General features: G+C 43.1%; 4 protein-coding genes and 2 long non-coding RNA genes across 8 annotated transcripts; 3 read left to right on the forward strand and 3 right to left on the reverse strand.

The window, feature by feature from the left end:
* Window positions 1-3022: 3022 nt before the first annotated feature.
* On the forward strand, window positions 3023-11114 carry LOC309435612. The gene is made up of 3 exons (XR_014183199.1): window positions 3023-3204; window positions 6509-6648; window positions 11002-11114. It is a non-coding gene; the product is annotated as an uncharacterized lncRNA (long non-coding RNA).
* A 16755-nt stretch (window positions 11115-27869) lies between these two features.
* Window positions 27870-46157, forward strand: LOC309435613. The gene is made up of 2 exons (XR_014183200.1): window positions 27870-27982; window positions 44941-46157. It is a non-coding gene; the product is annotated as an uncharacterized lncRNA (long non-coding RNA).
* LOC309436769 (uncharacterized protein) lies at window positions 32238-40719 on the reverse strand (the record flags this gene model as incomplete). Its single annotated transcript, XM_082046252.1, has 6 exons — window positions 32238-33543; window positions 34141-34239; window positions 34440-34550; window positions 34678-34781; window positions 34890-35484; window positions 40649-40719. 6 exons carry the CDS (start codon window positions 40717-40719, stop codon window positions 33513-33515), a joined length of 1011 nt encoding a protein of 336 aa, XP_081902378.1. The 3' UTR covers window positions 32238-33512.
* A 9106-nt stretch (window positions 46158-55263) lies between the features above and the next one.
* Window positions 55264-67247, reverse strand: TPMT (thiopurine S-methyltransferase). 2 transcript variants are annotated; one of them, XM_082046363.1, is made up of 9 exons: window positions 67160-67247; window positions 66546-66673; window positions 65403-65495; window positions 64210-64342; window positions 63661-63713; window positions 58674-58748; window positions 57838-57923; window positions 56204-56248; window positions 55264-55409 (listed from the first exon to the last, which is right to left on the reverse strand). In XM_082046363.1, the coding sequence occupies exons 2-9, from the start codon at window positions 66566-66568 to the stop codon at window positions 55294-55296; spliced, it is 624 nt and encodes a 207-aa protein (XP_081902489.1). In that variant the 5' UTR covers window positions 66569-66673; window positions 67160-67247; the 3' UTR covers window positions 55264-55293. The 2 variants fall into 2 exon arrangements, with proteins under 2 accessions (XP_081902489.1, XP_081902488.1); XM_082046362.1 differs by having other exon boundaries at window positions 66512-66673.
* Window positions 67222-96068, forward strand: KDM1B (lysine demethylase 1B). The gene is made up of 22 exons (XM_082046361.1): window positions 67222-67319; window positions 67499-67565; window positions 70513-70615; window positions 71444-71568; window positions 73440-73529; window positions 74324-74435; window positions 75160-75276; window positions 76251-76289; window positions 77387-77591; window positions 78708-78892; window positions 79521-79697; window positions 80406-80480; window positions 82047-82184; window positions 83790-83961; window positions 84732-84859; window positions 86085-86216; window positions 86796-86870; window positions 87771-87887; window positions 88754-88879; window positions 90367-90489; window positions 92469-92621; window positions 93302-96068. Exons 3-22 carry the CDS (start codon window positions 70526-70528, stop codon window positions 93383-93385), a joined length of 2463 nt encoding a protein of 820 aa, XP_081902487.1. The 5' UTR covers window positions 67222-67319; window positions 67499-67565; window positions 70513-70525; the 3' UTR covers window positions 93386-96068.
* A 5243-nt stretch (window positions 96069-101311) lies between these two features.
* DEK (DEK proto-oncogene) lies at window positions 101312-121501 on the reverse strand. Of its 2 annotated transcripts, XM_082046890.1 has the most exons (12): window positions 121266-121501; window positions 120177-120228; window positions 119287-119433; window positions 117586-117687; window positions 116988-117097; window positions 114151-114245; window positions 111343-111463; window positions 110011-110193; window positions 106827-106959; window positions 104323-104471; window positions 102991-103059; window positions 101312-101983 (listed from the first exon to the last, which is right to left on the reverse strand). In XM_082046890.1, the coding sequence occupies exons 3-12, from the start codon at window positions 119420-119422 to the stop codon at window positions 101972-101974; spliced, it is 1110 nt and encodes a 369-aa protein (XP_081903016.1). In that variant the 5' UTR covers window positions 119423-119433; window positions 120177-120228; window positions 121266-121501; the 3' UTR covers window positions 101312-101971. The 2 variants fall into 2 exon arrangements, with proteins under 2 accessions (XP_081903016.1, XP_081903015.1); XM_082046889.1 differs by lacking the exon at window positions 120177-120228 and having other exon boundaries at window positions 121266-121500.
* Window positions 121502-121896: the final 395 nt, after the last annotated feature.

Genomic DNA, 121896 nt, shown 5'->3' on the forward strand with positions numbered 1-121896 from the left:
AGCCAAGGGTGTCCTGTGGTTTCTAGCGGTGTCCTTCGGTCTCGGACGGTCTCCTGCAGTCTCCGGTGGTCTCCTGTGGGCTTCTGTGTGCACACATTTATCGATTTAATTTTCTATATTTACATGTCTATGGGACGAGGAGCAGGAACAGAGGTAACATAGGACCCATCTCAAGTTTGTTTCCACAACTCTCTCCAAGTACAGGATGTTTCGGAAAGATGGACCCAATTGGAAATCACTCTGCGTGTGAAATGGGGACCATGTTTTTGAAACACCCTGTAGTATTGCTTGAGACACATCCCCTGGTCCCTCTGCTTCCAAATTTGCATGAAGCCTTGTATCAAGTCCCAAGCTCCATTCAATAGAGTCTGGTTAGGCACGGGCAAAAACAGTGTTAGTCCTATACCATGTATGAATCAAAATGTGTCCCACACCATTTTCCCCTTGTCAAAGAAAGGAAAACTAATATCCCAAAAATCCCCAAACGTATTAAAATGACCAACCAACCATCAGTAAAAAGAAATCAATAATTCAATAAAGAACACTGATAGTCTACAGAAAACAAAGGGACAATCCACCGGGTGCTGATCCAGTGCTCTTTCCCGTGCTGTACTCTTTGCGTTTCATTAGTGGCTTCGTGGTTGTTCCTGTCGCCCGCCTGCGCTGACTGGCACAGTCACTGTCACTGCCCCCGCTGGCACTTCACCCCACTCTGCTGCAGGATGACACAGCAGCCCTGCAGCTCCGCAGCGAGTCAAGCCCAGCGCTGCATCTCCCTGCCCTGGTCACGGCGAAGGGCTCCCGTGCCCAGCCCAGCAGGGCAGCGGCATCAGGTGGTTGCAAAGGTTGCATTTCACTCCAGGAGCCGAAAGCCGAGTTGTTGGGAGTGCCCTGGGAACTCGGCTCATTTGAGAGCCCAGCCTGCAGCCCCGGGACAGCAGCACTGTCCCTGCTCTGAGAGGTGGGGGCGTTTCTGGACGGAGCGTCACCCTCCGAGGCAGAGGACAGAGCTTAGGAAGGCTCGGTTCTTCCGGACTCTGACCCGCCACAGAATGTGCAATGGCTGTAGAAGTGGAAATACGGATTTTCTTGAGTGCTGTAGTGTTAAGAATGCAAAACGTGTTGGAAGAGACAGTGCTTTTTTGGCTCCAAGCCAATTCTATGGATGTTCAAGCGTTTCCAGAAATCCTTCTTGCAACAACCTTCTTGTGAGTTAATGAGAAAATAGGGTGGGAAAAAAATCAGCACCTAAAATAGCTGTGACACACAGCACTGAAAAGTCTCCGCCGGACACTCCACGCACAAGGAAAAGCCCGGTGGAAGGGTGGGGTGGCACATCGCGGCCAGCGGGCTGTCGGCAGCGGTTGCAGCGGCGGCAGCTCCAGGAGGCTGCCCGGCCGGAGGAGAAGGGACAGGGGGCGGGAAGAGTTTTCCCTCCAACTCTCTCTCGGGAGACAGCCAAAGCGCGCGACTCCCGCTCGTTCCCGCGTTTACCGGAACACGGGGCGGGGCCGAGGAGCGACGGCTCTGCCATCCGCTCGTCGGGGCTGCTGGGTCGGTCTTTGCGGGAGGCGGTAGCGATTGGTCGGGTCTGTGTCCAGCATGGCGGCCAAGGCGAGCAGCAGCCCCTCTCAGCTGCTGCGGCCGCTCGGGAACCGGCGCCGCGACGCTTCCGCGCTGTCCCGGTGCCCGGGCGGGGCTGCGCTGGGCTCCGTCTTGTGCCCGGCGGGCGGGCGGGGAGGGCGAGGCCGCTTGTGGGCACGCGTGGGTGGCGCGGCCGGCGCCGCCGCTTGGCGGGCAGCTGGAGCGGGGGCAGCGGGTGTGCCCGCCGGGTCCGGCCGTGTCGGCCGGTACGGGAAAATCCCGTAGAAGATGGTTCAGACTTGTGAGTATTATTTCTGCTTGTTGTTGCTGTTTGATCTTTTGTTTGCTGAGGGAAAACTTGCTGTAAGATCTGTGAGCAAAACGTGTTTTTGGAATATTTGCCGGCTGAGTGCTGTCTCCCTTGGCCTTCATCTCCAGGGGGTGATGGGTTCAGGGCAGCCGTGCCATAGAGTAGCAGTTGCACGATTGATACTTGTCATCGGGTTCCTAATTGGTAGCCTTTATTTTGCGTGGGTTGTGTGTCGAACTGCTCAGTAGTCAGTTTGGTTTGACATTTCCTGAAGGTCTAGGCAAAGATTAAAAAAAGGAGTGGACTTAAAGAGAAGTATGTATTATTTTGTCATGCCATGTTGCTATTTGAAACCTGTGTTGATTATTGGTGATATTGAAGAAATTGCCGAGACTTAGAGGGCAAATCTTGATGTGCTGAGCAGAAGAGTGCAATGGATCTGTTTGGTTGCCAGGTAGCTTTCTTGACCCATGTGGCCAGTTTATCAAGATTGCACTGCACGCCTGAGAGAGTGAGAACGATCCCCTCTCTCCTTAAATAATTACCATGGCGCTAATGGGATGAAACACTCTTATCGATCAGCCTGGATGTCAGTCAAGCTCTGTCCCATCTCTGCCCCTCTTCCTCGATCCGTAACATCTGTGGGCAGAGCAGTCAGAATGTCCTTGGCTCTCAGACGGGAGCAATTAAAAACATGAGCTCTGTGCTGGGGTGTTATCTCGTGTTTTCAAAGTAATTCCAAATAGTGACTGTGCGAGCTGTGAAAAAGAAAGGTTTCTAACTCCATGAAGAAAATGAGTTCGCTTTCAGTGAAACCTGCACAATTTCAGGTATGGAGCCCTCAGGGCTCTGTCAGGGCTTTCTTTTCTCTTCTGCCATCCTCTTCCCTTCCCCCCTGCCCTTCACCTTTCCCTCTCCCTTCCTTCACTCTTCCCTCAAAACCACTCTCCAGGACACAAAACACAATGGGTACAAGTGTTTCTATTTTATTTGTTTTGTTTTATTTTATTTCTTTAAATTTTTTAAAATTTACTTCATTTTATGTTTTTTCATGTTCTGTTGTTCCATGTCATTTCCGTTTCTCACTCTTTTTCAGAGCCAATGCTGACAATCCTTAACACAAACCCACATGTAGCCAGGAGCAGGCTGATGCATTCTTTAGCTTGAAAAAACAGCCCTTGCAGGCTGGCAAAGGCAAGTCCCAGAGCTGCAGAGAGCAGCAGCAGGAATAGAGGCCAAGCTTTGCCTGGTTCCTGAAGAGGGAGAACCTTGAGAATGAGGCGCGGGACTGACCATGCACCAAAGAAGAGGTATGTGGTACTGTGGGATCTTTTCCAAAGCATCACATGTAGCGATGACAAGCAGATGTTTTGCCTTGCGCACCTTGTTTGGCTGCTGTGCTTCTTGGGCAGGGTGCACGAGAAGCGCTCTGGTCCCTGCCAGGCGCTGGCGTTGCCCGCAGGGAGAGGTGCCGAGTGGCAGCTGCGAATCCTTCCTGTTCCTGACAGGACACCAGTGGCTGCTGCAAAGCACTGGGTCCCCATGCAACATCTCTGCATGCAGTTTCCTACATTTGCCTTCCTTTTCTGTAACTTGTTTGGGTTTTACTTGTTTCTTTCTACCTTCTTTGGTGTTCTGTTTTGGTTGTTGATGTTGTTTGTATTGTTGTTGTTGTTGTTGTTTTGGTTTTGTTGTTTTTTTTTAGGTTGGTTTCATTTGGTAGGTTTAGGTTAGTTTATATGAGTTGGTTTTGGTAGGCTTTTTGAGACTGGTTGTTTGACACTGTATTACGTTGTTGTTGGGTTGTGTGTTCATAGGTCACTGAAGGCTGGTTGTTTTAGGTTAAGGTTTGTTAAACTTGGTTTAGGTTGGCGGTCTTTGATTGCTTGTTTCAGGTCTATGGTTTAGCTTGTTTTCGGTCGGTTAGTTTAGGTGGGTTGGTTTAGGTTGTGTGATGTGATTTTCTTACCGCTGATCTATGTTGTTTAGCTTTGGAGGATTATTATTCTTGGTTTTGCTGGGTTCTTTGGTTGGTGCTGTTTTCTGACGATTCTTTAGCAGTGGTTGTGTTAGTTTGGTTTAGGTTTCTGTTTTTAGTAGCTTGGTTCAGTTTGTTGCGGTCGTTTGAGGTTGGTTTGAGGCAGGTTCTTTGAGGGTGGTTGTGAGAGGCTGGTTGTTAAAGGCTGGTGGGTTCAGGTTGCTTGATGCAGGTGATTTTTGGTTGAAGGTGTCTTGTGTTGGTTGTTGTAGGTGGCGCATCTGAAGCTGTTTTCGTTGGGCCATTTTCAGTAGTTTGGTTTAGGTTATTTAGATGATTTTAAGTTGGTTGGTTGGTTATTTTAGGTTGTTTCTTTTTAGTAGGCAGTTTAGGTGGGTTGGTGGGTGTCTGTGTTTTCAGGTAGGTTGGTTTAGGCAGGTTTGGTTTACAGAGTTTAGGTTGCTTGAAGGGTTTGTGTTGAGGTGGGTTCAGGTTGTTTGGTTTAGGTTGGTTTAGTTACTTTTTGGTAGGTTGTTTTAGGCAGTGTTATTTCCGTTGCATGTTTTGAAGATGGGTTCCTTCAGGTTGGGGTGGTTTAGATTGGTTGTTGAGGGTGCTTTAGGTGCTTTGGTTAGATTGACATTGTGTTTTGTTGGTTTTAGGTGGTGTCTGGATGATTTGGATGTGACTGCAATCTCGCTGGGACATGTGTCCCCCCACTAATCACCAGGCTGGATTGGGCTGTTTCTGCTGTCTCAGCAGATGTCCCCTTCCTCCTTCCCTGCTCCATGTGTTTCCCTGCCTTGCTCAAAGAGGACGAGCTTCCCCGCTAGAGGCGAACCATTGCTAGGTCACGGGGATACGGTAGCTGCGCTGTACTTGAGAACCTCCAAACAAGCTCAGGGTCCATTTGTAGGAGAACCTGGGGTAGTCAAGCTTCCAAGACTGCAGACACATCCAAGTGAGACACTGCATGGGGTAGGGTGGCTGGTGGTTGGAGTTTGGTTGTTGAGGTTTTTTCGGGTGTTTTACCTTCGTTGTTGAAGTTTAGTTGATTTAGATTGGTTTTTAGCTTGGTGATTGTAGGCTGGTTTCAGTGGTTCTATTTAGCTTTGGGTTGTTTGCTTGAGGTCATTTTGGTCAGGTTATGTCATTTGGTTCCATATTTTTGAGGTTGGTTTAGATGGGTTGTTTTAGGTAGTTTTATCCTTGATCAGATTGTTTTGAAGTTGTTTGAGATTGTTTAATGGTTGTTTTAGGTTAAGTTTGGTTGGTTTTGGTTTGTTTAGCTTGTTTGGTTGCAGGTTGTTTAAGGTTGGCTGAGAAATGCCGGTGTCTGTAGTTTTAGATTGTTTTAGGTAGGATTTTATAGATCATTTGGTTTGGGTAGGTTTGTTTTAGGGTGTTTAGGTTGGTTTCTTTGGTTTAGGTAATTTGTTGTAGATTGTTTAAGGTTCTGCTTAGGTTGTTGGTGGCTGATTGAAGGTTTTTTAAGGCAGACTGGTTTAGGTTGTGTAAGGTTGGTTTAGGTGAGTTGTTCTATGCTGGTTTAGGCAGGCTGTTCTAGCTAAGTTTAGGGCCAACTCATGGAGCAGCAGGCGCCCAGGCCAAATGGCCCAAAGAAGCCGTGGCAAGGGGCCGTGCTCAGCGCTGCAGAGGAAGGCAAAAAAACCCCAGAGACGCTTGCTGTCCCACCTGGGGGAAAAAAAAGCCTTCCTCCCCCCAGCTGCAGGGCATGAGAGGCCATCTTCCTGGTCCCTGAGCAGCAGGCAGGAACCGAGCCAAAAAGGCCCAGAGGAGCTCTGCAAAGCGGTCATGCTCAATGCTGCAGAGGAAGGCAAAAAACCCCCGGGGACCAGCGCCAATCTGCCCCGGGGGAAAAAATTCCTTCCTGACCCCAGTGCTGGCGATCGGCTGTTCCCTGAGCATGTGAGCCAGACCTGGCTCCTTGTCCCACAGGCTGCTCACGCCCCCCAGGACCTGCCCAAGCCCTCGCCTATCCTACCCTATCCTACCTTGAGCCGGAGCCACCTCCCGGCCTTGGGAGACTGCCGAAATGCCTCTGAGCTGATGGACCTTGGGGGCAAGAGTCCTTCCTGTGCCTGGTGGGACACCAGTGGGTGTTCCAAGCACAGAAGAAATTCCCTTGGTCTCTCCACTGCTGTCCAGTTGAAAAGGATTTCCATCCATGAGCTGAGCTTGGAAGGTGGCCCTGCCAGCAGATCACCTTGCAGTGGAGAACCTCCATCAGCCTCATGCAAGCTCTTCCTCCCTCAGCCCCTGCCCTGTGATTCCACCAGCTCCTCAAGTGCTTCCTCTGGGATGTGTTGGGGCTGCCCCCGGGCAGTGGACACGGGACGCGGCTGCTCCTTTTGATCCTGCTCGGGGCATTGTGAGCGCTGCATTGCCGGGTGCTGGCATTGTGACACGGGGGTGACAGAGCCAGGCATGTGCAGCCCCGCCCACCCCAAGTCTGCCCAGCACCCTTGGGAGGAAGCCTTTGTGGTGCTGGCCCCAAATCAGTCCCTGTCGTCTACAGGACAGGGGAGTAATCAACTAACCGTGTCCCTTTTTTGCCAAAACACAGTGTGGATTTGTTGCCAGTCCAGCCTCACTTCCAGTACTTCTTCCTACAGCCCTGTTACGAATTCCTGACCAAACCTGGGAAGAAGAAACAAAATGCCAGAGATGAGAATTACTGAATGCAACAAGAAGACACAACAGAGATGACAGAGGAAAACAGCAAGAGGGGGAGGAGAGGAGGAGCAGAGGACATGTAAGCAAACAAGATCCTTGAATCAGAAGAGTGATAGAAGGGTTCCCAAAGACCAGGCTCTGAATAAAAAGCATACCTCGTAAGCTTCTGTCTCCAAGTCTCTAATTTGCTGCTCAGCCTCAGGTCTGCTCTGACAGTAGGCCACATTTCTCTGCCTCATTTCAGCATCTGAATGCTTCAGAAGAAATGTGTGAGCTGCTGCAATAGCCTTTGCAAGGTTATGAGCCTAAACAGGGATGGGAAAAGAGGAAGGGGGGGAAGAGGGTTAATGGGGGAAAAAAAAATCAAAGTTTACCAGTTTTTGTTGACAAATTTTCCTGCAGCTTCTAGATTCCCAGCTTCCTTGTACTGAAGCCACGGTCTCGGCAGATACAATTGTACACTAGATCTGATACAGTTCTTCTCAGTTTTACTAACAGATGCATAATGAGGAATTTATTTTTTAATGTTAAAATCTATGATTGCTGCAGATAGCATGGGTGATGACTTTAGGTTAACAGAAGAGCATTTTTCCCCTCCACTTGCCCTGTTCATGAAGCTGACAAGGCAGAAGCATCTACTGTTGCTCCTGTGTGGGATTAATCTCACAGCAGTTACTGAGGCCAACCTGTGACTGCTGACCAGGAGCCATCACTGCCCGTGTTTACGTGACGTTCGTGTCACTTCTTGGCCCAGCAGCACGCAAGACAATATTCCAATAACGTATCTGCCTGATGGTGTTCCAGAGTTCGAGCCAACGGCAGGGACTTGTGTGTGATCTGCCGCAATAGCTTTTGGAAGGTCGTGAGCCTAAAGGGGTGCGAAGAAGAGGAAAGGGGAAAGAATGAGTTAACTGGGAAAAAAAATCCACGTTTCCCACTTTCTGTCAACAAACTTTCCTGCAGCCTCTATATTCCCCAGCTGACATCTAGGGAAGCCACAGTCTCAGCAGATACAATGTTACACTAGAACTGATACAAATCTTTCCTGTTTTTTTACTAGATGCATCACTAGGAGCATGTTTCGGTCAGTTCATGAGACGGGAGCACAAGTGATATTTGCCTCAGTTCCTGTGCTATCTGGGATGGATGAGGAGCTAAATAAAGAGAGGAGTAGAAAAGCCCATCTCATCAACAGGTGGCTTAAGGATTGGTGTCACCGTCAAAATTTGGGGTTTTTTGACCATGGGGCAAACTCCATGGTACCTAGTCTCCTCAAATCAGACGGGCTTCATCCTTCTAGGGAGGGCAAGAGGACTATAGCCCATAAGTGTGCAGGTCTGATCAGGAGGGCTTTAAACTAGGTTTGAAGGGGGAAGGGATTGAAACTGGGCTCTCCAAAGATCAGCCTAAGGATGGAAAGCCCGAATTAAGGTGAAATCAGCAGCCCACTTGAAGTGCATGTACACTAATGCACGCAGTATGGGCAACAAACAAGAGGAGCTGGAAGCCATCGTGCAGCAGGAAAGCTATGACATAGTTGCCATCACAGAAACATGGTGGGATGACTCATATGACTGGAGTGCTGCTGTGTGTGGCTACAAGCTCTTCAGAAAAGATAGGCAGGGTAGGAGAGGTGGAGGGGTGGCTTTATATGTTAGAGAGTCACGCGACTCTGTTAAACTTGAGGTCAGCAGTGACAAGGCTGACATCCTCGTGGGTGTCTGTTATAGACCGCCCAACCAGGACGATGAAGGAGATGAATTATTCTACAAGCAGCTGGCAGATGTCTCAAAATCGATGGCCCTTGTTCTTGTGGGTGACTTTAACCTGCCGGATATCTGCTGGGAGCTCAATACTGCACAGAAGAGGCAGTCTAGGAAGTTCCTAGAGTGTATAGAGGACAATTTCCTTCATCAGCTGGTAAATGAACCTACCAGGGGTAAGGCCCCGCTAGACCTACTGCTTACAAACAGAGAAGGGCAGGTGGGAGATGTAGTGGTTGGAGGCCGCCTGGGGCATAGCGACCATGAAATAATAGAATTTTCAATACTCAGAGATGCAGGGAGAACCATTAACAAAACCTCTACGCTGGACTTCCGGAGGGCAGATTTTTGCCTATTCAGAAGTCTATTTCAGAGCATACCCTGGGAAACAATGCTTAAAAACAAGGGGGCCCAGGAGGGTTGGACATGCTTCAAGCAGGAGGTTTTGAGTGCACAGGAAGAGGCTATACCAGTGTGCCGAAAGGCTAGCCGGCGGGGAAGACAACCGGCTTGGCTAAACAGGGACATTCTGAATGAAATCAGAAATAAAAAGAGACTTTACCGACTGTGGAAAAAAAGGGCTGGCTACTTATGAAGAATTTATGGAAATAGCTAGATCATGCAGAAGAAAAATCAGGGAAACAAAAGTGCAATTTGAAGTTAATTTGGCCAATTCTGTCAGGGATAATAAAAAGTCCTTCTTCAAATATGTAAATAACAAAAGGAGGGGCAAGGAAAACCTCCATTCTCTGTTGGACTTTGGGGGAAATATAGTTAATAAAGATGAGGAGAAAGCTGAGGTACTTAATACCTACTTTGCCTCAGTTTTTACCAGTAAGACAGGTGGCCCTCAGGACAACTCATCTCTGGAGGTGGTCGACAGAGATAGGAAGCCAAATAGGCCCCTTGTATTCTAGGGGGAAATAGTTGGTGATTTACTGAGCCATCTGGATCCTCACAAGTCTATGGGACCAGATGGGATCCATCCTAGGGTGGCAGAAGAACTTTCCAAGCCGCTCTCCATCATCTTCCAACAGTCCTGGCTCACTGGGGAGGTCCCATATGATTGGAAATTGGCCAATGTTACCCCAGTCCACAAAAAGGGCTGCAAAGCTGACCCTGGCAACTCCAGGCCTGTCAGCCTGACCTCGGTGCCTGGCAGGGTTATGGAGCAGATCATCCTGAATGGAATCACACAGCACCTTCAGGATGGACAAGGGATCAGACCCAGCCAGCATGGGTTTAGGAGGGGCAGGTCCTGTCTGACCAACCTGATCTCCTTTTATGATCAGGTAACTCACCTGGTGGATGAGGGGAAAGCCGTGGATGTGGTCTATCTGGACTTCAGCAAAGCCTTTGACACTGTCTCCCATAATATACTCCTGCAAAAGCTGGTAGCCCATGGCTTGGACAAGCGTACTCTACGCTGGGTTAAGAACTGGCTGGAGGGCCGGGCCCAGAGAGTGCTGGTGAATGGGGCTGCATCTAACTGGCGGCCAGTCACTAGTGGTGTTCCCCAGGGGTCAGTGTTGGGTCCAGTCCTGTTTAACATCTTTATTGACGATTTAGATGAGGGGATTGAGACCATCATCAGCAAATTTGCTGATGACACCAAGTTGGGAGGGAATGTCGACCTGCTGGAGGACAGGAGGGCTCTGCAGAGGGATCTGGATAGACTGGAAAAATGGGCTGATTCCAATGGGATGAAGTTCAATAAAGCCAAGTGCTGGGTGCTGCACTTTGGTCACAACAACCCCCTGCAGTGCTCCAGGCTGGGCGCAGAGTGGCTGGAGAGCAGTCAGACAGAAAGGGACCTGGGGGTACTAATTGACAGGAAGCTCAACATGAGCCATCAGTGTGCCCAGGTGGCCAAGAAGGCCAACGGTATCCTGTCCTGTATCAAAAATAGCATGGTCAGCAGGACAAGGGAAGTGATCCTTCCCCTGTACTCTGCATTGGTGAGGCCACACCTGGAGTATTGTGTTCAGTTCTGGGCCCCTCAGTTCAGGAAAGACACTGAAGTGCTGGAGCGGGTCCAGAGAAGAGCAACAAGACTGGTGAAGGGACTTGAACATAAGACCTATGGGGAGAGGCTGAGGGAGCTGGGGTTGTTTAGTCTAGAGAAGAGGAGGCTTAGAGGTGACCTCATCACTCTCTATAACTACCTGAAGGGAAGTTATAGCCAGGTGGGGATTGGTCTCTTCTCCCAGGCAGTTAGCAATAGGACAAGGGGGCATGGGCTTAAACTCTGCCAGGGGAAATTTAGGCTGGATATTAGAAAGAAATTCTTTACAGAGAGAGTGGTCAGGTGTTGGAATGGCCTGCCCAGGGAGGTGGTGGACTCGCCGTCCCTGGAGGTTTTAAACTGAGATTGGACATGGCACTAAGTGCCATGATCTAGTAAACGGACTAGAGTTGGACCAAGGGTTGGACTTGATGATCTCTGAGGTCTTTTCCAACCCAGTTGATTCTGTGATTCTGCGATTCTGTGGTGTTTCTTTTAATGTCAAAATCTATTATTGTAGCAGATCGCATCATAATGATTGTAAGTTCAAAAGATGACTTTTTCTCCCTTCCTTCCGTACTGCGTTTCTATTATTTCCAGAGGGAGAGAGAAAGAAAAAGTCTGAAGTATTTGTAAAATGTTAAGAAACTTTTCCTTTTTTCAGGCAAGGTGCAGGTCCCACGGTGTCCTTTGGTCTCCGACGTTCTCCAGTGGCGTCCTGTGGTTTCCAGCGGTGTTCTTCAGTCTCCCACGGTCTCCTGCAATCTCCGGCGGGCTTCTCTGTGCGTGCATTTATAGTTGTTATAGTCGATATGTACATATTTTTCTAAACTATATTGTCCATAGACACACATATAGGGAGAATGAGAGAGAAAACAAAAGTCTTAATTATTTGCTGAAATGTGAAAACCTTTTTCCTTTTTTAACCAAGACACAGAGCCAATGATGTCCTGTGGTTTCTAGCGGTGTCCTTCTGTCTCCAACGGTCTCCTGCAATCTCCTGCAGTCTCCGGTGGTCTCCTGTGGGCTTCTGTGTGCACACATTTATCGATTTAATTTTCTATATTTACATGTCTATGGGATTAGGAGCAGGAACAGAGGTAACATAGGACCCATGTCAAGTTTGTTTCCACAACTCTCTCCAAGTACAGGATGTTTCGGAAAGATGGACCCAATTGGAAATCACTCTGTGTGTGAAATTGGGACCATGTTTTTGAAACACCCTGTAGTATTGCTTGAGACACATCCCCTGGTCCCTCTGCTTCCAAATTTGCATGAAGCCTTGTATCAAGTCCCAAGCTCCATTCAATAGAGTCTGGTTAGGCACGGGCAAAAACAGTGTTAGTCCTATACCATGTATGAATAACAATTTGTCCCACACCATTTTCCCCTCGTCAAAGAAAGGAAAACTAATATCCCAAAAATCCCCAACCGTATTAAAATGACCAACCAACCATCAGTAAAAAGAAATCAATAATTCAATAAAGAACACTGATAGTCAACAGAAAACGAAGGGACAGTCCACCGGGTGCTGATCCAGTGCTCTTTCCCGTGCCGTACTCTTTGCATTTCATTAGTGGCTTCGTGGTTGTTCCTGTCGCCTGCCTGCGCTGACTGGCACAGTCACTGTCACTGCCCCAGCTGGCACTTCACCCCACTCTGCTGCAGGATGACACAGCAGCCCTGCAGCTCCGCAGCGAGTCAAGCCCAGCGCTGCATCTCCCTGCCCTGGTCACGGCGAAGGGCTCCCATGCCCAGCCCAGCAGGGCAGCGGCATCAGGTGGTTGTGAAGGTTGCATTTCAGTCCAGGAGCCGAAAGCCGAGTTGTTGGGAGTGCCCTGGGAACTCGGCTCGTTTGAGAGCCCAGCCTGCAGCCCCGGGACAGCAGCACTGGCCCTGCTCTGAGAGGTGGGGGCATTTCTGGAGGGAGCGTCACCCTCCGAGGCAGAGGACAGAGCTTATGAAGGCTCGGTTCTTCCGGACTCTGACCCGCCACAGAATGTGCAATGGCTGTAGAAGTGGAAATACCGATTTTCTTGAGTGCTGTAGTGTTAAGAATGCCAAACGTGTTGGAAGAGACAGTGCTTATTTGGCTCCAAGCCAATTCCATGGATGTTCTAGCGTTCCCAGAAATCCTTCTTGCAACAACCCTCTTGTGAGTTACAGACTTGTGAGTATTATTTCTGCTTGTTGTTGCTGTTTAATCTTTTGTTTGCTGAGGGAAAACTTGCTGTAAGATCTGTGAGCAAAACGTGTTTTTGGAATATTTGCCAGCTGAGTAGTTTCTCCCTTGGCCTTCATCTCTAGGGGGTGATGCGTTCAGGGCAGCCGTGCCATAGAGTAGCAGTTGCACGATTGATACTTGTCATCGGGTTCCTAATTGGTAGCCTTTATTTTGCGTGGGTTGTGTGTTGAACTGCTCAGTAGTCAGTTTGGTTTGACATGTCCTGAAGGTCTAGGCAAAGATTAAAAAAAGGAGTGGACTTAAAGAGAAGTATGTATTATTTTGTCATGCCATGTTGCTATTAGAAACCTGTGTTGATTATTGGTGATATTGAAGAAATTGCCGAGACTTAGAGGGCAAATCTTGATGTGCTGAGCAGAAGAGTGCAATGGATCTGTTTGGTTGCCAGGTAGCTTTCTTGACCCATGTGGCCAGTTTATCAAGATTGCACTGCACGCCTGAGAGAGTGAGAAAGATCCCCTCTCTCCTTAAATAATTACCATGACGCTAATGGGATGAAATACTCTTATCCATCAGCCTGGATGTCAGTCAAGCTCTGTCCCATCTCTGCCCCTCTTCCTCGACACGTCACATCTGTGGGCAGAGCAGTCAGAATGTCCTTGGCTCTCAGACGGGAGCAATTAAAAACATGAGCTCTGTGCTGGGGTGTTATCTTGTGTTCTCAAACGAATAATGACTGTGCGAGCTGTGAAAAAGAAAGGTTTCTAACTCCATGAAGAAAATGAGTTCGCTTTCAGTGAAACCCACACGATTTCAGGTATGGAGCCCTCAGGGCTCTGTCAGGGCTTTCTTTTCTCTTCTGCCTTCTCTTCCCTTCCCCCCTGCCCTTCCCCTTTCCCTCTCCCTTCCTTCACTCTTCCCTCAAAACCACTTTCCAGGACACAAAACGTAATGGGTACAAGTGTTTCTATTTTATTTTAATTTGTTTTGTTTTATTTTATTTTATTTTTTTTATTTTTTTTTAAATTTACTTCATTTTATGTTTTTTCATGTTCTGTTATTCCATGTCATTTCCGTTTCTCACTCTTTTTCAGAGCCAATGCTCACGATCTTTAACACAAGCCCACGTGTAGCCAGGAGCAGGCTGATGCATTCTTCAGTTTAGCTTGAAAAAACAGCCCTTGCAGGCTGGCAAAGGCAAGTCCCAGAGCTGCAGAGAGCAGCAGCAGGAATAGAGGCCAAGCTTTGCCTGGTTCCTGAAGAGGGAGAACCTTGAGAATGAGGCGCGGGACTGACCATGCACCAAAGAAGAGGTATGTGGTACTGTGGGATCTTTTCCAAAGCATCACATGTAGCGATGACAAGCAGATGTTTTGCCTTGCGCACCTTGTTTGGCTGCTGTGCTTCTTGGGCAGGGTGCACGAGAAGCGCTCTGGTCCCTGCCAGGCGCTGGCGTTGCCCGCAGGGAGAGGTGCCGAGTGGCAGCTGCGAATCCTTCCTGTTCCTGACAGGACACCAGTGGCTGCTCCAAAGCACTGGGTCCCCGTGCAACATCTCTGCATGCTGTTTCCTACATCTACCTTCTTGGTCTGTAACTTGTTTGGGTTTTACTTGTTTCTTTGTACCTTCTTTGGTGTTCTGTTTTTGTTGTTGATGTTGTTTCTATTGTTGTTTTGGTTTTGTTGGGTTTTTTTAAGTTGGTTTCATTTGGTTGGTTTAGGTCAGTTTCTTATATGAGCTGGTTTTGGTAGGCTTTTTGAGACTGGTTGTTCCAAGTTGGTTGTTTGACACCGTATTACGTTGTTGGTAGGTTGTGTGTTCATAGGTCACTGAAGGCTGGTTGGTTTAGGTTAAGGTTTGTTAAGCTTGGTTTAGGTTGGCGGTCTTAGATTGCTTGTTTCAGGTTTGATGGTTTAGCTTGGTTTTGGTTGGTTAGTTTAGGTGGGTTGGTTTAGGTTGTGTGATGTGATTTTCTTACCGCTGATCTATGTTGTTTAGTTTTGGAGGTTTATTTTTCTTGGTTTTGCTGGGTTCTTTGGTTGGTGCTGTTTTCTGACGATTCTTTAGCACTGGTTGTGTTAGTTTGGCTTAAGTTTCTGTTTTTAGTAGCTTGGTTCAGTTTGTTGCGGTCGTTTGAGGTTGGTTTGAGGCAGGTTCTTTGAGGGTGGTTGTGAGAAGCTGTTTGCTGAAGGCTGGTGGGTTCAGGTTGCTTGATGCAGGTGGTTTTTGGTTGAAGGTGTCTTGCATTGGTTGTTGTAGGTGGCGTATCTGAAGCTGTTTTCGTTGAGGCCGTTTTCAGTAGTTTGGTTTAGGTTTGTTTAGATGATGTTAAGTTGGTTGGTTGGTTGGTTATTTTAGGTTGTTTCTTTTTAGTAGGCAGTTTAGGTGGGTTGGTGGGTGTCTGTGTTTTCAGGTAGGTTGGTTTAGGCAGGTTTGGTTTACAGAGTTTAGGTTGCTTGAAGGGTTTCTGTTGAGGTTGGTTCAGGTTGTTTGGTTTAGGTTGGTTTAGTTACTTTTTGGTAGGTTGTTTTAGGCGGTAATATTTCCGTTGCATGTTTTGAAGATGGGTTCCTTCAGGTTGGGGTGGTTTAGATTGGTTGTTGAGGGTGCTTTAGGTGCTTTGGTTAGATTGACATTGTGTTTTGTTGGTTTTAGGTGGTGTCTGGATGATTTGGATGTGACTGCAATCTCGCTGGGACATGTGTCCCCCCACTAATCACCAGGCTGGATTGGGCTGTTTCTGCTGTCTCAGCAGATGTCCCCTTCCTCCTTCCCTGCTCCACGTGTTTCCCTGCCTTGCTCAAAGAGGACGAGCTTCCCCGCTAGAGGCGAACCATTGCTAGGTCAAGGGGATACGGTAGCTGCGCTGTACTTGAGAACCTCCAAACCAGCTCAGGGTCCATTTGTAGGAGAACCTGGGGTAGTCAAGCTTCCAAGACTGCAGACACATCCAAGTGAGACACTGCATGGGGTAGGGTGGCTGGTGGTTGGAGTTTGGTGGTTGAGGTTTTTTCGGGTGTTTTACCTTCGTTGTTGAAGGGTAGTTGATTTAGATTGGTTTTTAGCTTGGTGATTGTGGGCTGGTTTCAGTGGTTCTATTTAGCTTTGGGTTGTTTGCTTGAGGTCATTTTGGTCAGGTTATGTCATTTGGTTTCATATTTTTGAGGTTGGTTTAGATGGGTTGTTTTAGGTAGTTTTATCCTTGATCAGATTGTTTTGAAGTTGTTTGAGATTGTTTAATGGTTGTTTTAGGTTAAGATTGGTTGGTTTTGGTTTGTTTAGCTTGTTTGGTTGCAGGTTGTTTAAGGTTGGCTGAGAAATGCCGGTTTCTGTAGTTTTAGATTGTTTTAGGTAGGATTTTATAGATCATTTGGTGTGGGTAGGTTTGTTTTAGGGTGTTTAGGTTGGTTTCTTTTGTTTGGTTTAGGTTGGTTTAGGTAATTTGTTGTAGATTGTTTAAGGTTCTGCTTAGGTTGTTGGTGGCTGATTGAAGTTTTTTAAGGCAGACTGGTCTAGGTTGTTTAAGGTTGGTTTAGGTGAGTTGTTCCATGCTGGTTTAGGTAGGCTAGTCTAGCTAAGTTTAGGGCCAACTCATGGAGCAGCAGGCACCCTCCCAAGTGGCCCAAAGAAGCCGTGGCAAGGGGCCGTGCTCAGCGCTGCAGAGGAAGGCAAAAAACCCCCAGAGACGCTTGCTGTCCCACCTGGGGGGAAAAAAAAGCCTTCCTCCCCCCAGCTGCAGGGCACGAGAGGCCATCTTCCTGGTGCTTGAGCAGCAGGCAGGAACCGAGCCAAAAGGGCCCAGGGGAGCTCTGCAAAGCGGTCATGCTCAATGCTGCAGAGGAAGGCAAAAAAACCCCGGGGACCAGGGCCAATCTGCCCCGGGGGAAAAAATTCCTTCCTGACCCCAGTGCTGGCGATCGGCTGTTCCCTGAGCATGTGAGCCAGACCTGGCTCCTTGTCCCACAGGCTGCTCACGCCCCCCAGGACCTGCCCAAGCCCTCGCCTATCCTACCCTATCCTACCTTGAGCCGGAGCCATCTCCCGGCCTTGGGAGACTGCCGAAATGCCTCTGAGCTGATGGACCTTGGGGGCAAGAGTCCTTCCTGTGCCTGGTGGGACACCAGTGGGTGTTCCAAGCACAGAAGAAATTCCCTTGGTCTCTCCACTGCTGTCCAGTTGAAAAGGATTTCCATCCATGAGCTGAGCTTGGAAGGTGGCCCTGCCAGCAGATCACCTTGCAGTGGAGAACCTCCATCAGCCTCATGCAAGCTCTTCCTCCCTCAGCCCCTGCCCTGTGATTCCACCAGCTCCTCAAGTGCTTCCTCTGGGATGTGTTGGGGCTGCCCCCGGGCCAGCTCTGGCAGTGGACACGGGACGCGGCTGCTCCTTTGGATCCTGCTCGGGGCATTGTGAGCGCTGCATTGCCGGGTGCTGGCATTGTGACACAGGGGTGACAGAGCCAGGCATGTGCAGCCCCGCCCACCCCAAGTCTGCCCAGCACCCTTGGGAGGAAGCCTTTGTGGTGCCAGCCCCAAATCAGTCCCTGTCGTCTACAGGACAGGGGAGTAATCAACTCACCGTGTCCCTTTTTTGCCAAAACACAATGTGGATTTGTTGCCAGTCCAGCCTCACTTCCAGTACTTCTTCCTACAGCCCTGTTACGAATTCCTGACCAAACCTGGGAAGAGGAAACAAAATGCCAGAGATGAGAATTACTGAATGCAACAAGAAGACACAACAGAGATGACAGAGGAAAACAGCAAGAGGGGGAGGAGGGGAGGAGCAGAGGACATGTAAGCAAACAAGATCCTTGAATCAGAAGAGTGATAGAAGGGTTCCCAAAGACCAGGCTCTGAATAAAAAGCATACCTCGTAAGCTTCTGTCTCCAGGTCTCTAATTTGCTGCTCAGCCTCAGGTCTGCTCTGACAGTAGGCCACATTTCTCTGCCTCATTTCAGCATCTGAATGCTTCAGAAGAAATGTGTGAGCTGCTGCAATAGCCTTTGCAAGGTTATGAGCCTAAACAGGGATGGGAAAAGAGGAAGGGGGGGAAGAGGGTTAATGGGGGAAAAAAAAATCAATGTTTACCAGTTTTTGTTGACAAATTTTCCTGCAGCTTCTAGATTCCCAGCTTCCTTGTACTGAAGCCACGGTCTCGGCAGATACAATTGTACACTAGATCTGATACAGTTCTTCTCAGTTTTACTAACAGATGCATAATGAGGAATTTATTTTTTAATGTTAAAATCTATGATTGCTGCAGATAGCATGGGTGATGACTTTAGGTTAACAGAAGAGCATTTTTCCCCTCCACTTGCCCTGTTCATGAAGCTGACAAGGCAGAAGCATCTACTGTTGCTCCTGTGTGGGATTAATCTCACAGCAATTACTGAGGCCAACCTGTGACTGCTGACCAGGAGCCATCACTGCCCGTGTTTACGTGGCGTTCGTGTCACTTCTTGGCCCAGCAGCACGCAAGACAATATTCCAATAACGTATCTGCCTGATGGTGTGACAGAGTTCGAGCCAACGGCAGGGACTTGTGTGTGATCTGCCGCAATAGCTTTTGGAAGGTCGTGAGCCTAAACAGGTGCGAAGAAGAGGAAAGGGGAAAGAATGAGTTAACTGGGAAAAAAAATCCACGTTTCCCACTTTCTGTCAACAAACTTTCCTGCAGCCTCTACATACCCCAGCTGACATCTAGGGAAGCCACAGTCTCAGCAGATACAATGTTACACTAGAACTGATACAAATCTTTCCTGTTTTTTTACTAGATGCATCACTAGGAGCATGTTTCGGTCACTTCATGAGACGGGAGCACAAGTGATATTTGCCTCAGTTCCTGTGCTATCTGGGATGGATGAGGAGCTAAATAAAGAGAGGAGTAGAAAAGCCCATCTCATCAACAGGTGGCTTAAGGATTGGTGTCACCGTCAAAATTTGGGGTTTTTTGACCATGGGGCAAACTCCATGGTACCTAGTCTCCTCAAATCAGACGGGCTTCATCCTTCTAGGGAGGGCAAGAGGACTATAGCCCATAAGTTGGCAGGTCTGATCAGGAGGGCTTTAAACTAGGTTTGAAGGGGGAAGGGATTGAAACTGGGCTCTCCAAAGATCAGCCTAAGGATGGAAAGCCCGAATCAAGAGTGAAATCAGCAGCCCACTTGAAGTGCATGTACACTAATGCACGCAGTATGGGCAACAAACAAGAGGAGCTGGAAGCCATCGTGCAGCAGGAAAGCTATGACATAGTTGCCATCACAGAAACATGGTGGGATGACTCATATGACTGGAGTGCTGCTGTGTGTGGCTACAAGCTCTTCAGAAAAGATAGGCAGGGTAGGAGAGGTGGAGGGGTGGCTTTATATGTTAGAGAGTCACTCGACTCTGTTAAACTTGAGGTCAGCAGTGACAAGGTTGAGTGCTTGTGGACCAGAATCAGAGGGAAGTTCAACAAGGCTGACATCCTCGTGGGTGTCTGTTATAGACCGCCCAACCAGGACGATGAAGGAGATGAATTATTCTACAAGCAGCTGGCAGATGTCTCAAAATCGACGGCCCTTGTTCTTGTGGGTGACTTTAACCTGCCGGATATCTGCTGGGAGCTCAATACTGCACAGAAGAGGCAGTCTAGGAAGTTCCTAGAGTGTATAGAGGACAATTTCCTTCATCAGCTGGTAAATGAGCCTACCAGGGGTAAGGCCCCGCTAGACCTACTGTTTACAAACAGAGAAGGGCAGGTGGGAGATGTAGTGGCTGGAGGCCGCCTGGGGCATAGCGACCATGAAATAATAGAATTTTCAATACTCAGAGATGCAGCGAGAACCATTAACAAAACCTCTACGCTGGACTTCCGGAGGGCAGATTTTTGCCTATTCAGAAGTCTAGTTCAGAGCATACCCTGGGAAACAACGCTTAAAAACAGGGTTGGACATGCTTCAAGCAGGAGGTTTTGAGTGCACAGGAAGAGGCTATACCAGTGTGCCGAAAGGCTAGCCGGCGGGGAAGACAACCGGCTTGGCTAAACAGGGACATTCTGAATGAAATCAGAAATAAAAAGAGACTTTACTGACTGTGGAAAAAAAGGGCTGGCTACTTATGAAGAATTTATGGAAATAGCTAGATCATGCAGAAGAAAAATCAGGGAAACAAAAGTGCAATTTGAAGTTAATTTGGCCAATTCTGTCAGGGATAATAAAAAGTCCTTCTTCAAATATGTAAATAACAAAAGGAGGGGCAAGGAAAACCTCCATTCTCTGTTGGACCTTGAGGGAAATATAGTTAACAAAGATGAGGAGAAAGCTGAGGTACTTAATACCTACTTTGCCTCAGTTTTTACCAGTAAGACAGGTGGCCCTCAGGACAACTCATCTCTGGAGGTGGTCGACAGAGATAGGAAGCCAAATAGGCCTCTTGTATTCTAGGGGGAAATAGTTGGTGATTTACTGAGCCATCTGGATCCTCACAAGTCTATGGGACCAGATGGGATCCATCCTAGGGTGGCAGAAGAACTTTCCAAGCCGCTCTCCATCATCTTCCAACAGTCCTGGCTCACTGGGGAGGTCCCATATGATTGGAAATTGGCCAATGTTACCCCAGTCCACAAAAAGGGCTGCAAAGCTGACCCTGGCAACTCCAGGCCTGTCAGCCTGACCTCGGTGCCTGGCAGGGTTATGGAGCAGATCATCCTGAATGGAATCACACAGCACCTTCAGGATGGACAAGGGATCAGACCCAGCCAGCATGGGTTTAGGAGGGGCAGGTCCTGTCTGACCAACCTGATCTCCTTTTATGATCAGGTGACTCACCTGGTGGATGAGGGGAAAGCTGTGGATGTGGTCAATCTGGACTTCAGCAAAGCCTTTGACACTCTCTCCCATAATATACTCCTGCAAAAGCTGGTAGCCCAAGGCTTGGACAAGCGTACTCTACGCTGGGTTAAGAACTGGCTGGAGGGCCGGGCCCAGAGAGTGCTGGTGAATGGGGCTGCATCTAACTGGCAGCCAGTCACTAGTGGTGTTCCCCAGGGGTCAGTGTTGGGTCCAGTCCTGTTTAACATCTTTATTGACGATTTAGATGAGGGGATTGAGACCATCATCAGCAAATTTGCTGATGACACCAAGTTGGGAGGGAGTGTCGACCTGCTGGAGGACAGGAGGGCTCTGCAGAGGGATCTGGACAGACTGGAAAAATGGGCTGATTCCAATGGGATGAAGTTCAATAAGGCCAAGTGCCGGGTGCTGCACTTTGGTCACAATAACCCCCTGCAGTGCTCCAGGCTGGGCGCAGAGTGGCTGGAGAGCAGTCAGACAGAAAGGGACCTGGGGGTACTAATTGACAGGAAGCTCAACATGAGCCATCAGTGTGCCCAGGTGGCCAAGAAGGCCAATGGTATCCTGTCCTGTATCAAAAATAGCGTGGTCAGCAGGACAAGGGAGGTGATCCTTCCCCTGTACTCTGCATTGGTGAGGCCACACCTGGAGTATTGTGTTCAGTTCTGGGCCCCTCAGTTCAGGAAAGACACTGAAGTGCTGGAGCGGGTCCAGAGAAGAGCAACAAGACTGGTGAAGGGACTTGAACATAAGACCTATGGGGAGAGGCTGAGGGAGCTGGGGTTGTTTAGTCTAGAGAAGAGGAGGCTTAGAGGTGACCTCATCACTCTCTATAACTACCTGAAGGGAAGTTATAGCCAGGTGGGGATTGGTCTCTTCTCCCAGGCAGTTAGCAATAGGACAAGGGGGCATGGGCTTAAACTCTGCCAGGGGAAATTTAGGCTGGATATTAGAAAGAAATTCTTTACAGAGAGAGTGGTCAGGTATTGGAATGGCCTGCCCAGGGAGGTGGTGGACTCGCCGTCCCTGGAGGTTTTAAACTGAGATTGGACATGGCACTAAGTGCCATGATCTAGTAAACGGACTAGAGTTGGACCAAGGGTTGGACTTGATGATCTCTGAGGTCTTTTCCAACCCAGTTGATTCTGTGATTCTGCGATTCTGTGGTGTTTCTTTTAATGTCAAAATCTATTATTGTAGCAGATCGCATCATAATGATTGTAAGTTCAAAGGATGGCTTTTTCTCCCTTCCTTCCGTACTGCATTTCTATTATTTCCAGAGGGAGAGAGAAAGAAAAAGTCTGAAGTATTTGTAAAATGTTAAGACACTTTTCCTTTTTTCAGGCAAGGTGCAGGTCCCACGGTGTCCTTTGGTCTCCGACGTTCTCCAGTGGCGTCCTGTGGTTTCCAGCGGTGTTCTTCAGTCTCCCACGGTCTCCTGCAATCTCCGGCGGGCTTCTCTGTGCGTGCATTTATAGTTGTTATAGTCTATATGTACATATTTTTCTAAACTATATTGTCCATAGACACACATATAGGGAGAAGGAGAGAGAAAACAAAAGTCTTAATTATTTGCTGAAATGTGAAAACCTTTTTCCTTTTTTAACCAAGACACAGAACCAATGATGTCCTGTGGTTTCTAGCGGTGTCCTTCTGTCTCCAACGGTCTCCTGCAATCTCCTGCAGTCTCCGGTGGTCTCCTGTGGGCTTCTGTGTGCACACATTTATCGATTTAATTTTCTATATTTACATGTATATGGGACGAGGAGCAGGAACAGAGGTAACATAGGACCCATCTCAAGTTTGTTTCCACAACTCTCCCCAAGTACAGGATGTTTTGGAAAGATGGTCCCAATTGGAAATCACTCTGCATGTGAAATGGGGACCATGTTTTTGAAACACCCTGTAGTATTGCTTGAGACACATCCCCTGGTCCCTCTGCTTCCAAATTTGCATGAAGCCTTGTATCAAGTCCCAAGCTCCATTCAATAGAGTCTGGTTAGGCACTGGCAAAAACAGTGTTAGTCCTATACCATGTATGAATAACAATTTGTCCCACACCATTTTCCCCTTGTCAAAGAAAGGAAAACTAATATCCCAAAAATCCCCAACCGTATTAAAATGACCAACCAACCATCAGTAAAAAGAAATCAATAATTCAATAAAGAACACTGATAGTCAACAGAAAACGAAGGGACAATCCACCGGCTGCTGATCCAGTGCTCTTTCCCGTGCCGTACTCTTTGCATTTCATTAGTGGCTTCGTGGTTGTTCCTGTCGCCTGCCTGCGCTGACTGGCACAGTCACTGTCACTGCCCCCGCTGGCACTTCACCCCACTCTGCTGCAGGATGACACAGCAGCCCTGCAGCTCCGCAGCGAGTCAAGCCCAGCGCTGCATCTCCCTGCCCTGGTCACGGCGAAGGGCTCCTGTGCCCAGCCCAGCAGGGCAGCGGCATCAGGTGGTTGCGAAGGTTGCATTTCAGTCCAGGAGCCGAAAGCCGAGTTGTTGGGAGTGCCCTGGGAACTCGGCTCGTTTGAGAGCCCAGCCTGCAGCCCCGGGACAGCAGCACTGGCCCTGCTCTGAGAAGTGGGGGCATTTCTGGAGGGAGCGTCACCCTCCGAGGCAGAGGACAGAGCTTATGAAGGCTCGGTTCTTCCGGACTCTGACCCGCCACAGAATGTGCAATGGCTGTAGAAGTGGAAATACCGATTTTCTTCAGTGCTGTAGTGTTAAGAATGCCAAACGTGTTGGAAGAGACAGTGCTTTTTTGGCTCCAAGCCAATTCCATGGATGTTCAAGCGTTCCCAGAAATCCTTCTTGCAACAACCCTCTTGTGAGTTACAGACTTGTGAGTATTATTTCTGCTCGTGGTTGCTGTTTAATCTTTTGTTTGCTGAGGGAAAACTTGCTGTAAGATCTGTGAGCAAAACGTGTTTTTGGAATATTTGCCGGCTGAGTGCTGTCTCCCTTGGCCTTCATCTCCAGGGGGTGATGGGTTCAGGGCAGCCGTGCCATAGAGTAGCAGTTGCACGATTGATACTTGTCATCGGGTTCCTAATTGGTAGCCTTTATTTTGCGTGGGTTGTGTGTCGAACTGCTCAGTAGTCAGTTTGGTTTGACATTTCCTGAAGGTCTAGGCAAAGATTAAAAAAAGGAGTGGACTTAAAGAGAAGTATGTATTATTTTGTCATGCCATGTTGCTATTTGAAACCTGTGTTGATTATTGGTGATATTGAAGAAATTGCCGAGACTTAGAGGGCAAATCTTGATGTGCTGAGCAGAAGAGTGCAATGGATCTGTTTGGTTGCCAGGTAGCTTTCTTGACCCATGTGGCCAGTTTATCAAGATTGCACTGCACGCCTGAGAGAGTGAGAACGATCCCCTCTCTCCTTAAATAATTACCATGGCGCTAATGGGATGAAACACTCTTATCGATCAGCCTGGATGTCAGTCAAGCTCTGTCCCATCTCTGCCCCTCTTCCTCGATCCGTAACATCTGTGGGCAGAGCAGGCAGAATGTCCTTGGCTCTCAGACGGGAGCAATTAAAAACATGAGCTCTGTGCTGGGGTGTTATCTCGTGTTTTCAAAGTAATTCCAAATAGTGACTGTGCGAGCTGTGAAAAAGAAAGGTTTCTAACTCCATGAAGAAAATGAGTTCACTTTCAGTGAAACCTGCACAATTTCAGGTATGGAGCCCTCAGGGCTCTGTCAGGGCTTTCTTTTCTCTTCTGCCTTCTCTTCCCTTCCCCCCTGCCCTTCACCTTTCCCTCTCCCTTCCTTCACTCTTCCCTCAAAACCACTCTCCAGGACACAAAACACAATGGGTACAAGTGTTTCTATTTTATTTGTTTTGTTTTATTTTATTTCTTTAAATTTTTTAAAATTTACTTCATTTTATGTTTTTTCATGTTCTGTTATTCCATGTCATTTCCGTTTCTCACTCTTTTTCAGAGCCAATGCTGACAATCCTTAACACAAACCCACGTGTAGCCAGGAGCAGGCTGATGCATTCTTTAGCTTGAAAAAACAGCCCTTGCAGGCTGGCAAAGGCAAGTCCCAGAGCTGCAGAGAGCAGCAGCAGGAATAGAGGCCAAGCTTTGCCTGGTTCCTGAAGAGGGAGAACCTTGAGAATGAGGCGCGGGACTGACCATGCACCAAAGAAGAGGTATGTGGTACTGTGGGATCTTTTCCAAAGCATCACATGTAGCGATGACAAGCAGATGTTTTGCCTTGCGCACCTTGTTTGGCTGCTGTGCTTCTTGGGCAGGGTGCACGAGAAGCGCTCTGGTCCCTGCCAGGCGCTGGCGTTGCCCGCAGGGAGAGGTGCCGAGTGGCAGCTGCGAATCCTTCCTGTTCCTGACAGGACACCAGTGGCTGCTGCAAAGCACTGGGTCCCCATGCAACATCTCTGCATGCAGTTTCCTACATTTGCCTTCCTTTTCTGTAACTTGTTTGGGTTTTACTTGTTTCTTTCTACCTTCTTTGGTGTTCTGTTTTGGTTGTTGATGTTGTTTGTATTGTTGTTGTTGTTGTTGTTTTGGTTTTGTTGTTTTTTTTTAGGTTGGTTTCATTTGGTAGGTTTAGGTTAGTTTATATGAGTTGGTTTTGGTAGGCTTTTTGAGACTGGTTGTTTGACACTGTATTACGTTGTTGTTGGGTTGTGTGTTCATAGGTCACTGAAGGCTGGTTGTTTTAGGTTAAGGTTTGTTAAACTTGGTTTAGGTTGGCGGTCTTTGATTGCTTGTTTCAGGTCTATGGTTTAGCTTGTTTTCGGTCGGTTAGTTTAGGTGGGTTGGTTTAGGTTGTGCGATGTGATTTTCTTACCGCTGATCTATGTTGTTTAGCTTCGGAGGTTTATTTTTCTTGGTTTTGCTGGGTTCTTTGGTTGGTGCTGTTTTCTGACGATTCTTTAACAGTGGTTGTATTAGTTTGGTTTAGGTTTCTGTTTTTAGTAGCTTGGTTCAGTTTGTTGCGGTCGTTTGAGGTTGGTTTGAGGCAGGTTCTTTGAGGGTGGTTGTGAGAGGCTGGTTGTTAAAGGCTGGTGGGTTCAGGTTGCTTGATGTAGGTGATTTTTGGTTGAAGGTGTCTTGCGTTGGTCGTTGTAGGTGGCGCATCTGAAGCTGTTTTCGTTGGGCCATTTTCAGTAGTTTGGTTTAGGTTATTTAGAAGATTTTAAGTTGGTTGGTTGGTTATTTTAGGTTGTTTCTTTTCAGTAGGCAGTTTAGGTGGGTTGGTGGGTGTCTGTGTTTTCAGGTAGGTTGGTTTAGGCAGGTTTGGTTTACAGAGTTTAGGTTGCTTGAAGGGTTTGTGTTGAGGTGGGTTCAGGTTGTTTGGTTTAGGTTGGTTTAGTTACTTTTTGGTAGGTTGTTTTAGGCAGTGTTATTTCCGTTGCATGTTTTGAAGGTGGGTTCCTTCAGGTTGGGGTGGTTTAGATTGGTTGTTGAGGGTGCTTTAGGTGCTTTGGTTAGATTGACATTGTGTTTTGTTGGTTTTAGGTGGTGTCTGGATGATTTGGATGTGACTGCAATCTCGCTGGGACATGTGTCCCCCCACTAATCACTAGGCTGGATTGGGCTGTTTCTGCTGTCTCAGCAGATGTCCCCTTCCTCCTTCCCTGCTCCATGTGTTTCCCTGCCTTGCTCAAAGAGGACGAGCTTCCCCGCTAGAGGCGAACCATTGCTAGGTCACAGGGATAGGGTAGCTGCGCTGTGCTTGAGAACCTCCAAACCAGCTCAGGGTCCATTTGTAGGAGAACCTGGGGTAGTCAAGCTTCCAAGACTGCAGACACATCCAAGTGAGACACTGCATGGGGTAGGGTGGCTGGTGGTTGGAGTTTGGTGGTTGAGGTTTTTTCAGGTGTTTTACCTTCGTTGTTGAAGGGTAGTTGATTTAGATTGGTTTTTAGCTTGGTGATTGTGGGCTGGTTTCAGTGGTTCTATTTAGCTTTGGGTTGTTTGCTTGAGGTCATTTTGGTCAGGTTATGTCATTTGGTTTCATATTTTTGAGGTTGGTTTAGATGGGTTGTTTTAGGTAGTTTTATCCTTGATCAGATTGTTTTGAAGTTGTTTGAGATTGTTTAATGGTTGTTTTAGGTTAAGATTGGTTGGTTTTGGTTTGTTTAGGTTGTTTGGTTACAGGTTGCTTAAGGTTGGCTGAGAAATGCCGGTGTCTGTAGTTTTAGATTGTTTTAGGTAGGATTTTATAGATCATTTGGTGTGGGTAGGTTTGTTTTAGGGTGTTTAGGTTGGTTTCTTTTGTTTGGTTTAGGTAATTTGTTGTAGATTGTTTAAGGTTCTGCTTAGGTTGTTGGTGGGTGATTGGAGATTTTTAAGGCAGACTGGTTTAGGTTGTGTAAGGTTGGTTTAGGTTAGTTGTTCTATGCTGGTTTAGGTAGGCTGTTCTAGCTAAGTTTAGGGCCAACTCATGGAGCAGCAGGCGCCCAGGCCAAATGGCCCAAAGAAGCCGTGGCAAGGGGCCGTGCTCAGCGCTGCAGAGGAAGGCAAAAAACCCCCGGAGACACTTGCTGTCCCACCTGGGGGGAAAAAAAAGCCTTCCTCCCCCCAGCTGCAGGGCACGAGAGGCCATCTTCCTGGTGCTTGAGCAGCAGGCAGGAACCAAGCCAAAAGGGCCCAGAGGAGCTCTGCAAAGTGGTCATGCTCAATGCTGCAGAGGAAGGCAAAAAACCCCCGGGGACCAGGGCCAATCTGCCCCGGGGGAAAAAATTCCTTCCTGACCACAGAGCTGGCGATCAGCTGTTCCCTGAGCATGTGAGCCAGACCTGGCTCCTTGTCCCACAGGCTGCTCACGCCCCCCAGGACCTGCGCAAGCCCTCGCCTATCCTACCCTATCCTACCTTGAGCCGGAGCCACCTCCCGGCCTTGGGAGACTGCCGAAATGCCTCTGAGCTGATGGACCTTGGGGGCAAGAGTCCTTCCTGTGCCTGGTGGGACACCAGTGGGTGTTCCAAGCACAGAAGAAATTCCCTTGGTCTCTCCACTGCTGTCCAGTTGAAAAGGATTTCCATCCATGAGCTGAGCTTGGAAGGTGGCCCTGCCAGCAGATCACCTTGCAGTGCAGAACCTCCAGCAGCCTCATGCAAGCTCTTCCTCCCTCAGCCCCTGCCCTGGGATTCCACCAGCTCCTCAAGTGCTTCCTCTGGGATGTGTTGGGGCTGCCCCCGGGCCAGCTCTGGCAGTGGACACGGGACGCGGCTGCTCCTTTTGATCCTGCCCAGGGCATTGTGAGTGCTGCATTGCCGGGTGCTGGCATTGTGACACGGGGGTGACAGAGCCAGGCATGTGCAGCCCCGCCCACCCCAACCCTGCCCAGCAACCTTGGGAGGAAGCCTTTGTGGTGCCGGCCCCAAATCAGTCCCTGTCGTCTACAGGACAGGGGAGTAATCAACCTAAACGTGTCCCTTTTTTGCCAAAACACAGTGTGGATTTGTTGCTAGTCCAGCCTCACTTCCAGTACTTCTTCCTACAGCCCTGTTACGAATTCCTGACCAAACCTGGGAAGAAGAAACAAAATGCCAGAGATGAGAATTACTGAATGCAACAAGAAGACACAACAGAGATGATGGAGGAAATCAGCAAGAGGGGAAGGAGAGGAGGAGCAGAGGACATGTAAGCAAACAAGATCCTTGAATCCCAGCCCATCAGAGGAGTGATAGAAGGGTTCCCGAAGACCAGGCTCTGAATAAAAAGCATACCTCGTAAGCTTCTGTCTCCAGGTCTCTAATTTGCTGCTCAGCCTCAGGTCTGCTCTGACAGTAGGCCACATTTCTCTGCCTCATTTCAGCATCTGGATGCTTCAGAAGAAATGTGTGAGCTGCTGCAATAGCCTTTGCAAGGTTATGAGCCTAAACAGGGATGGGAAAAGAGGAAGGGGGGAAAAAGGGTTAATGGGGGAAAAAAAATCAAAGTTTACCAGTTTTTGTCAACAAATTTTCCTGCAGCTTCTAGATTCCCAGCTTCCTTGTACTGAAGCCACGGTCTCGGCAGATACAATTGATCTGATACACTAGATCTGATACAATTCTTCTCAGTTTTACTAACACATGCATAATGAGGAATTTTTTTCAATGTTAAAATGTATTATTGCTGCAGATAGCATAGGTGATGACTTTAGGTTAACAGAAGAGCATTTTTTTCCTCCACTTGCCCTGTTCATGAAGCTGACAAGGCAGAAGCCAAGGCCTCACCAAGAGAATACCAGCACCCTGAGGACCCTCACTCTGAAACAGACATCAGAGGATGCTGCGCTTCTGACCCCAGCATCCTTGCTGTGGAACACCGAGGCTACACATCATCGTACAAGTCCTGTCATCCACACTGCGGGGCCGTAGAAGACTGGATCCCTCATTCTTTTCTTTCTTCCTTTCTCTCTGCTCTTTCCTTCTCTCCTTTTTTCTATACCCTCATTTCTTTGTCTCTCCTTCCATATATATATATATGTATCACTCTCTCTTTCTCTCTCCCTTATACCTTAGTTTTCCTTTCTTCTCTACCACTCTCTTTCCCTTTTGAACATATAAGGATAACACCATCTTTAAGCTCTGCTGTTAATTTCTGGTTAAATTTCATATTATAGCTACTGATGGTTGCCAATATACCGCTTGTAGTAGGATTTTCGCTGTTAATGTGTTGATAAGTTCTGTTATACATTTGCCAAGTCACCATTTGCTGTAACCAATATCCCAACAAGTTCTTTTAGTAAAACTCACAATTGGATTGGACCCCGGAGGTGATTGTCTGTCATTCACTTCACGTAACCACGCAGAATTAACCCAGAGTTAACTTGCACCTGGTCTCGTCTGTTGAGTCAGGGCGCGTGTCGTGTCTAGAGTTAACTCATCCCTCATCCCATCTGTTGGGACGGGACAGGAGGGTTTGCGTTTGGATGAAAAGTCAGCAGCTTTGCAGGCTTTGAACCCTCACACCCTACATGCCCTGTGCCACTTTGCCTGCTCATAGCTGCAGTCTTGAGGGAGGGAACAGCACACTCGAGAGCAGCTGCAGGGACATTTTCTCCCCATGCTCCCCTTTACTGTCATCTGGTTCACTTCCTTCCTCTCTTTCCTCCTCCACGATAGCTGCCCCTTGCTGGCTGCTGCCAAGAGTTCTTGCCCACTCAATGCCAGCTCGTCTCTTGACTTGTAGAATCACAGAATCATTTTGGTTGGAGGAGACCCTCAAGATCATTGAGTCCAACCATAGCCTAATTTGTTTCGATTGCGTGATGACAATCTATACCACTGACTCCCTGAAGGGGTTTTCATTTCTGTCCCGATTGCCTTCTCCAGCATTTTTCAATACATAAATAAAAAAAAAAAAAAATCTAAAAAAAAAAATAATTAGATTTGATTGGAACATCGTGTTGATTTTGGCCCCAAAGACTTTATTTCCCAGAAATAAGTTGGGTCATCATCAGAACACTTCAAAGATTTCTAGCCAGTGTAGAACTATTGCATTGCGTTGTTTTTAACACAATTCTATGCATGTTGCAGTGTGTGCATTTAATTTCTACTTTCCTTAGAATTTTAAAAACAGTCTTAAACTGAAGAGAGCTTTCAGGCTTGGTAGAGAAAAAGAGCAGATCTTGACTCCACGGTCTGTGGACATCGTTCTAAAGACAGTTTCTGTGCATCCAAATGCTGTTAATCCTTGATAATATGATGATGCTTGTGTGATGACCACGGAAACACACAGGGGGGCAGCAATGAGGAAAGAACCTTGAAAGATAGTCTAGCGTTGTTCGCATCCCAAAGGAGGATGATCCGTTTTCCGTATCATTCCTTACAAATGCTTGTCTAATTTGTTCTTTAAAAATTCCTTTAATATTCCTGCTGTTGCAAAGGTTGCTACATACCCTACGTTTTTCAGGTTTTTAACTTAAGCCTCATTATTCTGTGTCCTGTATGCAGTGAACGTACGCAAATGCTTTTCTTCATAGCTACCTTTTAGATGTTTAAACACACTTGTTTCTCTTCACTATTGCCCTATTGACTTTCTGTAGAATCCCAGAAGTTGTACTACACCCTTCTTGAAAGGCAGGACATCATCTGGAGGGTGCAACAGCTAATATGTGCAAATACAATGCTGCAAAAATAATGCGCGAATGTACTATCTGAAGTGTCATGTGTGATGAGGAATCACTGGGTGTTGTAATTAGCGAGAAATGGTACATAAAAACTAGGTGACAGAAAGAGGACATGAGGCTGGCCTACTGCTCTTCAAGCTTGTGGTGCAGCTCTGTGGGCTTTGGATGACTAAAGGAAAGCAGGAGGCACAGGGGAGAACTGCTGCTGGATCTTAATGAAAGATGGCAAATGATTTGGAGAGAGGTTTTCAAAGTCAGAAATGCAAGTCAGGGGCCCAGTTCCAAATTGCCTGTGAAATTCCTGTGTACTTCCCTCGCTTGTGTAACTTTGTGTATTGTCCAGAAGTTTTCATTTCAAAGTTAAGAAAGTCACACTTGTATGATAGCTGATGTCATGATCTCATAATAACAGGTATAATAAAAGTAATGGAAAATGTCAGTATTCAAAACAGGTCCATGATAAATTAGAAACGAACTTCTACAACTGTCGCTTACCGTGCCTTCCACGTTACAGCTGTCATTAGTCATTGATGCTGTTTCCTCAGACTTTGAGCTGTAGTATCTGATTTTTGTTTCAGGGTGTGTTCTGAAGTTGCTGATGGCACTGCCTTGGTCCTTTGGCTAAAAAGTGTAGCAAATATTTTGTGGATTATCAGTATGAGCAGCAGTCAAACAGCATTCTTTTCAAATCAATAAGGAAAAAAGTTGCACCAGTTCATCTCAGTTCCCTAATACCAAAGGTCTTTTTCACATTTATTGATCCTTTTGTATTTTGCTCCTTCTTTAAGGTCAGTTGATGTCTGGAGGGAACCGTCACATCTTTGAAAACTCCTTGTAGCTATGGAAAAGAGATTTGTTGACTTCCTTGGGTGATAAGTAGACACTGCAGAAATTATATGCCGCTCATCTCTAAGTCTGAGATAGGAATTAGGAAGGAATGTGTTACTGGAAAACAAAATAGAACTGGGCCCCTTGAGACAGAAATATGTTGATGAAATCGTCTAGTGTTATTAGCCAAGACATAGCGACTCTTTGGCCAGGGAACAAACAGATCCTGTGCTAAAATAGTGTTTGTTCCAGGTAATTCTCAACAGTCTCTCCAAGCAATGGATCTACTTTGCAAATGAGATAAAGTGGACCTAAACAGTGAAACAATAAGGGCTGTTTTTCTTCCCCTGGTTCAAAATCGACACAGCAGAGCCCATATAGTTTTCAAATCAGCAGCAGCTCCTTCACCTGCTTGCTATCATACAGAGCAGAATCTGTACTTTCTCCTTCTGTACGGCTCCTGAAAGAAACTTGGTTGCACTTGTTCACTTGTTGTAAAGAATGGGATGTTGATCAAGTGCAACTGTAGCAAATACTTTCTTTGTTTAAACAATTTAGAATTTTCCTGTGTTGATTCTCATAAAAAAAAAAATAAATAATGCAGTATTTTTCAGGTACAGAGCCCTCAGGGCTCTCTCAGGGCTTGTCATGCAGACCTCCAGGCATAACAAAGCAGAATTCTTTTCTCTCTTCTCTCTCCTCTTCTCTTTCCCTTTACCTTCCCTTTCCCTTCCCTTCTTCTCCTCTCCTCCTCCCTTCCCTTCTCCCTTCCCTTCCCCTTTCCCTTTTCTCTCTCTCTCCTCTCACTCTTCCCTTGAAAACCACTTTCAAGGACAGAAAATACAATGGATACAAGTGTTTCTTTTAATTTAATTTAATTTATTTTTTATGTTAATTTATTAATTTATTTAATGTTATATCATGTTATGTTATTTCATGTCATATTATTTCCATTTCTGATTCTGTTTCAGAGCCAATGCTCACAATCCTTAACACAAGCCCACGTGTAGCCAGGAGCAGGCTGATGCATTCTTCAGTTTAGCTTGAAAAAACAGCCCTTGCAGGCTGGCAAAGGCAAGTCCCAGAGCTGCAGAGAGCAGCAGCAGGAATAGAGGCCAAGCTTTGCCTGGTTCCTGAAGAGGGAGAACCTTGAGAATGAGGTGTGGGACTGACCACGCACGAAAGAAGAAGGAGAAGAAGTTGATGATGGGTGTGGTACCGTGGGATGTTTTCCAGAGCTACGTGACACGTAGCGATGATGAGCAGACTTTTTGCCTTGCGCACCTTGTTTTGCTGCTGTGCTTCTTGGGCAGGGTGCACGAGAAGCACTCTGGTCCCTGCCAGGCGCTGGTGTTGCCCACAGGGTGAGGTGCCAAGTGGCAGCTGCGGATGCTGCAGCCAGGCTGGAGCCCTTCCAAGCAGGGGCTGTTTTGGTGGAGGGAGGTTTTTGGTTTTGGTAGCTTGGCTGAGGTTGTTGAGGTGGTTGGAGGTGATTTGTTTGCGGCAGGTTGTTCTTTGAGGGTGGTTGTGAGAGGCTGGTTGTTGAAGGCTGGTGGGTTTAGGTAGCTTCATGTAGGTGATTTTTGGTTGAAGTTGTTTTCTGTTGGTTGTTTTAGGTGGGGTATGTGAAGTTGTTTTTGTGGAGGTTATTTTCAGTAGTTTGTTTGAGGTTGGTGTCGGTGGTTTGGTTGAGGTTGTTTAGATGATTGGAGGTTGGGTGGTTTAGGTTGGTTCTTTGAGGTTGGTTTGATTTTCTTCTGTTCTTTTCAGTAGGCAGTTTAGGTAGGTTCATGGATGTCTGTGTTTTCAGGTAGGTTGGTCTAGGTAGGTTTGGTTTCCATCACTGAGGTTGCTTGAAGGGTTTGTGTTGCGGTTGGTTCAGGTTGTTTGTTTGAGGTTGGTTTAGTTGTATTTAGGTAGTTTGGATGAGGTGATTTGATTTGGGTAGGCTGTTTGAGCTTGTTGAGGCGTTTTCTGGTGGCTCAGGTTGACTAGGTGGTTTAGTTTGGGTTTTTTGGTAGGTTTGGTTTTGGTTGTTTGGTGGTTGAGGTTTTTTTGGTCATTTGGCTTACCTTGGTTGAGGTTGTTTGCAGTTTGTTGTTTTCAGTTGTTTTGTGCTGTCTGAGGCTGGTTGTGTGTTTGTAGGTTGTCTGTTTCTCAGAGGCATCATGTTGTTGAAGCTGGGTTCCTGAAGGTCATTGAAGGTTGTTTGTATTTTGGTTTCGGTTAGTTGCTTGAGGTTGGTTCAGGTAGTATGCTGTAGATTGTTGAAGGTTGTTTTTAGGTTGTTGCTGGCTGGTTGTTTGAAGACTGTGAAGCTAGATTGGTTGACGTTCTTGAAGGTTGGTTGGTTGCAGTTATTTAAGGTTAGTTTAGGTGAGTTGTTCTATGCTGGTTTAGGTAGGCTGTTCTAGCTAAGTTTAGGGCCACCTCGTGGAGCAGCAGGCACCCAGCCCAAATGGCCCAAAGAAGCCGTGGCAAGGGGCCGTGCTCAGCACTGCAGAGGAAGGCAAAAAAGCCCCAGAGATGCTTGCTGTCCCACCTGGAGGGAAAAAAAAGCCTTCCCCCCCCCAGCTGTAGGGCACGAGAGGCCATCTTCCTGGTGCTTGAGCAGCAGGCAGGAACTGAGCCAAAAGGGCCCAGAGGAGCTCTGCAAAGCCGTCATGCTCAATGCTGCAGAGGAAGGCAAAAAACCCCCGGGGACCAGGGCCAATCTGCCCCGGGGGTAAAAAATTCCTTCCTGACCCCAGTGCTGGCGATCGGCTGTTCCCTGAGCATGTGAGCCAGGCCTGGCTCCTTGTCCCACAGGCTGCTTACGCCTCACAGGACCTGCCCAAGCCCTCGCCTATCCTACCTTGAGCTCGAGCCATCTCCCGGCCTTGGGAGACTGCCCAAATGCCTCTGACCTTCGAAAAATCCATCCAGCGGTCCTGTCAAGAGTTCCTGACCAAACCTGGGAAAAAAACCAAAATGCCAGAGATGAGAATTACTGAATGCAACAAGAAGACACAACAGAGGTGATGGAGGGAAACAGCAAGAGGGGAGGGAGAGGAGGAGCAGAGAACACATAAGTAAAGGAGACCCTTGCATCTCACCCAATCAGAGGAGTGATAGGAGGGTTCCCCAAGACCAGGCTCTGAATAAAAAGCATACCTCGTAAGGTTTTGTCTCCAAGGCTCCAAACTTTTCCCTTTTTTAAGGCAAGGTGCGGATCCCACGGTGTCCTTCGGTCCCCGACGGTCTCTGGCGGTCTCCAGTCGGCTTCTGTGCACACACACATACATCTAGCTTTTATTTTCTATATCTACATATTTCTATTGACTCTATAGTCTGCATACAGGGAGAAGGAGAGAGAAAGAAAAAGTCTGAATTATTTGTGCAATGTGAAAACCTTTTCCCTTGAAGGGAAGCTCCAGCTCCAGCGCTGTCCTCGGGTCTGTGGCGCTGTCCCCCGCTGTGTGGCGGCTCCTGAGGACTCCTCCCGGCGCTCTGGGGCTGCCGAGCAGAAGATGGCAGCGACTCTCCTCGCCTCTTGCCCAGCCCCAGGGCAGAGGAGATGCCCCGGCATGAGGGCCGGGGGTGCGGGCTGGAAGCCGGGCTCACCTGTGGCTCCAGAGCGGCTGCTGGTCCGGCCCATCCCCGGAGGGGGCTAGTGGCGGCTGCGGGGGCGGCGCCGCTTGTGGCCAGGCGCCTGTCTGGGGGCTCTGGGAGAGCCCCCGGCCGTCCTGCGGCGCTTGGGGCACCACGGCGCCGCGGGCAGTCCGGCCGTGCTGCTGGAGTGCCCCTGCAGCCCCGCCTGAGGCGGATCCACCTCCATCGCCGCCTCCTCCTGCCGAGGCGGATCCACCTCCATGGGCTCCGCCTCCTCCCGGGGTGGGTCAATCTCCATGGGCTCCTCCTGCCTGTGGGCGGTGCTGCTGCTCCTGACAGGCCGCCGCCGTTTGGGCGGCGGAGCCATCGCAGGGGGTCCCTGAGCCTCCTCTCGCTTCTTCGCGTCGATCCGGCGCTGTCGTCTGCGGCCTCTTCTCTCGCAGCGATGGCGCAGCTGGCACAGCTGGGCTCCAACTGCCATCGCAGCGGCTCGTGGCGTCCCCAACGGCCGCTGCGGTGGCCGGCATGGCGGCCCCCGGGGCCACGAGGCCCCGTTGCGGGGCCATTTTGCTCCGCAGTCCGGTCAGTGCTCAGGTTTGGTTTGCCTCTGGTGGAACGGACTCATGGGCCTTTTGTCTTAAGGAGAGAGCAACATCTGCAGATCTTTGGACAATATGTTTTACCAGCACGACAAACCTGGTCGTTGTATTGCAGAATTCTACTCTGCTAAGGGATTCTGATATTTCTTCAGTGCTGTAGTGTTAAGAATGCCAAACGTGTTGGAAGAGACAGTGCTTTTTTGGCTCCAAGCCACTTCTATGGATGTTCAAGCGTTTCCAGAAATCCTTCTTGCAACAACCCTCTTGTGAGTTACAGACTTGTGAGTATTATTTCTGCTTGTTGTTGCTGTTTAATCTTTTGTTTGCTGAGGGAAAACTTGCTGTAAGATCTGTGAGCAAAACGTGTTTTTGGAATATTTGCCAGCTGAGTAGTTTCTCCCTTGGCCTTCATCTCTAGGGGGTGATGGGTTCAGGGCAGCCGTGCCATAGAGTAGCAGTTGCACGATTGATACTTGTCATCGGGTTCCTAATTGGTAGCCTTTATTTTGCGTGGGTTGTGTGTCGAACTGCTCAGTAGTTAGTTTGGTTTGACATGTCCTGAAGGTCTAGGCAAAGATTAAAAAAAGGAGTGGACTTAAAGAGAAAGTATGTATTATTTTGTCATGCCATGTTGCTATTTGAAACCTGTGTTGATTATTGGTGATATTGAAGAAATTGCCGAGACTTAGAGGGCAAATCTTGATGTGCTGAGCAGAAGAGTGCAATGGATCTGTTTGGTTGCCAGGTAGCTTTCTTGACCCATGTGGCCAGTTTATCAAGATTGCACTGCACGCCTGAGAGAGTGAGAAAGATCCCCTCTCTCCTTAAATAATTACCATGACGCTAATGGGATGAAATACTCTTATCCATCAGCCTGGATGTCAGTCAAGCTCTGTCCCATCTCTGCCCCTCTTCCTCGATCCGTAACATCTGTGGGCAGAGCAGTCAGAATGTCCTTGGCTCTCAGACGGGAGCAATTAAAAACATGAGCTCTGTGCTGGGGTGTTATCTTGTGTTCTCAAACGCATTTCAAATAATGACTGTGTGAGCTGTGAAAAAGAAAGGTTTCTAACTCCATGAAGAAAATGAGTTCGCTTTCAGTGAAACCTGCACAATTTCAGGTATGGAGCCCTCAGGGCTCCGTCAGGGCTTTCTTTTCTCTTCTGCCTTCTCTTCCCTTCCCCCCTGCCCTTCCCCTTTCCCTCTCCCTTCCTTCACTCTTCCCTCAAAACCACTTTCCAGGACACAAAACGCAATGGGTACAAGTGTTTCTATTTTATTTTAATTTGTTTTGTTTTATTTTATTTTATTTTCTTATTTTTTTTTAATTTACTTCATTTTATGTTTTTTCATGTTCTGTTATTCCATGTCATTTGTGTTTCTCACTCTTTTTCAGAGCCAATGCTCACGATCCTTAACACAAGCCCACGTGTAGCCAGGAGCAGGCTGATGCATTCTTCAGTTTAGCTTGAAAAAACAGCCCTTGCAGTCTGGCAAAGGCAAGTCCCAGAGCTGCAGAGAGCAGCAGCAGGAATAGAGGCCAAGCTTTGCCTGGTTCCTGAAGAGGGAGAACCTTGAGAATGAGGCGCGGGACTGACCATGCACCAAAGAAGAGGTATGTGGTACTGTGGGATCTTTTCCAAAGCATCACATGTAGCGATGACAAGCAGATGTTTTGCCTTGCGCACCTTGTTTGGCTGCTGTGCTTCTTGGGCAGGGTGCACGAGAAGCGCTCTGGTCCCTGCCAGGCGCTGGCGTTGCCCGCAGGGAGAGGTGCCGAGTGGCAGCTGCGAATCCTTCCTGTTCCTGACAGGACACCAGTGGCTGCTCCAAAGCACTGGGTCCCCGTGCAACATCTCTGCATGCTGTTTCCTACATCTACCTTCTTTGTCTGTAACTTGTTTGGGTTTTACTTGTTTCTTTGTACCTTCTTTGGTGTTCTGTTTTTGTTGTTGATGTTGTTTCTATTGTTGTTTTGGTTTTGTTGGGTTTTTTTAAGTTGGTTTCATTTGGTTGGTTTAGGTCAGTTTCTTATATGAGTTGGTTTTGGTAGGCTTTTTGAGACTGGTTGTTCCAAGTTGGTTGTTTGACACCGTATTACGTTGTTGGTAGGTTGTGTGTTCATAGGTCACTGAAGGCTGGTTGGTTTAGGTTAAGGTTTGTTAAGCTTGGTTTAGGTTGGCGGTCTTTGATTGCTTGTTTCAGGTTTGATGGTTTAGCTTGGTTTTGGTTGGTTAGTTTAGGTGGGTTGGTTTAGGTTGTGTGATGTGATTTTCTTACCGCTGATCTATGTTGTTTAGTTTTGGAGGTTTATTTTTCTTGGTTTTGCTGGGTTCTTTGGTTGGTGCTGTTTTCTGACGATTCTTTAGCAGTGGTTGTGTTAGTTTGGCTTAGGTTTCTGTTTTTAGTAGCTTGGTTCAGTTTGTTGCGGTCGTTTGAGGTTGGTTTGAGGCAGGTTCTTTGAGGGTGGTTGTGAGAAGCTGTTTGCTGAAGGCTGGTGGGTTCAGGTTGCTTGATGCAGGTGGTTTTTGGTTGAAGGTGTCTTGCATTGGTTGTTGTAGGTGGCGTATCTGAAGCTGTTTTCGTTGAGGCCGTTTTCAGTAGTTTGGTTTAGGTTTGTTTAGATGATGTTAAGTTGGTTGGTTGGTTGGTTATTTTAGGTTGTTTCTTTTCAGTAGGCAGTTTAGGTGGGTTGGTGGGTGTCTGTGTTTTCAGGTAGGTTGGTTTAGGCAGGTTTGGTTTACAGAGTTTAGGTTGCTTGAAGGGTTTGTGTTGAGGTGGGTTCAGGTTGTTTGGTTTAGGTTGGTTTAGTTACTTTTTGATAGGTTGTTTTAGGCAGTGTTATTTCCGTTGCATGTTTTGAAGATGGGTTCCTTCAGGTTGGGGTGGTTTAGATTGGTTGTTGAGGGTGCTTTAGGTGCTTTGGTTAGATTGACATTGTGTTTTGTTGGTTTTAGGTGGTGTCTGGATGATTTGGATGTGACTGCAATCTCGCTGGGACATGTGTCCCCCCACTAATCACCAGGCTGGATTGGGCTGTTTCTGCTGTCTCAGCAGATGTCCCCTTCCTCCTTCCCTGCTCCATGTGTTTCCCTCCCTTGCTCAAAGAGGACGAGCTTCCCCGCTAGAGGCGAACCATTGCTAGGTCAAGGGGATACGGTAGCTGCGCTGTGCTTGAGAACCTCCAAACAAGCTCAGGGTCCATTTGTAGGAGAACCTGGGGTAGTCAAGCTTCCAAGATTGCAGACACATCCAAGTGAGACACTGCATGGGGTAGGGTGGCTGTCGGTTGGAGTTTGGTTGTTGAGGTTTTTTCGGGTGTTTTACCTTCGTTGTTGAAGGGTAGTTGATTTAGATTGGTTTTTAGCTTGGTGATTGTAGGCTGGTTTCAGTGGTTCTATTTAGCTTTGGGTTGTTTGCTTGAGGTCATTTTGGTCAGGTTATGTCATTTGGTTTCATATTTTTGAGGTTGGTTTAGATGGGTTGTTTTAGGTAGTTTTATCCTTGATCAGATTGTTTTGAAGTTGTTTGAGATTGTTGAATGGTTGTTTTAGGTTAAGATTGGTTGGTTTTGGTTTGTTTAGGTTGTTTGGTTACATGTTGCTTAAGGTTGGCTGAGAAATGCCGGTTTCTGTAGTTTTCAATTGTTTTAGGCAGGATTTTTTAGATCATTTGGTGTGGGTAGGTTTGTTTTAGGGTGTTTAGGTTGGTTTCTTTTGTTTGGTTTAGGTTGGTTTAGGTAATTTGTTGTAGATTTTTTAAGGTTCTGCTTAGGCTGTTGGTGGCTGATTGAAGTTTTTTAAGGCAGACTGGTTTAGGTTGTTTAAGGTTGGTTTAGGTGAGTTGTTCTATGCTGGTTTAGGTAGGCTATTCTAGCTAAGTTTAGGGCACCTCGTGGAGCAGCAGGCGCCCAGGCCAAATGGCCCAAAGAAGCCGTGGCAAGGGGCCGTGCTCAGCGCTGCAGAGGAAGGCAAAAAAACCCCAGAGACGCTTGCTGTCCCACCTGGGGGAAAAAAAAGCCTTCCTCCCCCCAGCTGCAGGGCACGAGAGGCCATCTTCCTGGTCCCTGAGCAGCAGGCAGGAACCGAGCCAAAAGGGCCCAGAGGAGCTCTGCAAAGCGGTCATGCTCAATGCTGCAGAGGAAGGCAAAAAACCCCCGGGGACCAGGGCCAATCTGCCCCGGGGGAAAAAATTCCTTCCTGACCCCAGTGCTGGCGATCGGCTGTTCCCTGAGCATGTGAGCCAGGCCTGGCTCCTTGTCCCACAGGCTGCTCACGCCCCCCAGGACCTGCCCAAGCCCTCGCCTATCCTACCCTATCCTACCTTGAGCCGGAGCCACCTCCCGGCCTTGGGAGACTGCTGAAATGCCTCTGAGCTGATGGACCTTGGGGGCAAGAGCCCTTCCTGTGCCTGGTGGGACACCAGTGGGTGTTCCAAGCACAGAAGAAATTCCCTTGGTCTCTCCACTGCTATCCAGCTCAAAAGGATTTCCATCCATGAGCTGAGCTTGGAAGGTGGCCCTGCCAGCAGATCACCTTGCAGTGGAGAACCTCCAGCAGCCTCATGCAAGCTCTTCCTCCCTCAGCCTCTGCCCTGTGATTCCACCAGCTCCTCAAGTGCTTCCTCTGGGATGTGTTGGGGCTGCCCCCGGGCCAGCTCTGGCAGTGGACACGGGACGCGGCTGCTCCTTTTGATCCTGCTCGGGGCATTGTGAGCGCTGCATTGCCGGGTGCTGGCATTGTGACACGGGGGTGACAGAGCCACGTGTGTGCAGCCCCGCCCACCCCAACTCCGCCCAGCACCCTTGGGAGGAAGCCTTTGTGGTGCCGGCCCCAAATCAGTCCCTGTCGTCTACAGGACAGGGGAGTAATCAACCTAAACGTGTCCCTTTTTTTGCCAAAACACAGTGTGGATTTGTTGCCAGTCCAGCCTCACTTCCAGTACTTCTTCCTACAGCCCTGTTACGAATTCCTGACCAAACCTGGGAAGAAGAAACAAAATGCCAGAGATGAGAATTACTGAATGCAACAAGAAGACACAACAGAGATGACAGAGGAAAACAGCAAGAGGGGGAGGGGGGGAGGAGCAGAGGGCATGTAAGTAAACAAGATCCTTGAATCAGAGGAGTGATAGAAGGGTTCCCAAAGACCAGGCTCTGAATAAAAAGCATACCTCGTAAGCTTCTGTCTCCAGGTCTCTAATTTGCTGCTCAGCCTCAGGTCTGATCTGACAGTAGGCCACATTTCTCTGCCTCATTTCAGCATCTGGATGCTTCAGAAGAAATGTGTGAGCTGCTGCAATAGCCTTTGCAAGGTTATGAGCCTAAACAGGGATGGGAAAGGAGGAAGGGGGGGAAGAGGGTAAATGGGGGAAAAAAAAATCAAAGTTTACCAGTTTTTGTTGACAAATTTTCCTGCAGCTTCTAGATTCCCAGCTTCCTTGTACTGAAGCCACGGTCTCGGCAGATACAATTGTACACTAGATCTGATACAATTCTTCTCAGTTTTACTAACAGATGCATAATGAGGAATTTCTTTTTTAATGTTAAAATCTATGATTGATGCAGATAGCCTAGGTGATGACTTTAGGTTAACAGAAAAGCATCTTTCCTCTCCACTTGCCCTGTTCATGAAGCTGACAAGGCAGAAGCATCTACTGTTGCTCCTGTGTGGGATTAATCTCACAGCAGTTACTGAGGCCAACCTGTGACTGCTGACCAGGAGCCATCACTGCCCGTGTTTACGCGGCGTTCGTGTCACTTCTTGGCCCAGCAGCACGAAGACAATATTCCAATAACGATCTGCCTGATGGTGTGACAGAGTTCGAGCCAACGGCAGGGACTTGTGTGTGATCTGCCGCAATAGCTTTTGGAAGGTCGTGAGCCTAAAGGGGTGCGAAGAAGAGGAAAGGGGAAAGAATGAGTTAACTGGGAAAAAAAATCCACGTTTCCCACTTTCTGTCAACAAACTTTCCTGCAGCCTCTATATTCCCCAGCTGACATCTAGGGAAGCCACAGTCTCAGCAGATACAATGTTACACTAGAACTGATACAAATCTTTCCTGGTTTTTTACTAGATGCATCACTAGCAGCATGTTTCGGTCAGTTCATGAGACGGGAGCACAAGTGATGTTTGCCTCAGTTCCTGTGCTATCTGGGATGGATGAGGAGCTAAATAAAGAGAGGAGTAGAAAAGCCCGTCTCATCAACAGGTGGCTTAAGGATTGGTGTCACCGTCAAAATGTGGGGTTTTTTGACCATGGGGCAAACTCCATGGTACCTAGTCTCCTCAAATCAGACGGGCTTCATCCTTCTAGGGAAGGCAAGAGGACTATAGCCCATAAGTGTGCAGGTCTGATCAGGAGGGCTTTAAACTAGGTTTGAAGGGGGAAGGGATTGAAACTGGGCTCTCCAAAGATCAGCCTAAGGATGGAAAGCCCGAATTAAGAGTGAAATCAGCAGCCCACTTGAAGTGCATGTACCCTAATGCATGCAGTATGGGCAACAAACAAGAGGAGCTGGAAGCCATCGTGCAGCAGGAAAGCTATGACATAGTTGCCATCACAGAAACATGGTGGGATGACTCATATGACTGGAGTGCTGCTGTGTGTGGCTACAAGCTCTTCAGAAAAGATAGGCAGGGTAGGAGAGGTGGAGGGGTGGCTTTGTATGTTAGAGAGTCACTCGACTCTGTTAAACTTGAGGTCAGCAGTGACAAGGTTGAGTGCCTGTGGACCAGAATCAGAGGGAAGTTCAACAAGGCTGACATCCTCGTGGGTGTCTGTTATAGACCGCCCAACCAGGACGATGAAGGAGATGAATTATTCTACAAGCAGCTGGCAGATGTCTCAAAATCGACGGCCCTTGTTCTTGTGGGTGACTTTAACCTGCCGGATATCTGCTGGGAGCTCAATACTGCACAGAAGAGGCAGTCTAGGAAGTTCCTAGAGTGTATAGAGGACAATTTCCTTCATCAGCTGGTAAATGAGCCTACCAGGGGTAAGGCCCCGCTAGACCTACTGCTTACAAACAGAGAAGGGCAGGTGGGAGATGTAGTGGTTGGAGGCCGCCTGGGGCATAGCGACCATGAAATAATAGAATTTTCAATACTCAGAGATGCAGGGAGAACCATTAACAAAACCTCTACGCTGGACTTCCGGAGGGCAGATTTTTGCCTATTCAGAAGTCTAGTTCAGAGCATACCCTGGGAAACAATGCTTAAAAACAGGGTTGGACATGCTTCAAGCAGGAGGTTTTGAGTGCACAGGAAGAGGCTATACCAGTGTGCCGAAAGGCTAGCCGGCGGGGAAGACAACCGGCTTGGCTAAACAGGGACATTCTGAATGAAATCAGAAATAAAAAGAGACTTTACCGACTGTGGAAAAAAAGGGCTGGCTACTTATGAAGAATTTATGGAAATAGCTAGATCATGCAGAAGAAAAATCAGGGAAACAAAAGTGCAATTTGAAGTTAATTTGGCCAATTCTGTCAGGGATAATAAAAAGTCCTTCTTCAAATATGTTAATAACAAAAGGAGGGGCAAGGAAAACCTCCATTCTCTGTTGGACCTTGGGGGAAATATAGTTAATAAAGATGAGGAGAAAGCTGAGGTACTTAATACCTACTTTGCCTCAGTTTTTACCAGTAAGACAGGTGGCCCTCAGGACAACTCATCTCTGGAGGTGGTCGACAGAGATAGGAAGCCAAATAGGCCCCTTGTATTCTAGGGGGAAATAGTTGGTGATTTACTGAGCCATCTGGATCCTCACAAGTCTATGGGACCAGATGGGATCCATCCTAGGGTGGCAGAAGAACTTTCCAAGCCGCTCTCCATCATCTTCCAACAGTCCTGGCTCACTGGGGAGGTCCCATATGATTGGAAATTGGCCAATGTTACCCCAGTCCACAAAAAGGGCTGCAAAGCTGACCCTGGCAACTCCAGGCCTGTCAGCCTGACCTCGGTGCCTGGCAGGGTTATGGAGCAGATCATCCTGAATGGAATCACACAGCACCTTCAGGATGGACAAGGGATCAGACCCAGCCAGCATGGGTTTAGGAGTGGCAGGTCCTGCCTGACCAACCTGATCTCCTTTTATGATCAGGTGACTCACCTGGTGGATGAGGGGAAAGCCGTGGATGTGGTCTATCTGGACTTCAGCAAAGCCTTTGACACTGTCTCCCATAATATACTCCTGCAAAAGCTGGTAGCCCATGGCTTGGACAAGCGTACTCTACGCTGGGTTAAGAACTGGCTGGAGGGCTGGGCCCAGAGAGTGCTGGTGAATGGGGCTGCATCTAACTGGCAGCCAGTCACTAGTGGTGTTCCCCAGGGGTCAGTGTTGGGTCCAGTCCTGTTTAACATCTTTATTGACGATTTAGATGATGGGATTGAGACCATCATCAGCAAATTTGCTGATGACACCAAGTTGGGAGGGAGTGTCGACCTGCTGGAGGACAGGAGGGCTCTGCAGAGGGATCTGGACAGACTGGAAAAATGGGCTGATTCCAATGGGATGAAGTTCAATAAGGCCAAGTGCCGGGTGCTGCACTTTGGTCACAATAACCCCCTGCAGTGCTCCAGGCTGGGCGCAGAGTGGCTGGAGAGCAGTCAGACAGAAAGGGACCTGGGGGTACTAATTGACAGGAAGCTCAACATGAGCCATCAGTGTGCCCAGGTGGCCAAGAAGGCCAATGGTATCCTGTCCTGTATCAAAAATAGCATGGTCAGCAGGACAAGGGAGGTGATCCTTCCCCTGCACTCTGCATTGTTGAGGCCACACCTGGAGTATTGTGTTCAGTTCTGGGCCCCTCAGTTCAGGAAAGACATTGAAGTGCTGGAGCGGGTCCAGAGAAAAGCAACGCGACTGGTGAAGGGACCTATGGGGAGAGGCTGAGGGAGCTGGGGTTGTTTAGTCTAGAGAAGAGGAGGCTTAGAGGTGACCTCATCACTCTCTATAACTACCTGAAGGGAAGTTATAGCCAGGTGGGGATTGGTCTCTTCTCCCAGGCAGTTAGCAATAGGACAAGGGGGCATGGGCTTAAACTCTGCCAGGGGAAATTTAGGCTGGATATTAGAAAGAAATTCTTTACAGAGAGAGTGGTCAGGTATTGGAATGGCCTGCCCAGGGAGGTGGTGGACTCGCCGTCCCTGGAGGTTTTAAACTGAGATTGGACATGGCACTTAGTGCCATGATCTAGTAAACGGACTAGAGTTGGACCAAGGGTTGGACTTGATGACCTCTGAGGTCTTTTCCAACCCAGTTGATTCTGTGATTCTGCGATTCTGTGGTGTTTCTTTTAATGTCAAAATCTATTATTGTAGCAGATCGCATCATAATGATTGTAAGTTCAAAGGATGACTTTTTCTCCCTTCCTCCCGTACTGCATTTCTATTATTTCCAGAGGGAGAGAGAAAGAAAAAGTCTGAAGTATTTGTAAAATGTTAAGACACTTTTCCTTTTTTCAGGCAAGGTGCAGGTCCCACGGTGTCCTTTGGTCTCCGACGTTCTCCAGTGGCGTCCTGTGGTTTCCAGCGGTGTTCTTCAGTCTCCCACGGTCTCCTGCAATCTCCAGCGGGCTTCTCTGTGCATGCATTTATAGTTGTTATTGTCTATATTTACATATTTTTCTAAACTATATTGTCCCTAGACACATAGATAGGGAGAAGGAGAGAGAAAACAAAAGTCTTAATTATTTGCTGAAATGTGAAAACCTTTTTCCTTTTTTAACCAAGACACAGAGCCAAGGGTGTCCTGTGGTTTCTAGCGGTGTCCTTCGGTCTCCGACGGTCTCCTGCAGTCTCCGGTGGTCTCCTGTGGGCTTCTGTGTGCACACATTTATCGATTTAATTTTCTATATTTACATGTCTATGGGACGAGGAGCAGGAACAGAGGTAACATAGGACCCATGTCAAGTTTGTTTCCACAACTCTCCCCAAGTACAGGATGTTTCGGAAAGATGGTCCCAATTGGAAATCACTCTGCGTGTGAAATGGGGACCATGTTTTTGAAACACCCTGTAGTATTGCTTGAGACACATCCCCTGGTCCCTCTGCTTCCAAATTTGCATGAAGCCTTGTATCAAGTCCCAAGCTCCATTCAATAGAGTCTGGTTAGGCACGGGCAAAAACAGTGTTAGTCCTATGCCATGTGTGAATCAAAATTTGTCCCACACCATTTTCCCCTTGTCAAAGAAAGGAAAACTAATATCCCAAAAATCCCCAAACGTATTAAAATGACCAACCAACCATCAGTAAAAAGAAATCAATAATTCAATAAAGAACACTGATAGTCAACAGAAAACGAAGGGACAATCCACCGGGTGCTGATCCAGTGCTCTTTCCCGTGCTGTACTCTTTGCGTTTCATTAGTGGCTTCGTGGTTGTTCCTGTCGCCTGCCTGCGCTGACTGGCACAGTCACTGTCACTGCCCCCGCTGGCACTTCACCCCACTCTGCTGCAGGATGACACAGCAGCCCTGCAGCTCCGCAGCGAGTCAAGCCCAGCGTTGCATCTCTGTGGGTAGTTAGGGTCTGGCGGCCGGAAAATCTCGCGCTGTACGGAAAAATAGTAGCCCCTCCCTAGGTAGGTAGGAGTATGTGAGGCAAGCAGACGGAAGTGACGCTGTAAACCTAAGGTATATAACGCTGCATTATCTGTTAATAAACGCCATGTGCCGTCCACCACATTGGTGTCTGTGTGCTGATGGACTGAGCGACCTGGGGTGTGGTCACCGTGCTGTTCCTGAACCAGGTTGTCACTGCCTCCTGAGAGGCAACAAGTGGTGCCGAAACCCGGGAACATCGCCTGGATTCGGGTGAACAGCGGCCGGAGCGATAGGACCAGTACAGTGGGGAGGACGCTGCCGGACCCGCGAGGAGGATGGAAGCCCTCGTGAAGGTCGTATCTCAGTTACATAAACAATGGGGTATTGATTGCAAGTCTAAAGATTTTACTCTCGCAGTTGCGAGGCTCTTGCAAATCGGGGTTATCAAACAGCCGGTGGATATTCTCCACCCGGAGGTGTGGGACAAGTGCACTAAAGCGCTTGCCGACGAAATGATGTCCTCGGGTAGTGGGAAAAACCTTAAGTCGTGGGGGAAAGTTGTAAAAGCTCTGCAGAAGGCCATACAAGCGCAGGAAACCTGGAAGGCAGCACAGGCTTGTTTGTTGGCCACCCCACAACTGGGGGTCGGGGCGGCTACACAGACCCCGCACTCCCCAGATAGTGACGATCCTGCTGAACTTAAAGGTCTGCGAGAGGGCGACCCCCCCGGGGCGACCATGCAGACTCCTCACTCTCCAGATAACGACGATCCGGCTGAGCCCAAAGATCAGCGAGAAGGCGAAAATGAGACACAGGAGCGAGCTAAATCTTTTTGGGGTGGGTTAGTCGAAGAAGCCAGGCGTGCTGCTGAGAAAACAGAGTCTGAGGGAGTTGGGACGAGACCCCCGCCGTATGCGCCCCAAGATGGCGCCCAGCGCGCGGGGGAGGAGAGGGATGAAGAAGTTCTTGGGGGGAATGGCATTGTTGGGTGGAATGGTGTCCTTGGAGGGCACGGGGAGATAGTGCTGGCAGAGAATGTGGAGAATGACCTTGCAGGTGCGAGCGAGCGCGTGGAAGTGAACAACAGAGCATTGAGCTTTGGGGGTGGAGGCGTGAACAAGGGGCGGAGAGCCGATCGGGGTGTCTACTTGGAGAGGCGCCATCGGGGGGCGGACACCTCCCCGAGCAGGAGGCGGGGCGAGCCAAGAGGGAGGGAACGGCCCGCCCGGACTGGGCGGGGCCGGAGCAGAGAGCGGCCCGCCCATAAGGGTAGTGGGCGGGGCCGGAACTCGGAAGTAACCGGTCAGTCTAGTTCCGGTTTCGGGTCAGATACGGAAGTGACTGATCAGTCGAGTTCCGACTCCGATTCAGATACCGATTCGTATTCGGAGGAGGAAATGGGAATGAACAGAATTAAAAGCAAAAATATCTCCTTCCGATACGAAGCGGAACCGCGAAAGGAAAAAATTCCTCTCACGGATTGGAGAAAGATTAAGATGGCGTGTGCCGATTGGGCCCCATCGGCCGCGCTGGCGTTCCCGGTCCGGGGGGCGGACGGGGGACAAGGGGTTCACACACCGATAAACCCTAAGGATATACAAGCGATTGTTAAAGCCATCGCCGATAAAGGGCTTAATTCTGCCCTGGTCTCCACCCTCATAGATGGCGTTTTTGCGGGAGACGACATGCTCCCGTATGACATTGAACAAGTCTGTAGGCTGATTTTTGACGGGGCAGGGATGATCGTTTTTAAACAAGAATGGGAGGACAACTGTGCGAGGCAACTGGCCCAAGTAACTGGGGCGGATCACCCGCTACATGGTTCTAACCTGCAGCGGCTAATGGGCTCGGATCCAGCAATGATGACCCCCCAGGCACAGGCCCAGGGTTTACGGGCTCAAGAAGTTACAGCAACTACACGTGCAGCCAGAGAGGCCATTCGCACAGCCTGTAGAGTTATTGCCAAGCCATCGCCATGCTCAACAATAAAACAAAGTGAAAGCAAGAGCTTCACGCAATTTGTAGATCGCCTCCAGACAGCGATCGACTCCTTGACACTGCCTTCAGAGGCAAAAGGCCCAGTCGCAGCAGAATGCCTACGCCAGCAGTGCAATTTGGTAACCAAAGGCATTTTGCAATCACTGCTGGCAGGGTCCAGTATCGCAGACGTGATCAAACTTGTCACGAGGGAAGAACACCTAGCTCCAATTCAGGCAGCTGTTTGCACCGCAATAACCAACATGATGGTATGTTTTAAATGTGGCCAGTCGGGCCACATCACAGCACATTGCCCTCGGTTAGGGGACTCGTCAGCAGCGCCCCCCCAACACCAAAACCGATCTAGAGGGCCATGCTGGGCCTGTGGTAAGAAAGGGCATTTTGCCAGGGAATGCAGATCCAAGACCCAGGGAAACGGGAGGGGGAGAGGGCAGTCGGGCCGTGCACAGCCGTCTCCCACTTGGGATATGAGGCGGCCCAATTATGCCAACCCCACGTGGAGCGCGGCGCTCCCGAACCTGGTGTCCGCTTAAGTCCATTAAACTGGATCTTCAGGCTAAAACTAATGAAAACTGTGAGTTTCTTTTTTCAGGACTGGATCATCGGACGCCCTCGTGACCCGTGTACCCTGGTGACCAGAGAAGTCAACAGGCCGGCGAGCATCCCATCCGGGCCCGAGAGTTCCACACTGATAGAATCCAGACAGCAGCGAAGCGGCTTCCGAGAAGGGAAGCTGCGACACTTCTGTGTGATCTTGATTCTGGGGTTTGTTGCTACAGGTAAAGCAGAAGCAGGTTACAGTCACCATGGCTAACCATCCTAATATCTACTTTAGCAGGGCCGGTCATTGTAGGTCTAGTAGCACTAATCTTCGGACCCTGCATACTAAATAAGCTTGTAGCGTTTGTTAGAAGCCGACTTGAGCGAGTTAACATCATGCTGACTGAATACCAACAACTCCTTTAAAAGGAGGCATTTACCTAGGGTTATCCCCAGTTATCCCTAGTTATCCCTAGTTACAATCCATTACCAATCGTCACTCTCTAGTTTTCACCAGTCTATGGTGTCTTGCTGCTAACATTATTTAATCTACCTCTAAAGATTACTTACACAGTATTGTACACTATTACCTCCTAGTTCTAACCAATTTAAAGTGCCTTACCGTTCACTGTGATCACTTTACTCACAAAAATATTGCACTAAGGTAGAAGCACAAAATTTTTTAAGACTGTTACATTTTTTAGCTAATTTAGTTTTGCATAGGGAGGGGGGAAATGTGGGTAGTTAGGGTCTGGTGGCCGGAAGATCTCGCGCTGTACGGAAAGATGGTAGCCCCTCCCTAGTTAGGTAGGAGTATGTGAGGCAAGCAGATGGAAGTGACGCTGTAAACCTAAGGTATATAACGCTGTGTTATCTGTTAAAAAACGCCATTTGGCGTCCACCACATTAGTGTCTGTGTGCTGATGGACCGAGCGACCTGGGGTGTGGTCGCCGTACTGTTCCTGAACCAGGTCGTCACTGCCTCCTGAGAGGCAACACATCTCCCTGCCCTGGTCACGGCGAAGGGCTCCTGTGCCCAGCCCCGCAGGGCAGCAGCATCAGGTGGTTGCAAAGGTTGCATTTCACTCCAGGAGCCGAAAGCCGAGTTGTTTGGAGCGCCCTGGGAACTCGGCTTGTTTGAGAGCCCAGCCTGCAGCCCCGGGACAGCAGCACTGGCCCTGCTCTGAGAGGTGGGGGCGTTTCTGGAGGGAGCGTCACCCTCCGAGGCAGAGGACAGAGCTTAGGAAGGCTCGGTTCTTCCGGACTCTGACCCGCCACAGAATGTGCAATGGCTGTAGAAGTGGAAATACCGATTTTCTTGAGTGCTGTAGTGTTAAGAATGCAAAACGTGTTGGAAGAGACAGTGCTTTTTTGGCTCCAAGCCAATTCTATGGATGTTCAAGCGTTTCCAGAAATCCTTCTTGCAACAACCTTCTTGTGAGTTAATGAGAAAATAGGGTGGGAAAAAAATCAGCACCTAAAATAGCTGTGACACACAGCACTGAAAAGTCTCCACCGGACACTCCACGCACAAGAAAAAGCCCGGTGGAAGGGTGGGCTGGCACATCGCGGCCAGCGGGCTGTCGGCAGCGGTTGCAGCGGCGGCAGCTCCAGGAGGCTGCCCGGCCGGAGGAGAAGGGACAGGGGGCGGGAAGAGTTTTCCCTCCAACTCTCTCTCGGGAGACAGCCAAAGCGCGCGACTGCCGCTCGTTCCCGCGTTTACCGGAACACGGGGCGGGGCCGAGGAGCGACGGCTCTGCCATCCGCTCGTCGGGGCTGCTGGGTCGGTCTTTGCGGGAGGCGGTAGCGATTGGTCGGGTCTGTGTCCAGCATGGCGGCCAAGGCGAGCAGCAGCCCCTCTCAGCTGCTGCTGCTGCTGCGGCCGCTCGGGAACCGGCGCCGCGACGCTTCCGCGCTGTCCCGGTGCCCGGGCGGGGCTGCGCTGGGCTCCGTCTTGTGCCCGGCGGGCGGGGAGGGCGAGGCCGCTTGTGGGCACGCGTGGGTGGCGCGGCCGGCGCCGCCGCTTGGCGGGCAGCTGGAGCGGGGGCAGCGGGTGTGCCCGCCGGGTCCGGCCGTGTCGGCCGGTACGGGAAAATCCCGTAGAAGATGGTTCAGACTTGTGAGTATTATTTCTGCTTGTTGTTGCTGTTTAATCTTTTGTTTGCTGAGGGAAAACTTGCTGTAAGATCTGTGAGCAAAACGTGTTTTTGGAATATTTGCCAGCTGAGTAGTTGCTCCCTTGGCCTTCATCTCTAGGGGGCGATGGGTTCAGGGCAGCCGTGCCATAGAGTAGCAGTTGCACGATTGATACTTGTCATCGGGTTCCTAATTGGTAGCCTTTATTTTGCGTGGGTTGTGTGTCGAACTGCTCAGTAGTCAGTTTGGTTTGACATTTCCTGAAGGTCTAGGCAAAGATTAAAAAAAGGAGTGGACTTAAAGAGAAGTATGTATTATTTTGTCATGCCATGTTGCTATTTGAAACCTGTGTTGATTATTGGTGATATTGAAGAAATTGCCGAGACTTAGAGGGCAAATCTTGATATGCTGAGCAGAAGCGTGCAATGGATCTTTTTGGTTGCCAGGTCAAGAAAATTATCAACATTACACTGCAGTGTGGCTAATGTATTTGTTAGTTCCAGCAAATATCTTGATACAGAGATGTATGTCAGTTCTGTAATCGAGGCTGCAGTTATTGTCCCTGGTTGGTTGTTCTTACTTCCTTTTTCTAATGCTACTTCAGTGAGATTCCACCTGAGGGCAGAAGAATCACAAATCTAGACCAGATTTTGCTCAATGGAAAGAACATAACAATGGTAAGTCATCATTGCTCAAATGCTGCATGCATTTATTTTCTCTGCCTGTAAAGCAATCGGTAATTTAGTTTAACTACTTCAAGCTGAGCTTTGCAGACAGGTGTGTTCCATAAGCTACTTTCAGGTAGCTTCTGGGGCATATCAATGTGTGAGTAGTGCTGGAAAAGTGATCTTATTGCCTTACTTGGTACACGTTACAGTTAAAACACGCAAAAAACCCATGAAGAGAGCGTAGCCCTAACTTTGTTTTGGTGGATGCTTTTCTGGTCTTCAGGTGTGCAAGGGAAGCACTGGCTTTGTTGCCCAGTCTGTAGGCTGGTTCCTACAGTTCATGAGTCTTTGCCTGCATAACGGTGTAGGATGGGATACATCTGCATTTCATCCATTATCGTATGTATAGAGTTGTATTTGCAGCAGTTTGGATGTTTATGAGCTCATCAAGTCATTTGGCAATTATGACAGCATGTGATGCCCAGAGAGTTGTACCTTGACGTACTCCGAAAAGAAGATCTGGATGTCTGTTGGATTATACCGATTCAGAAGTGTTCCAATATATAGTTTATCATGTGCTGATGTATGTAGATCAGTTCTGAACCAGTAGTTAAATCTTGTGATTATCCATCCCTAAGCTGAATTCTGCAACTTCCTAAGGACCAGAAGAACAGACCCACAGTAGTTTTTTGCTTGTCTGCATAGATGGCTGCAAACTCTGAGATTCCTGCATGAGGGCATTCCTAATGTTGTGGGACGAGTAAGACTGACTTCAGCCTAAGGCAGCTGTGTGCGAACGAGGAAGGAATAATCTCCATTTTGCTGTCTTGTCCACCTTGCACCTCGTCACTGTGTGTCTGAGCAAGTGCTATCTTGACTGAATGTTGAAGCCTCTTTGTGCTCTGCTTATTGTTCTTCATCCTTAAGGGATGGTGCATGTTGTGGCTTCTTGTATGGGGAAAAGTGACTCCCATCCAGTGGAGCTGGTGGTGTGCTGTCCTTGAAGCAGAAGCTGGTGATTCGTGAGAGTGCAGATTTTTAGCAAGACAACATGTTTCTGTATTAGATCTTGTGTCTTTTGAGGACAAGTTTTCCACATGGGAACCCGTGCTTTAGTCTTTTTCTTAGGTCAGTCCCAAGGGCAGCTCAGCTCTTTGTCTCTAGAAGTGTTCAGCTCTTTCTTGAGAAGATGTCAGTGAAAGGAGTGGCTCTCCTTTTTGTCCCTTATCTGTGTTTTTCCTTTTGTATTTCTTTTTCTGTTGGTCAGTTCTTTACTTTCTTCACAGGAAAGTGCAGTGCTGCCTGGCTCCCTGCTGCCTGTAGAAGGGTTCAGGCTCTATTACTTGTTGGACTGTGCATAGCGCTAGAAGTTGACAAGAGGAAACCACCTTCCCAGTCTTGCGCCAGTCTGGGGAAGAATGAGTGACTGGAGAAATGCTTCATGAAAGGAAGCATGTTCTTTGTCCTTTTAGAAATGAACTGTAGCGTTTCTAGACAGAATTGTTTCCTGGAATTGAATAACAAAGACAAAAGCCAAAACGTGTGTTCTCTGGGAGCTCATTTCTGTTTTGTTAAGCCTTCTCTGTCTGCTTGTCTGGCAGTAACTGACTTCATCTGTTGGGAGAGTAAGATCATCTTGAATATAAAAACCGCTTATTTGGTCAACCCTGAAGTCTCCATCTGCTAAAATGTTGTAAAATGAGAACTGTCGCCTATGGGTCTGTAGAACTCAAATGTGTGGCACTAACAGAAAATTGTTTTTATCTTTCATAGCTGGTTCCTGGAGGAGAAGGACCTGAAGTCTGAGTTCAAGAGTTATCATCTATGAAGACATGTTATATAGATGTATAATGTAAATAGAGCTTTTGGGGTGTGGGTTGGTTTTGGTGTGGGTTGCTTTGTTTTGTTTTGTTTACACACTCTTGCAGCTGACGTTTGATCAAAGGTGAGGAGTTCCTCTTCAGGGAAGGTGCGTTGCTAATGAGAATAGCGACTTTGTGTGTTGAACTCATGACTTCTTGTAAAGACGCGCTGATCTCTTCCGAATCAAAGACTTTCTTTTTGTTAGTTATTGTGTTCTGTTCTGTAAGTGCACAAGCCATAGGTAGTTTCCTAACTGGTTGATGGAATTGAGAAGTAATAGTTGTATTTCAGCTGCTCTAAGCCTTTGGTTTTTCTGTGTCTGGTGTGTTTGTTTATGGCCCAGGTCTGTAGAAAACACCAGTTGTGAGCTGATGTTGCTCTTCTTTGGGGTACAGGCAGATACTAAGCTGGATCATGTGTTTAAACGTATCTTCAGGCTGTGTCACCAGAAACCATGTGATAAAATGCTGTAGAATTCTGGAAGCTCCTCCAAGTGGATGCATCTGTGTGGTGCTCAGCAGCCGTTGGTTCTGCTGGCTTTGAGGTTCAGCTCTCTTGGACTTGTTTTGCTCGGTAGCTCCACTTTCTTGTAGTGAAGGCACCGGAATGGTATTTGGCAAGTGAGGATGGACAGACCAGACCCAGTTCATGTTCAAGGGGTTAAAAAACCAAACTGAACCAAAGCTGAAAGAGGGCTGGTGTTAAATCTTCTTCTTCATGTCAATGGTGATTCTGCTTTCACCACCAAGTGGTGCTGTGTGTATTTAATGGCACTGGGAGCTGCCTGTGCCTGCCTGTGTAGTTCAGAGCAGTCATTAGAGGAAATGTTCTGGCTGCATCTGTTCTCCTCTGATATGAAAAACTTGAGAGATGTTGGGAGCAGCTACTACTTTAGGAGAATTTCTATGATGTAAGGAATTGCTGGTTTTATTTTGTCAGCATGGACAAGAAAAGAACTGATTCTAAGTCATGTCCACTGCAGCTTATGCTTCCATGATCCACTGCTCCACTAATCACTGTGCATAAATGTCTTTGGAGAGGAATGGCAGGTGCTGGCTCTTGCCATGGACAAGCAGGGTACAGTGTGGGCTCCCAGGGACAGGACACGCTTTGCCTTCCTGTCTCCAGAAGAAAGAAGAGTTGAAGAAGGGGGCTCAGGAGCGAGAGACTGCAAAGAAGTTGCTGCACTAGATCCTTTTATCTGTCAGAAAAGCTGGCAGTAAACCATGTCACTGGGAACCTGTTCCAATGCCTGACAACCCTTTCCATGAAATGTTTCCTAATATCCAATTTGAACTTTCCCTGGCACATCTTCAGGCCATTTCCTCTTGTCCTATCACTTGCCACTTGGGAGAAGAGACCAACGCCTTCCATGCTACAACCTCCTTTCAGGTAGTTGTAGACAGCGATCAGGTCTCCCCTCAGCCTCCTTTTCTCCAGGCTGAACAGCCCCAGTTCCCTCAGCTGCTCCTCATCGGACTTGTGCTCCAGACCCCTCACCAGCTTCATTCCCCTTCTCTGAACTCTCTCAGTACCTCAATGTCTTTCTTGTAGTGAGGGGCCCAAAACTGACTCTAATCATGATTAACAGGGTTGGAGAGAAGCAACTTGCACCAACGTCCTGCCTCTTGCACTCAGCTCCTTTGTCTGGTGCAAGGCCAGTGTCGCAGGAATCAGTATTTGAATGGCAGCCATCATTGCTCCCAGGGCTGCCAGTTGCCAAGGTTGACCTGCAGTGCACTGGGCAGTCAGCATCAACTGGCAACATCGAAAAAGGAAGAGGAACATTTTTTTCTAGCTCTGATGATTTTAATTTATATGGAAGAAAAAGATACATTTTAAACATTCTTGTTTGTGCATGGAGTTGAAGAGAAGCCGTGTGTGTCTCAAGAGAGTGAAGGCAGTTATGTAGGAGAGCTGGCTTGGTAGGCAAAATGGACAAAAATTTTGCACAGGCATTTTTATGTATGCTGAAGCGTGCTTTAAGAGTGCCCCAAAACATGCCTCATTTTAGAAGGTGAGACAAAAACAAAAGCAACATGGGAGGTAAGTTATTAAAATAAATTTAAATCAAGCTACAAACTTCAGTATATATAGCACCTCCAGAAAATAATCTAGTCCCCATTGTCTGTGTTTCTCTGAGAAGTCGTCAACTTTTTGAAGACACTTAATTTCACAGCAGTCACCTGAAAATGAGGAAAGAGTAACATATTACTGAATGATTAGTCACTGGAAAATGCAAACTGTCAGGGAAAAAAAAAAAAGTATCTTATCCACAGATTCCCTCACAATTCCAAACACAGGGACACAAATGCACTGGGAAAAAACTTATCCATTTCTCTTGCACTGGGATGCAACTGTCCATGCCAATGACTCACCAGGCACATACACTGTAGGGGTCTGAGACAGATGTATATTTTGAAGAAGTAAGTGCAGTATCAAAGCATTTCAGTAGAAACTTTTAAAATTAAATTCCCACCATAATTCCAACTTTCATTATTTTGATGGATTTGGGTTGTACATTTGGTATTTCCTTTGTATGGCACATCGCTTTTCGTCTTTGGCTACAAAAGTACAGCAGAAACTGTAGAAGTAGTGTGCAAAGGCCTTGCATTAAAACCAGGGTAGTTGGTGGTGAGGTGCAGAGAAAGACAAAATGGTTAAACGGGACTAAGATGGCAGCTACAGGATCACTGAATGCAGTATGAATCCTGGGAGAATGAAAAGATAGCGAGGGGAGAAAAGAGACAGTATCTTTCTCTTGGCTTTTCTTCATATTTTTTGAAAGACTGAGAATTTTCCTTGACAGCAACATCCCTGTGGCTAAGTGGTATTTATTTTTACAGTTATTTTTTCACGACTGCACCTCCTAGCTAAAAAGCAAATAACTATCAGTGGTCACAGGGAGAGGCAGAAGCATACAAACACATTTATGTGTTTTGGGAAAAAAGTCGTAAGGGTTAGCTGAAATATTACTTACGAAACAAGCTTTTAATTTCAGATTCAGGAACATAAAACGGTGGGCCTGAAAGAAAATGAGTGAGGCTAATCAGAGAGAAGACATGGGAAGGAGACAGAATTGACTGGGTTGGAAAAGACCTCAGAGATCATCAAGTCCAACCCTTGGTCCAACTCCAGTCCATTTACTAGATCATGGCACTAAGTGCCATGTCCAGTCTCAGTTTAAAAACCTCCAGGGACGGTGAGTCCCTCCCTGGGCAGGCCATTCCAATGCCTGACCACTCTCTCTGTAAAGAATTTCTTTCTAATATCCAGCCTAAATTTCCCCTGGCAGAGTTTAAGCCCATGTCCCCTTGTCCTATTGCTAACTGCCTGGGAGAAGAGACCAATCCCCACCTGGCTATAACTTCCCTTCAGGTAGTTATAGAGAGTGATGAGGTCACCTCTAAGCCTCCTCTTCTCTAGACCAAACAACCCCAGCTCCCTCAGCCTCTCCCCATAGGTCTTATGCTCAAGTCCCTTCACCAGTCTTGTTGCTCTTCTCTGGACCCGCTCCAGCACTTCAATGTTTTTCCTGAACTGAGGGGCCCAGAACTGAACAGAATACTCCAGGTGTGGCCTCACCAAAGCAGAGTACAGGGGAAGGATCACTTCCCTTGTCCTGCTGACCACGCTATTTTTGATACAGAGACAAACATTCACACTGCAGCAGGAGAGCCAGCGCCATCACTCACAGCACCTGGCCTGCAATCGGGCTCCAGTGTGTAGCATCATCTGCAGGAACCAGAAGACACCACGTCCAAGAGCTTGTGGCACCTTGGTGGGCCACCAGACAGCTTCAGGTGCTGCTGCTGCATCACCTCCAGACTGCAGCCAGGGTAGCCACATCGTGAGAAGTCATGAACATGCTGTGGATACAAGCACTCCCTGTGCGCTGAATGAATCCATCCCACAACTGCTTTATGCTATTAATACAATGGCATAATTAAAGGTAAAAGCTGCATAATGTGAGAGGGAGAGCAATGAACTAAGCTGTTGTTGCTTATGATAACAAGACCTATTTTTTCAGGGATAATTATGGTGAAGAGCCTAAAAGCAGCAAGAAATATTTTCCTTCTGAGAGTTCATAATTAAAAAGAAATATTTCAAAATACCTCAGACTTAGGTATGTAATAAAAGTTATAAAAGGAAAAAATTATTTATGATTTTATAGAATTTCACCTCTTCCAAGCATATTCAGACCATGGTAGAGGCTGGGAGAGAAGCATAAAATGGGCAGCACATTGGGTTGCAAGTATCAGGTAATAAGAGTGAAGCCAAGGTTCTTGGGAGTGCTTCAAGCTCCCTGGGCCAGGCAGGATGTTATGCCGAACATCCACTCCTCCAGTTTCATTGTCATAGCCACGCTTCCAGTTTAATTTCTTCAATAATATACCATGCCTGTCCTCCATTTATCCTTAACATGTCTGAATGCTAGAGAGAAAGCAAATTTAGTCTCAACATCTAAAATTTTTAACACACAGTTGTATTGGTGTGTTCAGCTGACAAAGCTATGCTCACAAAAAACTTGGGGAAGATACATATCTATCACGTCTATATACCATTTATACTAAAGCATGCAAAATCAAAACATGAACAGTGTAAAGTTCTCACCTTTGTGTTTGTTTGGATCATATGAAACTGTAACAAGGAGATAAGAAGAATTTTTTTCCATTAGGGTGATCATCAAACTGACATAGCTAAAAGAAGAAAGTTACACTGTATTATTTTGGAACTGTGAAAACCTTCAAGCATAGCGTTCAAAATATTCAGTGAAAGAGGTAATGTATTTCTATGCAGAGACAACTTGAACTGAACTGCAGAGAAACTAAGCAAAGTTTAGTTTGAATTTCATGAGCATTAATTTCATGCTACACATGAAACACCTCAAATAAAGGTTACTATTTGCACCTCATAAACAAGCCTTTATCTTTTTTTTTGCATATTCATCTCAAAAGTAACAGGCAAAACGTAGTATTCCTTTGTCGCACTCTAAAATACAGTACCAAATACAGTACCGATCTTTTAAAACTAGTGTGAATTCAAGATTATGTATCTGATTAAAAAATCCTGGGATTAGGGTCAAAATGTATTTGGGTTGGCTATGGGCAAGAATGAAAAATTGCAATAAAGAAGCAAGGGGCAAAAGAAAAAAGAGAGGAGAAGCAGATGGGGTAAAAAGGAAATAATAAAATTCAGATGAGACTTGCAGCTCTGCTTCTGCTGGGTTGCAACAAACCACATATTTTCCCACCAAGAGGCAGGGCGGCTTCCTTGAAGGAAGTTCACAAATCATGAGTACAGCACTTAGCAACTGCAGCTGGTGCTTGCAGTAGAGAAGAACTTGTATAGGTTACTTCTTTAAATGAAAGAGGACTCATCGACAAGTGGCAGGAGGAAAAACGTGTCACTGCATACATTCAAGACAGTAACAAGGCAAACTTACTAACCGTTGTCTGTCGCATGGATTCACAGCTACTAGAGCTCCTCTGTCCCAAACCCCATCAAACTTGCCAACTATTGAGCTACAGAGAGATGAGGAAAAGGCATAAACATACTGAAAAAGCACCTTCATTTTTATTCAGATACTTCTGTGAAATCACAAGTATTCTCCATCTAGCTGTGCAGATCCCCCACTACTGTTTTGTTAGAGTCCAGCATTTTCATGATCCAAAACAATATGAACTGTAAACTAAGAAACCCCCCTGGTACATGGCCCTGCTGCAATAGCAAAGAGGTGCTGGAATTGCTCAGCATTTCCCCATGATTAGTGGGTGCTGAGACAAGGCAGGGATGGAGGAAAGTAGCTAAAACACATTTGGGCTACAGGCTGGGATTTTTGGCAATTGTACCCTGCCGTGACCCTTGAGGCAGCACTAACCTGCATTCATGCATTCAGTTCTTGGCCACCTTCTAAACCCACACGTGATTTAAAATGCAGGTTAAGGAAGATGCCTCATTGCGTCATCATCCAACTCAGCACACTTAGTAATTTTACAGACTTCAGTTCCCAGCTAGATGCCCAGGACAGTTAGTTTCAGCTTGCCATTTGTTTAATGTTAGAAAAGCTAAGTTACACTGCTGCTCACCTCAGGCTACCACTGCCACAGACATTATTTTTATTCCTGGCAAATGGCTTCAGTGACCACCAAAAACCTGCAAGTGGCCAAGACTATTGGGAAGTGCCTTTATTGACAGGTGGTAAGAGCAGTCACAGTGATGCTAGAGATGAGGTTCTTTGAGTGGGGGAAGAAAGAGCCTTGTTTCTGGTAATTATTAAAACAGGAGTTTAGAGAGTAAGGTAGTCGTAATGTGAAATGCATAGTTTTGAATAAAGTCTGAAAGAAGTTTACTTAGTGAGAATACTATTGTATGGAATTGTGCAATACCTTTCTGCCTATTGGGGAGTGTCAGAGTCTAACTGACCACTTCTTTCTTCACTTTTGAACTGGTTTTGGCTGGGGTAGAGTACATTTCTTCATAGTAGTGAGTGTGGGGCTATGTTTTGGATTTGTGCTGAAAACAGTGTTGATAATACAGGATGTTTTAGCTACCACTGAGCAGGCCTTACACAGAGTCAAGGCCTTTTCTGCTCCTCACACCACCAGGGAGTAGGTTAGAGGTCCACAAAAAATTAGGAGAGGACACAGCTGGGACAGCTGACCCCAAGTGACCAAAGGGATATTCCAGACCATAAGATGTCATGCTCAGCATATAAAGCTGGGAGGGAAGTTGGTGAGGGGCCGCTGATTGGGGACTATCTGGGCATCGGTCAGTTGGGGATGTGCAACTGTTTTCATTTGCATCACTTGCTTTTCTTGGGTTTTATTCTCCTTTTTTTTTTTCCTCTCACAATTTTTAAAAATTTGTTTTTAATTCTTAAACTGTTTCAATCCACAAATTTCTTTCTCACTTTTACCCTTCTGATTGTCCCCACCATCCCACTGTGGGTATAGTGTGGGCAAGCAGCTATGTGGTGCTTAGTTGTCAGCTGCGGTTAAACCATGACAATTTCTTCTCCCTGCCCGATGCTAATTTCATTGCAATGGCCTTGCTAAGTCTCTGGCATCTAATCCAGAAGCTGATCCTGTATTTCCCACCCTACTGTGATGAGACTTGGTAACACTTTTAAGCCCTGACTTCTTTTAAAATTTGCCAAGGCTAAGCATCTGTTTTAAACAACCAGCCTCTTAAATGAATGGAGATCTTTAAAGAGACAGTTAAACATGCAACGGGCACAAGGGGTCAAAGCAAAGTCTAGTGGGGCAGGTGACAAGCTTGATGTTCTGAGGCTTGGCAGCTGTTCTCGTCTCTGCATAGCTGAGTCTGCTGTATGACCTTAAGCAAGCTCCTGAAGTTTTCCGTACTTGGTTTTCTTCTTAACTTTAATCAGTTCTAACTGGAATGGTGGTGGTGGCAGCTCCATGTAGGCATTTCATGTCTTTTACTCCCCACCAGTTTCATCAGGGCCTACAGACATCGCGTGCTGCAGGCAGCCTCATGCTGTGGCCTTGCCCTAGTCCTGGTCTCCTGCTTGCTCAGACCTCAGGACCTGCTGAGCATCTGGGTGTTCCCTGTCCATCTGTACATCCAACTTCCTTCTGAGGAGAAGCAAGCCACGAGGAAAAGGTCGAAAAGGGTACACAGCTGTCTTTCATCTTGATGTAAAGTCAGGATGAGGCTAAAGTGTTAGAAAGTGCTCCTCTCGGGGATACGTTTCACTGTATCACCACCCAATACTTTAGCCCCACATTATCTCCTGCTATGTGTTTATATGGCATGAGGCATGAGAGATTACAGTCTGGATACTAATACAACTAATAAAAATTAACTTGTAAAGCAGAAATTCACACATCTGAAGAAATCCCACTGGACTGACACAGTAAAGCTGTGAATTTCTCTATCTGCACATGTTTAGTAGTTTCAGTTAATGCAATTTTAATTTTTTTCCTTAAAGTTTTGCAGCCGTAATTGTATGAGGAGGTACAATGGTTGCGTAATGTAACTGTTTTACATATGTCCCAGAGTTCCCACAAAGAGCAGTTATTCCTGTTACTCGTTAACTAGAAAGAGACCTTGAAATGTCTCATTCTGACAAAGGTCAGGAGCACATTTAAGTTCTCCTCCAATGAATGCTAGGCTAATGGAGATCAAAAGGATTTGTTTGCAGGCCAGCCTCAGCAAGAGAGAAATTAATTTAATTTCCATAATTACTGGGTAATTAATCAAATTGTCTGTATATAGAAACTAGAAGAGTGTGTGCATTTCACTACTCACAGGTATCTGCTGACTGCTGTAGGAAATGCAGTTCATACTTTCACCATAACTGCACCCAGCATAGAACCATACACCCAGAACGCATATCTGCCAATTTATTTTGTGGATGACAAACTATGTACTGGACCCAGTAATATGCATGGAAAATGTAATTAATTACCTATTTTTAGTTTATTTCATAGTATTATTAGAATCATGCTATGATAGAAACTAAAGATTTTACCATGCTACCTGTTACAAAACGTAGGATCTAAATTTTTCAAAAATTGCTGACAAGAAGCTTAAGCAATTCCTGGGCAATTTGTCAACACACAGCAAAGATTTATAGGGATCTACACAGCAAGTAGCTACACTGCAGGAGCAAGAAAGGGAAGGAAACCAGGCAGTATCTACAAAACCACGTTCATATACAGCCCATCTGTTCCAAGCCACTCGCTTTGCAGGGCTAGTTACATATACACATTTTTCAAACCAACTGGAGTCAGCCACACCAGCAGAAGTCTTAGCAATGGTCTATTGTCTAAAAGAATTTGGACTCTAGTAATGAACACTTTTTTTCCTATTTATGCAGGTTAAAAAAAACCCATATAGCAAGCACCATATTGTGATGACCTAAACTACCTATTAGACCTGTATACGTACTAGCTCTGAAAAGCCCATCCAGGTAAAGTTTAAGACTTGACCATCTTCTTATTGAACAGCCATGAAACAAACGAGAGTTGTTTGTAAGAAAAGCAAACAAACACACAAAACTTCACCAAAACCTTATGATTTAGTGAAAATCATGTCTGAGTAAGAACTACAAGAGGAGGGAACTATAGTGCAGGACTCTGGGCACCTTCAGCTTCCTACAAGACCGACACATTACAAAACCAGAAACAACACCACTTTCTTGCGTGCTCTCCAATCTACAACTACTCCAGCACGCGTCTAGGTCTGAGGACATTTTAGGACAGATTTAAACACACCTGTTGCCAACACCACTAAGACACTTCTGAGGACAAATAAATAAGCCAGATGCATTACCGTCCAAGGCAAGGCCTTCTGTGCTAGAGGCTGTAGAGAGTCCTAAGTCCTCCTGCAGTCTCTGTACAACTCAACAATTTTTAAAATTCCCCCACCAGCTGACACTTGAGCAGAAGGTCAGGTGCAAAGCTACCAAAAAATCGGAGAAGTGATGCTTGGAGCCACAGACCACAACGGGTTGAAACATTTTTCATGAATCAGTAGTGTGGACTGTGTTGAAGTATTTTGCATTTTCTATTGTGTCTTTTAACTAAGAAATATAGACATTTTAGCACTAAAAATCCTTCAGAAGACATCGGTAAGTCTAGACATGATTGTTAAGATACTTGCAGAGTCAGTGTTTGACAATATATTAAGTAGCCACATATACTGGAGAGATGTAATGTGGCTTAAGCCCATCAAGAAAAGTATGTTAAGCAGGGGACACATACAATCAATGGGTACAGCTTACTTATGCATATGTTAATCAATACTTTGGCAAAAATACATTTAGTACTTAGATAAAGGAAAAGCTGTCTAAGAATACACCTCTGGGTATATTCTCTTTATTTTTACTAAGCTACTCTGAGTAAGGAATTGTGCTAGTGTTTGGCTTCATAGAATTCATCAATAATATTAAAGATAATTTGTTTTTACTGTAAAAGCAAACATGGTTTTGTGTAACTTTTCATAGAATCATAGAATCATTTCGGTTGGAAGAGACCCTCAGGATCATCGAGTCCAACCACAACCTAACTCTAGCACTAAACTGTGTCCCTAAGAACCTGATCTAAATGCCTTTTAAACCCCTCCAGGGATGGTGACTCCACCACTTCCCTGGGCAGCCTGTTCCAATGCCTGACAACTCTTTCCGTGAATAATTTTTTCCTAATATCCAATCTAATTTTACAGGACAGCTTAGAACAAGAAGCCCATTTAAGAATATTTGCTTTGAATTTTTATCTAATGGTCAAGAACAGATTTTTTTTGTTGGAGATTGGCTATTCGCATTTCTCATACAAGTTAATAAGAATTTTCTTGAGAGTACCTGTTCCAAATCTTTATGGCTGATTCAAACAAAATAATATGATGGTGTTACGGCGGTATTAATATGTTTGATTATACAGAATGCTAAATCACAAGGTGCAATCTTACCTGGACAAATCATAAATACTGCAGCAGTACAGAGAAATGTTCCCAGAGGTACTCTACAATAAAAAGAAAAGGAAACAATAGCTATCAGCAAACTATCATTAAATATATACATAGAGGTGTATATCCTACTTTATATCCTATATCCTACTTTATATCCTAAAAAATTCACATACACTATTTTAAAATATACACTTAGGTGTAATAGGGAAAAACTCTGAGAAACATTTTTAGATTTTCTTTACTGAGGTACTTTTCCTGACCCCCTCCAGAGAGGTTCTGATCTCTCAAGGCAGGCAACTGTCCAACCTTAAAATACATTTACTTTACATTCAGGTGCTTCAGTGTCATAAGAAGGCCAAAGTCACAAGCTCAAAAGAAGAACTTCTCAGTCCAAAATTACAACTCAGAGCTTCCTTTCATACCTCTTCAGGAGAGAGGAATGACTACCAGTAAGACAAGAGACATAAAAGCAGAATGACTTGTTTGCTCAGCTATGCCTGCATTGCATGGTTAACCACACCAGACCATTTGACAACGCACAAAATGTACCTGCAGCTTTTTTGCTCCTGAAATCTCTGGCACTGGCTCCTCGCAATAAGGCAGGCTGTGTTCTGAAAAAAATTCCTTCAGTGCTTGCTCGCTGACTTCCACACCAACAACAGTGTGTCCCATGTCTGCCAGCCTGCACACAGCACAGAGAGGTCCCAAGTTTACGTGACGCTCACAGGTTGGGCCATTACCAAAGGTGTATCTCCCATGCAGCATCTATTTGTTAGGCAAACCCTGGTTTTAGGATGCACTGGTATATCTAACTCTGACTCTCTGGAGCGTTTGCGTTATATTGAGCACCTCACCCCTGCGACTGGAGCTTAAATTAGCGCCCCTCAGCATACAGCTGATGAGGATTTACAGGCTTTATTTAGATTAATAATTTATTTCTGTGAACTCGATGAAAACAAAAGGCGATTACACAGAGAAACTGTCCATTTCAGCTTACAGAAACGTGTTCTGCTCCGAAGCGCAGCGGCTGAGGCCGGCTGCCCGCCCAGCTGCCTCTGCGGCTTTGGCAGGGGGGAGCAGTAACCTCTTCACTGCTGCAGCTCCGCGACACAGCAACGCGCGTCAGAGCTCGCCGTCAGCCGGGCAAGCGGTCGTCGTGATAAAACCGCAGAGCTGGCGCTAATTTGATTCCTTGAGGACTGTAGTTCAATGAGGGTTTTTCGGTCTGTGTAACCTCCCTCCAAGAAAACAATCAACAGCTTACACAGCTTCTAATTATAAATATAATCCAGGTGAAAAAAAGGTAAAAGTGAAAAAATCAGTTTAAAAAAAGAGGAAGTTATATTTAGCCCAAACCACTTAAGTTCCCAGTGTGACATGCCACATGGTCCCATGAAAACATGCTCTGGCACAAGTGGCCCCATTGCAGGCAATTTGAGCTGGCATCGCCATCAAAAGAAGCAGTGGCAAAGGCATAGCTTCAGTCACAAATTCAGCATTCCCCAGGCTGAACCTGGGACAATCAGGAGGACTTTCAGGTTAGTCCTTATCCATCCCATTTATGCTACTATACAAAACACCAGCAAATGAAACCAAACTTCCTCCTCCCTCCAGCCTCCAGCAATGCTGCCTTCCTACCAGCCGAGAGGCGGCACATTTCCATTGGCCAACATAAGGCTGGGAATTCCCCTTCCCCCTCCCCACATCAAGTAAGATTTTTGCTCTTATAATCCGGGCTTTACCATTTCATCTCTACTGCTTTACCACAAAGTGGGAAAAATATCCTCAGTCCACTCCTGCCACTTAAAAGAACATCCAGGTACTTCCGTAAGAGCCTGCAGAAGAACAGCCATGTTTTACTTAACGCTGTATTTGTGCTGACATGTTGAAAGCCCAATGCTACACACTACACCGGCTAACAGCAAACTCCACAATGGAGTACAGGTTCTTAGTTCAACTTGCTCATATAATTAGAAGTAAAAACATAAAATAAAAACATTTACTTTCCATCTACTTAGGAAGTAAATTTAATTTCTGTTAAAAAAGAACACATTTTTCTTTGTTCTGTTCTCGGTATATTTGTCTTTTCAAGTAAACCAACAAACCAACCCACCTCTAAGAAGGTCACAACAGACAACTTAAACATAATGATTATTAAACTTCTGTGTCTATCAAATCACTTACACAGGTCTTAAATGTAACTGTCATTGGTTGCAAGACTATGTAACAGGTTTGCTCTCTTAGGTACCTGTCTTTCAGTGCACAATAATTGCTCCAATGCTCTCTGCATATTGTTTTAGGCCCCAGTTTCATAACTTACAAATGGCAATGCAGAGCTTCTGCATCAGAAAATTTAAGATTCTTAGTCAAACTGTTGACATAGGCTACACATGAGGAAGAAATGTTTTACACTGAGGGTGGTGAAACACTGGCACAAGGTGCCCAGAGAGGTGATAGATGCCCCATCCCTGGAGACATTCCAGGCCAGGCTGGACGGGGCTCTGAGCAACCTGATCTAGTTGAAGATGCCCCTGCTCACGGCAGGGGGGTTGGATTAGATGAGCTTTGAAGGTTCCTTCCAACTTAAATTATTCTATGATTCTATTCAAGCTTTATAGTTTAAAATCTGATTCAAAAGTTCTAAATTCAATGCAATCCTTTCTCTTTTCTGCCCCTTTTTTTTGACAAAAGCAGGCCACAATAATATTTATTTTACTTTCAAGCGTATAAAATAATTTTACTTTTTTTTGTAAATGCCCCATTTTCAGTTGAGAGTTTTTTTGAATGAGTCAAGTCCCTCCTCTCACAACATTTCTTTAAACAGCTTAGGCAGAAGCATCAAGTCACGTACGGATGCCCTTGCTCCTTATGAAACCCAATGTTACCCATTTCCCATTTCTGCAGCCATTCCTCCTCAGTCACCACTCTGTCTTTTTGTGACCCAATATCAGTGCTTTCCAGGATCCTGCACGCATCTGGCGAGCGGGCCATCGTCCCCAGGGCGTGCTAGTAGCTGTGGAAAAAAAGAAAGAAAAATTAACCCCACTTGATGAATAGTTTGGAACTGGCTCTCGCTTCCTAGGATCAAATATAAAATGAGTGCAGTTTGAAAGATTATTATTTGGCGTCTATTTAAATGTAGCTGATTGAACGTGGCTTCGACTGGATTGTTGGGTTTTGGTGTTTTGTTTGTTTGTTTGTTATTTCCGGAGTGAAACCTGCCCAAACGCGCCCTGTTCAGCATTACGGAAACGCCGGTGACCTCCCGTTTTTCACCCATCTGGAAGCCACCCAGATGCTGCCCGGTTGCCCCGGGGGTACCCGCAGGCCCAGGCCCGGCGCCGCCGCTCGGTAGATGCCGACACTTCCCTCCCATGCAAACCCCGCGGGCAAGAGCAGCGGCTCGGGGCGAAGAAGGGGACCTGGAAGGACCCAGCCGGGCTCAGCACCTCCCCCACGACCCCTCCCCGGCCGCCCCCCGCCCGGCTGCCGGCGGTACCTGCGCGGCGGCGGCGGGTCCCACGGGGATGGGGCGGTGCCTCCCCGCCCTCCCCCTCGCTACGCACCGCGGAGAGCGGAAGCGGCGGCAGGAGGAGGCGGGCTGAGGGTGCACGGCACCGGGGAGGAGGAGGATGGCAGTGCGGATGGCGGCGGCGGCGGTGAGTGACCCCCTTCCCCCGGCTGCAGCGCCCTCCGGGGGGGCGCCCGCCCCTCCTCCCCGGGCGGTGGGGCAGGTGCGAGCGCTGCCCCTTCCTCACCTCCCCGCTTCCTCCTTCCTTCCCCCTTCTCTCTCTCTCCTTTCCTTCCCCCTTCTCCTCCCTTTTCTCCCCCGCTGCAGCTCTAGCAGGAGGCGGCGCGGACACGCGTGAATGTGGTCTCCGGCCCCCGAGTGACCCGGCCCCGAGGTGAGTTGCCAGGCGGCTCGGTTGCCCCGGCCGCAAGTGCCTCCCCCGCCGCCCGCCGGCACCCCCGGGGCGCCTCCGGTGACATCCCCTGGGGGACACCCCTCCCCCGGGGACTCCCCCTCGGGACCCCGCTCCCGGCACTCCCGGCCGCCAGCTGTCACGGCCGCGGCCCCCGCGGCGCCGGGCGCTGCTGAGCCTTGGCCCGGGGACGGCGGCTGCGGCCGGGGCGGCCCGGGGAGGGGGCGGGCGGCTGTCAGACCCGCCGGCGGCGGACCCGGCCTGAGCTCTCAAGGTGTCCGCACGTCGTGGTCCCACCTTCCCTCGTTTATCCGGCTGCTCCGGTTTCCTCTCTGTGTCAAGTGTCGGTGTGGTTTCTTTTTAAATTTTTTTTTTCTTTTTCCTTTTTTTTTAATTTTTTTTCCTTTTTCGTTTTTCCTTTTTTATTTTTTTTTCTGTTTTCTTTCTTCTTTTCTCTTTTCTTCTTTTATTTTCTCTTTTTTCTTTTTCTCTTTTTCTTTTTTTCCTTTTTCTTTTTCCTTTTTTCTTTTTCCATTTTCCCCTTTTTCTTTTTCCCTTTTTTCCCTTTTTCTTTTTACTTTTTTTCCTTTTTTTCCTTTTTTTTCTTTTTCTTTTTCCATTTTTTTCCTTTTTTTTTTTCTTTTCTCTTTTTCTCTTTTTTTTTTTCTGTTTTTCCTTTTTTCCTCTCCCCCTCCCAAGACAAACTTGCTGTGAACTGTATAGGTAAACCCCACAAAGCTCTCCCATATAGGCCACGCGTTACAGACAGATGAAATGTTAACAGAATGTGACAGTGTGTCATGCAGCTCTCTCTCTTTCTCTCTCCTTTTAAAGGGCTTATTTCCTCAGCTTATACGATAACGTTCATAGGATGCAGAGTCATATAAAGCTTAGTAGAGTTAGCGATGTTTGCTTGTTCTTCAAAAAGCTGTGGGGTTTTTTGGGGTGTTGTTTGTTTTGAGAGGGGAACTGGGAACAAAGTGGCATACAGCTGGAAGCAATGGCCTTGCTTACAGTTATATGCATAAGCTGCTCTCCTTTTTTCCCCACCTCCCTCTTCCCCCTCCCACAGTGGCTATGGAAAAAATATGTGAGTCCATACAGCTGGGCTCTGCCCTTCAAAACCGGAGGCCTCTCTGAATCTTAAATATTTTTTCTAAACTTCTTAGTGAACTATAACTGCCACCTTTTCTTTTTCTAACCCTGTATATGCACTAGAACAGCTCCGTGTCCTTTTACCTTCATGGCTGAGGGGCCTCATAGCAGCAGCAGACTCTGATCACCTGGCAGTCGCCAAAATGAGTTGCCTGGTGGCTTTGCCCAGCACTAAGGTAGTTCGTAGCCTCTGACGATAAAGGCAACGCAGCCTGTAAGAACAATTACCTAGCATCAGAAACTAAGGTGACAGAAAGACATGTTGTTGTGCCACTGATCCAGAAGGAAAGCTCCTGGGAAAAAATGCTGCCATTTCCTGGGGCGTTGTGCAGTAGTTTAGGGAAATCTCATGTAAATGAAACTGGTTAGTTTTTCTTTCTCTACTCTCCAACCTCATCCACCCACATACAGTGGTTAGTTATGGTGAAGTCATGCCTTTTTTTTTTTTTTTATTAAATGATAAAGATTGACTTGATTATTTTTCCCTCCCTCTAATTAGTTATAATTGGGGGGGGTGCATACAAAAAAGAAAGTTATTTCTGGTATTGGGTTGTCTGAACTAATTTTTCACTTATGTGGATATCGTCATGTGATTTACTTTCCTCATCCAAATCAATTTCTTCTATGTTGAGAGGAGAATGAAGCACTAATTTACTTGGTTTGCATCAGCTTCATTTGAAACTTGGTAAAAATGCCCATTCTCTCTTCCTTTACTTTTAGCAGAATTCACAAACAAAGCTACTGCTACCATGTCCATCACTGTCAGTTTGAACAAGGAAAATGCAGCCTGGAACAGAGAGAACTGAGAAGTCTCAAATATGTTAAAAAAAAACCCAAGCAAACAAACTGATCCCTACTACAATAAGATAACATTGATGATGCAGTTCTGTAGTATAAGGGGTTTATTTCCACTTCCTTTCTCTATGCGGTAGAGCGCGTTCAGATCTAATTCTTCCTCTAGGCTCTCTTTATTTGTGTTTTACTCCCTGTGAAAATAATTCCTTTGATAATGCCGCTTTAAATATGCTTTAATATTTCTGCAGCATGCTTTCTTACTTTCCATGGTTTCCAGCTTACATGATAAACTGTGATCTTTTCCATGTTCCCACTGATATAGTCGAAGAATGCTATAGAGCTCTCTTGTGGGGTAAACCTTTTATTTTCTCCTATAGTATCCTTAACAACAAAGTTTGTAGTATTCCAGTCACCTACAATTGCAACGCAACTGCAGTTTAGTCTTTAAATTCTGATGTACTTCCTTAGGAGGGTGTGCAAGTCTTGGAACTGGTTTTTCACCTGGTACTAAACATCTTTTCAGTATGCTGTTTGGAAAAGTGCTTTACAGTGCAAATGTTTTGCTACCAATGAATGAGTAGTTAGCAGGACTAGCTTTAACTTGGAGTGGTATTTCAATGCTTGCATTATGAGCTGATGTCTAGTCGCTTTGCCAACCCAAATTCCAGTCCTGGTCTTCACGTAATGCAAATCAGATTACTGAAATCCAGGGTATGCTGATCTGGAACAGTCTGTCAAGATGTACTCAAGGATCTAATCTTAACTCTGAATTTAGTTTAAAATAGTAGTATTGTTCCTTCACCGTAATGCTTCATTCTCATTTCCCTCCTCAGTTAATAGTGAAGCTAAACAGATTCTTACCTAGCTAACTGTGATAAAAGTAGCATTATGAGTGGCTGTACTGCCCAGGCAATTAGACAGCTCTGCAAAGTCAAGCAATTTTATTTTTTTTCGTAAATACTGCCTACCTTCTTTGCAGATCTAATAATACAATGTCAACTGGAAGGGTACGAACAAAAAAAAAGGCATGTTCTTCAGACCAGTCCCCAGACAACCTTCCTCTGAGGAGTTCTGGAAGACAGGTATTTATAATAATTTATAACCATGTGGGTTTGTACTCTGCTATTTTTTATTTTCTTTTGACATTTATAAAGAAAACAGGCTTCATTGTGTATAAGTTAGGACTCAGAGTACTCTTCCAGAAAGAGGGGGAATTAATTAATTGTGTGAATAAGTAGACAAAGTGTTTTGTTTGTGAACAATATTCAGAAAAGACAAATGCTCAATATAACCTGTAAATACTTGATGTGTTAAAAATGCAATCACAGATTTCTGTGCAGCCAGACAAAGCTGTCTGCCCACCCAGACGGAGGCCTAAACCAACACGCCACACAGTACCTTTGAGGCCCAGATGAGACATTTGGTATACAGCTTTGTCTCTGGAGTCCAAAAAAAGCCCCAAGTCTACCCTGATATTTTATTTGAGGCACAGATAAGATTGCCACTATTAATATCAAGAAGTATGTGAAGAAGGTATTTTCTTTTTCTGAAGGAGAAATAGAATGAACACATGAGGATTGACTCATTAGCATGTGATGGAGCTTAAAATATGATTTAAACTGGAAGCTTTGCTTCTAATTTCTTCAATGGCATCACTTAGACTAAGGCAAGACATTTTTAGCGTTAAATGATATTTCCAGCCTTACCGTTTGGAGTTTTGTGGGGAGAAAAACTGACCTACTTTGACAGCTGTTTCATGCTGCAACTATTTCACAATGGATGCAAAAATTTTAATTAGTGCCATTCTTAACCATTTGATGCTACCCACGAGCTGCAAAACAGTCTGAATGCCATTTTGTAGAAGAAGCATTTGTGTAATTTCTGGTCAGATTTCAGCTGTTCTTTATTAGGTGAAGAAGAAAGCGGCTGAAGCAGCAGATGATGATGATGAAGCATCAGAGAAGAAATATAGAAAGTGTGAAAAAGCTGGATGCACTGCAACATGTCCTGTTTGCTTTGCCAGTGCAGCTGAAAGGTTTGTTTCTTTTTATTTGCGTTTTCCATGGATTTTTCTAAACTTGCAGATGAAATTTAGGATCCTAACTATATTCTGAAAAAATCCCTTAGTTTCTAAATGTAGAGGAAGATTCAAAAGTTCTAAAATGGATCTCTAGAAGCCAGGAAAGTGTCACAAGTTACTCCTGTTGCGGATAACTGTTCTGTGCAAGTTGGTAATTCAGATACAAAATATCTTTAGAATACGCTTGTTTATGTTATTAATGGTATCTTCTGGAACACGCCTTGCTTCTGGGGAACTGAGAGCACATTAGTGTAATCTGAGGAAGCTAAACTCAAGATGGAAAATGAAACCATAATTTACTGCATGAAGTTTTTATCCTTCTTGTGTTGGAATGCTTTGCAGTCTGAGGTGGAATTTTGACCTGGAAATTTTAGGTGTTGGGAGACAGTTGTACTTATTTGAACTCTTTGTTCTCGAGTTGTTCATGGCTTTCCATGCAGTTGCACGAGTCTGTTTCTATTCTGACCCTGGCAGTACGGAATTCAGGAGACCGGAAAGGTGTATCTGTGATAAGCAATATGTTCAACCTTGTTATGCTGTGGGCAGACTGCAATTATATAGCATTCCTCCCTCCCTGGTTAATTGAGACAAACTTTCCTTGTTTTATTTATTTTCCAATGATATAAAATAATTCAGTGCTTCACTTAGTTAGCTATGTGGCTTGTTCCTTAGTGGCAGGAGGTTCTGGATGTTGTCATAGGAAAGTCAAGTGTTTTGGCAGTTGCATAAGAGATTTGTAGGGGAAATAAGCACCTGAGAGATCAGAATCAGTGATATTACATTTTGGTTTGTGGTTTTTTTTGTTTTTTTTGTTTTTTTGTTTTTTTTTTTTTTTAATTTAGGAAACAATAGATACTGCTTAGTCATCTTTTTGAATTGTTATTTTAATATTTTGATTTCCTCCCCTCCCACCCCCCGAAAGTACATACTTTCAACATTATTTATTTGAGATGAGATCATTTCATGGCTAGCTGTTTCAGTTAGTAGCTTAGGTCACTGCTTTTTACCTTGTGCTTTTATCTTGAACCATTTCATTGTGTTTAATGGGAGTTTTCTAAGTGAAGAGCAATTGCTTTTTCTGATGAATATAATATTTGCTAATGGATACTTTGTTCTGAGAGTAATAAAAGAATGAATGACCAGAATGTGTAACTGCTTCCTCAGGGTTTTCTTTCATTGGCTTAAAATTGCAGCCAGCTTGATCACGTGAAAAAAATAGGCAACATCTGTTTTGTGTTCGGATTTGCCTTTACAGTTTTGTCAGTTGTTTGGTGGGGGGGGATGTTGTAATGATTTATAAATCAACTGATCACACACACAAGAAAAATACTGATTTAAATGATCCCTCCTACCCCTGCACTGATATCAGAACCAAAATGGAACAAAGTAGAGGAACTGTAAGTTCCTGTGGAGAGGGGCTTTGCCTTATACATTTGCAAAACACTTAGTGTGTCATAGCACATATTGTAAGAGCAAAGGTATTTCATGTTCAGGAAACGTCTGCTTAAGTGGTACTAAAAGACAGGCTCAGTTGACCATTGTTAACGGGAGGTTGCTGGAAGCCAGAGCAACTATAAAACTGCACATTGTGTACATTTTGCCTCCTTTGCATCTGGTGTTGCTTAGTGTGGAAACTGGAAACGTTTGAGACAATTGCAATAATCTTATTGTTATTTGTATGACTGTAGTGCGTTGTGCAAGTCAGCCTTCATGATTGCAACATAAAGCCCTGGCTTGTCCTGAATATTTTGTTCACTGTCAACAGAAAGCTTTTTTTTTTACCCTGAATGTATCATAAAACTATTTCTATGTCTCCTGCATTACAGATGTGCTAAAAATGGGTATACGTCTAGATGGTATCACCTTTCCTGTGGGGAACACTTCTGCAATGAATGTTTTGACCACTATTACCGAAGGTAGATTTACCAATTAAAGTTGTGCCTTTTCGGTGCTTATTAAAATTTGGCAGACGTTAAAAATGTTGAGACATCATGTACATAAACATAATACAAAGACTTGTCCTCTGTGCTTGCTTTATTCAAAGTGAGGCTTCAATATTGGTGCTAAACCTGTAGGTGTTGTATGGACTAATCGTCGACTTAAACATAGCGGCGTGGACAAAACTGGTTTCTTTAGGCAGGCTGGTTTGTGTGTACAGTTATCCTGAAGCTTTTGTCTTTTTTTAAAACAACATCACAGAATTTTAAATGAAGAGAACAGTTTTAAGTAAATCTATTTCATTTCATAAAGCAAATTCACGTTACAGTGTGAGTTCAGGGGACCTTGCCTCTCTGTAACATCAAATCAGTGAGAAGATTTAACCCTTACAGTTCAGTGACCATGAGGACTCTGGTCAGGCTCACAGAGAGCTTTCAGCTCCAGGCTCCTTCCCATTGGAGTGCGAGCTGAGTCCAGCTCTACTAACACTTCTGGGTGCTTTTGTGCTGAGCGCTACCTGCAACTCAGTCCAGGCCTTAGATTACCAGGAAGTGTGCTCATGATCAAGGCGACACAGCAGTCAGGATGCAATTTGTTGCTATCATTAAGAACCATCACTTTCTCACTTTTTAACAGGAAAAATATAGGACTCTCTACTGCCTTATTTCTCTGTCCTTTTATGAAATGTTTACTTTTAGAATAACTGCTGTTGCTTGAAATGAACTAGGTATTCAGTTTTCTGACTGCTTGCTGTCTTCTCTTTTCTTCTTAGCCATAAAGATGGTTATGAGAAATATACTGCCTGGAAAAGGATTTGGACAAGTAATGGTAAAAGTGAGCCCAGTCCAAAAGCCTTCATGGCTGATCAACAGCTTCCATACTGGGTAAGATGGAGGGTGATTTATTTAATAGGGTGTATTTCAGTGTGATGTTCTGCTGTGAGTTGCTGACATTTTATGTTCAAGCAGCAGGTTAGCTGAGCTTTTGTGGGGGTTTTCTAGTATTAGAGGACTGTGGAGAAGCTCAATATAATTCTCATCAGCTCCTCCATTATTGGAGACCTTCTCCAGACCCCACAAAGAACAACCTTCTGTTGCTGTTCAGTGAAGTAGCAGCTAAGATGGGTGATGCTCAGGTAGAATAAGACTTGGCAGAGAAGAGAGTGTGCCAGCTGGAGGAAAGTATGAGTGTGAAAGACTTCCAAAACCGATTTTGTGTTTTCCTAGTAAAGAGAGCAGAAGAAGAGAGACTGGAATGGAAGTAACTTTGGTGGTGGTGGTGGTGGGTTTTTTGTTGTTGTTTCTGAAGTAATGAACAATGTGTTTTTGCGGTAATGCTTGCTGAACCCAGCGAAGACCATAGTAACTGGGTGTTGAACTAATTTTGGAGTGAGGTTCTGTGGAGAAATTCAGTCTTACAGGAGGTGGGCACGAGGTTTCTGTATCCCTAATGTCTTGTGACCTGAGGATTACATGAGAATGAATTCAACAATTATATTTGAAAACTTACTCACATCTCACTTCTTTCTGATTGGTTAGTTATGCTTCATAAATCTTATCTGTAATCAGACAGCAACAAGTAAAAACACGTTTGTTTTTTGACTAATAGGTGCAGTGCACAAAGCCAGACTGTGGTAAATGGCGTCAGCTGACAAAGGAAATCCAGCTGACACCACAGATAGCAAAAACCTACAGATGTGGTATGAAACTGAACAGTTCCACTAAGGTAACATAGAAGACTTCTGCTCACATCGAAAGTAACACCAAGTTGATATTTCTTGTTTGCAGACATTAATTTCTTCTTCTTTGCTGCTTCTTGTTTCTAATGTCAAAATTATTGTCTGGTGGCCTGGAGAGCTGCCCACGTGCTGTTGGACTTTTTGTTTCCTGAGTGGAAATGTCAAGAAAAAAGCATCTGGAATACTCTTTCTCTGCAGTCAGTTGTAAAATCTGTTATTCTGAAGCTACAGAAAGATTATCAGCATGTGTAAAATAGACATACACCAAAATGTTTATTTTGGTTTTGTTTGGCCATGCTTCCTAATAGAGGAAAGCATTTGAAAAGCTCAGTGGGCTTTTATTGATTTTTAGTAAGTTTGTCATGGGACTTTACATGAAAACTTTCAGCTTTGGCACGAAGGTAACTCCTGAAATTTGAGAGAGTCCTTAGACTGCCGTAGTATCTTTATAGTTGTGACATGAAAATACTGACAATATGAAAGCCAGAACATCTTGAAATGTTGTGATAAAGATCCTCTTAAAATAAATGAGAAACTTTTTTCATAGTCTAGACTGCAAGTCTTTCTCAAAAATGTGAAATCTTCCCAGAATTTTTTAATAAAATGCCTCCCTCCCCCCCGCCTTTTTTTTGCTTAACTTGTTTGCTTCAGCGTTCCACTAAATTTCATGGAATAAAATGTATGTTTTGATATCTGACCAGTAGAAACTATTTAATTTAACAAATGAGAAACGTTTCCTGGGGTGTTTTGGCTTTATGGTTGGTGTTGTGTTTTTATGTTTTTAGCTATGCATTTCTCTATTATTTATTTTTACTAACATAATAATCTCTGTTACAGAAGTCTAACACAAATACATTTTTGGTTTGCTTTATAAGTTTACGGAACTATGCCATGGCCAAATTACCTTGTTTTATATTTACTTTTTGTTGTACAGCTCTGATACCATTCACTTTTCTTTCAGACTGAGGGCTCAGACCAGTGCTCCATGCCTGAGGACTTGGTGAGTAGTAGCTGTTCCTCCTCATTTGTCCTAGAATATGAAAGCAGTCTTAAAGCACGGCATGTTTCTTTCCTTTTCTTGGTCCTTTGGCCAATTATGGCTGTGTTTATGCATTTTGCTCAGGAAACTGTCAGACACTATTTGCAACAGAGCCTAGGGCCTTCTACTTTCTCATCTTTTTCCTCTTTTCCCTTACCATACCAGTTAGCTTTCAGGTGGTTCATGGTGTCTTTGAGCTGTGGCCTGTCATTCAAGGTATACTCCTAATTCTCTTTTTCGATCAGGCAAAACAGTATTCAGTTGCCACCTTTCAAATAAAATTTCCCATCATAAAATTTCCCCGTCTTTCAGGTGGTTTCTGTCTTTAGGCAAGGTAGTCTCCTCTTTTTGAAGACTGCAGGAGAACATCAAAACATGTTTTCTCTCTCCTTTCCCTCAGACTACTAAACTAGATGATGTATGTTGGTGGGTTTATGGTCACCTAACCCTGCATTTCAGATTCAGTATGATCTGATGTTCAATAAGCCAATGTTGGCAAGTGTACCTGAGGTACCTTTAGCCCGGGAGACATGCTCAGCTTACTGTTGACTCTTGTAGAAGCTTTGTATTTTTGTTTCCTTAATGCATGTTCGATTTGTAAACTAAGGCTGAATCATTAGTGTTTGTTAGGGTTTTAGAAGGTCTTTGATGGGGATAGGAGAATCTGAAATAAATTGATCAGTTAGTGTAGACTTTTCTAAGTTCAGATTTCTAGATGCATAAACAACTGCAAATGTTTTATACAGGGCCTGATAAGGCATAGATGTGTGGCCAAGGCATGTCTCATCTGTTTGCTTTCTGCTTGGGTGTGGAGTTTGTGAAGTTTCAGCTCCATTTCTGAGGAAGAGATTAATGCTATAGGTTTTCTGTGTCAGGCTGAGGAAGGGGAAAGAGGGAGAGAAAATGTCTTTATGACTTGCAATTCTGAGGTTGGTACTTCTAGTGCTTTTTGGTCTCAGTTTTGGAGGGAGGGGGGGGAACTGGTTCATTTTCCAACGTTTTCAAAGTACTGACGTGTTCTCTTCTCCCCTCTTTCCTTCACTTCTCCGCTTGGCCAGAGAGTGGCTGAAGTTTCAGACCATTGGTGGTACTCCATGCTCATACTCCCTCCTTTGCTGAAAGACAGTGTGGCAGCTCCCTTTCTAGCTGCATATTATCCAGACTGCGTGGGCATGAGTCCATCCTGTACCAGCACTAATCGGTTACCTGGTGAATCCAACCTTGTGAAGTTAGAGCACTTAAAGAGCGTGCCTAATTTGACTGGTAAGGGCCATCCGCAGGGCTCTGTTGCTTAAATAGGTGCAATAAATTTTGTCTTCTAACTGAGTTTATAAGGCACATAATGCTCCTGATTCAGAAACACTGGTTCTGTTCTCAGCACTAATACACACTCTCTGTGTGACTGCCTCTGTACTTTAATGCAACTTACTCCTTTGTAAGATAAAGGTAACACATTTTGTATGGCACTTCTTCAGGGAGTAAGCACAGACTGCATAGGCTTTTTGTTTACCACCTGTCATTTGTTGAAAGAAATAGGAAATTAACATGCAGGTACTTAAAGATTGTTTGCATTCTTAAAGAAATAAAGATTTATCGAAACAAAACATGTTTCTGCTAGTTTTGATATTGTGGATCTTTGGGGCTTTAGAGAAAAGGATTCGATTTCTTAAGGCATTAGGATTCTCTTTAGGTTAATTTTTTGCTAATGACAGCTCTCAGACTGACAGCCTGGGAGTGCGGATCTGCAGAATAGGTCAGATATAGAGAAAGATAGTTCAGGATTCCCATATTGATCTCGGAGAGTGTGCTTTGAGGAAACTTCAGCTTCTGTGTCATCTTAGCAGGCTTTGCTGTCCTTAGGTGCTGAAAATAAATCTGTCCATCTATTCAACAGATATTTATCTGCTTAGCAAACAGAAAACTTCATTACACAGAGCTACCAATACTGTATGTGGAAGATGATTACCTTTAGTTCCTACCCACTCAGGGCGGTATTGGGAGCTGATGATGAAAGGGGTTCGGAGTCCTGCATGGGCCTGTCCGGTGATGCTAGACCTTAGACTTGAGTTTAGATCCTGTTCTTTGTTGGACTCATCATGGCATCTGAGGGCATATACTGTTTCTCTGGCAAAACTTAAGCTCTCGTAGGTCCAAGATGTACCCAGCAGGTAGCAGGACAGTAATTAATAGTGCACAGCCTAGAGGGCAGGAGAGGGGAGAGCAATATAAGTGAAACCGTTCTGAAGGTGGTTAGAGGCTGGAAAGCTTCATTACTTGTTTATCTGTGTAAGGTCAATGGATCATCTTAGAGGGAAGAGGATGCAATGTGCAATGAAGGAACGATGGAATATGACTAGTTCTTGGTGTGTCTTTATTCAGTTGCAGGCATGAACAAGTATTTCCAGCCTTTTTATCAACCCAATGAATGTGGGAAAGCACTTTGTGTGAGGCCAGATGTCATGGAACTGGATGAGCTCTATGAGTTCCCAGAATATTCACGAGACCCCACCATGTACTTGGCTTTGAGAAACCTCATTTTGGCTCTGTGGTACACAAACTGCAAGGTAAGAGATGCTAATAGTTAATTTGTTTGTTCACAAATAAGAGCTATTTATTTGGGATGTGGACTCTCTTCTTAGGGATTGGACTCTTCTTAGATGTCTCCTTATGCACCAGAAAAATTGCTCCTGTCCTTTCGAAAATCCATTCTAAGAATGGGGTTTTTTGTTGTTGGTTGTGGTGTGTGGTTTTTTGGTTGGTTGTTTTTTTTTCGTTTTTTTTTTTTTGTTTGTTTGTTTGTTTAAGTTTTAAAGCCTAGGAGTTTCTTTTGGAATGGATTTTACTGGAATGGGATTGTGAGCATTGCCACCAGGTAGATTAATTTGGCATTCAGGGATGCATTTCAATACCATTCCTGTACTAATGGAGCACATCATGGAGTTTGCAAGAGTATTTTCCAGACTCATGTGCTTTTATTTCATGCCAGTCTAGCTTAATACTTGTTGCCTTACTGTGTCAAACTGGCTACTAAGTAACTACCACAAAACCTGCTTTTAAAATGCTCTCAGAAACCTGATTCATTATTAATTTTTACCATGTGATTTACAATTTACATATCATGTAAGCACAAAAAAAAAAAAAAAAAGAATATTAGATAATCAACACTTTCTGTTCTCTGTTTCTCCTTTGCAGGAGGCTCTCACCCCTCAAAAATGTATCCATCATATCATTGTTCGGGGGCTTGTGCGTATTCGCTGTGTACAAGAAATGGAAAGAATACTTTATTTTATGACAAGGAAAGGGCTGATTAATACAGGGATCTTATCAGTCAGTCCGGACCAGTATCTTCTTCCTAAAGAATACCACAATGTAAGTTGCTGTTCTAATCCCTACGTTATTAGTGCTATAAAACTACGTCATATTTTTTTTGTTCTGGATTTTTTGCTCGTTACCTTTGATTCCAACCATTTATGTAAAAATTACTTCTAAACGCAAACATATTGCATGTTTTTCACATTATTATTTTCTGCCTTCAATGGTTATGGAAGCTCCAGATGTGCAACTCTTCCCAGCAAGGTTTTTGTTCACACTGGAAACCATGGAATTCAATCCTACAGATTTGTGCTTCCTATGAGCTTTTCAGAGGGGTGGGAACTGTATGGAAAATATACAATACACTTAGGTTCTTCTCATGGCTCAGCCTTATAATTTACCTCTGCTTCCATAGGTCAGGAAACTTCTATACCATGTTCGTTTGTAAGAACTATGATTAAAGGACACATAGTTATGACCACTAATTTAAACTGAACTTCATCTGTTTCTGTTACAAGACATTGGAACATCTGCTTTTAAAGTGCTTAAAAATCGTAACTATTTTCAAAGCTACAACTCATCTTTTCGCTGTAGTAAATGCACTATCATCTTTAAAAGTTACATGGATTACTTTAGAGAACAAGAGAGCCGTAGTCTTCTGAAACCTATTGATATTTTTAACTTTAGCAAAAAGAAAAATAAGTGTGCAATGATAATTTCTATTTTAGTTCTAACTATTTATTTAAATATTTTATTATTTTTTAGAAATCTGTCATTATTGTTGGGGCTGGTGCAGCAGGATTAGCAGCAGCTCGACAACTGCACAACTTTGGAATTAAGGTAAAAAACATCACTTAAAGTCAGACTTCCCCTGCTTTGAAAGTGTTCTTAATGAAAATGAAAAAAAATACATAATTGTTACAAACATTTATGTATAGGGCATCCTAATTAATTTGTAAAATCTGGGGTTTTATTGAGTAAATCTGCTGTTTAAAACGAGCATTTATTTGTATCTAAAATTCAACAAAGCATCCAGTGAATATTTTATGTAGACTTGGGTAGGAAGGATGGGGGGGGCAATGGATGTTCATGTCTAAATAATGGGACTGTAGATGATGACGTTTTTTTAAATGAGGTAAAAATTTCTTTCCTTTCTGCACTTTACTGGACTTGTTGCTTATTAAAAACAAGCAAACCACATGTATTTCCCCTTTCCCCTGATATTTATCACTGATTGAAAGTGTAATCTCACAATATTTACATGTTGACATAATTTTACACATCAGAATATTCTTATGAAAATCTATAGGACTTTTTATGCATGAAGTGTTTGCAGGGCTGGTGTTTAAGGAAATGAATGAGCATCTGACACTAAAAATTTGCATGTTTATATGTTCATATGTGTATTATTTATAAGAAAACCTGAATCCTATAGTCCCATTGTCTCATTCTTTGGTTGCTAAATAGCAAATTGCAGTGTAGCCTCTTTGTATATCAAGTCCTGTGGAAAGCTGTCCTGCATTAAAATACATAAATATCAACTGGCAGGACCTTTTTTTAAATATATAAAATACACTCTGTTGCTTTCTACTGTTATGGAGAGATGGAGTTTCTCTAAAAAGACTTCCTCTAAAAATAAAAGGATAATATAAGTAAGGGTAAACATAGACATCCATCTGGTCCAGTATTCTGGGTCTGTCTGTGACAAGTAGTAGATGCTGAAAGAGGTATGTATGAATGGTGGAAATACATAAGAATGGGGTTTTCTTTGAATACCTCAGGAATACATTTCTCCAAAAGGTGTATGGAGTTCCTCAGATAGACACTGAACACAGATCATTGTGTTTAATAGCCTGCAACGTGCCTTAAACTCTAATTTTGAGATTTCCTGAATGGAATCATAGAATGTCCTGAGTTGGAAGGACCCACAAGGATCATCGAGTCCAACTCCTGTCCCTGCACAGGACAACCCCACAGTTCACACCATGTGTCTGAGGGCGTTGTCCAGTCTCTTCTTGAACACCGTCAGGCTTGGGGCCGTGACACCTCCCTGAGGAGCCTGTTCCAGTGCTCCACCCCCTCTGGGTAAAGAACCTTTTCCTCATGTCCAACCTGAACCTCCCCGGCACATCTTCCGTAGCTTTTTTAAAAAGAAGGCTTATTTTTGTTGAAGTTGTTTCTTAAAGTAACAATTATTTTATATGTGTATATTCCAAAGGGTTACTCTAAAAAAACAATTTAAATGCGTAGATTAACTATATCCACAAACAAAAATAAAGTGTTAAGATCATTAGCACTGCTGGACTGTTTGTTTTTTTATGTTTTGTTTTCCCTTTGCTCTTGAACTTAACAGATACATTTAATATAATCAAATCTTAAAATTTACTAAGCTGCATTGTGTCATAGGTCATTATCTTAGAAGCTAAAGACAGAATCGGTGGCCGCGTGTGGGACGATAAGACATTCAAAGGAGTCACTGTTGGGAGAGGTGCACAAATCGTCAATGGATGTGTCAACAACCCAATGGCACTAATGTGTGAGCAAGTGGGTTCTCTGCAGTGGTCATGCATTGTCACTAGTGAAAAATTGTCATTTAAGCCAGGTTTGGGTGACTGGGTGTGGGTGGGAGTCCTCTTCATGGCACGATTAAAACACTGTTCTATGTTGAAGTAAACTCTGTGTTGCTATTATATCTTGGATAACAGCTGAGCACAGAGGAGGGCCGTAGAATGGTTTTGGGCATGTTATGTAAAGAAAAGCAAGGTGGCTTCAGCTTTGGTACCAGAGGAAACCACTTTTTTCCCCCTTTCTGCATATAGTAATGTAAAAGGTTCTCAGCAGATTTCCTTAGAGCTGAGAAAGGCTTTAATCTGGAAGGCTATTGCCGCGTTTTTGTAATACACAGTTCTATGACAGACTTTCCTTTGCTCAGCCTCCACATTTCTAGTTCAGTTGTGGAGAAGTTAAGATGAATATGTATAACAACTACAGATGCAAACACACTGCAGTTCAGTTTTGGTTGTTTGGTTGTTTGGGTTTTTTTTGTGCTTGTTGATTGAGTTTGGCTTGGGTTATTTTGGGTAGGAAGCTGAATTTCTCTAAGTGGAACTTGAGTATGGATTTTTCAGAGAGGCATGCAAATCCAGTGCATGTTCTTTTAACTGCTTAGTGTAATTTTAGGACGGTACAAATGTAGGAGTAGTTACATTCAGCCCTTTGAAGGCAACTGCCAGGCTGATATGGCCCCCAGTGAAAATGAGTTTGACACCCCTGACCTATAGTGTCATGATTTTTTTGTTTTTCAAATAGTGTTTTAGTTGTGAGGTGAAGAGCAATGACTTCTGAACACACACTGGGTGCCTATCCATTTCTAGTCATTTAATGTCAACCTTGGTTCGAAGTACAACTGTATCTTGGGATCTGCAGTGGTGACCAACAGCCTAGAGGGACGTCATGATGTGTGAAAATCCCTGGAGTGCACCCTAAGTGACAAGGCCCTAGGAAGAATTTAGCACTTTATTTGTGCTATGGTCTCTATGCTGACTCTGTAGAACATAAAAACGTTTTTATTCTGACTTAGCTCTGTTGTGTGTTTGATAAAAGTTGGAGAGGCAGAGCAAGACCCCAGGTTTCATTCCAAGTAATTTCTTTCTTTGCTTGTTGGTTAATGATCCGGGTGGTAACTTGCAAGCGACATCCTGTCAGTTCCTGAATGCAGGGAACTGTTTGGGCATCATGTACCAGAAAATTGTACAAAATAACTGATTCTAAAGGTGATTTAGAGAACAAGGTGAGGTAGAAATGAAGGAGACTGGTTCATCGTGTTTGATTACCAGACGCAACATCTCTGTACTGGTCCCTGACCTGACAGGAAAGTTGGAGATGAGGTTTCTGGGAATCTGCAATAGAAAAAAGGAAGGAAGAGTGGGGAACAACAGTTTGTGGACAATTAACAGATAGAAGGGTTGTTGGTATTCCAGTTTTAGGAGGATGAAAGTTTGAGTTAATCTGACCAATTATTTAAAGTCCTGGATGTTTAAGTGGCATCACTTAAATCTGAGGGATTCACATTACTTTAAATAACTTTGAGCAGACTAGGCACCGTAATTTTTCTATACTTAAAAAGCAATAAAATGTCTTTTTCTTAAGCTTGGCATTAAAATGCACAAACTAGGGGAGAGATGTGACTTGATCCAGGAAGGTGGAAGGATAACAGATCCCACTATTGATAAACGTATGGACTTTCATTTCAATGCCATCCTAGATGTCGTCTCTGAGTGGAGAAAAGATAAAACCCAACATCAAGATGTTCCTCTTGGTGGTAAGTGGGAGAGGTATTCACGAAGTAAAGATGTTGGTTGTGTTCATAGAGTTTTATATTTAATTGGCTTTTACATCAGACATTTTTGGAAGTCTCTGGCTGTACATCTGACCTTACATCCAACAGTGATAAGCTGGCTCTGTGGAAGACAAAGGAAGATTGACTGCTGTATACACACAGACCAAAATATCACTTGTAACTTTTAAGGATGCCTAATTTCAAGGCTTTTATAATACTGTACGACTTCTGATGTAGTATCTTGTTTTCATGAGGTAGCTTATTCAGTATAACTAGTGCCACTAGCAGTTCAAAAGACTTGCTTCTTGCTGAAGCAGGCCATAGCTGGCCATAACTCTTACACTTTTTTACTCATCTGTCTAAAAGAAGAGCCTGATCAAAGCCTTCTGTTGGTAAGAACAGTTCCATCTCCATTGGTAATACCTCCCTCCACACTTAGAGCATGCAAACACATTCAACAACAAAAAATAAACTAGCTCAGAAATGTCTGCCTCCCAGATCTTTTCAGCATGGATTCTCTAAGACAGAATTAGCAACTTTTTAGTCTTCAGTGAACTCTGGATCAAATTTCTGAGGTTTTTTGTGTTTGTTTCTTTTTGTTTTGTGGGGTTTTTTTTGGTAAAAGAAAAACATCTTCGTGCAATTTAGCAATAAGCTTGAAAATTTTGTGATGCAGAGAATCACATATTGAAATACAGTAGGACTTCTGACAAATTGTGATATATTCTTATTTTAAACATGTTCTTTCACAGAAAAAATACAAGAGATCTATAAAGCCTTTATTCAGGAGTCTGGTATCCAGTTCAGTGAGCTGGAAGAAAAAGTACTACAGTTCCATCTCAGTAATTTGGAGTATGCTTGTGGCAGCAATCTCTCTCAGGTGAGTTTTGACAGCTGTGTCCTGAAGTGGTTGAGCAGGGTTGGAAGTAACATTGAGAAGTCATCTGATCCATCCCATGGCCCCAAAGGAAGACTCAGCCATCCCTAAACTGTTCCTACATCCCTAACCTGTGCTTTAGACAGACTATAGCACTTCCTTAGGTAACCTGATGGGAGTTCATGACATGCTTCTAGCGACATCCTCTTTAACGCAGAAGTTGAGAGTAGGTGGTAGAGTGGAGCAGGGCATTTTTTGCTAAGATGCTGGGTGGTAGGATTCACAGGAGAGTTCCTCTTCCCCAGATGTTGTGTGTGACTTCTGCTTCTCAGTTCTGTGTTTAAAAACTGAGGTATTTCTCTACCTTGCTAGGTATCTTGAGAATAAATGCATTTAACTTCTGAAGTGTTCCAACACCCTGACGGTGGCCCCAGTTCACCACTCCTAGGTATTCTGTTGACTATGTGATACTTGGCTTTCCTCGCGACTTCAGTTTTAACCAAGCAGGTTCAGGAAATATCAAAGTATGATGTTGTTTGCAGTGCGTTATTTACTTAGTCCTGTTGCTTGGGTTAAAGGTGTTTGAGGTCAATTGTACTATGGCAGTGGGACAGCTGAGTGACATGTGCAGATGCACATCTGAACTGAGAAGCACATAAGAACATAACAGCTTGAGAATGGCCTCAGATTTTTCACTGCTAAGTGGTGACTGCTTAATGCAAATATCACTATTGTTCCAACTATGGGTTTGCAGGGGTGGCGGGAGAAGGTCAGTGAAAAGTATAATGGAAGAACCTCCAAAGTGACAGCAAAGTTCCACTGAGATATTTTTGTATCTTATTTTCCCCTTCATGTTGGGAAATAAAACATTTCCATTTTTAGTTGAAATCTTAAGGCTGTAAAATCTGATTCCCTTGCTAGAGACAGAAAACTGAAATGAACACACTGCAATCCACCTGAATTTCTGTACTACTTTCCTTGTTTTCTCTACCAAGCAGAACTATAAATTACCTGCTAGGGACCAACCCATATTATGACATTTCTTAATCCAGCAGTTTCTCTGTTGTATAGTGGCCTTAGGTAAATAAGCCGTTTGCATTTGTCCATGTTACCATACATTCCGGTGACACAATTTTTTTTCATTTGTGAAGGGAATTAGGGTGGCTTCTTCTAAAGTGCGGGACTTTCACCTCACCAGTAGAGACAGCTAGTTGTGTTCTGTTGACAGGTATCTGCACGCTCATGGGACCACAATGAATTTTTTGCCCAGTTTGCTGGAGATCACACTCTTCTAACTGTGGGATATTCTACTGTGATTGATAAATTGGCAGAAGGGCTGGACATCCGACTGAATTTCCCAGTGAGTCTGGAAAATGTTGGTGCGGTGCCTGTCTTGGATTGCTTTGAAGCACCCAATCATATCTTTGTATTCTTTGGGACCAGGCAAATCTGTACCTGTGATTATTTTGACTTGTCTTTAAGAAAAGAGAGGACAATTTCAGGATTTCTGGAAATCCTCTTTGAGGACTATCAGTACATCAATATGGGTGACAGAGCACTGGCACAGGCTGCCCAGGGAGGTTGTGGAGTCTCCTTCTCTGGAGACATTCAAAACCCGCCTGGACATGTTCCTGTGCGACCTCACCTAGGCGTTCCTGCTCCAGCAGGGGGATTGGACTAGATGATCTTTTGAGGTCCCTTCCAATCCCAAACATACTGTGATACTGTGATAAATATTGTGAAATGATGATCTTGTATGTTAGAATTTTTCTTTTTAGCTTCCCTGGAGGCTATTTTTTTTTTTCCAATATTTCTCTGGAAAATGAGTGTTCTTCAATTTCCAGTTTGCAGACTGGTGCTATGTTATCTATTCTTGTCTGAATTTGCATTGCATATGTAGATTTTGTAGTATAATCTTCTTCAATTTGCCTTTCAATAGGTACAGAGTATTGACTATTCTGGTGAGGAAGTACAGATCACCACTGCAGATGGAACAGTGTGGACAACACAAAAGGTATCTAATATGCTTCAAGATTAAGGATTTTGGGAACACAAGAAAATATTGACCACAGTATATGTCTTTTTGGTTTTGTTGGTGGTGTTTTTTTGTTTGGTGTGGGTTTTTTTTTTTCCCTCAGAAGACTATTTAGTCTAATTTATCCCCACCCAAAGATGAAAACTCATATATTCTAATGACCCATATTTGGTTGTTTTTCATTGAGCATGCTTGAGTTTTGAGTACTAGCTGATTTGAAGAATCAAGCACTATAAAGGCACTATTAAAACTGTGAAGCAAATAGATTTTTATGTGGTCTTTGAAGTGACAGTTATGTTTTCTTGTTCCATTCCCTGCTCAACTTTACCCCATTTTGCATGTGAATCTGCCCTGTTAAAATTTGGTGTGCAGCACTTGACTACCCTTATTTCTCAGTCTCCCTTATTTCATGTATCCCTACCAGCTTCATGCTGTGTTATTTAGCTTTTAGTAATTTTTAAAATTATACCTAAACTCAATCAAGATTGGATTGACATAAGTGTTACTGAGCATATTTTAAAAAGAAGGGATTTGTGAAGGAACAAGAAACAAACCAAAACAACGAGCATCTTCTCTCCTTTCAAAAAGGACAGTTTTGTTAACCTGAGTGCCATTAACTATAATTCACAGGAGGTAAATTGGTAGCATGGTTACCCACGCTGATACAAGCAATTCAACAGACTGCAAATTAAAACCAGTGAACTGTAAGGCATGTGTTTCCCTTTAACGGGGAGTAAAACCAGACACTAATCTAGAGATGTCTGGTGAGTATTATGCTGCATACTACAAGAATAATCCAAGATAATTAAGAGGATGCTGTAAGCCTTAAGTGCGGTATTCAGCTTTTGCTACTGTAGTGACTGTAATTATTTCTTTCAGGTATTAGTGACTATACCACTGGCCCTTCTTCAGAAAAATGCCATTCAGTTTAATCCTCCACTGTCAGAAAAAAAAATTAAAGCCATTAATAGTTTGGGAGCAGGAGTCATTGAGAAGGTAAGTAATTTCTGGTTATACTTAATTTTCTTTCCATAGAAACACTGGATGCTTGGTCCATGTGGCTTTTGCTGTGTATTTATCAGGATTTATTATGCATTTGGTTTTACTTGTATACAGTAGGCCAGAAGAGCAAAATGCTGTCACGGATCACATATATTTACCTGTGTCTTACATTTCTTGTCCTAAAGTGTTTTTTAAAGGTATTGTTTGCAGAATCACTTCACAGCTTAAATGTTTTGTGTCTAACTTTAAGCAAGCCTTCATGATGGTCTTAGATCTTCCAAAATTCAAATAATGTTCTTATTCTGGGTCCTTTCAGCCTAATAAATATATAAACTATTTCAGAAGAATATTGACAGTTGTGTATTTGACCAGTGTAAAATCTCCCACCCTTTCCCCGTGCAAAAAGATAGCCTCTCCTGAAAAGAACCCTAGTAAGATGTGTGCTTAGAACAAAACATTAACAGAAGAAATTACAGAAACAGGATTACAACAATGTTTAAATTTAAAGGCAAAATTCAGAAATGCCCCACACAGGATGGGGATCACTAAATTTTACATTAGGTTTGTAAAAAATTCTTCTGAATTTCTTGAGCATTTTCCACAGTGAATTCCATTGTGAATTTGAAATTGTCTGTGCATATGCAATTTGTGAGACTAGTGGTTTTTTTTTCTCCTTCCCTGTCTCCCTTGGAGAACAGGCCCATATATTCTTCATTGAGACTCTCTCTTATTAATAGAACTGTGTGTCTTTAATGGACTGGAAAAGGGAAAAAGAATTAGAACAACATCATATACCATATCCAACTATGAGTTTTGTAGTATGAAGTGTTTTAATTCTATCTCTCTCACTCTCTCTCTAGATTGCTTTACAGTTTCCTTATAGATTTTGGGACAGTAAAATTCAAGGAGCTGATTTTTTTGGTCATGTTCCACCCAATTCCAGCCAACGTGGACTCTTTAGTGTTTTCTATGACATGGATCCAGAGGTATCATATGCTAGCTGTATTTTCTGTTGGCCTTTCAGAAATTCACTTTGGAATCTAGGTGCAATAATTACTATACTATGAAAGTTTTGTTCTGTTACCCCCGCAACTGTTAAAACAAATGGGAGCAGTGTTATTTTTCAAGAAAAAGCTGATTGATACTTCATTGCAATAAATGGGAATGTTTTCCTGTGTTTGGATAAAAAAAAAATAATACAAGCAAGTTAATGTTTTTATTCTCAAATGATCTTGAAAACAAGTTAATACCTGACTCTATATATACTAATATGGGAAAACATTTACTAGTCCCTTCCAGTTTAGGACTTCTGTTCTTTTATTTGAATCAGTTAAAAATGCTGTATAAAAGATCTTGCTGGCTTATTAACACTTAGTTACTCAGGCTAGTGCAAGCCATTGTGTGGAGTGGCAGAAGGAAAGACAAACAGTAGATTTTGTATGAAACTGAGGTCTATAAGGGTCAGTCTCAAACTCACAGATTTCAAAACAAATTCAAACCAGTGCTTTGACATCATATTTCTCTTCCCTGCCAGTTCCAAGCAGACACATTACACATTTATATCTTACCTTTTCATGCTTTTACAACAACTCCTGCTTACTACTTGGCAGCAATTAAAAGGCTATTTTGTAACTGTATGGCTTACTCCAAAAGGAAACCATCCCATGAAGATCATGCTCTGTTATGACCTGTATATGACTTCCTGTAAAGAAGTTTTCTCTTCGGTACTCTTAAGCTCATTCTACATGAGGTTCAGTGTGCTGGCGCTGTCCAGAGACACTAGATAGAATTCTTAATTTGCTTGATAGCTACTCTTAACTAGCTATCAAGTTTAATAAGAGAAGAATTGCCTTATATAAACGAGAGGGAGAGTTCTTTAAAGGAGTTGAGAACCCGTGTGCTATTCTGTAGTCACCACTTCATCTTTGAAACTTCTGCATGGTTGCAGATTTCTTGAAGTGGAAGGAAACATCAGTAGAACTGAGCATTCGTTTCTTGGGCCAAAATCTGCTGCTAAGAATTTAGTATTGGCCTAATGCAAAACATATCTAACTAGTATTTAAATATTAATAGCTTCTCTTTGTTACCACCTTTTGAAATTGGTGGAATTTTGCTACGAAACAGGAGCTTAAGAATTCTGTCACAAACAATAATACTATAATTGTCAGTTGTTTTGGTGTAGCCTTTATAAATAGGTATAGATAGGAAGTTTGCACTTAATTCAGCACCTTGTAAAAGAGGCTGACCATAACACTGCCCTGTGAACAAGATATCAGAGTATGTTAGTAACTTGAGCATAAACGCTGTAGAATATACACCCTTTATTCTAAGGAATCAAACCCACTTTCCTCTAGAACAAACAGGGCTTTGCAGCTGAAAATCTGTCAATACCAGTTAAAAGGGACTCTTCAAAAATATTTAATAACCTAATAATTTCAAAGTAATCGCCTATGTTAATGTCTTGTTTTTTTAGAGCAAAGAAAGCATTTTAATGTCAGTGGTCACTGGAGATGCTGTGACAACCATTAAGAATTTAGATGATAAGCAAGTAGTGCAACAGTGTATGACTGTACTTCGAGAGCTGTTTAAGGAGCAGGTAAGAGAAGACTCTTAAGAGATTAATTAACTTGCCAACAGAGGAAAAGCTTTTGATTGTATTACGTCATGATGTATAGGAAAACCTTTGACATTTTAAACTCTTTTTGTGTCAGTTTGAGGGAGTATGTTTCCTTTGAGATACAGTAAAAAACATTTGGTCTCTTGTGTGAAGAATGTGAATTGAAGTATCTTAGATTTGTCTGAAGGAAAGCGGTAATGAATTGAAAAAGAGAAATGAACTATTATCTTTTTAAGTGCTTTTAGAAAGGAAAATTAATTAAAGTCAGTACTTTAGATAGGTAACACAAATATGCTTCTTATTTAGCTGTCACTTTTTCCAATTTATTTTTTTTGGGGGGGCTGTGATGGGGTCATCACTGCTTCCAATACATCATAAAAGGTTTAAGCTAGATAGATTTGATTGTGATTCCCCCTCCCTCCATGTAAAAAGCAACTGAAATTACACCACCACCACCACTAAACCAAACCAAACAAATCCCTTACTTTTCTAGTAAGAAACAACCCTTCCTGAGCTGTCTTAGGATGAGATATAAGCAAAATGATCTATCAAGGGCCCTACATCCTGACTTTAAAAAAAATTCTACCTTTTTTTCTTCTCCCAGCTCATCATTTGGATAAAATTAGGAAAACCAGAGAAATCTGGAGCAAGCAGCAATCACTTAGCAATGTTATTTGCATCCCACTCTACAGACAGTAATGCCCTAGTTAAATTAATTAGAGTGGCTAGATCCCAAGGAATGCTTGTGTTAATGTTCCTGGGTGATTTCTCAAGTTTTACTGATGGTTCAGATGTTAGGATTAATGATTTTGGAAAAACTTTGGCATCTGAAAGTACAACTTTTCCTAGAAAACATACTTTTGGTAATGGCTTTACAGTTACCAGAATCACATGCAATGTAAGTCCACATACCTGCTATCTTGATGTCATGAGAACATTGCAATAGCAAATGGGTTTTTGGTTTTGGTGCCACTCTAGTCTAGGAGGGTGATTTTTCATGTCTGTCTTCAAGGTTTATAGCAATCGTGAATTTCAGTCACCTGTCCACAATGCAGCTGGATTTTCAAAGACCAAATCACTCCTAGGGGTGTATGAAAACTTCTTCTGGGATGTCCATGAAACTTGCCATACGTGGCTGGCCGTTGTCTTCATTGCTTGAGCTTTAGTCTCTTATGTGCTACCTGAAGGGAACAGCCTATGTGTTGATACCAGATTTGTGCAAGAGGCAATCAGGGGTGCTTCTGTTTCCTTGTCACAAGCCCCTCAAGAGTAAGAGACAGCTGTAATTGACACCTTCATACAACTGTTATCCAGACTCTTTTTGGTAGAATTGTGTGGGATTTGCAAGCTGCAATGTGACAGAGAATACACAGTATTACTGCCATGGCTTAGCTACAGACAACTCTGACATTCTGGTTTTTGTTTTGTCCCTGAACCTAGTTTTCAAGCCAGCTCATTTTCTGGTGTTAAACAAGTCATGTTATTTCTCCATGTTATTGCAATAAAATTATCTCCAAAATGAAGATTACATTTTGAGATTTAACAAGTCAGAAGTAGCAAAGCACCATGCCTTACCAAGACAGAAAGTGCTTACATCATACATACAAACATGCTGTATGATGTTGATAATGGTATTTTACCTGTTTGCAAGAGTAAATATGTATTTTGAAGAATTTTTTTTTCTCATGTGTAGTTTTAGGTATATTACAATAGTCAGATTTGTTGCATTCAAAACAGTGCAACTGTGATGTTTCAGACATCAGGCAAGTCTAGCAACAAAATCATCTTTGCCATTAGTAGTACAATAAAGAAAACTGGAATTTAATTCTGGAATGTGATCTAATGTGCATCATAACAATACTACATACTCTAAAGATTACACAAAACTCTTTATGAGAAAAAGCTATGCAAATATGAGCTTTTCTTTGCAGCACGTAACTTTTGTTTTGATTATGCAGGAGGTTCCTGACCCAGTGAAGTTTTTTGTTACTCGATGGAGCAAAGACCCTTGGCTCCAGATGGCGTACAGTTTTGTAAAAACAGGGGGCAGTGGTGAAGCTTATGACATTATAGCTGAAGACATACAAGGAAAAATTTTTTTTGCTGGTGAGGTAAGTATCTTTGTTACTGTTGACTAACATTATTGGGGAACTATTTATTTTAAAAGATTGTCCTTTGCTAAGCAACACCGTGGTTTAGTGCCAGGGTTAGGTTATGGTCGGTCTCAATGATCCTGAAGGTCTCTTCCAACTGAAATGATGCTATGATTCTAATCTACAGGTAGCATGTAAATATTATTTTCCACAAATATACTAATGTTTCTTGATTCTGACACAGAACCGTCTTTATCCATATTAGTATTGGGCATGGAAAGTCTGCCAGATATTTCAGGTCAGGAGTGAACTGCGTAACCATTAAGTGCAGAACATGACAAGACTATACAATCCACTTGTGGTTTTAGTCAGATTATCTTTCTGTGACTCCACTGGTGGGTAACATAACAAATGCATGCTGCTGATGGTATAGCTGCATTCTATACTGGAACTTACCTGCTCCACTAAAGCACAGATGGCAAAACACACTACTAATTTTGCTAGCTGACTTGCTTACAAATTTTGAAGTTGCTAAAAATCATAAGTATTTCCCCCTAATATCTTTCCAAGTTTTCCATGGCTTTGAAAAATGTTGGTATATGCTTAAGGAAATCAAAACTGATCTTATAAACTGAGCTTCTATCTGTTCTAATAGTTTAAGAAACAATTCACCTTTTTTTTTTTTTTTCCCAATACAGGCCACAAATAGGCACTTTCCTCAGACCGTTACAGGAGCTTACTTGAGCGGAGTTCGAGAAGCAAGCAAAATAGCAGCATTTTAAGTACTGAAATTTTGTGTTTATAGATATATTTTTAATTGTTTTCTGTGGGTAAAACTATCTTCATGTTTCCTATTTGCTGCCTTTTTCCTAAGTGGTACTTAAATAGTAGTATATGGTACCTGAAGATAAAATCTTCATCTTCCTTTCCCTCTTTCTGCCCTACCCCTGACGACACGTATTGTTGGGGTTTTTTTTCCAGCTAAGGTGTTACTAGCAAGAGTGACATTGGAGACCCTGGCTACAGCTTAACTAGTGGAATTTAGTGTTGAGAGTCCTCTTCTTTATGGCTCAAGTCATACTCTTGTAAACCTTCATTTCAGGAGGTCAAATTAAAACAAAACTAAGTTAATATACAGCATTAAAAATGCTGGCAGTTAATAATGATGATGGGAATTTTCCACTGTGATTCTCAGGTTGATTATGCTCATAGGCGTTCAAACTTGCTCCCAAAAGCCTGAATAGCCTAGACAAATTCTAGAGTTATTGTAGGAAGGAACTCAACGATCACTCTTTCCACTTGCAATCAATAACCTTTTCTAGAATATTTTTCATATTCTTAGCCTCCACTAAGAGGGCTTTGGAATATCAAGTTTGTTCCTTTAAATCAGACTGCTGGAACAGTTTACAGTGCAATCATAGAAAGGTTATTGTAGCTAAGAAAAACTTGAAAAATTAACTTTTACATTACTTTAAAAAACTTTGAAATATTCTCTCTGCTACTTATTCAGATAAATTCTTGTTACAATAATAGGCTAAGTTTAGATTTGCTTAGTGCTTCTGATACTATATTTCTATGATTATTTTGAAAACAAACTTCCAAATTCATGTGGGCTGAGTAGAGGAACTATCTAGTGATATGAGCGCACAGCGGGGGTGAAGGACTGTAAGTTCCTAACAGCTCATTCAGCTTTTATATTTCAAAAATAAGTGAAGATGAATGAGGAAAAATATTAACTTTTATGAAGGGCTGAAACAAGGTAGCTTGCACTTTCACTTGGAGGCTTTTTTTTTCCTTTTATTATTAAAATATTATTAAAAAGAACTCGAGGGAGTAATTCAGTAAGGGCTAAGCATCTCTCTAACAGCTTTTCCATGGGACAGGGAAGAAAATATTTTTCAGTAGAAATAAGACAGACACAACCAAGATATCTGTTGTAGTACTATTCCACTAGAAGTCTTAATGAAAAAAAAATTAAAACCAACTTTTAGATCTCTTCCCCTACACCTTCCCTATAACTTTACTGCATACACCTCATGATATCTGGAAGGAAAGCAAGCACTTATTCTTTTCCTCCCTCATTCTCATGCATAGCCTCTTCTTTTTTTTTTAATATCTTCATTTAAGAATGACCCAGTAAACTTTTTTTTTTTTTTAGTTACAGTTCTTATTTCCATAAAGCTATATCCTTGGAAAAACAAAAAACAAGCAAACTTATGAAAAATCCTACTGAGTAAACACAGTTCTTTTCAAATACCTAATATTTTGGTTTTAGAGTAGCTATGATATTGTTAAATACCTTTATTTAATCTCTAATTTACAAGGTGAAGATGTTTATATGACTAGATGTTTTTCAGATATATATTCTGTTCTGCTTCTTAAAGCTGAATTATATGACTTAATAGGAAAAGTGTAACTGTTCATAATTTTCTTCTATATAAAGGCTAGTATGTACAGTTTTAAAGTATTTCCAAGTCTTAAATTGTAATTTATAAGAAGCAAGACAAAATCCTCTGATGATAAAAGATAATCAGACATCAGATTTTGCTTTTGGTAATCATTTGCACTTCGTTAATTTCATATATTGCAGGCCAACTTATAGCAAAGCTAGGAAAGATTGAGAGCTGCATACGTTTCTTTCCCAATTTATCATATATGACAAAATTATTAGGAGAAGAGCTTCTGAAGGTGGGGGAGAAAAGCTTATTATTACAAGCCCAAAACATTATATTCAATGGCTGCTTCAGCTGACCTTGGTCAAAACTCCAGTCAGCTTAATGACAACGTATGTAAACACATCCCATTCTAGGTAGGAACTGTCTAGGAAGTTGCGCTCGGCATCCATTTCTGCAGTCCAAAGGCTGTGTGAACATGCTTGATTTTAGACATATGCCTCCATCCTGTTAATTTGTCCTTGGGGTTTTAAGTCTATCTACAACTTTGCAGGCAGATAAATGCCATATTCTAGAGAACAGAGATGGACCTGAACAAATACTGTCACTTTGGGCTTTAGCTGCTGCACGCTTCTTATAGCATTAAAAAAGGATAACAAATGATAAATTTAGCAATGGCCTAGTCTCTTAATTATTTGTATATTATTTTGGTGCCAAGGCACTTAAACTGTGTTGTGCTACACTTAAGTTCGAGGAGTGAATAAAAAAAGTATGTTCCATTTTAACTTACGTTCATTTGAAATGTATAACATCAGGCTGGTTCTGAGACTTCATTCTTTAATGTTCCCCAATTTTTTTTTAATACCAATGCTAAAATTTATTTCAAGCATGTATGTGTTTTTTCTTTTGTGTTTAATTTATTCCCTGCAAATAAAGAACTGGGAAATGTTTGGAGTAGATTTGTTTAAATGTTATCAAAAATATTTGAATGCAGAGCATGATCCGTTACACTTCAGCTCTTCTGTGTGACTATTTTATGGCAGCAGAATAAAACTGGAAAGTATCAACAGGATGACTGTGGGTTGTTTTTGTTGGGTTTTTTTGTTGTTGTTTTTCTCTTTTTCCCCCTTTAAATTTGACTAGTGGCTACGCCTACTTCTTTTTGTTACCTTCAATATTAAGATTTCATTTTAGTATATTCCTACAGCTAGACAATTCCTCAGTAGTGCAGCTCTACATACTCACTTTGCTGTTTTTTGAACAATACCATAATAGTCAGTGTCTTTTGCCTCAAAGGTTTACAAAGCAATTCTTAAGCGCTTTATCAGCTTATTTTCCTTAGCCAGAGGAAATTTAAGATAAAATGATAATTGTTTAGAAGCACTGCCCATAATTTTAAAATAGCCAGAAAAATCACCAGAGACCCACTTAATGCTTTTTACTGAATAATTGTAGTATGAACACTTGTTAGGATCATGGTCCTGAAAGGTTTCTGCTAGCCCATCACTGTAATAATGGGCAAACCTGGTGATATACATAAAACATTTCAAATATAAACAATGACAAATTCCAAGAATACTTACCAACCTTGTTCTTGAATGGTGAGTTGGATGTTAATTTACTGTAAGTCTATGTCCTGGTTTCAGCTGGGATAGAGTTAATTTTCCCAGGAAGCTGGGAGGGGACACAACCAGGACAGAGCTGAACCAAGACCAGGCAAAGGGATATTCACTACCACCTGATGTCACACTCAGTATATAACTGGGGGAGCTGGCCAGGCTGGGGGGGTTGCTGTTTAGGAGCAGGCTGGGCATCAGCAGGTGGGGAACAGTTGCATTGTGCCTTCCTCACTTCGTGTATTATTTTTTAATTGTTGCTTATCTCTTCCCTTATCCTGTTAAACTGTTTTCATCCTAACCCAGGAGGTTTATGGTGTTTTGGAGATTTGTTTGTTTGTTTTTCCAATTCTCCTCCCCCTGCTGCTGAGGGGTTAGGAGCAAGTGCTTAGTTGCTGGCAGAGGTGAAAGCACAACAGTTTGAGTGCAGGCAAATTAAAAAAATAATAATAATAATAAAAAAAATCCTACTCCCTTTGAAAGTTTATTATTTCAACCAGTAACACACATAGGTCTGACACAGTGAAAAGATTATTGTGTGGCAGATTCATTACGTTGCCCAAACGCTGTCATACTCAAATAGAAGTTCAAAATTTGTATCCTCAGGACATGATTTCTTGTCCTAATGCTAACTCTTTGCTGGAAATTATTTTTTGTTACATGTCACACCAGTCTTGAAAAACATTAACTTCATTCTAAGAATAACAAGCTTTAAAAGGGAAACAAAAATACTAAAGCTGCTTTTAAAATAAAGTACAAATCAGTAGATCTTGTCATGCTCCCCCAAGGAATGACAATCCTTCAAAAAGATAGGTGGTGTGGGGGATAATTTTTTTTCCTTATGGCCCAGCTGTCTAAAACTTAGATCAGAAATAAAAGTGAAGTGGCAAGTCTGTGACCAAGTGCAGTCCAGTAAACAAGGTCAGATGAAAAAGCAGGGCAAGTTATATAATATTGCCATCCTCTTATCCTCTGCGTTTCTGGAGATCATCTGGTTTAAGCTGCCCCTTGGAACAGGGCCAACATGGAGCAGGTTGCTTGGGGTCCTGCCAGTTGAGTTCTGAACACCTCCAACAACACGGATGCCACAGCTGCTCCAGGTCCCATTTCTGAGACCGCTGTCACAGCTAAGCTTTTCTTCCCCTAACGTGTAATTGCAATTTCCCTAGTGGCACTCTGTGCCTGTTGCCTCCCACCCCCTCACTGTGCACCCTCCAAGTAGAGCCTGGCCCTGCCTTCCCTGTGCTCTCCCATGTGGTAGTTGCAGACTGCAGTACCATCCCCTTTATCCATTAAAGCTGAATAAGCCCGGCTCCCTCTGTCTCCTCTCCTACACCCTGTGCTCCAGCCCCCTGGCCATCCTGCCCTGGACTCAGTCTGCTATGTCCACACCTGTCTGGCATCAGGGAGCCCAAAGCTGGACACGGCCCTCCTGAGGCAGGCTCACAAGCGCTGACTGGGGTGTCATCATCCCTTCCCTCAACCTGCTGGCTACATGCTTGCTGCAACAGCCCTGTGTGCTGTCTGTGCTCCTTATCACAAGAGCACACTACTGAACTGGGTTCCACTTGCTGTCTGCAAGAACCATCTGCCTCTACCCAGGTGCTTTTCTGCAAAGCTGCTTAAAAAGAAACCAGTGTTCCCTCCTGCACTGTTGAATGGGGTTACTCCATCCCAGAAGCAGGATGCTGCATTTGCTTTTGCAGACCTTTAGGCCATTCCTGTCAGCCCATTTCTCCTGCAAGTCAAGGTCCACATGAATAAACTTTTAGACCTACAACTTTCAGATACCTGCCTTAATGAATATTTCCAAATTCAAAGGCAGAAGAGACATTTCTTTCAAAAAGGAAGATATCACACTTGTCAGCATTTAAGATACTTCTTAACCTTTTTTTCTGCAAGTGAAACATTGATTTTACTAAATTTCTTACTGCATGTTTTCAGGTAGTAAGTATCCTGGTGCCTTACAGATTTTCCACCATTTTCACAAAATAACGGAAACTAAAATAACAACTGCTACCAGAAGTCATCTCAGGCATGCTTTCATTTAGCTTAGGCAAAGCTACTTGATTATAATCAACTTTCTGATTTGGAAAAAGGAATAATTGTATCTACCCAACTGGTCATGAGCTACCCTCTCTCCAAAACAGCAACAGAGCTAATAAACCTTATTGGAATCACCATGCTGACTGCCAGGGGCATTATTTGACCAGATTAAGCACTGCACTCCAAAAGGGTTATTTTTAAGTCCAGTTTAGCAGTGGCTAATCTAAACGCAGACATTCATAGATTCTTGCTTTGTCATGTGCCTTGTAACAACATAATGCGGAAAGAACACAGATGCTGTAAGCAGCCTTCTCGGGTCCAAGAAAGCTATTAGTTGAGAGCTTCTGGAAAATGTGGGATGCCACTTAAAGTTGCCTCTCCCTCATTTTGTCTTGGTTAGACATACCTGACCAGTATACTGTGGGTTACCACACAACTCAGATCAGTTCTTTTCCTAGCAACACATAACCTTTCTTCACTTAAAATGTCTACTTGTCCCTTTGCCCACTCAGCCCTCTCCATCTTCCTTCTCCTACTGGGCCCATACAGTCACCCCAAGTGCCAAGCTTACTCATAAGAACAATGGTTTAAATGTGCAAGTCATTCAGGTTAATTTGTGTGGGTTTGCAGGTCACCAACCGAAATACTGAACACCAAAGACATAACTAAACAGAGGAACCTGTACACTGGACTGTAAGAATTTTGCTGTAAGCAATCAAATCAATATGGTAGGACTATTTTTTTAGAACACAACGGTCAGGACATAACTTTAACATCTGAAAGGTATAAGGCCTGAACTCTTCATTCTGTTACCTTTTATTCAGCTTGACAGTTTCTATTTTTTTATGAGCAACTCTGTACAGGATTTAGAGACCTGATCAGCTATGTTTTTAACCTAGTGGCACCAAAATGAGCAGGACATGTTATTTACCTTTTAGTATAGTCTTGAAGCCTTTCCCCCAGTTGTAGGAAGAGCTGGAATCTTCTATCAGTTGCACCCAGGCTGGGATGGATTAGCAGGGAAAAGCTCAGACATTTCTTCTCTGTTGAGGACTACATTGGCTTTTAGTCACAAGATTTAAACATGGTATTTGAAAGATTCTAAGTTAATTTCTATTCCATCTGCACAATTCCAAAGTGGCAAATAATGTATACATACAATAAACAAATACACTGTCCTTTAAGTTTTTGCTAGAATTTACAGTATAAGAAATGTTTATACTTGGGAGTCACTCATCTTAAAAACACTTCCTGACCCACAAAATTAAAACTGACTGGTATGTTTACATAAAAGCCACAAGGCAGTCAAGTATTTGTATAAAATCCATCTGAAAACCCAACAAAACATAAGTAATTTACCACTTTTAAGCAGGACTTGGAAAGCTTTTTATGTTTTTAATTGCAAATTAAAAAGTGTACTTTATGCTAAAATAATCCAGAAAAACAACCAACTCCCTCTACCTCCACCATCCCCCCCAAAAAAATAAACAAAAAAACCCCACAAAACACCAAGCCCAAACCAACAAACAAACACAAAACCCCAAACCAGCCCCACAGAAGACAGAAAATCATATCCTGGTGCAAGCATATACATTTCAGCAATAGTTTCTTCTAAGTAGCCTGCTGAATCAGGATTGAATAGTTTCTACCAGATGAGATAAAGACAACAACCTTGTTTCTGTATAGATTTTTTTTTTTACTATACATTTAAGCAAATGTTAGATCAAAATTGATTTACATTTTTGTGAAAGACATTTATTGAATACAAAAAACCCCCATTACATTCAGCCTTATTATAAATGATTACACACAAAGAAATTCGAAAAGTTTGTGAAGATTAATAGTCTAACTGGCTGAACATTTTCAGAATTCAGATCATTTATGAACCCTTATTTCTCACTGTACAATAATAAATTTCAAAAAAATACGTTTTGTCTTTCCAGCAATACTAGTCAGAGGGATTCCGTGCTCATGGCATTAATGGTAGCCCACACTTCGGCAACTATTACTTTCATGATTTTAAGTGCAGGACTTCTCATACTAGCAACAAGGTGTATAGAGAACAGAACCCTAAACAAGAAATTATGCAGAGAGTTCACTTTGATCTGAAAAGCTGTGGGCCAAAGTTCAAGACTGCAGGCTTCTAAGTACCATTGTCCATGTTGAGGCACCAAGAGTCAGGTTCAGAAGAGCTTTTCCATACAGAAGAGAGGTTAACCACACACGGCAGCGCTGCCCGATTTGGAAGCCCCGCTGTGGACTTCCACAGCTATTGAGCCTCCCAGCTACACATCTTGGACACTCACTTCTGAGATACTAGGCCATCAAGTTAAGACGCTGAAGTAAAAGATTTTTTGCAAAGTGAACTTTAGAAATTTCCCTGTAGTCTTTGGAGTGATTTCATTTACTGTGTCAAACCATTGAAACAAATGTATCTGTAGACTTTTGTATAAATGCTGAAAAGCTTAAGTATAAAACTACAGTTTAGTTTCTGTACAAGGTAAGATGGGACAAAAATGGTAAAAGCTCAACTCATATTGTAGTTGCGTGAAAAATCTGCATACCACTTTTCCTCACAGCCTCACTGCTGAACACTGACATTTCATGTCATAAATCCTAAGATAACAAGATTTAAAAAATGATTTGCACAAAAGAAATTTGAAATAACTTTATATACACAACAGGAAGCCTTTTAAAAGTACAAAAATAACATCTATATGCCAATTAGTTACCATGCTTTGACTTGCTCTCTCAGTGCCTACACATGCAAGACAGTAATCTAGATTTAGAATAATTCTGCATCTGTAGAATGTATCAGAATATAAAAGACATTAACATGTGATGTAACTTTTGTTATTTTAAGAATGGATATGTATTAAAAATATAGTTATAACGAATACTGCAATATTCCAGTCTCTGCATGTATGTGTGCAGATAAGCAGATTTCATCTTACTTGATTTTAAAATATCCTGCAAGCTAGCAATCCACACACACAAAAAAACTATGATAGTTCTAATGAATCTAGTTATATAAAGCAATTCAAAATGTACAAAAACTATAAAAAGGAATATTTATTGCCATGCATGAAATGTAAGTATGTTCAACTAAAAACTGCATCAAATGCAGGGTTGTTTTTTTTTTTTTTTAAAAAAAGATACACAAAGCAATTTACATCAACACTCTTAATCAGCAGAATCAGCTCTGACTAAATACCACAAGGGTAAGACACATTCCTTTTGCTGGTGCCTGTCAGATCTTCAAATCCATGGGAACATAAAACCAGGAATCTTCATTTCCCACAGTCAAATCAGATCATGAAATCAACTGAAAAGAGACCTGTATTAGTTTTCTCCTTTCTCTCAATCCAAGTACATACAACCTCTCCTTTTGCATCAGACTATCAGAAAAATACATTCTACTTTTGCTATCAGAAAAAACCCAAGAACATCCCCACAGCAGACAAATTGCTCTTATGCCTTTGCTGATAGTGACATGTCTGCAGAGCAGATAGACATAACTATTTCTAGATAGCTATATATCAACATCTGCAAATGAAGCCACAAGAGAAAGAAAAGTTTCTTTATTAACTCCATTAAGTGAAGCTTACTTCTCTGGTTCCATTTTAAGTTTTGGGGCAAGCAAGAGCAATGAACTTGGAAATTTTTTTACAAATTACCAACCACAGACTGAACAATAAACCCTTTGTCATGAGTACATTAGATCAGGCCTAATCTTCAGTGCAGCAAACTCAAAGGCAATATTATAACTGTGCTACCAGGACATATACAGAGGAAAGCTGGATATCTTTATCCTCTTTTGCCTTTTCTCATTGCCAGAGCTTGCAGGTCTGGAGAGCTGCATGCAACTGCACACATTGTTACCAACAAATGTATCCAGCCAGTGCATGAACTATTGCTCACTTTGCAGCCAAGGCTGTAATTTAAAGCAAATGCATAGCTTTCAGAGAGTAGAAGTCATAAACAATGATTATAGCTTTAATTTTAATTCTGCTTACCAAAGAAATTCTTAAGAGTAGCAGTGGCGTGCTAAGAAAATAGTCTGAAGTGGTTATTTTTGAAAGAGGGATACAAAGAAAGAAAAAAAAAAAAAAGCCAGAGCTCAGGTTTATCAGAGCACTAAACTTCTAATACTATACAGGAGGTTATTAAAACTAGTGTAACAGGATGCCATGCCACTTTTTGTAATAGGCTGAAAAAAAAGAAACAAAGAACCAAAACATCACAACCAAAAAACCCACTCACGCGCAAAAAAAACCCACGAAACAAAACACAAAAGAACCCAGAATGCTTTCTACATGAGAAAGTCTTTACCTCTTTGACTGTTCCTTTAATGAAGTCTTTCCTGTCAGATAAATCATAACTAGGATACTTTTCATACACCTAAAAAAAAAAAAGTAAGAAACCAAAACAAACCTTAGATTACTTTCATTTAATGTATTGTGTGAATAGAAGTAGCTTAAATGAAATTAGGGTAAAAATTGGTGTGGTACTTCTAGTATTACAACTGCCAAAATGCCCCCTGTTAATTATGGAAAGTGATAAATTTATTTTCCTATCCTTACTTTTACCCCATAGATACTCAAATACATATATTTTTTTTATGTTTGGTCACTGACTAAACTGGTACTATATTTTTTTCACATCAACAAACTGGAAAGCCTAACTTGCTACATCAAGCAAATAAAAATTCTGGAGAATTCGTCTTACATGCTCTCTAAGTAGTCAGATACCGCTGAATTAGTGTAGAAAATTAAACAAATAACAAATCCCAACACTTGTCTAGTTTTTGGTAACAAGTAAAATTGTAATTCTTTCAAGTGACTAATAAAAATCAACATATTTGAGTGCTATTCTACAACTATGCTTTGGTTAACTGGGTGGGAGAAGACCCAACAAATAAAAAATAGATGCCAACACTGACAACCAATACAGAACTTTTTGTTTCAGTATATCAAATTTCAGACTTCTCGAATTATAATAAACATGACATAACATTTGTACAGAATATAATCACAGTTTTCTCATAAGAATAACTTCTGGTTTAATTTTCTCAAGACAACTTCTTGGAAGTACCAGGAAAATAAGCATGTCAGTTATCTGACTGTAGAAAATGTCAAGGTAACAACACTGTCTGTGTTTTGGTCACTTTTCCTCACCTTTCCCTTTTCTGGCCACATGGTCCCTTCCTGACACCTGTCCTGACGATTAATGGATTCCTTGCTAAACTGATTCAACTCACAAACTCAGCTGAGAGCTGTTTATTTTTTGCTGATAGATGAGAGTTGAATGGACTCATAAAGAGAACATATGAAGAATGAGAGCAAGATGAGCAGGAGAAATGTACAGAGAGAAGGACAGAAGCTCCTGCACCATCTCAACATCTCAATTTTTTCACTTTAATACACGGCTACACATAACTAATTTTTCTTTGGAGATTTCCCTTCTAATGTTTGGTATCAGTGTTGCATAAGTTTAGATTAAAGCTCTCCCTGTTATAGCTGCTAGCAAGTAAATAAATCTATACAAAACTATTTTGTTTCTGAACCACTGTGCAGAGCACAAGCCTTCATTCCCAAACAATGATAAGTCAGTTCACAGACAACCCATTGCCTAAAAAGAGATTGCAAAATCATATTTGCTTACCTCCTTGCAAATTTGTTTCATTGTGACCTCCTCCAAGTTTGCATTGGCCAACAATTTCTTGATAGTTTCCTTAAGCTCTTCATCTGTGGGTGGTTTCTTCAGCTTTTTAATTAAAGGTTCATCATCTGAACTATCCTCAGACTCACTTTCTAAATATGAATAATAATTTGAATTGTAATAAAAGATTTTCAATTTCTCTGATTTCTTCTCCCAAAACAGAAGCCATTAAAACTTTCCCCAAACACCTGATATAGATGTTCTCCCTTAAAAGAGACATCTTGCAGACCATCCATTTAAAAACAAAGCTAATGTTATTGGTACTACATTTATTTATTAATCCACATAATTGTTGATGAATTGTCACCATACAAATCAACATGTACTCTAGAAAGTATGGGACAGATTAAACTAATCTATCAGACTAAAACAAGGTTTGTTACAACAATTCTAAATTGAGGTAGTATGGCCCTAAAAAAAGTACTTATTTACTTTAAAAAGGAGTTTGGATTTTTTTTTTCTCCAGCAGCACTGGGCAGTAGGATCTTGTAATTTTGCAATGCTGTATTACTGAACATGCTATCAGAAACACCATGGCAACAAATGAAGAGAATCATAAAGGAAATGAAGAGGCACAGGACACTTAATGATGTTTTCCAGCAGCAAAAAAAATTAGACTGAGTGACTCCAACATCCACTGAGTTCCTCTAATGCCAACAGAACAAAACTGAAAGCAAATGCCAAACAGCCTAGATAATGAGCTTATAGAAAGACCTACTTAACATTTTTATTTTTGTACTTTGAACATACACTCAAAACAGAAATGCAAGAGGAGTAAATAACTTATGAATATATTACATAACATATATGCAAAACACGTTTTTTATATATATATATATATATGTTGATGACAAAATAAAGCGTACACACACACGGCTACATTAGAAAGCCAGCAGCCAATCTGAAAATACACTGAGTTCAGCATAGGCCATTTACTCTGCTGAGAAATAAGGCTATGAAAGAAGTTGAGCATCATTCTGTGTCCAAGAATTTAACCATTCCTTTTCTTAGTACACTGACAAGGAGGGTAATTAATCTGAACTGACATCTGTGCTATAGCATGCATGTGCCCACGCGGGCATTAAATGAAGTATGTTTGCAGTATGGATATACATGGCATTACTAACTCGTACTAGAACTGTGATAGAGACATGGCTGTTTTCTCATAGAGTGCCAGACAATTTAAGGTGGCAAAGGACATCCGGAGATCATCTGGTTTAAGCTGCCCCTTGGAACAGGGCCAACATGGAGCAGGCTGCCTGGGGTCCTGCCAGTTGAGTTCTGAACACCTCCAACAACACGGATGCCACAGCTGCTCCAGGTCCCATTTCTGAGACCGCTGTCACAGCTAAGCTTTTCTTCCCCTAACGTGTAATTGCAATTTCCCTAGTGGCACCCTGTGCCTGTTGCCTCCCACCCCCTCACTGTGCACCCTCCAAGTAGAGCCTGGCCCTGCCTTCCCTGTGCTCTCCCATGTGGTAGTTGCAGACTGCAGTACCATCCCCTTTATCCATTAAAGCTGAATAAGCCTGGCTCCCTCTGTCTCCTCTCCTACACCCTGTCCTCCAGCCCCCTGGCCATCTTGGTGGCCCTGCCCTGGACTCAGTCTGCTATGTCCACACCTGTCTGGCACCAGGGAGCCCAAAGCTGGACACGGCCCTCCTGAGGCAGGCTCACAAGCGCTGACTGGGGTGTCATCATCCCTTCCCTCAACCTGCTGGCTACACGCTTGCTGCAACAGCCCTGTGTGCTGTCTGTGCTCCTTATCACAAGAGCACACTACTGAACTGGGTTCCACTTGCTGTCTGCAAGAACCATCTGCCTCTACCCAGGTGCTTTTCTGCAAAGCTGTTAAAAAAGAATCTACTGTCCCCACCTGCACTGCTGCAATCTTTTCACAGCTATTAAGGAACTCGATGTATGCATACCTTTTATGCATATTGTCAGATATGAGAAAACCAATAGTAAGAGGACACACGTAAAACCCATATCTATGTTAATTAAAAAACCACATCAGGTCAGGCTGCTGAACAAAAGACATACACAGTGGGCTATATACAACTGGATGAATTATAAGATTCATGTGAAGTAACTATAGAGGCACCAAGAGAACTTCACTAACATTGTTCCAGTAGAAGGGAGAACTAGGCTAATATTTTCAGTTTATGTGCAAATAAATAGTATATATATATATATATACACACAATATACATAGGTATATATTGTGTGTATGTGTATACACACACAAAACAGAAATTACATAAAGTACACCCAAACCCATAACTTTTAAATTAAAATTTCTGTTGCAAGGAAAGAAACATCAAGTAGCAAGCCAACAACTCACCAAATTCTATTTTCTTTCACAATTAGGTGCAAAAGCTTGCTTTGTAATAAACATCCCAGCTAAGCTAGAAGACAATCTACGATGAAACATTTAAAGCATTTACCTTTTCTAGAACTGTTCTGATTTTTTTTAGTAGTGCTGCTGTCTGCCTTCTTGACATTTGCACCCTTCACAGCCTTCTTGGTTTTGGAAGTAGTTTTTTTAGATTTTTCTCTTTTAGATGCTTTTCTAGGGGGCTATAAAGAAGAAAAACAGCAGATTAAAATGATGGTTTCAACTCAAACAATCCATATCCCTTTTCTGCAATGGAAACTGTAATTTCTTTCAATACTAACTAAATCTGCAAATCTAATTACTATATTTTACTAGCAATTTCTACCCCTATACCATAGGGGTATTACATCCACAACAAGTACTCCTACATTCTTTTAAATTTCACGTTGTCTTTCTACATGTACTCTTATGCTCAAACAGCTAGAACCTTCTGATGAACTAGTGGTTTGGTTGTGCTACAACTTTCCATTCATAACTACTTACAGGTAGCTTATAAAATCATGTCAAAGATGTTCCTTTAAAAAGGGACATAGTATGTTGCATTCAGGTACTTCTAGATCCTATAGCTCTCTAAGACTACACGTAGCTAATTATTTTTGCACTAGCTGAGAACTACATAAGCTAATCCACTATTTGGCCAGTGATCATGACTATTAAACCCCAGCAATTATTGCATTATTATCCCCCCCAAATTATTGCATTATTAACACCAATAGAAGAAATTGGGAACAAATACATAGAGTATACACATATCAGTGCACTGCATTTTTGGCACAAATCAAATGCTTGCTTAACACACAAAATCTTCAGATAGTGCTTGCAACAAGGCTGAAAGCTTTCCTCACAGAAATAAACACGGAACATTGACCAGGAATAAACCATACTTCAGAGAAAGAACATCACAAAACAGAGTAACTAACAGCAGTTACTAAGTTCATAATTTTAATTTGTATTTTAAAATGGCAGTGGAGTCAACTGAGCAAACTCTCACATGTAAACAATTAAGATTAGTTCATACAACTTAACTGCTTCTCCCATTAGTACCTGGTGCAACTCATGAAACTAGGATTTAATAAACCAGATTATGTTTATTTATTGCTCTGTTATAGTTGCACTCGCTCTGCAGTGTTAAAGGAAGGATAAAGACTTTCACTGTTGAAATTCAGAAAATGCACTCAGGGATCATCTTATTTCTATTTACATGTTTGTAGTTTCTAACTTGTCAGCTTTTGAGTTTCTGCTAAAGCTCACCCACCAGCTAAAAAGTCAGAAGTTAAACCCAGCACTCACATTTCAGCTTCTTTATAAAATTATGCCCCCTCAGCAAACAAAAATATTTCAGATATCTTTTGCTTCCAGATAACAATTTTTTTGTTTGTCTGTGCTGTTTAAGGAAAGAGTTGCAACCAAGAGACATGCAACTCTGAGGACAATCTATTCCAGCCACTCCATGTCCAAGATTCCAATGGAGCTGGGGCAGCAAAGTAGATATGCTGTCTATATCCTTCCACCTGCAGTATCTTAAAGGGTCATAAACATAATTTTTTTTTTTTAAATGCTGCAGTCTTAAAGCTGTACAAATGCAGATATTTTCCATTTCACTATTTCCTATATTCAAACTAATTTGACATCCTCATGTTTTTGTAATAATTAAGGTTTTACTCCATGCAAGTCAATTTCAGTTTCCAAAGACTTCAGTCTACTCCACTATTGCCTAGCAGTCATACTCAACTCCTACCTTCTGAAAGAAGGCAAAGAAGACCCGGATAAATCAATGGGGTTTACTTTTTTTGTTGCTGTTTCTTTGTTTGTGGGGGTTTTGTTTGTTTGCTTTTTAATAACTGAGTTCTTGAAAAATTTTCTAAAAGACAACTCCTGCCTCTGAAAGTGATATTCCTCTCCTCACAGTAGGAAGACTGTCTTGCTGAAAAGATGAACAAATATAAAATTAACTTTCAGTATTTCAGCCCTCTTTCAATTTGTCATTTGTGTGGAAATAAAAGGGCAAACTAAGAATTAAGTTTGTTTCATGGAGGCATGAGGAATTTCCTTAAACCACCTTTTAAAATTAAAATAACAGTGACAAAATAAACTTCTAAAGTTAAATAAATTGGCCTTTCAACAAAAGATTTTTGTTACTATTTTCTACAGCTCAGAGTATTTACTTAACAGCCTGTCACACTTCCACTGCAACAGACAGACTGTAACCCAAGTAAATAATGGTCTAACATCACAGCCAAAGGTCCCATAGCTTACATAAAGGATTTCCCTGGACAGCAACAGTCAACTAATTGCTGTTTGTTGCAGAGCTCTAATGAAGGCTAAAAGGGCAGTCTCATCAAAATACAGGACAGGATGGAGACTGTAGGTCCTTTTATTTATTTATTTTTTTCCCCCCTAGGCTTCAGGCACATGGACAAATCAGTGTACACTTTGTACACAAATAAGTTGTACACTCACACTGGCTCTCCATGTTTTGTATCTATTCTGTGAATAAATACAGGGCTGAAAGGGAATGCACATAGAATGGTATTTTGCATTTAAATACAAAGTTCACCTCATTTCTCTCCTACTATGCAAGGCTAAAAGAAATTTCTAAGAAAACAGTGAAGAGCAGAAAATACAGTGAGATGAGAACAATTTGGAGATTGCAGGCTTCTTTGTAAGGCTGCTTACTATTTTGCTGACTTTATCTTTGCATTTCAGGACACAGAACCCTAAAAAAGAGATTAGGACATAAAACCCATGAGAAATAGTGAACCAAAATCCAAGACCAATGCAACGAGGTAGGCGATGGATCTCTACCAAATTCAAAGTTAAAGCCTAGGTATCCAATCAAACCCTACACAGAAAAAAATGACAGACACATATTGGGAATTTTTATGAAATTACAATAATCACAAGTTGATACAAGAAATGCAACCAATTCTGTTTGAAATCCTGGCTGCCCCAAAATGACACACAGCAAATGGTTTTCTAAGGTGCACATACACAGAAAAAAACCAGAACCTTTGCCTTTTATCTTACTGATTCTCTAATACAGTAGGAAATGATGAAAATCTTGTATAAATTGCAGATGCATACCCTTTTCTTTGAAACCATTCATTCAGTTAAACATATATTATCCCGAACTCTGCATGTTCCAAGAATTACCAATTGATAACAAACACACAAGGAAAAATTGTAGACAAATGTTTTTAGCCCTGTGCTGGAAAACAAACAAATCTCGTTACCTCATCTTCACTTTCTTTTTCTTCTGAAGAGTCATCCTTTTCCTTCTTTTCATCTTCTTCACTACTGGATTCATCTGACAAGATCTCTGGGCACTTGGTGCGCTTTGCTTTTCTTGTTGTTCCAGTGCTACTGCGTTCTTTTTTGCCACCTTTGCTTGGTGTTTTTTTGGACTTCGGCAATGGCTGAAAGACAGGGGTATGTGTCATCCAAGCAGGAATACAAAAGTGAATTTTAAAAAATATAAATTCCTTGAAATCACATAAAAGAACAACAAACAAATATAGAGGTCTCTAAGCCTTGATAACAAAACCCAGGACTATTTTATGTACTACACTTAAGCCATAACATTTTGCAGTAAGCAGAAATTCATTAGAGAGAGGGAACTGAGTAAAATGAAAGTTCAGTTCTAAGCTAAACATCCCTTCCACTTTCCTAACCTAACGAATCTTCAAAGGTGGGAGATTAGGGAAGGGAAGCAAGAAAGGACAATCTAGAAGGAACCTTTTACCTACCTGTGCCCACCCAACACATAAAAGCAAGTTTTTTCTGGTAAGAAATTAGCTGACTATTCTTCTGAAGGCCTCAAGGCAGTAATTCCATCATGTCTTATGCAAAACTGCATTTTGTTGTCACTCAGTATCAATGTCGCTAAGGCAGAATGCAGACTCCTTGTTCACATCACCTACCAGTGTTTGCTAGAAATATATTTAATTTCTTGTGCAACAGTCTAACTATTTAAGTACTGCTTTTAGATTAAAAACTAAAGGTGCAAGGAGATTAATAATAGAATTTCATAGTCTTGGCAGCTGAATCTAGTGCACTAGCATATACAGTTGAAGCAAGTTCTCCTCGCCTTGAAACAAATTCAATTTTGTGATGACCAAATGGGATGACATACACTTGTCAACTTGTAGCACATGCAGGTAACATCTGACAGCTTGTTTTCCTACACTTTCATGTTTTATTTCCTGGCTTTGACACTTTATTTTTCTTGCCTATTTATTATGCATATTCCCCTCCATTCATGCACAAAATAGAAACTACTTACGGTATTTGGGTATGGATTATCCCTAATTAGTTTTAGGTGTTGACCACATTTTTGTGCATTAACAGTGTATAATGTGCGCACTTACATGTAAGCACACAGTTTCTAAATCCTTACCCCATTATGGATGCCTGCACTAGAGCTACTCTCAAGAAGCCATTGCTAACTTCAGTAAGTTAGAACAGTAATTGTATCACCACTTGTAACAAGCAAATAAGGAATAGAGACAACTGCATTTTTCATCGGAACAGAGCTATAAAAGTAAGCATAAAAACCTGCCTCTCACCTTGCCTGAAGATTTTGGGTGCATTAAGAAGTTTAAGATCCTGGTTACCAGCTCACTATTAACTCCCGATCTTTCCAAGTCGAGAACTTCACAGATACTTTTCAACATTGCATTTCTAAATCTAGAAAGAAAAAAAGGAAAAAAAGATTCAGCATCATATCCTAAACAGTTGTTCAACACTTGACTGCTAGAAACTGCTAACTGGTTTGTGTTTGCAACCTGACAATAGACATGAATATACTAGCTTGTTTCCAGTCTTCACTATAGTTAAGAACCACCACCGTATTACGTAAAGCAAATTTTTAAAAAAATTCCCAAATCCACATGTGTGTAAAGTAGGATATATTTTAAAAAGTTACAGAGACTTAGGAAAAATATCTTCCCTGGAATCTCTCCTAATCTACCACACTAGAAAGAATCAGTTTTGGAAAACAAATCCAATGGGTACAAGACTTGAACTCTCAGGGGTTCTCCCTTTATTTTCTCTGTTTCCTTACCCTTTTATGGAAGCACTTCTTATGAAGACAGAAGATTAAGAGAAATTCTGACATCCATCCCCTTTACTGCAAAAGGATCTTGAACCAATTGTCCCGCTTTATCATTTATACTACCAGTATTGAAAAAAAGTGGAAAGAATGTGTCAAGAATGTGTCACCTTCCTTTAAATGCTTATGCTTTCTTCACTCATTTTGTACAATGCTGCCTGAAAAGTGGATTTCATTGTCTGGCCACTTTTCACAAGTATCATAGCTACTTCTGGTAATCAAAAGAAACTTACTTTTCATTGTTTATTTAAAAAGTCAGTGCAACTGTTTCATGGTAGCCTACAACTTCTCTAAAGTAGCATTTAATTTCAGATTGTCTCTTTAAACTCTCAGACTTTTAAGTGGGCAGAACAACTTTGTTCTCTCATGTTTTAAGGCATGGGAACAGGAAATCTGAACTGGTTTGGTGCACCTCCCTGCCTCAAAGCATAATTAATCCATCATTCTTGCAACAATTAAGTCAAATCTTTCAATCACTTTTCTAAACAAGGTTACAAAAAAAATTTGTGCAATCTTAACATGAAGAAAGCCTTCCTGTTTAGCTTTTGGAGATATCTTACAAGTATTCAGTGTATTCTAGCAGAATCAAAAGTCAGTTAAAAAAAAAAAAGGCACATTTGAAAAGACAATACTTTATAGAGTTAAAACCACTTAACTTGTTAACAGATTTTAAAACTGCATAACCTCCAAGTTTCTGTTTCAGACCTTCAAGAGCTGGTATACTGAATTTAGAATTTTATGGTTCTATTGCGGCTTTAACTAAAATTCCCTATGACTTGTGTTACACGTGGCATTTGTCCTTGTATTTTAACTTAAGTTAGAACTAATACATACAAAGAATAAACATCAACTCCCAAATCCTTTCGTATTTTTAATGCTTTGAAGATATATCTGCAAGTAACAGCAAATATAATGTACTAAGTACTAAATTGCCATTCAAGTGTGGAATAAACAAGTGCACACAAGTTTTGAGTTGGTAACTTCGATAGCAAGTAGTTTTGACTTACAAAATCCAAGAATCTAATCCACATAGCAACCTCAACCCTTTCTTTTTAGTTTACAGCCTGAACAGTATGATTCTGCAAAATGAATTTTGTCCTTTGCTCATCTTGTTCAATGCTATTAAATCATGACGACATGCAAGGGCACAGTGTGGGCAGAAATCAACCATGTAGTCAGAATAAATTAAAGATCAGCAGTGTTTCATCCATAGCTGTCCACAGTACCTGAACTTACCACGGTAACACAAAGACACAGGGCTCAGCTCCTTGATGCAAGAGTAACATTGCAACCACTTTTCAGAATATTTGCTGAAGACTGAAGGGTAACAAACTTAACCTAGCAGTTCTTTCATATGGTAAACATGAAAGAAAAAAAAGTGCAAAAATACTTTATTTTGTAACCATTTGTAGATAAGGAGAAACATTATACAATTAAACCTGTGGGAAAGAGTCAAAATCCCCATCTTGAGACAGTTTGTCTTGTAGAGTCACATGTATTTGACAAACTCTATTCCTAGAAAACTGCGTATTTGAGGAAGGAAGACTTGCAAATTCCAAATTCTGGAAGCTTTCCCACTATCAACAAACTGATACTAAAAAATGTATTTATAATCACTTGTGTGGAAGTTATTAGTTCTTTTATTTGTTGCAACTATCTGCGCAAATATGCAAGGGTATCTTTAAACCCTTTCAGTCAAAACCAAGTTGCAGCAGCTTCTCCTGTTAATAGAGAAGCTGCTTATGTAGGGAGACAGTAAAAAAAGGAATAAAAAAAGACAGAAAGGAAAAAAAAGATTTGTTAGACTAATTGCTCCAGCAATTGTAGGAATAAGGCTGTATGTTTAATATACAATAAGCAGAAATGGCTTCGATTCTGAAAAAGGAATGTTTTGAGGCACAGAAGAATGCAAGTTCGCACCATGAATAGAGCACAATGTATTCACAACACTACGCTTGCCCCAGGGAAATAACATTTTCCTTTCACTTAGCAGAAGAATCTGCTAGTTAGCATGCAACAGTTCAAGCCAGGACTGCAGGAATTGTGAATAAAATAGTCACAATTTAACTATTTTTAATACATTTCAAGTTGTCTTAAGGACATCAGTATGTTTGATCAAAATGAGCTCAGAAACAGATCACAGAGCTCTAGGCAACAGTCACTCATCTTAAAAGCTTAAATTTAATCTGAAGTAAAATTTTGAAAATAAAAAGGAATGTATAGCATGAGTCAATCTATGCTAAGTAGCAACAGAGATCATTACTTTTTTAACATTTCTTCCTTCTTTTTGTATTGGTCACTTCCTTTTTCAAATGGGAATCCGCTGAACTGACCCACATTCTTCTTTAGGGAAGCAACCTAGGACAGAATGCACAGATTACTTTCCACTGCAAGTAGTTTAAAAGATTTCATCCAATTACCTTTGTTAACTTTTCATACAAGAAAAATCTATTCTAGCACTTCGCTTTCTGTTGACAGTAAGTTATGTACCCTTTAAGTTACAGCCTGGATTATGCCTTATCTAGCTCGTGACAGCCAAACTACAACAATTAAGTTCTTGTGATCTTGCTACTTTTAATAACTTACCAAATAAAATCACCTGCCATTTCAAGCTTGCTTAGAACATACTGCATGGTTATTTACAGCTTTGCACTACTATGATCATATGAAGCTTGTTGCATGTTTTGTACGATGTAATTTGTTATAGAACAGTACATTTTATTTTTACTATAATCTGCTTTAGCAGATTTACTTTGTTTGCTTTTCTACATAGGACCATGACTGTACTTCTGAACTTTTTCTTTAGTGTGACCAATTTTTGCATTTATATACCACCCAATTTGCAAATCCTACTGTTACACCTGCAGTCTGAACAGGCTGAACTTTCATTGCAACAGCCCTCGTAACGGGAAAATTGCTCCCATCAAGATCCCAAATACATTAAGTTGTTTGTTTTCACTGCATCTCCTTTTACAAAAAAAAAAAAAAAAAAAAAAAAAAGAAACAAGGTTTAAAAATATCCCCAAATCTTTTATTCTTCTGAGATCTTTCTAATACTATCAAGAATAATTTGAACTCACTTTCAATAGTTCTACAAATTTTGTTCCTGGTGTTTCTCCACCAGTTTATAATTTTACCAAAGCTAAGCTCCTTTTCCAAAGGTAATTATCTTTGTCCAGCATCTAAAGAAAATTGGCAGATGGTATTGGTATGTTTTATTAAAAATGTTAATTAAGATCCAAAGCACACACACAATGTGCATACAAGACAACGTCTGATCTTGACTGTATTCAACACCATTCTGAGCTCTCAACAATTCTGATTCAATATAGTTTGGGATGAAACCATACTGATAACTTTCTAAACTGAATGTATTTTGAAGCAAATAAATATCTTATCTTTGGACTCAAACCACTGCAATGCTGCAGCAACCTAGCTGGACTCTCCAACAGGTCTATGTCCAAAAGGCTAAATATTGGAGAGCAGAGTAAATGTGGGGTGGAACTGCAACCAAATAAGCAGTGTGGGAGGGAAGGGTGACAGCTGTGTTTCAATAGCAGTTGTGTCTAATTAGTATGACTTAGGAGTGTTAAATATCAACTTACAGTTGTATCATTTGTACTTAATTATGCAACTGCAAATAGCAATGTGTTTATTTGTTGATTAGATTATTTATTAATTATCTTAATATTCAATAATAACAGTATCATTGAGTTGTTAAGTTTCTTAGTAGTGTGTCACACAATCAATACACAATACAGTCTCTTAAATCATTTATGTTTCAGATCTGCAATCTAAAATGGGAAAAATGGAGTCTGAAATAATGGTATCTCAGTACCTCCATCTAAAGATGGTAGAAAAGTGTTACTAGTTTCATGAAGCATAAATCGACGCAGTTTGATGACTTCCACAGTAAAGCTACTTATATCAGAAAACTACACGTTTCTGTCATGGTATTTTTCCTATCAAACAATTACATCACACTGCAGAATAATCCAAAAGTTTGCAAAACTGTATGCACCAAGTCAGAAATTATCTAGTCTGGTTTATTGCTACACTGAATAAATAGCATTATTTACAGAAGTGGGTTTTAACTAACATATACTGTTCTTCTTCTGAATACTTGAGGTAACAGATCTTCCTCTGCCACTTAAACAAGCACTGCATTTGCAGCAGTGGTGTGAGATATTACAGCTAGCATGTATCTGTACTATTCAGTTCCTGGTTTCTGTGCTTGCGGTTCAAGCTTCCAAAATACAAAAAGACTAAAGCCAAATTCCTATAAATATTGTAAGTGTACTGAAATAGTAAAAATTAATCTGCCTTAATTTCTCTACACCCATCTTATTTCTCTTAGCAAGGAAAATGGGTCATATTTACTCTGAAATGTAAAGGGTGATCACTGATACATAAAAGGCTCCAAGAAAGGTTTGCTATTTTGTTTTCTCCAAGTTTCATCGCTAAATACAAAAGCAAACATGCCAGTTTTTAGCTAATATTTTAATTGTCCTAGGTAAATGTGACAAAATACACTATCAATATTTTATATATAATGTAGTTTTACTTTCTACTGCTTTGTGCAAACTATACGAGAAAATGACTAGGTAAGTAGTAATGTGTTAAAACCCACTAATAGGTTTCAAACATGAAAGAAAGTACCAAGAAAAAGCTATGTTGAAGAAAATAATTACATGGAGTATTTTGACTATAATCTGCATGTCAGCAGCTTTTGGCATGTGAACCATAGATTATTTCCAACTCATTCTCATAAGGTAAACCAGCCCTCCACCCACTAAAAAAAAAAAAAAATCAAATTGGGGGAAAAAAAAAATATATATATATATATATATATATATCTATGTTCAAGTAGACTTACAATTCAGTACACATTTCCATAGGCTATTTATAGGAAGAGTACTTTACAGGAGTTAGAAAAACTACGAGCTTGCTCAACTGGTCCTGCAATATTTGTTTTCCAATTAGTTTGTAATAAATGACACTTAAGTATACCCATACGTGCAAATGTAAAAACCTATACTACAAACATTTTCACTATGGATGAGAACTAATAGATATACAAGATTGATTTTAAGTTCTTACAGTGCCTGGCCTGTTGTAGAGGAGTTTATGCAGATTCCTAAGTTCATCGGTCTTCTTTTTACTCAGAAAGAACTGTATCCTTTCAATTTCACATAGTTTTTGTCCTTTTCCTGAAACAGTTAAAATCAATTATGCAATTCACCACATTCATGTTTACCTATGTGTTTATAACTTCAAATATCTACTGTTTTTTAAAAAGGCAAAGAAGTTATTTCAGAATAGCATCAGACGTTATAACAGGTCAAACATTAAGCAGGCCTTTTCCTATCAATTAGACATCCTGACAGTCTCTTTATCTTCCTTACTTTATACTACATAGATCAGGATACAAGGACCTGGCATTTATTTTTTTCTAGCTGCGCTTGCCTTGGTTCATGGCAGCTAGGTACTGAAAATCCTTAAAATTATATAGCTTTTCCGGTTTAAACTGATGTGACAGAATAAAAAGAGGGTTTTCACATAATTATAATAGCTTTACTATGTTAAAATGGATCATGACTCTTAAGTTAGGTCTCATCTAAAACAAACAAATCTGATCTTTTAAGAGGTTTTATTATCATTCCCAACACAGAATTCTTATGTGAGTGGACAAGCTTACCTGGTGTAATTGTAAAAGGTTCCTTTTGCAACGAGGACACTTGCATGGTCAGTCGGTCTACCTTCTTTTTCTCCCTTTTTCCTTCAACAATGAGACTCTTTTCTGCAAAAGACAGATTCCACTACATGAGCAGATTCAACTGTAATGACAGGCAATACAACACCGTATCTGCAGCACTGTCTTTTTAGAATCACATTGTTCTCCATCTTGGAGATTGCAGCACTATGTCTTTTTAGAATCACATCCCTTCTCTCTCTTCACTGCCTTTCTGAGGTACAGAACTGATACTGTTTGCATAGTGTCCTTCTGGGATGCTCCAGCCTCTATACACACAGCTCTACTTCAGCTCTCTCAGGGAGAATATTAATACTTCTACCAGATGTGTAAAAGGAGAGTCCAGCATGGCTGTAGACACTTCCCACTGCTGCATTGGAGGACACACATGTATCAGCAGGAGAGGCAGAAGCAAAAGCACAATGGGACTGTACAACATCTCACAGGGCTACGCAGTTCAGCATGCTGCAGGGAACAATACAAGTATCACAAATAACACAAAAATTCTACTCCCAGTAATTCTGGCACTACTTAGTAATGAATACATTTAGATTGTTTTATGTATACAATGCACATCACTAATTTAATGATGCCATGTCAGGAGAGAAACTCAAAGCTTCACCTAAACATTTCATTCTAAAATACTTGACTTCAAATCAAACTATTCTTAGCACGAAACTGGCTTTAAAATCTGAAAGCAGCTTCAAAATCTGTATGAACATAATCAAAACTGGACATGTATCTGATGAAAACAGAGTAGAACATACTTGTGTGTACACAGGAAACAGTTGTTTCTAAAAATATAATCCTAATTATTCTAGTTTCCCAAAGAGCATAACCTCTTTTCTTTCTACCTTTCCTAAAGACAAACTTCAAACTCTTTTAAGGATCCAAGACGACCTATGACTTAGTTTTCACTGTGCCATACTGCAGCTCTGTTTGCCTGGATGCTTTCAATTGTAAAACAAGCGCCTAGAGATTTCACAATGGAAATTAACATTTTTGCATAGAAGTTGCTTCATCACATATTTAATTCCTTGACTACCCTCTTCAATCACATGCCACAACACAAAAACCTACCTTGCTTGCTCATCCTATATCACCATGATTTTTATTGAAAAAATTAGTCAAACAAAATACCCGCCCCCCCCCCATATAATTGAATTTTGGTACCCACTAAATTAATTCACAGTAGTTAAGCAAAGACATCTGTATTGTTTCCAAAGCTACTGCACAGACTTTGAGTTTCTCTGTTTTTGAAAACATGGATCACTTCAGAATGTTATTGGCAAAAAGGTTTGTTTTTCTTCTTTCAATATGCATTTTTGTACAAATAATTTGATAAAGGATGCTCCCTCTTATAATCATCTAGTAGTTTATACAACAAAAACGAACCCTAGTGTAGGAATCCAGAATGCTGGCAATTCCTTCAATCTTTTTTAAAGAACACCAGTATTGTTGTTTCCAGTGTTGCCTGTTATAGTCTACTGGAAATTGATTTATGACCCTTGAAATAGATGTACCATGGAATCTCCTAAACAGTAATTATACAATTAGCCAAGACAACAGGTGACTGCATTCAGTAAATTTGTTGGGTTTTTTGGGGTTTTTTTTAAAGGACAACTTATGTGGTAGAAAAACATGTACCCTTTTCTTCCTCCTCCTCTTCCTCTTCTTCTTCATCCTCATCACTTTCCCCAGCTTTGTTTTCTGTTTCAGGTTGTTTCTCATCTGCTTTTTCAGATGACATTGTATCTTCTTTTGATGAAACAACAGAAGACATGGTGTATGGTTCTGTAAAAAGCAGTCAGAGAAGCCATAATCAATACAGCATTATATGTGAAAAATAGAGGAATCTTACTTTAAAAAAAAAATCATCTTGTATGGAAAAAGTAATGTCATAGGGCTCATATTGCAATTGTTCATATTCTTTAAGACACTAAAGTATTCTGCATACACACAATACATAAATTTTTTCAGGAGGAGTTGCCATCCCTAGCCTGTTTAAAAACTAGCCTGTTTAAAAACAGTTTAAAAGGTTGTCAATGCTTTCCACATACAAATCTTCAAGCTCACTTTGTGAAGCATTCAGAAACAGCCACTTAAAGCTGATGCTGTTCTCTATTAAGAACTGTGATGTTTTAAGATATGACAATTTTAGTGCACTATATATAAACCAAATAGTTATTTCTGATCACAGGTAACTATGCATACAAGTTTGCTAATAACTTAGACAAGCTACATATTTAGGTGGAAAATAAGAATGAAAAAATAGAAGTTATGAGTAATTTGGGAAAAATTAGCACTGCTTTCAGAATTCAATAGCTGTGACATCTTAGAGCTTGGGAATGCTTTTTGTTTTTAAACTGCAGATCTACTACAAAAAAGAATAAACACTTCATACTTAGCATATCTAAGAGGAGTCTTTTCTTAGCATTTGAAGTGGCTTAAACATCAAAATTAAAATATACTGCTTCAGTGAGTATCATTTCCCTGATGACAGAGAATGTCTATCTAACAAAGAAAGATAACCATACCTGTTCAGTTTATAAAAATTCTGGTTATCAAAATCTTTCACTCTTTACAGATCTGGAACAAAATACAGCACCAGTTGTATAAGCCCTTGTGGAAAAAATACCACATGATATTGATATTAAAGCCAATATTATCTGCCAGAGGTCAGACTCAATAACCAGCAATGAAATCAACTGCTTATGTGCAACATTAGCAGGTGCCAGAGAAGAGAAGCACTCCAAGTGACGGAAAACATGAGTTTAGTCAGAGGAAAAAGAAATTTTACTACTCTTTGCTAAGTCACTGGGAAAAAAAAAAAAATCTCTGTCAGGGTATTACATGACATATGACACAAAAAAGTAATCCGACATTTTCACGACATTACTCTCTGAATTTCACTTGTCCACACAAGTGTAAAAACAATAAAGTTAATATATGTTGTTTTTCCGTCTCCTTCCAATAAGAGCAGGAGGGAAATAGGAAAGTAAAATATTTTTTTGCATTTTAGCAAACAAGCCGGTGAGGACGACTTGCTTAAGGAAAACGGTACCGGAATCCACCTTCCAGAAGACTTAAATCGAGATTATTTTGGGAGGGTAGAGGGTATCTCGCAAGTCGCAGGGATCCTTGTGCGCAACAGCCCCTCCCACCCTCGTCCAGCACTCCTCAGACACGGACTCGCCACCTGTCCCCTTCTCGACTTGCGAGCGGGCGGCCGGGAGAGCGATGCTGACGGGCAGCGCCAAGGAGCAGGGCAGCAGGGGCAGTGGCGAGCGCCAACCTCCTCCCCGAACCGGCGGGCAGCGGGACCGTTCCGCCCCGCTCCCGCCGCAGGGCAGGACAGCGCGCCCAGGGAACACCGACCTCAAGCGGCAAACACAGCCCGCCGCCCCGCCGAGGCCTGGCAGGGAGGCGGCCCCCGTGGGCCGCTGACAAGTGGCTCGGGCACACGGCGACCCCCCAGCGGGAGAGGAGCCCGGCGGCGCAGCGGCTCCGTTTCATTCTCCCCCCGCCCCGCGCTTCACTGGGCCGGCCCGGCCGCGGCGAGGAGGGACGGGGGAAGGCGGGAGCGCCCTCTCCGGCGCCGTTACGGCCATGGCGGCAAGACCCACCTCAGCTTGAGCCCCGGCTTCTGGCTCCTTCCTCGGATACGCCTGCGGCAGCAGCGACAGCGGGAGACGACAGTTACCGGAGGAGGGAGAGGGTGTGGGGAGGGGGCGGGGCGGGGCCGGGCGCCCCGGCGCACAGCGACACACACACCCCCCGAGGCGCGGGCTCCGCGGCCGGTCACACTCGCTCTTGTCTCCCGGAATCAACAAGGTTTTCAAAATGGCGGGTTCTCGGACGGGGAGAAGGAAGCGGGAAGTCGGCGTCCAATCAGCGTCCCGCAGCACGGCCGGCGCGGTGAGGCGGCGGCAGGGGAGGGGAGGAGAGGGTGCGCGCGCGCGCGCTAAGGGAGGGTTTGTTGTGGCGGGTGTGGGGACGTGCGCCCGCTCTGCGGTGACGTCAGACGGCTCGCGGCGCGGGGAGGCAGCGCGCGCCTCCGGTGGGGGCCGTTATGTCAGTTGGAGAGGAGAGTGGGTGTGCGTGAGCGGCCGCTCCGCTGCCGTTACCGCCGCCGCGGATACTGGTTCAAAGCGCCCTTTCCTTCCCGTGCGCTGTTGCAGTCGTGCTTCTTGGTTCCCGTGCCGGATGGAAGGGGCTTGGCGGCTCTTATTTACTGTAACAGCCGCGTCTCCCTCC

The sequence above is a fragment of the Streptopelia decaocto genome (assembly GCF_964273445.1).
Source record: "Streptopelia decaocto genome assembly, chromosome: 2".
NCBI lineage: Eukaryota > Metazoa > Chordata > Aves > Columbiformes > Columbidae > Streptopelia > Streptopelia decaocto.

Bases quoted from the DNA above. Each gene is read 5' to 3' on its own strand.
- TPMT (XM_082046362.1), bottom strand. From the start codon at position 66,651: ATGGCCCGCTCGCCAGATGCGTGCAGGATCCTGGAAAGCACTGATATT. The intron at 57,924-58,673 runs GTTAGTAAGTTT...TTCTTCTTTTAG, and splicing joins AATCCATGCGACAGACAACG to CTATGTCAGTTTGATGATCA. The intron at 56,249-57,837 runs GTGAGAACTTTA...ATTTTCTTTCAG, and splicing joins TGATCCAAACAAACACAAAG to GCCCACCGTTTTATGTTCCT.
- KDM1B (XM_082046361.1), top strand. From the start codon at position 70,526: ATGTCAACTGGAAGGGTACGAACAAAAAAAAAGGCATGTTCTTCAGAC. The intron at 77,592-78,707 runs GTAAGGGCCATC...GTCTTTATTCAG, and splicing joins GAGCGTGCCTAATTTGACTG to TTGCAGGCATGAACAAGTAT. The intron at 88,880-90,366 runs GTATCATATGCT...TTGTTTTTTTAG, and splicing joins TCTATGACATGGATCCAGAG to AGCAAAGAAAGCATTTTAAT.
- DEK (XM_082046890.1), bottom strand. From the start codon at position 119,422: ATGTCTTCTGTTGTTTCATCAAAAGAAGATACAATGTCATCTGAAAAA. The intron at 117,098-117,585 runs GTAAGCTTGTCC...TAACTGTTTCAG, and splicing joins ACCTTTTACAATTACACCAG to GAAAAGGACAAAAACTATGT. The intron at 103,060-104,322 runs GTAAGCAAATAT...TTTTTTTTTTAG, and splicing joins TGAAACAAATTTGCAAGGAG to GTGTATGAAAAGTATCCTAG.